Source organism: Callithrix jacchus, chromosome 2, assembly GCF_049354715.1.
Source record: "Callithrix jacchus isolate 240 chromosome 2, calJac240_pri, whole genome shotgun sequence".
Taxonomy (NCBI): Eukaryota; Metazoa; Chordata; class Mammalia; order Primates; family Cebidae; genus Callithrix; species Callithrix jacchus.
In genome coordinates this window covers 147,310,835-147,455,013 of record NC_133503.1, presented here as the reverse complement: position 1 = coordinate 147,455,013, position 144,179 = coordinate 147,310,835, and the positions used below count along the sequence as shown (strand labels likewise).

At 39.2% G+C, this 144,179-nt stretch overlaps 2 protein-coding genes and 2 pseudogenes across 11 annotated transcripts; 3 read left to right on the top strand and 1 right to left on the bottom strand.

Moving 5' to 3' along the window:
- Positions 1-44,940: 44,940 nt before the first annotated feature.
- KIF2A (kinesin family member 2A) lies at positions 44,941-129,763 on the top strand. 8 transcript variants are annotated; one of them, XM_008992010.5, is made up of 21 exons: positions 44,941-45,320; positions 82,754-82,848; positions 84,076-84,195; positions 86,517-86,571; positions 89,004-89,069; positions 89,691-89,791; positions 91,586-91,681; positions 94,376-94,430; positions 94,818-94,980; positions 97,903-97,993; positions 98,127-98,190; positions 99,367-99,458; positions 100,687-100,829; positions 101,170-101,374; positions 102,394-102,504; positions 103,318-103,385; positions 110,005-110,118; positions 111,572-111,722; positions 116,661-116,762; positions 120,192-120,327; positions 123,801-129,763. In XM_008992010.5, the coding sequence occupies exons 1-21, from the start codon at positions 45,257-45,259 to the stop codon at positions 123,884-123,886; spliced, it is 2,178 nt and encodes a 725-aa protein (XP_008990258.1). In that variant the 5' UTR covers positions 44,941-45,256; the 3' UTR covers positions 123,887-129,763. The 8 variants fall into 8 exon arrangements, with proteins under 8 accessions (XP_008990258.1, XP_002744967.1, XP_003732384.1 ...); XM_002744921.6 differs by having other exon boundaries at positions 89,004-89,126; XM_035291523.3 differs by lacking the exon at positions 44,941-45,320 and adding an exon at positions 45,703-45,916.
- Positions 68,287-70,657, top strand: LOC144581452 (CREB-regulated transcription coactivator 2 pseudogene; annotated as a pseudogene).
- On the bottom strand, positions 125,360-143,500 carry DIMT1 (DIM1 rRNA methyltransferase and ribosome maturation factor). 3 transcript variants are annotated; one of them, XM_035291527.3, is made up of 12 exons: positions 143,166-143,500; positions 142,875-142,948; positions 141,322-141,408; positions 137,646-137,707; positions 137,472-137,565; positions 137,337-137,386; positions 133,222-133,345; positions 132,631-132,723; positions 131,607-131,671; positions 130,880-130,943; positions 129,614-129,720; positions 125,360-127,369 (listed from the first exon to the last, which is right to left on the bottom strand). In XM_035291527.3, exons 1-12 carry the CDS (start codon positions 143,368-143,370, stop codon positions 127,327-127,329), a joined length of 1,068 nt encoding a protein of 355 aa, XP_035147418.1. In that variant the 5' UTR covers positions 143,371-143,500; the 3' UTR covers positions 125,360-127,326. The 3 variants fall into 3 exon arrangements, with proteins under 3 accessions (XP_035147418.1, XP_035147419.1, XP_002806669.1); XM_035291528.3 differs by having other exon boundaries at positions 143,200-143,500; XM_002806623.7 differs by having other exon boundaries at positions 143,292-143,500.
- Positions 139,157-139,597, top strand: LOC100403270 (ATP synthase, H+ transporting, mitochondrial Fo complex, subunit G pseudogene; annotated as a pseudogene).
- Positions 143,501-144,179: the final 679 nt, after the last annotated feature.

The window sequence follows — 144,179 nt, the reverse complement described above, 5'->3', positions numbered from 1 at the left end:
AGAAATTAATTTCATGCCTGTCACTGGAAGTTAACATGCCTTAAGACCTCCCCAGAGGTAGCAGGATATGGGAAATGCAATGCCCTCAGACAGGAACATGTCTTATAAAGACACCCTTCTGGAAGGTGTGTGGTTTATCTAGAATGCTCACTCTGAATAGCAAAATCATCCTCACAGTTGTCAGTTCAGATTACATGTGATCCTGCTCTCTATGATCATATCTACAAGAATTAACTTGAAATTTTATTAAAAGTAACTATATGACTTTTTGAGAATATAGCCCACACTAAGAAATAAGACCCACATATAGATTATAATATAGTCAATTTAAACAAAAATGTAACTATTGGGATTCCAATTTTAACTTCCAATTTTTTCTCCTCGGGATTTAACAAATCCTTTTGGCAGATATTGGCTGGAATATGCTGTCTATCCTGGTTCCGTTATCTTTTCCTTTATTTATTGGATAGTTTCTGCTGATTCATTTCATCTCTACAGAAATGATTACTTTCTTGAATTGTCGTGGCCAATGTCAATTGTAGAGAATATTCAATTACTAGTTTTGGTTGCTTTTTATTTTTGAATCTTAAAATTTTGAGCAAATTCAGACAAAGTCCTCACCAATTGATTTCCAAGGAAACTTTGCTTTTCACCTGGAAATTTGTGCAAAATGTCTGCTACCAGTGAGCTGTTTACCTTGGAGTTGTATCTGTATTTACTCAACCCTACAGCTCTTAGTGCTTGAGGGCTGTGCTCCTGCCTTGCTGTCCTGTTTGCCCTGGATGATTACATGAGTTCTAAAGCTTGCTAGAGGCAAGAAGAATAGAAGTACAACTTTCAGACTGAGCCCAAGCTGAATAAGATTCTTCCATTGGTATATATGGATTTCATGACACTTTCTGAAGGGTACCATTAAATTTACGCCATTTAACCACTTGAAACCAACAACATATCAGGCTAGTGGTTTCCAAATCTGGCCTAAGGATCTCCTAGAAAGACTTCAACTAAACACAGATAGATACCCTCTTACCCCCACCCAAACTGGAAACCAACAACCTTTTGGATAATATCAGTTCTTACGTTTATCATTTAAAGTGTTAATGTTGATGTGTGGGGCTGGCGCATCTGGGTGCCTCAATCTGGGTGCCACGCTCTCTGGTTCCGGCTGCCCACTGGCATAAGAACCTAGGGCCCGTGCTCTCCCAGACCTCAGGCTCCAGCCCCCGGCACTCCTCACATCCATAACAAAATGTTCGGCTGCTTAACCCTTATCCTATCCCGACACCTTTTCTCCGGTTTCTTCCTCTGGCAACAGCCCCATGAGATAGGCAGGAAGAGGGTCTGAAGAGCCCCATTTCCGTTTGAGGTAACTAAAGCACCAAGTGAGCAAGGTGATGCAAGCCTGTGTGTCTGTGTTTGTGGGTGTCGGTGTTTGTGTGTTTTAATGATTGGAGGCTTCCTGTGGGTTTCTTCTATGTTGAGCAACTGAAAAAGAAAGTTACTGTCCCCCACAAATCCCACCTATACCTGTGCCTCCAAGACCCTCGTTCTCATCCAGCTGAACGAACAGGGCCGGGCCCCTCGTTTGCTCCCGGTTGTCTGTAACATTCTATGGCAGGGCCCTCTTTATCGCCCAGGGAAACAGGTGAAGCCACCGCCCTCCTGGCAAGGCCAAATCCTTGATGACAAAGACTTAATCTCTTCCCCAGTTACAAAGCCCTCCCTGTCCCACACTCCCCACCACTTCTCACCAGTAGAATGAAACCTTATGGCTGAAGGTGGCCTCCCTCCTCACTTAGAGCATGCTTTCTTTCTTTCTTTCTTTTTTTTTTTTTTGAGACGGAGTTTCGCTCTTGTTACCCAGGCTGGAGTGCAATGGCGCGATCTCGGCTCACCACAACCTCTGCCTTCTGGGTTCAGGCAATTCTCCTGCCTCAGCCTCCTGAGTAGCTGGGATTACAGGCACGCACCACCATGCCCAGCTAATTTTTTATATAGAGACGGGATTTCACCAAACTGATCAGGATGGTCTCGGTCTCTTGACCTCGTGATCCACCCGCCTCGGCCTCCCAAAGTGCTGGGATTACGGGCGTGAGCCACCGCGCCCGGCCTTAGAGCATGCTTTCTTTTGAGAAGATGAATGAACAGGAGGATGGGTATTAAGCCAAAGGAATTCATCCTCAATAGCAGTCTCCTAGGCCAGATTTGTCCTGTGGTGGTATTGTGTTTGGCTCACTGTTGGCTCCTTCTTTAAAAAATGGGATAATTCATGCAAAATCTGGCTCCCCGCCATCAGTTGCGAAACTAGAAAATCAGTCACATGACATCCACACTCCTGCATGGCTTGCCTGGTGCTTATCAGAGGATAGACGTGTCCTTCCCACTGCTATTTTCTCATGCCTACCCATCTCACCCCTTGTTTTTCACTTGCCCAGCTCCTGTAGCCATGGAGTTTGCTGCTTTGGTGGGTGTTTTTACACACACACACACACACACACACACACACATATATATAAAACTCATCTTCCCAAGGGACAGTAGAGTCCTCAGTAGCTCTGTTCCTCAGTGGCTGTGTGACTTTGAAGTATCCACCTGGCCTCTCAGTGAGCACCATTTTTCCTCATTCTTAAAATCGTGGCTCACACCGAGCACTATGCGAGGCCGAGGCAGGCGGATTACTTGAGGTCAGGAGTGCGAGAGCAGTCTGACCAACTTAGTGAAACCCATCTCCACTAAAAATAGCTAGGCATGTTGGTGGGCACCTTTAGTCCCAGCTACTTGGGAGGCTGAGGCAGGAGAATCACTTGAACCCGGGAGGTAGAGGTTGCAGTAAGCCGAGATCAAACCCTGCACTCCAGCCTGGGCGACAGAGTAAGACTCTGTCTCAAATAAATAAATAAATAAATAAATATGAAATGTTAATGTTACTGTAATTAAACAGCTTTAATTTTTCATGTTTCACTTTAATTACCATTTTTATAAAAATAAATTTTATGAATGTATTTATAAATTACAAGCATATAAATAGATTTTATAAATTATGAGAATTATAAATAGGTTTTATAAAATAAATGCACATGGTCGGGCATGGTGGCTCATGCCTAAAATCCCAGCATTTTGGGAGGCCAAAGCAAGCAGATTAACTGAGGTCAGGAGTTTGAGATAAGCCTGGCCAATGTGGTGAAACCTTGTCCCTACTAAATATACAAATATTAGCTGGGTGTGGTAGCAGGCGCCTGTAATCTCAGCTACTCAGGAGGCTGAGGCAGGAGAATTGCTTGAACCTGGGAGGTAGAGGTTGCAGTGAGCCGAGATCACGCCATTGCACTCCAACCTGGGCAACCAGAGCAAGACTACATCTCAAAAAAATTAAAAAATAAATAAATAAAAATGCACATGATATATTCATTTTTCTTGACCATTTTTATGTACTATGGAAGGAAGTATAAGCTGAAGTACACTTTTGGGAGAATGAATTGACAAAAGTGTCAAATTAAAAATGTTTAGGCCATTGAGGCCCCAGTAACTTCCATTCTCAGAATCCACCCTAAAAAAATCCCTGTTGAAGTGTGTGTGGGTGTTGTAGTATTTAGGGCAGTCTAACTAAAATTTTTTAAATCTAAAAAATTGTAGTGGTTCAATACAATAAATGTATGTTTTATGCTCGTATCACCAATGCAAGTCAGCAGGGGTGCTTTGCTCACAAAATCATTTGAAGATTTGCCTTGTGACTCTACCTTTCTCTAGGTCCTTGGAGTCACCTCTATTAAGTTCAAAGATGGCTAAAGAGAGAACAGATGAAGGGTGGTACCAGAGATTTATTTCCATGGACCAGGTCCAGAAGTGACAAACATCACTCTGACTCATATTCCTTTACAGAACTTCATCACAAGGCTTTGTCTACCTGTAAGGAAGCCTGGGAAATGTAGACCAGCTATGTGTCCTGGAGAAAAGCAAAGTGTGGTGAATACTGACATACGGAACTGAAGGAAGATCCATCATAGCATTGCTTATGAAAGCAAAACACTGGAGAAAACCTATGAGTTCATAAACAAGGAATAGTTGGGCGAGTTACGGTACACCAATATTATAGAATATGAAGGCCGTGATTAAAAATAAAGTGGTAGCTCTGCATGCACTAATGTGGAAGAATGTCTGTGTTATGTAGATGGGCCAAAAAAAAAGAAAGATTGTATAAAGTGAGTCTGGTATGATACAACTTTTACTATAACTTGTTATTACTTATAACTGGAATGTAAACAATCTAGCCTCAAGATAGGACCTTTTTTTTTTAATTAGCCTTATGCACACAATGGAATTCTATGCAGGTATTACAAAAATAAACAGCTCTATATATGCTGTGCTAATATAGAAATATCTCCAAGGTAGGTAATTAAAAGTGCCAGATGCTGAACAGTGGATAAAAAATGCTAACTTTTATATATTTACATATATTGGCATGCACAAAGAAGATAAGAAACACACATAATATTTTGGGAGTGGAGAATTGAGTACAGAAACAGGAAAACAGGAGTAGAACAGGCACATATTTTATAATAGTTAACCTTTTGTACCTTTTACAATTTTACTGTATGAATTAACTAGGCAAAATATGTTTTTAAAACACCAGTCCTTGGTAAGAAGTGGCCAGGCAATTAGAGGAAGAGGCGGTGAATCAAGACATTTATTTTAGTCCTATTGGCTTTCAGATACCCGTTAGCCAGCCAAGGGGAGCAGTTGGCCATCATAGTGTGGATCTCACGAGAGAAGTCTAGGCTAGAAATAGAAATATAGGAGTTTTCAGGGTTTAGATAGTATTTAATAATAATGGGCGAGATCACCTAGGGAAAGTGTAAATAAAGAAAAGGGGCTTAGGGCCAAGCTTAGTCCTCATGCAAGATAATGCAGGCCCATGACCAAAAGCTTGGAAAATATTACTAAAATCACTAAATAAATAAAAATAATCTGTAATCCCACTCTCTAGAAATTACATCTGTTAACATTTTGGTATATTCCTTTCTAGTCCTTTTCTCTGCATCTAAGAATGTCATTAAGTACCTCCTTATATAAAAATCTGTGTGTATTAAAGAAAAAGAAAAAAAAACCCAGCATTTTAACAATTTAGCCACCCAGAGTACTTGAAAATGAAACACAATTTTTATGGTAGGTTTATGAATCATTAAAGAGCATTCCATTTATAATCTGTAGCATATCTTTAAAATCCCTTTTGTCTATCTATCTCTCTCTCTCATACACACACACACACACAGAGAGAGAGAGAGAGAGAGAGAGAGAGAGAGAGAGAGAGAGAGAGAGAGAGCAGCAGCAGCAACAGCAGTGACAGAACTCAATACTCTTCTGCTTTCTCTGAATGCCTCAATCTCTCTTTTCCTTTGTAGACAGGGCTTTGCTGTCTTTTTCCTTCCCTCCGCCTGCCTCCTAAATATATTCTTTCAGGAAATGTTATGTTGGATATCCTTCAGTTGCCCTTCTAGTCCCATTCTCTGTCTTGCTCTGTGGCCTGCATGGGTGACCTAGATAGACTGTCTTGCCAGGCCCCTTTGCCTTCTGGCTTCCAATTGAGTGGGGTCCATGGGGAGCCTTGGCAGAGGAAGGTGGAGCAAAGGAGAATGGAGTCAAGTTGGTTTTACGTCCTGAATCCTGCTACGCTGAGTTGTCAGAACAGCTCTGAGTTCTGGTAGCAGGCCCTACCCCTTGCCCCATGAGGTCTAAAAGAGGTAACAGTGCCCAGTTGTTACTGGCCTTGGGGCACTTCAGCATCTCTGTTGGCTACTTTAAATCCTGTCCACCACTTTGTCCCTTAATTATGCTCCTCTCAGTGACCCCACTCAAATATGCCATCTGTTCCCTGCCAGGACTTTACTGACACAAATATCTCAGACACCTTTAAATTATACATCTCCTTTAATTTATTTTCTTCATCACTGCAACCAAAAGCCTGAATTCCAAGTGGGCAAAGACATTTTCTGTGAATATTACATCATTATTTTTTATCATATAGGAGACATTAATACAGATAGCATGGATAAATGTTCATGCGCACTAAGAAAATCTCTAAGGAGTGGTAATCCTAGAGAGTTGGTGATAGGGTAAAAAGGGGAGATGAGTTTTCACGCTTTCCTTTATGCATGTGTTACTTGATTTTGATTTCAACAAGCAGTAATGAAATACAGATTCCAGGACCTTGCCCCTAAAAACCCTGAATTTGCACTTGCTCTGCAGAGCCTCTGTGTGCATTTGTGTAGGCTGTATCCTTAACGTGGGTCCCAGTTGATGGGAGCCGACCTCCAGCCTACAATGTACTTGCCAACCCTTGAGACCTGTCATAGAGCTTGAAAACCTTAAGACCAGTGGCGGTCCTGTTCTGGCTTGCCTGATTCTATGCTAATTTTATGCCACTTGGAACTTGGAATTTTCTGCCACTTGGAATGGCTATTGCCTTTGCTACTTCTATTAGGGCAGAAAGCTGAATTTCAGGCTTGAATTAGAGCTATGCTGATGATACTTTGACTTGCCTGTGCTTTTTTCTACCCCACACTTTGTTGCTCAAATATCCAATTTCTCAGCTCTGTTCTAGGGTTCTTTATTAGCACAGATTTCTGGCCCCAAATTTTTCTGATCTGGCCCATTTCATTGTTCCCAAATCCTAGGCTTAGAAACTGTAATAATTCTCTTAGGCCTTCTCTCCAATGTTTAAATAGCTTCTCTGCTACTAAACAAGTTAGTAGGAGTCATCTAATCTGAATTTAACTTGATTTTCAATCTCTATTCATAGGTTTCAATTCAGATTTTTTTTTTTTTTGTCTTGACCAGCTTCCATCTGGAAAGACATTAGATTTTCCTTTATCACCTCAGCCATTTCTAAAACAGTTTACCCGAACTCAGCAACGTCTTTTTTTTCTTTCGGATGGAGTTTAACTCTTGTTGCCAGGCTGGAGTGCAGTGGTATAATCTCTGCTCACTGCAACTTCTGCCTCCCAGATTCAAGTGATTCACCTGCCTCAGCCTCCCAAGCAGCTAGAATTACAGGCATGTGCCACTATGCCTGGCTAATTTTTGTATTTTTAGTAGAGATTGGATTTCACCATATAGGCCAGGCTGGTCTCAAACTCCTGACCTCAGATGATCCACCTGCCTTAGCCTCCCAAAATGCTGGGATTACAGGTGTGAGCCACCATGCCCAGCCGCAACCTGACTTTTTAACAACTATTCTATTTTGAACCATATGTTAAAATTTTAAAGTGGTTTTAAAAAACAAATACATATATGACTATTATATATGTATATATCTTTTAAAAATAAGACAACATACATTAAGATCTCTTTACTTACAATGAACTTTTTTAAAGTGATAAATACTATATATGCAGCTGTCTCCAAATTCCTAAAGTTTTCAAAAGTGAGCTAAGGTTCTGCTGTGTTTTACAGTAGTCTCTCTGGCACGGTTCCATCTCACTCTGCTTAAAACAAAGAAGATGGGCCAGGAACCAATCACATCTTCTTCCAGTCTGTGATTCATCTGCTGAAGTTGCCCCATCACTTCTGGAAGCTCAGATGTCAAACAACAAACTGAGGCTCCATTTACCTTTGGTTTGGCAGACTGATATTCTATTCTCTTTCCCTCCCCCTCAGAAGCAAGATTTAGTTACTCATTACTTTTAAGGGAGTTTCCTGAGAGACACAAGGAAAGATTTCCTGGTGATGTGGGCTGACAGCTATGGAAGCACTAACAAGAGAAGTTGTAAAATCTCTTCCCTGGGAGTCTTTATGAAAAGAAAAACCATATGGGTCTTGTTGAGAAGAAGAATTAGAAGTAGGTAGGAGACTTGAAAGGGGTAAAGTGTCATATAATTCAATGATTTTGTAGTAACAGATGGGCTACTAATTTAAAATAAGAAGCAACAAGCAATTAATAGAGTTGGTGATTCCCAAGTTCCATGGGTCTTTTAACCATGGATTTATGCTAACTACACTCCCACATTCTTCAGCTTAATAAGATTTCAGCCTGAGTTGCGGTGCTGTATTTATCATTACACAAATAGCAAGTTGAACTTGCTATTTAACATCTGATAATAAACTACCTCTCTCCTCCCATGTAGTTCTACTCTTTGGCAGCACACAGAAATGTTCTGATGTGGGTAGAATGTAGCATGTGGTTCTTGGTTGCTCAAGCTCCCCTCTGCACACTCCCTCTATTTTTCTTGTATAGGAATAGGATGAGCCATGAATATATCTCATCCAAGTATCTTATTGAATCAAAACAAAGTATGCAGTTTCCATACTTGACTTCTCCATACAACTGATTGTGGTAATCACATGTTTTTACTAAACTGTTGCCATCCAGTGAAAATAGGAACAATCCTCATCTTTACCTGTGAGATCAAACATTTTTTCATTTATCTGTTTTATAGGTTCACTTATGTTAACCCCATCACCACTATGTGCAAATTCCCACGCAGAGCCATATATCTGCGCTTTTCTTTTAGGAAGTTTATTATTTAAAGTGCTGGGTTAATGTGTGTCATTAACAGATGAGTTTTTGAAATGTTTTTTAACAAAATGTTGAGTTTCAAAAGCCAGGTAACCACTGAGAAGAATCAAGTACTGCAAACCGTCGTCACCTGTGGCCCCTCCATCTCTGGTTCTCTTCACTTGAATTCCTTTCAATGCCCCAGCAGAGATGTGTGGCTATATTTATTTATTACACACTGAGGTTTGTAATTTTAAAAATCATAGTAGTATAATATTCATTTATTGATCATCTAGTATATGCCAAACACTGTTCTAAGTACTTGTTTTATTTAGTCTCATAATAACCCTATAAGATAATATTTCTAGTATCTCCATATTAAAATGAGAAAATAGAGCAAAGAAATTGAGTAACTTGCTCAAGGGAGAAAATAGTGGAAGCAGAATTTACACTGAGGCACTGAGATTCTAACAACCAAGGTTCAAGCTTTTATTATCAAATGGGGCTTTTGTGTACAAAAAAGCATATTTATAATTACTAATATTTTGATTCGTATGTAGTTTTTTTTTAACTAATTTTAAAAATCTGTTTTTCTTAATAATTTTTATGTTAAATAAGAACAATTACTTGTACTATTTGATTAATGCTCAGATATCTCTTGCATTTGACAACTCAAACTCTTGTAAATATTTAGCTATGTAAACATTATATTAATCTTAGACTCCTAAATTACAATGACAAACACTTCAACCACCTTACAAGTCAGTATAAAAAAACAAACAAAATCTTTCTTTGAAGCAATTGTATAAATTTGATAAACCAGATCTTCAAATTTAGAAGCTCAAATCCTCTTAAGCCTAAAATGCAAATGGAATATACAAAAGTGGTTTCATTATAAGCCTAGTTCTTAAATATAACCTAAGAATATTAAACTATTCTCTTCCAAGAATAAGCCAGTAAATGTTGTGATGAGCCTGTTTATGGTCAGGTTGTATCTCCACATCTCCTCGGCTTCCTAAACCTATGCCCTTCCAACTGAAATAACCACTGAAATATAGTCCACTTCTTGTGATCCTGTGACTTTCCCAAAATACCCCATCCCTTAAAATATTGGGGGCTTTCCAGGCCTCAGGTTTTAATTCCCTTTTGATTAACGGGAAACTTTTTCATTAAGGCCGGGGTAATAATGAAATTTTGAACCTATTAGTCAGACTTTAATCTCCTCTTTTATTTTTATCTTTCTCATCAACCATCATTTTATGGTTACAGTTCCTCTTTTCCTCACAGTCCTAAGAATCTTCCTATGCTTTCTATAGCGTCTCTACCTCTGAGAATGAATTTCTACCCATACTTTATTCCATAGCAAAATACATTATTGGAATGCTTCTTTTTCATTACAAACTGTGTCACTGTTGGGTCAGGCTGTCTGTCCTTGCACGAAGGGAAGAACTAAATTGTCCTGTTCAGAGTTCGACATAGAACCAGCATAAAGTGTCTTCCCCAGTATGGTCAGAGCAATAACATGCTAACAGACATTCACAAAGATCATGAATGTGACCCAAAAGTCCCTGGCCCCAGCCTGTAACTAATATAAAAGGTCAAGCCAACTTACAAAGGAACAAGCCACTTCAGCTTCATTGCTAGAAACTAACTCTCTTCAAAGTTATCTGCCAGCTAGCTAGCTCTGTGTTTTCCAAATTTTGTCTTTTAAATGTTATGTTCAGGGGTACATCTTGGTATCTTGTTTCTTAGTTTTCCTGCTGCAGCCTCAGTGATAACGGCCTCAAGATTGACACGCCTCTGAGCACCAGTAAGTCTCTACCACCACTCTGGCCTCAGAAGAGGAGACCCATTTCCTCCTCACCTCTACCTAATTCCCCAAGTTTAGGCACAATGAGAGGGAGGAACAACCCAGCAAATTGTGATACCTTCCATTAGAAGTAGTAACTAGAGATCACAGAAGTCTAATTTCAGAAATGTAACCTGTTTCCCTAACAAGGGTCAGCTCACTGCTCCTCTGAAGAATAATCCAAATATTTCCACAACTTAGACTCCCAGACAAAATGTCAAGTTCAAAAAATAAAACAGATTTCCCTTTCTCCCCAGCCTTAGGCCCACCTCCCAAACCCTCATTTTCTGCCATGGAACTGACTCTTCACTAGATGATGCACTCTCTTCAAGGCATCACTGCTCTTACACCAAAGCATCCAAAAGACATCAGAGCCATCATTGTCCACCATCAGCACACTTGTCACGATTTACACACTCCGCTCTTAACATTACCACGTCAGTGCTACCTACACTAAGCTGTGCTACATCAAGACTCCCCCAGGGAACTCCCCCAACAGAAAGTTAAAATGTCAGCCCTAAGTATATTTCCTACAGTTCTGGAGGACTCCACTGCAAGTATCCTGAAGGAAAATTCTTCAACAAGAACCCACACACATACATACGCAATACTTCTACAAGAACAAGAAAAAATAAATAAGCTCCAGGCTTCTAAATTCAAATTGAAGGAAATAAAATTTCCAAAGAAGTACCTTCTAACGTGTAGTCTCTGCAGGACTTATTAAAATTCTGATTTTTGGACACCATGAATCTCTGGTGACAGGCCCAGGCAATTAATATTTTAAACCATCCCTTCCAGTAACTCTTCTACACACTAGGGTTTGAGAACTACTGCTCTGAGGGCAGCCCCGTCTATAACATCTGCAGTTTCTGGGCAAGAAGACCGTGGCTCACCCCTCTTCTTCCATCCAGCTCCATCCCATACCTCAAGGGGCCTCACCTGTGGTCATCTCCCAAGTTGCTCATATAGGCTCTGTCCATATATCCCTAGGTCTAGGGATGTTATCAAGAAACCAGACTCAGTAAAGAGGCCTCCAGAGATCCTTGAAGCAGGCTCAGGGATGTTTGGGCAGGAAATTAAAGAGTCCTTGACACCCAAAACATGGTCAAGAAATTGGAAAACAGGCTCCAATAGGAAGAGCCTATGAAGAAAGATTGGCTGGAAGAAGGTCAGAATGCAGGCCTAAGTCCAATTTCTAAGGGAATTGTCAGTGATAGAGACATGGGTTTCTAAACAGAGCTGCTCTATTGGATACATCTATTCCTGAGTTACTCTCCTTCATTTCTTTTTTTCCCCTAAGAACAATAGGAAATAATTTAATTTGTTTTGTAGTGGAGGTTTCTCCAAAATAAAGGCGCTAACTGTCCCAGGGTCAAGTTTAAGTCTCAACCCTTAAAACAAAAACAAAAACAACTTACAACTAAAAAATGACACGTTTTTACAGCTACCACGCTAAGCAGGTTTTCCCCAAAACACTGAGGTTTTGACAAGAGCACCCCATTACCCCACAGGACCCCATAACTTGAACTTAAAACCTTCTAAAGTCATAAGAGATTTAAGAGATTGAAATGAATGACGGATAGTATCTGTCTTTGATGACATGAAAAGTTGATACTGTTGATACCCCAGAACAGACATTGGGCTCTACACTGAAGGACAATGGAAAGTCTTGAAATAGTGAATTCTTTTCAACTCACCATGAATACTTCCAAACTTTTCCCCATAAAAGGATAAATATTTCCAGAGTGAATGCCCTAGCCCCCACCTCCTGGATACTACCACTGCCGAGGACTCTGGCATTTCCTCTTAGTGAATGGCACTGTGGTGGCCACACACAGGGTTGTCGACCTAGACCCTCTTCTCTGGGTCTAGCCTTGGATGGTTTCCCAGAAGCCAACTTTGTGTCATATAACTGGGCATCCCTGGCAACAGTTGCTTGGACTGGGAGCACCTGACTCCAACTGGGTCAGTTTGATTCTCTGCGCTGGGAATTTGAAATTAGGAGAAAAATAGAGAATGTCCCTCTACGTAGCTGAACCTAAACTATGCAAATTTGGGAGTTGTGGGCCAGCCTTGAATTAATTGTTCCATGGGGGTTGGGAGCCAAGAAAGCCTCTCCGCTCAGAAACAAGTGAAACAGGTGTTCAAAGAAGAGAGAATATACTTCCTGTGTTCCTACAGCAGTTGCATTCCTGGCTTTGGGTTCTGTGGGTCACTCCTAGGGTTTTACAGTAAATTCTTCCCAGAGGGAAGAGGGGCTTAAGTTAACTGATCAGGGCTTTTGTTACGTGTAGTTTAATTGTTCTACATAGGAGAGCACTGCTAGTGACATATTTATTTGTCATGACTCCACTCTCTCCCTTAGACCCCCATCCACAGAGCCAGGTCTAATCCATTTTAACTCTTAATATCTCCACATTTATCATCTCCTCCTTATTTCTACTGTCACACCTTAGTTCAGGTATACAGCTTGAAGTCATATAGGCCTGAGTTCAAGTCCCAACCTTACCACTTACTAATTGTATGACCTTGGACAAGTTACTGAACCTTCCTAAAATGGGGATCATCATAGTACTTGCCCTACAAGATTGTTGTAAGGGCTGAATAAAATAGTACATATAACAAAATATAGGGCATATAGTGTTCAGTAAATGTCTATTATCATTATTATGGCATTACTGTTTTCATTTATATTATTATTAAATAAGAAAGTTTAAGTTACTTAGAGACTCCAGTTTAATTGCTAATAGACCCAATGGTATTACTTTTAGGAATCTATGTTATTTTAGTAACTGTGATAACGTGCATAAATAACTTTTTGCCTTATTATAATATATCTAGTTATTCTAGCTTAATTCAGGTCTTTTTTTTTTTTCAACATCAACAGAAAATTCAGGTCTTTCAAAGGTAGGAAAATGTTAATATCTACAGTGTATCTGAAGTATCAGATACTCTAACAAGCATTTTACATAAACTCTCTTATTTAATTTACGAAAGATGATACTGTCTCTATTTTGAAGATGGAGAAACAGAGGCTCACATACATTAGTTAAATTACCAAGAGACATGAGAAAAGAGTCAGGCCTGGAGTTCAAATCCAAGTCTTTAATTTTTTGTTTGTTGTTTGCTGTTTGTTTTTGAGACAGGGCCTGGCTCTGTCGCCCAGGCTGGAGTGCAGTGGCATGATCTTCGCTCACTGTAGCCTCCATCTCCTGGGCTTAAGCAATTCCCCCACCTCAGCCTTCCAAGTAGCTGGGACTATAAGAGCACACCACCACACTCTGCTAATTTTTGTATTTTTTGTAGAGATGGGATTTATGCTGTGTTCCCCAGGCTGGTCTCAGACTCCCTTTCTACCATGCTGCTTAGTCTCCTGATTCATGGGTATGTTTTTCTATTGGAAAGACAGCCAGAAAGATCCATGACAACTGTGGTATAGCTTATAAACATGTAATTTTAATCTAGTGTGATAGCTGCCCAGAATCCATTTTTGCAGAGTTAATCAACTGAGCATGTCAATTCCCCTGAAACTCTGCTATCCCTATCCTGAATCCCTTAACGCCACCTTGCACATTAACCTGAAATGATAGTAACACTTTAGTTAGCACTCTGGGTAGCTTTGTAACAGTTCAGCAAAGAGCCTGTCAATATATCAAATGCAGATAGATAGATAGATAGATAGATAGATGATGGATAGATAGATAGATAGATAGATAGATAGATAGATAGATAGATGATAAACCAGACATTTAGCTTCACAAGGGTTTTTATAATGGCTAATTAATGTGAATTTGAAATACATAAAGTTTTTCCTCTTGGAAAGGTAATGTGGAGTACTGTAACCTTTTCCAGCAGTTTTTTTCTTTTGAAAGGAACTCTGAATGTGGGCATCTTTACAAGTCCCTTTAGGACTTGAGTGTTCATATTACCTTCAGATAAACTCAAGAAAGAGAAAGTAAACACAAAGGAATTTTGATGCACACACAAAAAACTTAAGAGAATAAGACAAGCATTTATTTGCTTTTATTATTTCAACGAAGTTTTTAAGATGGTGGTCTCACTCTGTTGCCCAGGTTGGAGTGCAGTGTTACGATATCGGCTCACTGCAACCTCTGCCTCCAAAGTTCAAGTGATTCTCCTGCCTCAGCCTCCCAACTAGCTGGGACTATAGGCATGTGCCACCATGCCCAGCTAATTTTTGTATTTTTAGTAGTGACAGGGTTTCACCAGGTTGGCCAGGCTGGTCTTGAACTCCTAACCTCAGGTGATCCATCCTCCTCTGCCTCCCAAAGTGCTGGATTACAGGCATGAGCCACCGCATCCAGCCTTATTTCAGTGATTTTATGTTCTGAGATTTATAAAAATGAGTTAAGCTGTAAGAAAATATTCTTACTTTAAATACAAATTCAGGTGATAATAAAAATAAAATATTGAAAAACCCATGCTGGATATTTAAAGATAATCATCATGTTTAATAGGAAAGGTTAATTTGCTTCAATCCAAGGAAGAGAAATATATTTCTTCTCAATTCTTTAGAAACTTGACTAGTAGGTAAGTCACTTGGCTTAATGTAAAGAGAGTATAATTTCTTATACACATTGTTTTATGTTGAGTCCTGAGAAATGCCTGTACAACACAGACTATCATTTATTTCTTCTCTAAACAACAATGATAAAAATGTTTGAGAGTGCAGTTTTGTTGAAGCATTGAAATAAAGACTCAAGGATATTTTAAAATAGAAAAATATTTTCACTGAGCATGTCGATTATATTGCTACTACTGTTATTTTCTAATCACATTTTCTTCATTCATATGCTTTTTCAATGTACATTTTCTGCTAAAATAGAGGGTCAAGAGAGAATCACGCATCTGTTTCCTGCTGATAGCGTGAACTCAAAATACAGCCAATGAAAGCAAACATGTGTGATGGCTTAGTCAGAACAGGCACTCACTAGTCATACCTCCTAGCTCATGTTTTACTCCCAGAAAGAATTTAACCTGCTTCTTCAGTGTCTTAACCAACATCCTCTAACAACCAAAATAATCTTCTAGGAAAACAATGTATATAGCAACATGCCTTTCCCCACTAAATCAAATCAGGAGATAATACGTACAAGCAAAGGATATTAGAATTCACCAGAATAGGCATCAATCAACGAATATGGGATATACCAATCAAATTTCAAATTCAAAGCATTTTAAAGTAATATTTTAATACAAGGCTATGCTGTTGTTGAGTACTGTTTTGATAAAACTGGTGTGTTTCACTAGGTAAATGTCAATGGTAAATGTGACATGTTAATATTTAAATGTGTCAATAATCCCACTAAGCAAAAAGTTTCTTTCTCAGTTTTAAGGATGTTAATATGAGGATTGAGTACAAAAGGAATGGCTCAGATTCTCCCTTGCAGATTACCTTTTCAGGAGAAAATACCTTGGGAAATCTAACCTATGAATGGTATTAGATTTCCTAATGTAGATTCCTAGTGGAGTGAAAAAGTGTCTTCATAAAATACATATGGCCGATCACCCTGTTTGAGAGAAAATACAGATTGTACCATCACAGCTCCCAGCAATATCACAACGTCCATGCAATTCATTTATTCATTCAGCAAATATTTATTGAATACTTTATTATTAAAATATTGTTAAGAAAAAATGTTGTAGAAATTCTCTTTGCCAATTCTTTTTTTTTTTTTGAGACAGAGCCTCACTATTGTCACCCAGGCTGGAGTGCTGTGGCATGATCAAGTCACTGCAATCTCTGCCTCCCGGGTTCAAGCGATTCTCCTACCTCAGCCTCCCAAGTAGCTGGGATTACTGGTGCCCACAACTAATTTTTGTATTTTTAGTAGAGATGGGGTTTCACCATTTTAGACAGGCTGGTCCCGAACTCCTGACCTCAGGTGATCTGCCCGCCTCAGCCTCCCAAAGTGCTAGGATTACAGGCATGAGCCACCATGCCCAGCTGCCAATTCTTGATAAATCACAGCGGAATCTGACTTATTTCTTGCACTTCTAGCCAACATATTAATAGTGTTGCAAACATCTATTATACTTGAGCATCTATCTTATCTTGAACCTGAAATCATATGTTAGGATTTCATCATCCTGTGAGTAATTAAGATCACCAGAAGTCAAATAATGAACATGCTTTGCTCCTGGGCCTTCTTTCGATGTATTTTGCATGGCAAGTGCTCTCAAGGTCTTACAGAATGTCTGCCTCATATCCTTGAATCTGCAAAGAATCTTGCTAGAAATGTGGATGTAATATTTTTGGCTTGATATATTTCTCAACCTCCAGTCTATAGGATGGTGTGTTTCTATGTTATTCCCATTTCAAAGAGCTCCATTTTTCAGATTGAACTTTATATTTGAAAATGCTGCCAGGCGCGGTGTAATCCCAGCAATTTGGGAGGCCGAGGAGGGCGGATCACCTGAGGTCAGGAGTTCAAGACCATCCTGGTCAACATGGTGAAACCTCGTCTCTATTAAAAATACAAAAATTAGCTGGGCATGGTGGCATATGCCTGTAATCCCAGCTACTCAGGAGGCTGAGGCAGGAGAATTGCCTGAACCCAGGAGGCAGAGGTTGCAGTGAGCTGAGATCATGCCATTGCACTCCAGCCTGGGTAACAAGAGCGAAACTCTATCTCAAAAAAAAAAAAAAAAAAAAAAGAAAGAAAGAAAGCAAAGAAAATGCTATTGCAATAAGAGAAGTCAAAGAGTTGCCGGGCACGGTGGCTCACGTCTGTAATCCCAGAACTTTGGGAGGCCAAGGTGGGTGGATCACCTGAAGTCAGGAGTTCGAGACCAGTCTGACCAATATGGTGAAACCCCCTCTCTTAAAAAAAAAAAAAAGACAGAGAGAGAAGTCAAAGAGTTAATTGGCTGTTACAAGAGGATACTGTGGTAGGTTGAAAAGTAACCACCCAAAGATATGTCCATGTCCTAATCTCCAGAAACTGAATTTTACCTTGCGATGAGGAGATGATCCTGGATTATCCAAGTAGGCCCTAAATGCCACCACAACAGTCTTTGTAAGAGAAACACAGAGGAAGATTTGGGACAGACTCACAGGTGGAGACAAAGATTGAAGTGATGGTGCCACAGCCAAAAAATTCAAGGAATACCAATAGCCTCCAAAATCTGAAAGATATAAGGATTCTCTGAGAGGAGAGAATGATACTGATTGATTGATTTTAAGGAATTGGCTCACTTTATTGTGGGAGGGGGCAAATCTGAAATCTGCAGGATAGGCCAGCAGGTTGGAGACCCAGGGAAAAGTCAAGGTTTCAGTCTCGAGTCCAAAGCAGTCTAGAGGCAAAATTTCTTCTACCTGGCTAGGTGCCGTGGCTCATGCCTATAATCCCAGCACTTTGAGGAGCCAAGGTGGGTAGATCACCTGAGGTCAGGAGTTTGAGACCAGCCTGAGAAATATGATGAAGCCCCATCTCTACTAAAAATATAAGAATTAGCTGGGCATGGTGGTGCATGCCTATAATCCCAGCTACTTAGGCTGTAGCACAAGAATTGCTTGAACCTGGGAGGCGGAGGTTGCAATGAGCTGAGATCATGCCATTGCACTCCAGTCTGGGCAACAAGGGTGAAATTCCATCTCAAAGTATAAAAAAGAAGAAAAAAAAAAAAGAATTTCTTCTACCTGAGTGGAATTCGGTCTTTTCTCTTAAGGCTTTCAACTGATTAGATGGTGCCCACCCATATTATGGTGGGTAATCTGCTTTACTCAAAATCTACAGATTTAGATGTTAATCATATCTAAATAATACACACCTTCACAGTAACATCTAAACTGATTTTTGATCAAGTAACTACATGCCATAGCCTAGCCAGATTGACACATAAAATTAACCATCACATTGTCTATTCATGATAGGAATCCAATCAACAGAAAGCTAGTGTAAAGAGTAGACTCCAGCTCTTCAGAGAAGGAAGCAAGGAAACGGAATGAAGGACACAGAGGAACCACACCTGGCAATTGTCAAAGATTATGGAGAGAAATGGGGACTGCTCAGGATTGAGCCCCGGAAATATCTAAACCCTTAGAGAAAGGTGTTTTTCGTAAGCTCCAACCTCAAATGTAGTTGCAACCTACTGATCTCTCTACATTTGACATTAAGATGTAGGTGGCTGTGCAGTGGGATCAGGGACAGCTGGAACCATAATTTCAACCAGCTGAGTGACAGATAGCTGATGTATATCCAGCAGCACAACTTCTGAGCTGTGACGTCAATAAGCACAGGGAGACAGGATCAATAGAAATTCCAAAACCAAGATGACTGGAACGAATTCCAAATAAACAAGTGATATCTAAGGAACTGAAACCACACAGAGTGAAAGGCAAAATCAGAATTATATCTCTAAGATTTTGTTGACTTGGGGGTGAGGTAGGGAGTGAATAAACATGCCACGACTTGTCTAAAGTATTGCTAGTTCCTCTGGACAGGGTGAGAATCGAGACCTTTTGAAAGTTTCTTGCAGGAAATAAAAAGCATAGAGCAAAAGTCTAAAGGGTCAACTTTCATGAGAGACTTTGTGGACAAGTAGAGTTGCTTTAGTACCGAGGTAAGAAAGGACATGGGCCCAGGTCTCAGGAACAGATGTTGATGATATCAAAAGATGGCAACCTTAGCACAGACATTGTACCAATAGAATTTCAGATATTTTCATATCACATTGTAGTGTTGCAGATATCTTAAAATATTGTATTGCATTCATCAGTACTTTAAAATTATAGTTTTTGAAAATGATATTTTATTTATGATTTAAGAAGTCCATTTTTATAACTATTTCTTCAAGATATTCGATTTCCTTTGTAATCTTATATATTATTTTATGCATTAAAAATATTATTCTGAGCGTTAGGAACAGTGGCTCATGCCTGTAATCCCAGCACTTCGGGAGACTGAGGCAGGAGGTTTGTTCAAGCCCAGGAGTTTGAGACCAGTCTGGGCAATGTAGCAAGACCCCATTTCTATAAAACAAATAAAAACATTATTCTGAGAAGACTCCATAGGCTTCATTAGACTGTCAAAAGGGTCCAGACAAAATGTTAAGAATTCCGATAAAATAATCTATTATTCTGTCCTATTTATATTTATTCATTTACAAATGCTTATTAGAACTTAACTTTGTTCTGTGCATAAACCTCTAACTCAGTAAGTGTTTTGGAGGAATTTCGGGGAAGAGATTTAAAAAGGAAACATAGGCTGGGCGCAGTGGCTCATGCCTGTAATCCCAGCACTTTGGGAGGCCGAGGCGGGTGAATCACGAGGTCAAGAGATCGAGACCATCCTGGTCAACATGGTGAAACCCCATCTCTACTAAAAACACAAAAAATTAGCTGGGCATGGTGGCGCATGCCGGTAATCCCAGCTACTCAGGAGGCTGAGGCAGGAGAATTGCCTGAACCCAGGGGGCGGAGGTTGCAGTGAGCCGAGATCGCGCCATTGCACTCCAGCCTGGGTAACAAGAGCGGAACTCCGTCTAATAAAAAAAAAAAAAAAAAGGAAACATAAACAAAGTAAAAAGTTAATATAAACCACAACAGAAATGCTATGACAATAATGACAATTTAGGGACAAATCCATTTGAGGGATTTCTTAGCACTGTGTAATTTCTTACTGTTAAGCTTCTGATTACTATATAATCAGGCTGACAAATGACTAATGCTGGGCAGGCCCAAACAAATGAATTTGAGTTTTGTTTGGGACTCTGCCTCCCGTTCTTTGTGTAGAGTCTTATGGAATTTTAATGGTTCTACCTCCCTTTGGGCAGTCTCCCCTCTGGATAACTGACAAAAGCTTTGTATTTCTCATCTAGACTACAGACATGGGATAGAGTAATTACCTAGAAGCTTAGGGCACATTTACTTCATCTATCATTCATTTTAAAAAAATTATATTAACAACTGGAGAGAACACACAGATTTTACAAAATGCCTGACATTTTGCTAATAAAATACTTGGGGAAAAAAGAGAAGATAGTAAAAAATTTAAATTTGCCAAAATTCATAGAACTCACTTTTATGAGTTGACCATTAATTATTTAAAGGAAATAGAATCATAATTATAATGGTCAGTAAACATTGGCATTGGCGAGGTTGGTTAAAACGATCATTACATAAAAATTTGAATCTCAAAGTAGAAACCAAATGAATGAATGACAAGACTGCCATTGAAGGTTAGATGTCGATGGAAAGAGCTACTGGCATAAATCATCAGTCCCTGCAATGTGAAAAAGCCTGGAGCCAGGAAACATGGAAGCCCAGGGAGAAAAATGAGCAAGCTGTCCCAACAGGCAGTGGAGGATTCTGGAATATGTTTCTTCCTCTTTCAGCCCATTCAGACACAAACGGGCAGAAAACACTGATGTTGGTGAGGTTACGTTTCCCTATTTCTGACACTGACTTCAGCCATCCTACCTAAAACTAGAGTGGTATATAAGAAACAATAAAATGCAGTGTTTGGATTTGGGAGCAGTCAAAAGGAAGTCTAAAAATAATCTTTATTCTTCTCTACCCCCCCCCCCGCCCCCTGCCTCCACACACACACACACACACACACACACACACACACATACACATACATACATACAATATCCCTGCTGATTAGAAGACATTCACTTGATAGTTACATTTACAGAGATAATTTCATTCTGATTATAATGTCTCATTCTTTTAAAAACTAGGTCAGGAACATGTTCTTCCATACTTTTATACTCAATAGTTGATTTTTGTTTTGTTTTATTTTGTTTTCCATTCTAACGTAAAAACAACATTTGTAATGGCAGTCTTTCTACCTTTTAGAGAAATTTTTTTTTTCACCAAAATATATGCAACAAAAAAGTGTAGGTAATGTCAAAAAAGCATTTGGACTTAAACATGGCTTTGAACTTCCAGATGATGAAGTCAGTTACTAGCAAATCTACTACTGTTGTCACCAACAGTAGATCTTAGAAGGAGGTAGGTGTTAAAAGAAAAAAATCTGAATCCTCCTTTATAGCTAAATAATGAGGCTGAAGCTATAACCCATCTCTTCTGAAACCTTCCCCAGCAAGACAGCAAAGGAAATTTAAATCCTAATTAAACCCTTTTTGTTAGATATAGCAATGAAGACAATGCTTTCACCTTCATGTTATTCTGCTGTGTTAAAATGATTAGAACACAACAAATGCTACCCTGTCTCAGACCAAATCTCTAACCAATAATTTCTTACAATGACACTGAGAATACCTGGTGATTTTCTGTGTCAAATTTCAAGACTTTTGTTGGACTCTGAAAACTTTTCATGTTTTATTATGAATATGTCACCTCTTAACTTATCTAGAGCATCATTAAAAACATACCTATTGCTTTGTCTACCCAGCAACTATTTTCCAGAAATTGCCTCACCCCATTGCCCAATATGGAGAGTTGCAGCAGGATTTGCAATATTCCCATAATGTGACCCTGCCCCAACTCATGCTTAATTTGTCTGAAAGTGGGCATCTAAACTTAATTAAATCTATTGGTCCCTTCCCCGGGAAAGTAAAACTGGAATGAGAAACAGATCATCTCTCTCTAGGTGACTAGTCTATAAATGCTAACTTCAGAACTGTTTCTGCTATGTGTGGACTGCAAACAAAAACGCTGATCTGCATTGAAAAAGTAAAGGAGATGTCAGGAGAGGGGCAGAGAAAAGGGTCAAAAGGAGAAGAATTTTTGGGTTTTGTTTTGTGCTCTAGTTCAGGTGGTTCTATTCCTGAAGTTCTCTTGGACTGTACTAATTACTTCAGTAATTAGTGTCTGAATTAATTCCTGAAGTGTCTCTTGGATTGTACTAATTACTTCAGTAATTCACCAATAAATCCACCCTTTTTATTTTTAAGCTAGTTTGAGTTGGGCTTTGATTCCTCATACCAGAATAATAAAAGCCCTAATATTCATTTATTCAATAAATTTTTATTTATTTAATATTTAACATATAAACTATTTCTATCTTAACCCATTGTATCGCTTAAAACACAAGTTTCATAAGCTTTTAACTCATTTCATCTAAAGAACATAACTTTCAAGTGTCAAAAAATGACTTCTAATCTGAGATGTGATTTTAATTTTGTGTTCCCTACATGTTTAATTATTTAAGAACCTTACTCATATCCTCCAAAGCCTTAGTCTATCTAGTTCAGTTCAGTTCATATATTTTTGATCATCTACTTTGTACCAGACAATGATGTGGTGATATAAACTCGAAGATGAGAGAAGATATCTCACAATCTAGTGGAAGAAAAATATTTATAAATGAATAATTAAGATATATGTGCTAAGAAGTAACACAGAGGTGCAGTCAAGGTATTAACAAGGGAATTTTTAACATCCTGGCTAGCAACAAACACCTGTTTTTTCCCCAACACTCATCCAATTTTTCTAGAAATTTCTCCTCTATCTTCCCTATCTTTACCATCTTATCCCTTTTCTTCACCCGAGAGAGATGAATGTCATGTGATCTATTCTGCCTCTGCTCTGGCTACAAAGACTAGGAAATTAATGCAAGCTGTGCAAATTAGAGTGCTTTGATATCTAGCCCCCAAAATTAACCCAAAGATTCTCATGTCCTGTTATTCTTTTTTTTTTTTTTTTCTGTTATTCTTTATGTAGTCCCTTCTTACACTGAATGGGTCTGCCCTATGTAACTACCAGTATATTAAGAAAAAACAGAGTATGATTTTAATGTCTAAGTCATACAAGATGCTATAGTTTCCACCTTGCTCCTTTGGGTCATTCACTCTAGGGAAAGCCAGATGCCACGTCATGAGAGTCTTCAAGCAAGCATATGGAAGTATCCACATGGCATGGAACTCAGGCCTCTTGGCAACAACCCTCATAAACTTACCAGCATTGTGAGTGTGTACAGTTGGAAATGGATCCTCCAGCCTAGTTAGTCCTTTAGATGACTGCAGCTCCAGCTGACATCTGAACTACAACTTCATTTGAGATCCCCCCACCTTCAAGACAGAACCATCCAGCTAAGCTGTTCCTAAGTTTATTTTGCACAAAAACTGTGTGACATAACAAATGTTTATTGTTGTTTAAAGCTGCTAAGTTTGGGCATAATTTATTGCACAGGAATAGGTAATTAATACCATAGCGCTTTGGCACTAATTTTTTCAAGAATGGGCAGCTAACCCAAGTTAGGGCAATGAATAATTTCCCCCAAATTTTTGATGGACTATCACAGAGAATATAAAGATAGTTTCTCTGATAGTTAAATATAAGATGTAAAACTTAAATGCTTCCAGTGACCATTTCCGCCAGGTGGAGAAAACCAGTTTAAAGTGAAAGAGAATAAAGTCGACACAGAGAAACAGAATGGCAGAGAGAAAGCCATCAGGGTGTTGGGGTCCTTAGTTTTAACTATTCCTGAGACTGCTGGATCTTGCTTTTTCTTTGGGTATTTGACCCTTATTCAGAGTCCTCCATCCAGATGCCATGCCTCAAGACCTTTGTATGTCCTAATCATCTCTCACGTTTTTCTCTTGGCCCAATCCTTCACTTTAGTTGCTGTGCAAATGTCATCTTACTGGCCAGGGGCAGTGGTTCACACCTGTAATCCCAGCACTTTCAGAGACTAAGGCAAGAAGATCACTTGATCCCTAGACGTCTAGGCTGTAATGAGCTGTGACCACGCCACTGCACTCCAGCCTGGGTGACAGAGACTCTGTCTCAAAAAAAAAAAGTCATGTCACCAATGAGATCTGACCACCTCGCCTAAAAAAGATTTTCTAATGTGTGGTAGTTTTGTAATGTGTCAACTTGGCTAGGTGAAACAATTCCTAGAATTCATTTTCTGGTATGCTTCTAGTTAGAGTGGTCACAAGGAAGGTTATTGAGAAATTTGGAAGGTGGTAGGGAAACAGTGGCCATTTTCTAGCTCATACCTACATTGTTGCTGATCTGCTGACTCACTTCATGGTGTGAAGCTGTAGCTGGGCCTGCAGTTGCTCTAACTTCCCCTGGATTTTCCCTCAGTTCCTCCCACTCCCGCTAGGTTGCTGTGCTGAGGAGCCCTCACTTCTACAGGATATCCTCATCACAAAGGCCAGAGGCAATAAGAATGAACACGGGGCTGGGCACAGTGGCTCATGCCTGTAATCTCAGCACTTTGGGAGGCTGAGGCAGGCAGATCACCTGAGGTCAGGAGTCCGAGACCAGCCTGACCAACATGGAGAAACCCTGTCTCTACTAAAAATACAAAATTATCTGGGTGTGGTGGTGCATGCCTGTAATCCCAGCTACCTGGGAGGCTGAGGAAGGAGAATTGCTTGAACCTGGGAGGCAGAGGTTGTGGTGAGCCATGATTATGCCATTGCACTCCAGTCTGGGCAACAAGAGCAAAACTCCATCTCAAAAAAAAAAAAAAGAATGAACATGGGTTTCCATCTATCCTTGTCCATTTGTCCTTTATATATATGAAATTCTAACAAGATTTTGAAAGATAAATAGGTTTTCACCAGGTGGAAGAGAGTTGGGGGAGAAAAATGCATCAAGCTAAGAAATAAGCAAATTCAAAGACAAAGAAGTGCGAAATGATTCATGAGAAAACATGCTTTTCCTAGAACACAAATTGCAGGGGTAGTGGTAAGATGAAAAAGTAAAGAGGTAATATAAACCAAATACTGAAACATGTTGTATACCCTAAAAAGGACTTTCAGCTTAATCTTACAAGTAAATATTTACAAAAATTTTTATGCATAAAAATTCTTTTCTAGAAATAAAAATTAAAAATGCAGGCTCCAGGGTCCCACCTCTAGAGATTTTGATTCATTAAATCTGTGATATGGCCTAGAAAATTAAATTTTTAATGTATCATCCAAATTATTCTAGTCAAAGACAATCTAAGATCACACTTTGATAAACATAGAACAATGGGGAGCCCCTGGAGAGTTTTAAGCAGGAGTGTCACCTGATGAGATCTGAATTTCCAAAAGATAACTTCAGATGCAGTTTAACAAAATGGATCTGAGGAACGTAAATCTGGATACAGAGAGATTTATTAGGAGACTGTTGTAATAATCCAAATGAGAGGTAATGGCAGCCTCATCTAAGGCAGTAAAAATAGTAAGAAGATTATGGAGAGAAGTAATTTTTTTTTTAGAAGTAATATTTAGGAAGGGTGAGGAGAGGAGGAAAATCCAAGATGAATCCTCAAATTTTTATTTGAGTAACTAAGTAAATGATAAAATAGAAAATGTAGACAGAAACACAGATTCTGAGGTTGGAATGTATTTTTTAAGTGATCAGTTCTGTATGGTAGATTTTAATATGCCTGTATGAAATTTAGTGGAGATGCATAGTAAATACACATACGTTACATATGGACTGTTATTCAGGAACATTTTCCCACTACCTTTGATATTTTCATGCTGTGAGACCTCTATCACAACAAGACTTCAGTTCTCCTCTTTCCTCCTCATTTACTACTTTCCACAGAGGAGAGAGGCACCTGATAGGTGAATCTGGAGGAAATGATTGAGGTATGTGTGGCTTAACCCATTTCTTTTCCTTCCTTTGAGATCTGCCTAACCATAGATTCAAGTCTGTATAGGCAGTTATGTGCAGAAAATAAAATATTGAAAGAACATGGACAGCAGGGGACAAAACAGAAGTTATAAGGCTGTGCAGGCAGCTGCCATCTAACAGAAGTGATGTCTTTCCAGTGGGGGTGTCAGGAATGGAGACTGGACAAGGTCCTTAGCACCAGAAAGTAGGTGTGAGAGCAAGGTGACTCTGAGAAGTTCCCAGAGGTAATCTCACTCACCATCTCTAAGGCAGAGGCCATCCCTTGGCCGAATTCAACCACGGAGACAGGACCAGACAGAATCAGAGAGAGACCAGACCCATAAGGCAATACCTGCCTTCCCTTCTAGTGACCTTTAACCTAGTGAACCAGAAAAGGGAGGGGAGGAAGAGTGAAAGAGCTGACTTTGAATGTGCTTGGACCACGAGTCAAGCCTCAGATGGAGAAGTAGAGATGTGATTGGAGTCTTCATTGAACTCTCTGGCTTTTTTGCTAACTACAAGGGTAAGCAAGCTGTGGTATCTGCTTGATGTATCATGGAGGACCTATCGAGCAAAGGAGAATTGATACAGAGCAGCTGAGGACAAAGATGGGGATAAATAAACTCCTAAGGGTTTAAACCCCATCAGGTTCATTCTCTTTAATAAGTTGGTGATGGTCAGCTAGGCATTTTTCTGGGGTTGAAGGTCATTATATTTTCACAGTTACATGACCCAGTAAAGGTAAAGAATACCTTGTGAGAAGAAATGAGGACTTTGGACTGAACCCAGGAACATATCAACATGAAAGGGTCAAGAGTGGGATGAAGAGCCAGGAAACAAGACTAACAAACCAGAGGAGTCAAGCCAAGGGAGGGGTTCAAGAAGGAAGCAGTTCTACATTGAGTTATGCTGTATAAATGCCACCTGATGATCACAAGCTCCATCAGCCTGTGAATACAAATCTAACCACATTAATCCCCAACTTCACAAGCTCAATCACCCTTCTGTACAATTGCTGTCCCTCTTCTCCCCTAAAGTCTCCTTTTCTGGGAGCCCTTCAAGATAATATTCTTTGGTGCCTTTTAATGTCCCCATTGTCCCAAAGCACAAAATTTTGAATGACCTAAAAGGGCTGTATTTCATTTATTCTTCCATGTGGTGAATCCACATTCTCTTTCTTATACAAATGGGGGAGTATAATAGCAGAGACTGCTAGTTGTACTTCAATGTCCTTTTTGTTTGCTGGTCCCAAGCCAACAAGAATAAAGACTATATAACCTAGCTTTCCTTGAAGTTAGGTATGGCAACGTGATTAGACTCTTGCAATAGACCATGAGCAAAAGTAGTGCATACAACTACCAGGATAGTTCCTTTTCCTTCTTCCAGCTGGCTGGAATATCAATGCTGAAGTTACAGTAGCCATTTTAGACCACACGTAAACTTGAAAATGAGGAGGCTGAACATATTGACACTGATATGTACCTCCCAGCTCTCTCTTCAGTGAAGGCTATCAGGAGTGAGGTCAGTAGACATTCCACAGCTTTCTTTCCCTTTAGCTGCAGAGAGCCACCTTGCTCAATGTCACACACCTTCCAGGGTGGCTGATATCTAATGACAAATCAATGCTTGGCCTAACTCAAGACAATTCTGAGAGGCCTTTTTAGTTCCAGCATCCCATGGGGTTGGCCCTGGTGATCATAGGCCTGCATCATAGCTTGGCTCTCTTCTGCCTGCCTCAGCTGTTCCTCAAACCACCCAGACAGCCTTTGTGTGGCTGAAGCTTCAGGTTGCGATGCTCATTGTCCAGACAGTCAGGCAGACTGTCTTCCTCATAACACTCTTGATGTCTTCATCCTCTTCAGTTGTTTCTTTTTTTTCCCCATAAACGTACCATCCTCTAATATGCTCTGTAATGTAGTTAGTTGTTTATTGTGCTTTGATTTACTTTCTTTCCTAATAACATATAAGGCCCATGAGGAGAGGAATCTTTTTTGTGTGCCCTGATATACCTCACACATCTATTGTAATGACTGGCAAAGAGCAGGTATTCAATAATTGTGTGTGTGTGTGTGTGTGTGTGTGTGTGTGTGTGTGTGTGACACAGAGTCTTGCCCTGTTGCCCAGGCTGGAGTGCAGTAGCATGATCTTGGCTCACTGCAACTTCTATCTCCCGGATTGAAGCGATTCTCCTGCCTCAGCCTCCCGAGTAGCTGGGATTACAGGCTGCACCACCATGCCTGGCTAATTTTTTGTATTTTTAGTAGCGACGGGGTTTCACCATGTTGGCCGTGCTGTTGTCAAACTGCTGACCTTAGGTGATCCACCCACCTCGGCCTCCCAAAGTGCTGGAATTACAGGCTTATACCACCACACCCAGCCTCAATAAGTATTTGTTGAATCAATGAATAAGTGAACAATTCTCTGAGGATAATTTTGTAAATATTCACTTATTAGGGCCCTCAATTTGAGGGAGAAATTTTTGGCAGCAGATTCACTGAGTGTTACACTTTCTATATCCTCCAATAATGAAAGATTGACCATGTACTTTTATGGAGTGCTCTGAATCTCTCCCATTATAATCTAAACTTATTAACATTTTCATACATATACTTCTAGATACTAGAGGTACCTTATTTCACATGTGAGGCCTGTGATTTCTGTTCCAGTGAGATGTCCACTGAAAACAGTGATTTTCCCCACAATATTAACAGGAACGTTAGAAAAAGCAACCCTGAAAATCTCAAGTGTGGTGATCCATGACAGCTTGCTGGCTTACATTATAGGGTACATAGCTGGGTGCGGTGGCTCACGTCTGAAATCCTAGCACTTTGGGAGGCCAAGGTGGGTGGATCACCTGAGGTCAGGAGTTCAAGACATTATAGGGTACAGTTACTTCTAACAGGAACTGTCTGTTCTCAAGCACAATTCATTGCAACTGAGTTGCTGGAAACTTTTTTGCTTTATATTACCTGCTTCTCAAAGAGGTCAATATTTGTGAGTTTTCAGGAAGATTCCTTTGAAGTCAGCATTCCAATAAAAACATGAAATAGATCAACTAAGCACCCATGGAGTTGGACTGATGATTTATTTTTGTAGCTCCAAATTCTCCAGGGGCTTTCCTCTCCCAGGAAGGTTTTGTTGCTCTGCATTCTTAGGGGGCTTTCCTCTCCTGGGGCAAGTTCTTTTTTTTTCCATTTGTCTTAAGAGTTAGTAAAGGTTACATAAATGTCATTATGTCCTTCTAATTCAAGTGAATTAGAAAGGTAGTCATGATATGATTGAGTGTAATTCAAACCAAACTTTTTATGTAAAACAAAGAAAATAATTCCAAAATATTTATACATAAAATAGAACAGTTGACTGCCTAGAATAAAATCTTTATCACTATTTATTAACTAATTATTAGTTATGAATATGGGATGGTAAGAGTACATGTGTTAACTGTATTATTCCTTTGACTTTTTTGATATATTAATAACTTAAAGGAAAAAAGGTACATAAACCATCATGGAAGTTCCTTTCTTATGCCTAGAGCACAATCACTCATTCATGCTCCAGAAAGCGTGCAAGGCTCAGAATGTAATTTTAAGGCCAGGCTCAAACCTGTAATCCCAGCACTTTGGAAGACCAAGGAGGGAGAATCACTTGAGGCCAGGAGTTCAAGACCAGCCTGGCCAGCATCACAAAACCCTGTCTCTACTAAAAATACAAACATTAGCCAGATGTGGTGGCGCAAGCCTGTAATTCCAGCTACTCGGGAGACTGAGGCACAAGAATTGGTTTAACCCAGAAGGTGGAGGTTGCAGTGAGCTGAGATCACACCACTGCACTCCAGTCTGGGTGACAGAGCAAGACTCTGTCTCAACAAAAAGTAATTTTTAAACATTAGATTTAAACTCCAACTGGAATTTATCTTTGGGCAGCTTTTCTGTCCTTTCAAAATTTTGTTCTGCAGCAAATAACAAAGATTAGCAAGATAATCTTTTAAAATGTATTAACAAGAATCAAGTTTTTAAAACCTTAGGGAACCCATTTTTATCATGTAGCTTATTATTGACATCCAACTGGTTTGCAATAAAATGTGTTTATTATCATCAAATGGATAATCAGAATGTCACTGAAAGGTAACACTTGGAAACTGTATTTTATTTCATGCAATTATCTTTAGCCAGATCTCTCCGACAGTTAAAACCTCAGGAAAGATCCTCTTGCTTCTTCCATCTACCATATCCTGGTGTCTGGATAGAAACTATTTTCTCAAACTCCATAGCATACAATACAGACTTTGCTTATTCCGTGGCCTCAGTAGACAGTCTTCTTTCATGAACAATAAATAAACCATGCAGCTTCTTTTGGCCTATTCACCAAAAGCATATCACCCCTTACAAATCAGCTTCTGGAATATTTTTGAAGTAGATGTGTGTTGCACTGCCCAGATCTACTTTTAAGACCAAGGCACTCATTTTCCTAGTTGTTGGAGTGTTGGCTACTGAGAGCTCACAGCTGAGTTTCCCTTCAGGAATTGCCCATCTCATCCAAGATCCACTCCCCTCTCCTAGGGCTAGTCATATCCAAAAGTGGCCCATATGCAGGTGTACAACTGCACACTCATACTAACTTAAAACAGCCTGGAATGAATATCCTAGTTCTAAAGCTACGCATGGAATAGATGAAGGCCTTGGCTATCACTGAGTCACAGTTCAACTTCTCCTTCTGCCCAGTCCTGCTGCTTTTACTCTTCCACAGGTGTTGATCTCAAAGCTTTTTCCAGTAATTTTCCTACATGCTGATCTCCATTTCAGAATCTGCTTCCTAGAAAACCTGACCTATGAGAATTATTTTGGTCATGATCAAACCACCACCTTGAGTTATCATTTAAAAACCTAAAATTTTGATGGTGACTTGTGTACCAGCCATGGCAGACTAGCTTCTGTAACAAATACTCCCAAGATGTTAGTGGCTTAACCCAATACAAATTTGCTTTCTTGTAATCCCAGCACTTTGCGAGGCTGAGGCAGGCAGATCACTTGAGACCAGGAGTTTGAGACCAACCTGGCCAACATGGTGAGACCCCAACTCCAGTAAAAATATAAAAATTAGCCAAGCATGGTGGTACATGCCTATAATCCCCACTACTTGGAGGGCTGAGGCATGAGAATTGCTTGAACCCTGGAGGCAGTGGTTGCAGTGAGTCAAGATCATGCCACTGCACTCCAGCCTGGGCAACAGAGTATGACTCTGTCTCAAAAAAAAAAAAAATGCTCTTACTCATCCCATAGTATACTGCAATTCAGTGGGGAGGCTTGGCTCCACACAGTCATTCAGGAATCCAGACTCTTCCCAGCTTGGGCTCCACCCTTTTCTAGGAGTCTTGTCCTTCAGTTGACAAATGAAGAAAGAGCATGAAAAGTGCATGGGAGGTTAGATAGCTTAAAAGACCACACATAATTCTTCATTGGCCAGAACTCAGTCATCTGGCCACCCAAAATCAAGCTGATAAGCATTAGCAGTCTCTGCTACACATTTATAAAGTATTTGTGATTTTCAAATTTTCCATTATCCATGACCTGTGTGACACTCTAGTCCCATTCTTCAATTTGTAAGAACCAAATAATCATCTTTATTAATGATTCAAAGAGTCATGGGTGCTCCACTTTAATAAAAGTCTCTGTAGGGTTTGGGGTTTTTTGTTTTGTTTCTATGCAGTTTTATGTCTTTTTAAAATAAGGGCTTTAGGCTGGGCACAGTGCTCTTGCCTGTAATCCCAGCACTTTAGGAGGCCAAGGCCAGTGGATCACCTGAGGTCAGGAGTCTGAGATCAGCTTGACCAACATGGTGAAATCCTGTACCTACTAAAAATACAAAAAAAAAAAAAATTAGTCAGCCGTGGTGGTGCATCCCTGGAATTCCAGCTACTTGGGAGGCTGAGGCAAGAGAATTGCTTGAACCTGGGAGGCGGAAGTTGCAGTGAGCTCAGATTGTGCCATTGCACTCCAGCTTGGGCAACAAGAGCAAAACTCCGTCTTAAATAAATAAATAAATAAATAACTGACTTTAAAGAAAAGCAGAATGCCAGGTGCAGTGGCACATGCCTGTAATCCCAGCCACTCAGGAGGCTGAAATGGGAAGCTTCAACCCAGGAGTTCAAGACCAATCTGGGCAATATAGTGAGACCCCATCTTAAAAACAAGACAAAAAAATTAATTAGTTAAAAAAGAACACAGAACCATAGTAACAGTATCATACATAAGAAAACTAATTCCTTAATATATCTACTACTCAGTATGTATAGAAATTTCCCTGATTGTTCTTCAAAATTATTTTCATTTAATAGTTCTTTTAATTTCCAGACAGTTATTAGTAGTTATATCATACACAGTTCCAGCAACTGGCCATGCCACCGCTCCATCTTCCCAAAACCTCCACAGGATCGATTACTTCTTTTTGAGTTGATCCAACTGAATTTGTCATAACTACAGCCATACAACTTTAAAACCATAAACTAAACCTTCATGGGTTCGCTGAAACCAGCTGGTGGTTGTTCTGTGTTTTCTTTTCTTTTCTTCATGCAGTCTTCATGCATTGTCTAAGCTACTACTCTTAACCACAGCACTGGCTACCACTTCAAAGGCAACTCCCACAAATGCCTCAATGCTTGGGGCTACTCCTGCAACAATCTCTTCAGGGATAATATGATGTAAAGGTAAATGCTTCTACACCCTCAGAAAAATGACTCCTTCAAGCTTTCCGAAATCCTTATGTTCAATCATAAGGATATATATTTGCTCAATGGCTTAATGTTTCAAATAGCATCTCATCTTCAGATTGTTGTTGGGATATTAGAGAAAACTGAATGTGTTTATTTCAAAGTGAAAATTTAAATACTATATTTTTTACGTCTTTAAATGTAGCAGAAATACTTCTCATCAAAGACGTTAGAAAATAAACTGAAATCATTCACCTAAGCTGCTTTATATCTTTAGCACCATCTCTCCTAGTACTCGCTTAAACAGTAAAATGAAGCTTGATAGGAGAATTCAGAAAATAGTCCTAGAAGCTGACTTGTAACATGTCTGCTAACAAGAGGACAATCTTAAATTCTTCTAAGGATTCTACCGCCCTGCAGAAATTTGCATCTCAGTGATTTTTGGCTTCTGCCGTAAACTTTGCCAAAGCCAGACAAATTAAAATCCTAACCCAGGATCCATTTATTGTGCACAGCATATCACATGGACAATATCCTGCAGAGCTCAGGACAGTACTGACACCCATAAATGAGTTGGCACTTGTATTAGTTGAGATTTTTAGTAGCAGGTAGCAGCAAATTCTAGCTTAAACTGGCTGAAACGTTGAAGGGAATGTGTAGATTACACTGCAGAAAAATTAAAAGATAGATCTGATTCCAGATAAGCTTTCATTCAGCCCAGGAGCTCAAGAATTAGGACACGTATGCAGTTTCTTTTGGCTCTACTCCTCCAATGTTGATTCCCTTCCACCAGGCCCTCTTCTTGTGACCACACGATGGCTGCCAACAACTTTGGAGCTACTTTCTTCCAGAAAAGTGGGAGTTAGCTTCCCTGAGAATTGAGACTCGTTGCACCCTGTTGGTCTGGAGTGGGCAATATTTTCATCTATGAACCTTTCATTGGCGGGAAGGATGGGGGAAATGACCTACACTGATCGACTAATCAGACTACACATGGAGGAAGAATCAGTCCTATCCAAACCATATGATTAAGAAATTCATAGTACTGCTAGGGAGAGGGAAGTGGCTATGGAGAAGGCAATGACAAATGTTCACTATAATACTAAATCCAAAGTGAGCTGATTTGGGCTTTCTGTCAGGAGAAAATACAAAGCAAAATGCAGCTTCAAATAATTTGGTTTTTACTTTGTATTCTATGAATTTAAACACTGAAAGAGGTTTTAGGTAAAGATAGTTTATTTAACTTTTGTTACTGGTAGGTAATTTCTTCTTAAAAGTATTCAATATGATGGTAAAATTTTCATGTTAATACCACTTGGTATTAGTAAACCAGAATAATAGTTTCCAACAAAATCTTGTCACCTGAAGTTGTATCTTTAATATATTTCACTAAATTATCAGTTATCTATACACTCTTTGACTCCCATCTTGCTTGATTCTTGCTTCTCAAACTACACTTTATAGTGATGCAAATATAGACTACTTCCTACTTTGCATAATTGTATACCAGAAAAATACCAACATCTGAAAATAACAATGTTCTCAATTTTTAAGAATCTGAGGACTGCATATGTCCTTTATCCTCTGTTTCATATGTAATCAATTTCCATTCCTGACATCCCATGTCTGTTGGTTTTACTCTTGTTCCCTGCCATCCCACTAATTCAAACTTGAATAATTTCATTCCTGGATTTCTCATGAGTCTCCTCACTGACCATCCTGATGCAAAACTCTCCTTTCTCCAATTTATTTGGAAAAATACTTCTATACTAACATTCCTTAAATAATTATAGCAACTAGTTATCAAGGGCCTACTTTGTGCCAAGTACCTTATAGCTCTTACCTCATTTTATTTAATTATTACAAAAACTCTATGACATGAGGTATTATCTCCATTTTATAAATGAGGAAATTAGACTCAGAAAAGTCAGGAATTTGCCAAAGGCTACACACATAATAAGCAGAAAAACTGGTACTGGAAACCAGGTCAATCACACGTCAAAGCCTGTGCTTCTTCCATCACATCACACTGCTGTTTTATGACTTCATGTCACGTTTGTTCTCAAAGACATTCCCTACTGCCGCCCCTACCAAGGGTAAATGTCTCAGCATGGCTTTCAAGGCCTGCCATAATTATATCCCACCTAAAGATTTTTCTAATTACTTTCAATGTGTACATCTCTTATCCGATATGTCTCTTCCATCTCCCTCCTGTAAACTGGCCCACATTAATTATCCTACATTGACAAGAAAGAAAAAAATCTCAATAATAATAATACATACTAACTTAAAGGTTAAGCAATGTAAAAGTAACTAAAGTAGAAAATGGAAGCCCACCATATTTGGAGTGAACATTAGGGATGGAATAGAGGGCATAAATGTCTGGTTGCATACATTTCTTTAGTTAAAAAAGACATGGAAACTTTCACACTTTAGCTAGCATAAAAATGTCCACATTAAAATGGCCACATAAAAATATTCTGTTTCTGGAATGGGAAACATTTTTTGCAATCTACCCATCTGAAAAAGGGCTAATATCCAGAATCTACAAAGAAGTAAAACAGATTTACAAGAAACAAACAAACAAACCCATTCAAAAGTGGGCAAAGGACATGAAAAGACACTTTTCAAAATAAGACATATATGAGGCCAACAAACATATGAAAAAATGCTCATCATCACTGGTCATTAGAGAAATGCAATCAAAACCACATTGAGATACCATCTCATGTCAGTTAGAATGATAATCATTAAAAAATCTGGAGACAACAGATGCTGGAAAGGATGTAGAGAAATAGGAACACTTTTACACTGTTGGTGGGAGTGTAAATTAGTTCAACCATTGTGGAAGACAGTGTGGTGATTCCTCAAGGACCTAGAAACAGAAATTCCATTTGACTCAGCAATCCCATTATTGGGTATATACCCAAAGGATTATAAATTGTTCTATTATAAAGACACATTTACACGTATATTCATTGCGGCACTGTTTACAATAGCAAAGACCTGGAACCAACCCAAGTGCCCATTGATGATAGACTGGACAAGGAAAATGTGGCACATATACACCATGGAATACTATGCAGCCATAAAAAAGAATGAATTTGTGTCCTTTGTAGGGACATAGATGAATCTGGAAACCATCATTCTCAGCAAACTGACACAAGAACAGAAAATCAAACACCCCACGTTCTCACTCATAGGTGGGTGTTGAACAATGAGAACACATGGACACAGGGAGGGAAGTATCACACACTGGGGTCTGTTGGGGGGACCAGGGGAGGGACAGCAGTGGGTAGGTAGGTTGGGGAGGGATAACATGGGGAGAAATGCCAAATATAGGTGATGGGGGGATGGAGGCAACAAACCACGTTGCCATGTATGTACCTATGCAACAATCCTGCATGATCTGCACATGTACCCCAGAACCTAAAGTACAATAAAAACAAATAAATAAAAATTAAAAAATTCTGTTTCTGGTTTTTCTTGCCTTGTTTGCTTCCTTTTCTACTGTCTGCCTGTTAAAATCCCAGTCATCTTTCAGGCCCTACCTGAAGGGGTCACACCTCTTGACCCCTACTCCCTGCCTTTTTCTTTATTCCCCAAAACCTCAGCACCCACCAGAGGATATTCCCCCTGCCTTTTTTTTTAGATGGAATCTCACTCTGTCACCCAGGCTGGAGTGCAGGAGTGCAGTAATGTGATCTTGGCTCACCGCAACCTCCACCTCCCAGATTCAATCAATTCTCCTGCCTCAGCCTCCAGAGTAGTTGGGATAACAGGCACACGCCACCATGCCCGGCTAATTTTTTATATTTTTAGTAGAGACGGGGTTTCACCATGTTGGCCAGACTGGTCTTGACCTCGTGATCTGCCCGCCTCAGCCTCCCAAAGTATTATAATTACAGGCATGAGCCACTGCTCCCGCCCTCCCTTTTTAAACTGAACTTCTTCACTGCTCATAATAAAACACAAAAACAAGAGAAGCAAAAAAATTAGCAGCAGGAAATCTTTCCTGACTGCTCTAGTTCTCACTGACTTTCTTACACTGTCTACTTAGAGCTTGCACCACACAACTAGCATTTAATTACATATTGTTTGTATTGTTTGTTCCATATGTGTTAGAGCAAGTAATAAGGCTGCGGGTGGAATTAGATTATGGGGAACGGGCCAGGACGTGTACCTACAGGGTTGATGAGTCCTCTATAAGGCAGGCATGGAAACAGCTAGCCCTGCGGAGAGACAGAAAGTTGAGTTGTGAATTTATAGCAAGGGTCTAGAGCAAGCCCTGAGCTAGGGCTTTACACAAGCTTGAAGTCAGAACATGCAGTACGTCCAACACAAGAATTTGGCTAAAAATCTAGAAATCTACAGAAATGAGCAGGGTATGGCAGAGTGTGGATAAGTAATAAAAAAAAATGATGATATAGTATCCTTAGTTCAAACACTGTGCAAAATATAATTATATATAATTATATAAAAATATAATTATGTATAACATCAAAATAACATCAGAATGACATTTTCAAAAATCCCCCAATTTCACCAAAATCATACACATTTATCATTTGGCTCAGCAATTCCACTTCCAGGAAATTATCCTAAAGAAATATTCAGATAACTGTACATAATGTTTATATTTAACATTGTTGATAAAAGCAAAAGGTAAAATGGAAACAACCCAAATATCCATCTATGTGTTTGTTTGCTTACATAGTCCCCTATTATCCACACATATAGTAGAATAATAGCCAGATATTAAAAGAGAGACACATCTATGAACACTGGCATGAAAAGAGGTCCCAAATATATTTTAGGCTGGGTTCAGGGGCTCCCACCTGTAATCCCAGCACTTTAGGAGGCTGAAGCTGGAGCATCACTTAAGACTAGGAGTTTGAAACCAGCTTGGGCAATATGGCAAAACCACATCTCTACAAAAAATACAAAAATTAGCCAGGTGTGGTGGCATATACCTATAATCCTAGCTACTCGGGAGGCTGAGAAGAGGGAGGATCACTTGAGTCCCAGAGGTGGAGGCTGCAGTGAGACATGACTGCACCACTGCACTCCAGCCCAGGTGTCAGAGTGAGATCCTGTCTCAAAAAAAATAAATGAATATATATATATTTTTTTCTTTAAAAAGAAAGCTTCAGAACAGTATATACAGCATCATTTCCTTAAAATATCAATCACACAGGTAAAACCATAAATATAATAAAATTTATTTCATTTTATTTTTAAAGATAGGGTCCCACTCTGTCAGGCTGGAGTGCAGTGGTGCAATCATAACTGACTATAGCCTTGAATTCCTGGATTCGAGCCATTCTCCTGCCTCAGATTCTGGAATAGCTGGAACTAGGGGCACCCACCACCTCGCCCCACAAATTTTTAATTTTTTTGGGAGAAACAAGGTTTCACTGTGTTGTCCAGGCTTAAAATTTTTTGTAAAACATATTTTTCAAAGCATCATCACCTGACCATTTGTATCAAAATCACCTGGAGTGAATGTTAAAAAAAATACATATTCCACTGGGAGCAGTGGCTCATGCCTGTAATCACAGCACTTTGGGAGGCTGAGGTAGGTAGATCACGAGGTCAAGAGACAGATAGAGACTATCCTGGCTACCATGAAGTAACCTTGTCTCTACTGAAATTATAAAAATTAGCTGGGCATGGTGGCATGCGCCTGTAGTCCCAGCTACTTGTGAGGCTGAGGCAGGAGAACTGTTTGAACCTGCGAGGCAGAAGTTGCCATGAGCCGAGATTGCACCACTGCACTCCACCCAGTCAACAGAGCAAGACTCCATCTCAAAAAAAAAAAAAAAATACACTTCAAACTAGATCTACTGAATCACAATCTCTGATGGGGACCCAAGACTCTGCATATCATCCCATATGGTTCTTGTGCTCAATCAAGTTTAAGAATTATTGGATTAATATGACACTTAACAGTGACTACTCCAAGAAAATGGGACTTGAAGGGCAATGAGGACTTTACCTTTCATTCTACTTTATACTCTTTGTTTTAAAACTGTTTTATTTTTTGAGACAGGTTTTCACTCTATCACCCAGGCTGGAGTGTAATGGTGGGAGTACAGCTCACTGCAGCCTTGAATTCCTGGGTTCAAAAAACTTCCACCTCAGCCTCCAAAAGCACTAGGATTAGAGGCATGAGCCACTGCACCAGCCTAAAATTTTTATAAATATTTACTACATATACACTAATCTATATCTACTAGAGATTTCTGTGTTTTAAAAGCCTGAAATATTAAATATTGATTGTCTGGGTCATGTAAATAAGAAAATCTATCACCAATTGCACTCATTCAGAAAGAGAAAAGATGGGCCAGGTGCAGTGGCTCATGCCTCTAATTCCAGCACTTTGAGAGGCCACGGTGGGCAGATCACTTGAGGTCAGGAGTTCAAGACCAGTTTGGCCAACATGGTAAAACCCCATCCTCTACTAAAAATACAAAACTTAGCCCAGCATGGTGGCACATGCCTGTAATCCTAGCTATTCAGTTGGCTGAGTCATGAGAATCTCTTGATTCTCATGAATCACTTGAACCTAGGAGGTAGAGGTTGGCAGAGATTGAAGTGAGCCGAGATCATGCCACAGCACTCCAGCCTGGGCGACAGTGAGACTCTGTCTCAAAAAAGAAAGAAAAGGGGGCAGAGGGAGATTATCTAAGACTATAAATGTGGTAACATATAATAAATTGTCAAACTTTTCCTTCATTCATTCAACAAATACTTGCTGAGCATCTGTGTTCCAGGTACTTCTTCGTGTGCCAAAGACAGAAGAATTTTAGGCATGATTTCTGCCCTCGACGAGGTTACTTTAAAGTCGGGGAAGAGACACATAGATTGAGAATAAGCTAGTAAGGTAACAGCAGGTTGTGGTGATATGATCAGGATGATGACAGGGAGAAAACTAGGGGTAAGGTGAGGGACAAGGAAAGGCTTTTTTCAGAAGTGATTTTCGACTGAGATATGGAAGATGAATCAGTCACATGAAAAGTTGAGCAAGAGCAGCCATCCTGATCAGAGATCTTGACTGATTTAAGGGACAGAAAGGAGTTCTGTGAAAATGGAGCAGAGTGAGAGGAGAGCAGTGCCTGATGAGGCTGCCAAGGAGGTCAGAGCTAGATTGCGTAGAGTTTTGTAAAGATTTAGATTTTATTCTGGGTAGCCAATGACAGGTTTTAAGAAAAAAAAATGATATTATCTCTTTTGCACTACCTAAATGATCACTTAAATAGCCTTTCACCAGGTATTTTCACTTAGCAGAATGTGTCTACAGAAAAAAAATTTTACAAACATGTTTATCATGGGGATTTTACTTTGGTAAAAACTTGAAGACAACGCAATATGAATTTTTATGACTATTAAAAATTATGTGTGTAGATTTTAAAACACACTGAAATAGTCATAAGAAGTGAAGTCAGTAAATGGAGAGATATTAATCAAAGGGTACAAACTTTCAGTTACAAAATGAACAAGTTCTAGGCCAGGTGCAATTACAGGCTCACACCTGTAATCCCAGCACTTTGGGAGGCCGAGGTGGGTGAATCACCTGAGGTCAGGAGTTCGAGACCAACCTGGCCAACATGGTGAAAACCCATCTCTACTAAATATACAAAAATTATTCAGGAATCACAGCAGGCTTCTGCAGTCCTAGCTACTCAGGAGGCTGAGGCAGGAGAACTGCTTGAACCCGGGAGGCAGAGGTTGAGTGAGCTGAGATCACACCACTGCACTCCAGCCTGGGCAACATAGCGAGACTCCATCTCAAAAAAACAAAAAAAGAACAAGTTCTGGAGATCTAATGTGCAGCTTGGGTGGTAATGGATATATTAATTAATTTGATTATAAAATTATTACAAAACGTATATGTATATCAAATTATTACATTGTATACCTTATGTATAATACAATAGAATATGTGTCAATTTATTATTGATTTATTGAAACAGTCTGGATCTGTTGCCAGGGTGGAGTACAGTGGCATGATTTTGGCTTACTGCAACCTTTGCCTCCTGGGTTCAAGCAATTCTTGTGTCTCAACCTCCCGAGTAGCTGGGACTACAGGCGCCCACCACCGAGCCCAGCTAATTTTTATATTTTTAATAGAGACAGCGTTTCACCATGTTGGCCAATCTGGTCTCAAACTTCTGACCTCAGGTAATCCGCCTTGAGGCCTCCCAGAGTGCTCGCATTACAGGCATGAGCCACTCCGCCCAGACAATTAATTATTTTAAGAGAGAAAAAAGAGAACTCCACAAGCTAAATATCCTGGCTTTTTCAACAGAAGAAAAAAAAAGTAAGGAAAAAAATCGATAAAGGGGGAAATCTATGGATTTTAGGAGATCTTTTAAAAACAGACCAGGCTGGGCGTGGTGGCGGGTGCCTGTAATCTCAGCACTTTGGAAGTCCTAGGTAGGTGGATCATCTGAAGTCAGGAGTTCGAGACCAGCCTAGCTAACATGGTGAAACCCAGTCTCTACTAAAAATATAAAAAATTAGCCGGGCGTGGTGGTGGGTACCTGTAATCCCAGTTACTTGGGAGGCTGAGGCAGAAGAATCACTTGAACCCAGGAGGCAGATGTTGCAGTGAGCCGAAATCGTGCCATTGCACTCCAGCCTGGGCAACAAGAGCAAAACTCTGTCTCAAAAAAAAAAAAGAAAAGAAAAGGTGGACTAGAAAAATAAGCAATGTTATTCAGTACCCAGTCCCTAAGTTGCAAATGTGCAGAAAACATTGAATTATGGCAATACAGGGATAATTAATAGTTCTTAAGTAGGTATACATAATTTTCTGAGTTTTTTTTTAAATCGACCACACTAAGCCCTACCCAAGAGATTTTAAACCCATTGGCCCAAGATAGACTTTGTACCTCTGTATTTGTTTTAAAAACTTTCTTAGAAGATTCTGATAATCATGGCTGTGTGAGAATTAGCCATATAGGACAGTCATTATAAATGGGATAGGGTGGAGAAAGTTCCATAAAGAAGGGAGACTTCAGGTGATCCACCCGTCTTGGCCTCCCAAAGTGCTGAGATTACAGGCATGTACCACCACACCCTACCTAAAATTCTAATTTCTAATTAATAATTTGAGGACTATAGTACTGTTTTGGGAGGTTTGTTTTTGTTTTTTTGAGATAGGGTCTTGTTATGTTGCCCAGACAGCAGTGCAGTGCTGTGCTGTAATCATAGCTCACTGCAGCCTTGATCTCCTGGGCTCAAGTGACCCTTCTGCTTCAGCCTTCGTAGTAGTCAGGACTACAGGCATAGGTCACCATACCTGGCTAATTTTTCTTTTTAGCAGAGATGAGGTCTCTATATGTTGCCCAATCTGGTCTAAAACTCCTGAATTCAAGGGATCTTTCTGTCTAGGCCTCCCAAAGTGCCAGGATTACAGGCAATGAGCCACCGAACTTGGTGTGGGTTATTTTTTATAGGATGGTTTACTCTTTTTTCTTTTTTTTTTTTTTTTTTTTTTTAAGATGGAGTCTCTGTTGCCCAGGCTGAAGTGCAGTGGTGCCATCTTGACTCACTGTAACCTCCGCCTCTTGGGCATAAGCAATTCTTCTGCCTCAGCCTCTGGAGTAGCTGGGACTACAGGAATGTACCACCATGCTCAGCTAATATTTTTTTTTGTATTTTTAGTACACCATATTGGCCAGGCTGGTCTCTAACTCCTGACCTTGTGGTCTTCCCGCCTTGGCCTCCCAAAGTGCTGGGCTTACGGGTGTGAGCCACCACACACAGCCTAGGATGGTTTACTTTTATTAAAAAAAAAAAGTGATAAATATCAAGGCACTATCACATTTTATTTCATTTGTCCTCACAAAAACTTTCTGTGATTGAGAGAATGTAAGTTATTATTCTGGATTGATCAAGGAGATAACTGAGAGATACTGAGCACTTTAAGAAGTTAACTTATTGAACAAATAACTGAGTGCCTACTATGTAATCCTAATGAAAACAGTAGTTCTTAGGGTATATATCTTAGTAATTAATCAGTAGTTACTAGTTCAGGATCTCAGCAGTAGTAGTAGTAGTTCTAGTTAGGGTTATACATCTTGCTAATGTCCGAGCCAGAGTCAGAATCTTCGATCTAGGATGTTGATGGAAACAGCCACATTGCATGTATTTATGGCTGCTCTTCAGGAAGCCACTAACATACAAGGCCCATAATGCAAGTCTTGGTAAATACATATGCTAATGTGTACCAAAAAAAATGTAGGCCTTTTGGGTATGTCTTATAAAGGTTTTGTGTTTATTAGGTGTTATACATTTTTATGGTGCAAAATAATATGCATATTTTTAAAATACCTTTTATATGGATTAAAGGGTAAGACTAACTATATAAACCAAAGAGTGTAAGGTATGTGTCAGCAACCACGCTAAAAAATATTTAATGAAGCATAGCTGGGTGTGGTGGCATGTGCCTGTAGTCCCAGCTACTCGGGAGGCTTAGGCAGGAGAATTGCTTGAACCTGGGAGGCGGAAGTTGCAGTGAGCCAAGAACGCGCCAGGGCACTCCAGCCTGGTGCCTAACAACAGAGCGAGACTCTGTCTCAAAAAAAAAAAGAAAAAAAAATTTGATGAAGCAATGTTAACTTTGAGCTGTATACCTTGATTTCTTTGCATTCTAGTATAAGTAAAACATAAATAGATGTTTAATACCTCAGTTGTAGAGACATCAGAAAATGAATTCTAGACAGGAGATCAAAAAGTTCAGAAAAACTCCCAAAATTATAGAAAAAATAAAAACTAAACCCTGATTTTGGTAAAATTTTATTTGAAACAGGGGTTCTCAAGCATGGTGTCATTTCTGGACTGTAAAAGAAGTTATTTTCTACATTGTCTATCCAGTGGGTTTTTTTTTTCATAGAAATTATACCCACTTTAGAATGGATTCAATAGAGTTGTTCTTTTGACAAGTATACCTTCAATACGTTCAAGCTACAGATGAAGCTTCAATCGTTTTTAGGATCTACTTGATTACTTATATTAGGTAATCTAGACACACACATATAGGCACATAAGCATTGATGTATATATCCAGTTTCCAATTTTTAAATTTTAAATTGTGTATTTGTAGTTATTGTTACAGGGAGATTAACAACGACTAGGGAAGGCCGGCGCTGTGGCTCAGGCCTGTAATCCCAGCACTCTGGCAGGCTAAGGCAGGTGGATCACCTGAGGCCAGCAGTTTAAGACCAGCCTGGCCAACATGGTGAAACCCTCGTCTCTACCAAAAATACAAAAATTAGCTGGGCATGTTGGCGTGGGCCTGTAATCCCAGCTACTCGGGAGACTGAGGCATGAGAATCCCTTGAGCCCAGGAGGCGGAGATCGCAATGAGCCGAGATCGTGCCCTGTACTCCATCCAGCCTGAGTGACAGACTCCCTCTCCAAAAAAAAAAAAAAACAAAAACCAATGACTAGGGAAAGTGTTTCCTACATATCAAGCCCCACTACTATAAGCAAGAGTTAGACATCTGGAGGCTTTTACACGGTGCTACAGTTTCCAGGGCCCTGTCCACATGGCCTTCCTGCTTTTCTGGGATGGAGAGTCTCACTCTGCACATTGCTGATGTGGTCAGACTAGTCTAATGACTGCAAAGAGACACATTCCCTAGTCAACTTCCTGTGCTTGCCTTCTGCCCTTGAGTCACAGTTGTTGACCTTTACAGGTCAAGGCCAGTAAGTCTTGAACCCTCAGCAGAAACAGGTCACCAGCATCTGATGCCTCCTAACCTGAACAGTTAAGGACGCCCCACCACAGCTTCTTTTTGAATGTGATGAACTATAAGGCAAGACTATAAAGGGGCGGATCTTCACTTCGATTTAGGGTAGGTGACGCCTCAAGAGTGTTTCTTCCCTTCGGCGTAACTGGATGGGAAACCTGAACCAAGTGTGCTTGGGAGGGCTACTTGGGTCACCTACCTGTAAGTGGAAATAGGGGGTGCCAATGAAAACACCGAGGCCGTTCTCTCTACCAAGGAGGACCCTTGAATTCGCATCCCTCAGCCCGCTAGAAAGCCCTGAAACCATTCCGGGAGCGCCCATTCACGGGAGCCACAAGGCAAAAAGGCTCAGCGCGACGCTTCCCGCGTCTTCTAGGCCGCGCGCCGAAATTAAACTCGATGCCAGCTAGTTGGGGGCCGGGCCGGACCGAGCGCTCACCGCTCCCGCGGTCCCAGTAGCCAAGGCCTCCGCCCTCCCCGTTGGGGAGCTGGGCGGGGCCGCCTGGAGGTAGCCGGCTAAGGCCAGCAGAAGAGGAAGAGACGCCAGAGGCGCGCTCTGCGCAGGCGCGCGGCACCCCGCCTCCCCAGCGACTGCTCCCGGGCGGGCGGTGCGGGCCCTCCCACTCTACCCCGCGCCGCCTCACGGCCCCGGCCCTCGCTTCACCCTGACGCCCCGGCGTGCGCGTCCTCCTGCCGGCCTGCAGGCTCGGGGCCTCCGCCTGCTTCCCCACAGCTGCTCCTCGCGGCCCCGCTCCCGTTCACGCTGTCGCCCGGGCCGGCACGGCCGCGGGCAACCGCTCCCCCTCCCACACCTACCCCGCCCCCTCCCCGCCTTTTCCGCCCTCCCGTTCCCCTCCCTCGGCCCGCTGCCGCTGCTCCAGATGAGGTGATGGCAACGGCCAACTTCGGCAAGATCCAGATCGGGATTTACGTGGAGATCAAGCGCAGCGATGGTGAGCCGCCCTGCTGGCCCGCTCGGCCCAGTGTTCGGTGTGCACGGAGGGAACGCTGGCGCCCGCCGCCTCATTGATTGCTTCGCCGGGCTGTGGGGGCGGGAAGGCGGCGGCCGCGGCGCTTTTGTGTGTGGCGTGTGTGCCAGTGAGGCCAGCGTGGGGTCCACCGGGCGCCACTGCAGTGCTGGGGGCCGGGCCGTGGGGGAGGGAAGCCGGATGGGGAAAGGGCCCGGGTGTCCAGGGTCGCGCCTCTGGGGGTCCCAGGGTGGGGGGGTCTTTCGCTCCTCGCCCCGCAATCTCCAGCCCCCACCCCCGGACACAAGCCCGGGAGGGAGCGGGCTTCGTTAGAGATCGCACTGCCTCGCGCTTCCCACCGGTCTTCGGATATTACCGGGCCTGGCCTCTGAAGAGGATGGGGGTGGGGGAGCGCGAAGACCAGCGTTTTCACATTTAGAGAACTGACTGCTGGTCGGAGGCCGAGATGCGGGGAAAGAGCCAATCCTGTCGCCTTAAACTGCCGTCTGGTTGTCAGGCCTCCCCGGCTTTCGTCCTCGACCATGCTGCTTTCTTTTTTGCCACTTCCTTCGGAGAAAGATGTGAGAATATCGCGTTGAGCCATGAATAAGGGTGGGGGAGCCATGGGAAGAAATATTCTATGGGCTTCTCCAAGGTGATGAGACTATTAAGGGAAGGATGGGCAGAGTCAATGCGAGGCACTGCTGAGAGGGTGGGGGTGGGCGACCGGATGTTGATATTTTCACACCCTCGGGAGAGGTAACTGAGAAAAGTGTAAGGCGAGGTGAAGACACATGCTTTTTTTTTTTTTTTAAGAGCCTTAGGCTTATGTATCTTTCTGTAGGTTTCTTTCGGTGACAATGTTTTATGTCACTAGCTTGGGGTGTGGAATGAGATAAACCAGCCAGACTGGAAATAATTCATATTGTAAAGGAATAAATATACGGAGGGATATAAGTAAAATCATTCTTTCGGTACCAATATTGAAAGAACTAGAGATGTGTAATGATCTCGAGTTGAGCAGTGTTCCTGACTCCATCTCTCTTACACTGATTCCTTTTTTTTTTTTTTTGGAGACGGAGTTTCACTCCTTGCCCAGGCTGGAATGCAATGGTGCAGTCTCGGCTCACGGCAACCTCTGCCTCCCGAGTTTAAGCGAGTCTCCTGCCTCAGCCTCCCAAGTAGCCGGGATTATAGGCGCCCACCACCACACCCGGCCAAATTTTTGTATTTTTAGTAGAGATGGAGTTTCACCATGTTGACCAGGCTGGTCTCGAGCTCCTGACCTCAGGTGATCCACCCGCCTCAGTCTCTGAAAGTGCTGAGGTTACAGGCATGAGTCACCCGCGCCTGACCTGGATTCTTTTTATGTATGGCTTGTTTATTAGCCTTTAGCCTAGCGTAGTCAGTAGTAACTTGGCTCTCATGTCCACATTCCCCCCCACTTGGATTCTTCCAGGTTTGACCAAGTTACCTGAAGCTAGGTTGACTTTCATGTTGTCTGTATGATATATTGGAAGACCCTATATAGTCCATCATCTTTTTCCTCAATGATATTTGAGGTAATTTGTGGTAACAACTGGAACCATCATTATCCTGTATATGAAAAGATAAATTATACTGCTTTGAGCTTTAGAAGTTACCGATAACACTGATGGGCAAGAGATATCTTCTTTACTTGAGTTGAAGTTTCCTTTATATTTTCTCTTCAAACTACTTTCTTGAAAAAGTACTATTAATGGCCAGGCGCGGTAGCTCAAGCCTGTAATCCAAGCACTTTGGGAGGCCGAGGCGGGTGGATCACGAGGTCAAGAGGTCGAGACCATCCTGGTCAACATGGTGAAACCCCGTCTCCACTAAAAATACAAAAAAATTAGTTGGGCATGGTGGCGCGTGTAGTCGCAGCTACTCAGGAGGCTGAGGCAGGAGAATTGCCTGAACCCAGGAGGCGGAGGTTGCAGTGAGCTGAGATCGTGCCATTGCACTCCAGCCTGGGTAACAAGAGCGAAACTCCATCTCAAAAAAAAAAAAAAAAAAAGAGTGCTATTAATGTCATTTTATTAAGGTAAACATGGGTTCACAGTATACCAGCAAAAGTAGGATTTACATATTATTTTGAAGATTCTGGGTGCACAGCAACCCCTCTTCGGGATATACACCCGAAGGAGAGGAAATCACCACGTTGTGGAGATTATCTGCACTCTCACATTCATTGCGGCGTTATTCACAATAGCCAAGATAGGAAAACATCCTAAATGTCCATCGATGGATGACAAATGGCTAAAGAAATTGTTGTGTATGTGTGTATATGTTTGTGTGTGTATAGACAACATACAATAGAACATTATTTGGCCTTAAAAAAGGAGATCCTGCTATTTACCAAAACGTAGATAGACCTGAAGGACATTATGTTAAATGAGATAAGCCAGACATACTGCATAATCTCACACGTATGTAGAATTTTTTTTTTTTTTTTTGAGACGGAGTCTTGTTCTCTTGCCCAGCTGGAATGCAGTGGCACAATCTCGGCTCACTGCAACCTTTGCTCACTGCAACCTTCGCTGCCCAGGTTCAAGCAAGCAAATTCCCCTGCCTCAGCCTCCCCAGTATCTGGGACTACAGGTGCATGCCACCATGCCTGGCTAATTTTTTGTGTTTTAATAGGGACAGGATTTCACCATGTTGGCCAGGATGGTCTCGACCTGTTGACCTCGTGATCCGCCCGCCTCGACCTCGGAAGAGTGTTTTTTTTTATGCAGCTAAAATACACAGAATGAAACAATGGTTACCGCTGTTGGTGGGGGGAAGAAGAGGAAATGGGGGGATGTAGGTCAAGGATACAAAATAGCAGATATGTGGGATGAACAAGTTTAGAGAAACAGGGGACCAAAGTTAGTAAAATTGTATTAGAGATTTTTGTTAAATAAGTAGATTTTAGCAGCTCTTGTTAAAAAATAATTATGTGAAATGATAGCTATGTTAATCTGCTTCACCATTTTGCTATCTATATTCCATAGCATGCTGTAAACCTCAAATATGCACAGTGAAATTTAGTTTAAAAAAAATTAGAGTGAAATAAAATGTGTAAGTTCTTTACAGTCTTATAAGTCTTTATGAGTATAGGTGTTAACTTTGAAATCTTATCAGAAAAAGTATATGACATTTGATAGATTATACATTTCAATTTTTATGGAGCATATTTTATTTAATTTATTGAATTTGAAGCAGTTTGGATTCTTTTCAGCCTTCACCTTCAGCATGTACCAGAAATTCCCAGACATAAAGGAGCTTTGTGTTCTTACATAAATTATACTAATCTAAAACCACATTTAAAAAGCAGTTTACCTATAAGAAATTATGGAAGTCATTACAGTGTGTTACTGTCCTAAACCTATGGTCATGTACCTTTTTATGTGCCTCAGATGCATGTTGGAGTTGGTGGAAGGCAGATTAGTAGAGAACTTGGAAAGAAGGGAAGGATCATTTGCATTGGACAGTAGTGTTCCACAGTAGAAATTGATGTCTGGGAGAATGCCCCTCAAGCTTTCCCCTTTTCACTTTAAAGAAGCTTTGCTTCCTCTCACTTTCATAGCAGATCTATATTAGATAAAACATTAGTGGTTATTATAACAAAAATAAACTTACAGTTGGATGATCACTAGTATCCGAGACAGTGGAAATGACATGAGTGAAGAAAGGCTGCTTCAGACCATTATTAACTGGTGACTTGATGTTTTTCTTTTTGCTTGCTGATGGTGATCCTTGTCCCTATTTCAGACCATGCTTTTCCCATCAGTGATGCTCTTATACTAATAAACATATTCCAAGGGCAGACAGGTACACTAAAATGGGCTTATTCTTATCTTTCAAGACCAAGATTAAAACTATCCGAATGAGTCTTCACTGATTACTAAAACCAGATGGCCAGTCAGCATCTGAATTTCTAAATCATTCTGTATTATTCATGAGACAGCACATTCCCTTAAATATTAATGTTTGGGTCTGTAACTCTTTTTTCACTCCTCTTTCCTCATACCTATGGGTACATACTCTTAATATCATGTTTTTAAACTGCACTGGGTAATGGGTGGTGTGGAGGATGCAATGGAGTGATATCGGGCCACCCAGACCCGCTTAAAGCAGAGCCAGTGTGTTACAGGATTAAAATACTTACTGATAACTCTTTTTTTTTTTGACATGGAGTCTCGCTCTGTCACTCACCCAGACTGGAGTGCAGTAGTGTGATCTCCGCTCACTGCTGCAACCTCTGCCTCCTGGGTTCAAGCAATTCTTGTGCCTCAGCCTCCCAAGTAGCTGGGACTACAGGTATGTGCTACCATACCTGGCTAATTTTTGTATTTTTAGAAGTGACAGGTTTTGCCACGTTGGTCACGCTAGTCTCAAACTCCTGACCTCAAGTGATCCCCCACCCTCACCTCCCAGAGTACTGGGATTACAGATGTGAGCTACTATGCCCAGCCTTTAATGACTCTTAAATTCCCTGAATGCATCTGTGTATCGTTACCCCTACCCCCACCCCTGGGATGCCTAGCAAAGTTCCTTGCTCATCATTTTTGAAAATATCATACATTATTGGATTTTTTGTTTTCAAACATTTTAATTAATCATTCACATGACATCTTAGCTGGAAGTGAAACGTTCCATCTATGCTCCTCTGTACTGCTACCTCCCTATTCTGGCCTTCTACTTTTCACTGGCCTCTTAGGATCTACAGAGTTGATTGAAATTGAGTGATCTGCTAAGGTTAATCTGACTTTTCTGGTATTCTGAGGTTATAAATGACAGGTTTTAGGCTTGGACTCCTAAGATTGTTCCCTGCCACAGGAGATAGCCTGGTATGAAATTGGACTGGTATATTTTCTTGCATGTGTATTCCTGTTTTTCTGATTCAATTCTTTTCCCTTTTTAGAAGCCACTGACTCTTTAAAAAGCCTGCAATCTTTCTGTCATGTAGCTAGTTTTTTCTTTCTTTTTTTTTTTTTTTTTTTTTTAAGCTGCCCTATTAGCCGTTCTATAGTAGCTGTGACTACCCTTTGAGGACGGGGGGAGAAATGAAAAATGTTGACGCAGCTAATACGGGATTGTTCTTTAAGGGGTCTCTTAGTCACAGTACTGTGACTGTATTATATGTGATCTGAAGAGAATCTTAGAATATTTCCACCAGAAAGGTTCTTGGAAATAAACTAGTTCTCTTTATAAAAGTGGAATCCCAGGTCACCATAAATGACTTGTCTAGATTCATGTAACTTGTCAGTGGCAGCCAGGAACCTGTCATGCTCAGCATAGAAATCAGACTATCAAGTACTATGACAGTTAAGGAGGAATATTCTGCTATTTTGGAACCATATACAACTTTCTACAGCCCAGTCAAGATGTAGGAAATTACTTCTTACTTGGGAGAAAGGCACCAGTGAGCAGTGTTACAAAGCTTAATTGGAGTGATTCTTGGTAAGAAGCGATATGGTACTTGTAGAGTACACAAAACCTAAAATTGCAGGAGGAAAATCTTGTTTCTTAGTTAAGTGTAGGTGTAAAGAGTACCTTTTAACATCAGAAATCAAAAGGAAATTGAGTATTTCAGAGGCCCATTGGGACTTTTGGAGTTCAGGGCAGGCAAAGAAAATCTTTAGAAAAGATTTTAAGCAGCCTAATTTTTAGGTGCTTTGCCACATTTTTCTTCTGCTAGTTCATCTTTACACGTCATTAGATAGGCTTCTGGAGAATAGAGTGTGTAAATTTAAGTAATAAAGATGAATCATTTAGCAATACAGTTGCTCTTAGGTACAATTATGTGATGGATTATGGGGGTGGGATGGAATAGGGGAATTTGTGGCCTAATAGTTAGTTCCCTTTTGCATGGGGACTGGGACAGTAATGCTTCTACATATGTGTTAGGCCTTAATAGTTTTCCAATTGCTTCAAGACAGGTTAGCTAATTGGATCTTCACAGAAACTCTATGAGGTAAGCAGGGTAGGAAGAAGGCAGATTATTGGTTTATAGGTGAAGACTCTGAGGTTGGATTATTTGCCAAGATCACATGGTTAATAAGGGGCATATCCTGGGCCAGAGCCTAAATCCCTTCACTCCCAGCTTTCTAAGTACTGATAGATGTTTGCTGATGATGGTGTGAAGTTGTATGATTTAGTGTTTTTTTGAGACATACAAATCCCTGTAGTAAAATTCTTTCCACTACTATGAAAGAAGCTCAAAAAGCTTAAAATAGTCACTTACTGCTTCCAAAAGTACCACAGAAAACCAGGAATCTGTATTCATTGCCTAGCCACTTGATTCTATGGCAAAGATTTTGAAACTCTGGGGAAAAGCTCTGTGTCATCTTGTTTTATGTGTCATGACTGTTAAAATGCTAGAGAAAATAGCAAAAGGCCAGTTAAATCTGTGTCTGCTCAAATGAGACACGGGGCAAGAGTGTGGAAAATCCAGAACAAGATTCCTTGAGAGATCATCTAGACCCTGTTCTTTCTAGTCACAGGTATAGTTGTGATTAATATGACATTAATCTTTTGCACAATTTCATTCTTGGATTCAGCCATCTGCTTTAACACCTCTGTTTTGTAACCTATAATAATTTTATGATGTTTGTTTTGAGGTTATGATTCTTAGCTTAAGAATAGATTTAATTTTTAAACCTTGGATAAAACTAATTTTCATTCTTCTGGTTCAATTGTGGAACAAATTCAGGTTAAGTTGCCTTCCAGCTCTTTTATCTAAAGTAGTATTAGTAGTATTACAGTGCTAAGTGAAAAATAGACATTAGAATTTCACCATACTAAACAATCTCCCAAGAGTAATATGAGGAGGGAAAGTGTTCCTTTTAAAAATCATGCTTCTAGGCTGAGCATGGTAGTTCATGCCTGTAATCTCAGCACTTTGGGAGGCCAAAGCAGGACAATTGCTTGAGCCCATGAGTTTGAGGTTACAGTGAGCTGTGATCTCATTACCTGCTACAGTACTCAAAGTTCAGATGGTCATTCATTGGAGCATGTGATATTTTGGAGTATAGACCTTAAGTGATTATGGCATATCAAAATAATGTGATCTTATATTTCTTTATTTTTTTATTGCATATTTCATTAAATACACTTCTGTTAACAGCCTGCTATATATATCAGGCATTCTGATAAGTGTTAGAAGTACAAAAAAAGAATAAAGCAAAAATAGTTCTGCCCTCACAAACGAGTAAATAAATGATTCCTCTCTAGTGTGATTAGTACTGATAGAAGTATGCCATTTTGTGTGTACATCATTACTACTTTCTTTCTTAAGATTAGGCTTTTTTAGTTAGGTTCTTGAAGTTATGGACCTTCTAGATGGAAAATACATGTCATATATGCCATCTATCCTCCTCTATGGCCAATATCCATGATCTCTCATAACATGATGTCCTGATTAATTTAGCCTCAGAGTTCTTGAAACAGCATTATCAGTCCTGATAGCTCTTGTCAAACAATTGAAATTGGCGTTGTTATTATTAGCCTATTTTCTATCCTCTGGTACCTATTTGGGTTATAAGCTTATAACTTTTAAATTATAAGTTTTGGTATCAAAAGGAATATTTTTTGGGTGGTTTTGCTCTGTCACCCAGGCTGGAGTGCAGTGACATGATCTTAGCTCACTGCAGCCTCTAACTCCTGGACTCAAGCAATTCTCCCACCTTAACTTCCCGGGTAGCTAGGACTACAGGTAAGCACAACCATGCCTGGCTAATTTTTGTGTTGTTAGTAGAGATGGGTCTTGCTATGTTGACTATGCTGGTCTTGAACTCTTGGCCTCAAGCAGTTCTCCCTCCTTGGCTTCCCAAATTAATGGGATTACAGGTGTGAGCCACCATACCTGGCCGGGTTTATTCAGTTTTAAGTTGTTGGCAGACCAGTGCCTGACAGCAGGTTTTTCTCTAGATACCCTGGGTTGGGGTACTGTAAACAGAGACTGGCTGGGTGTGGTGTCTCATGCCTGTAATCCCAGCACTTTGGGAGGCTTAGGTGGGAGGATTGCTTGAAGCCAGGAGTTGGAGACCAGCCTGGGCAACATGACAAGATTCTATTTCTACAAAAAATAAAATTAGCCAGGCCTAGTGGCATGTGACTGTAGCCCCAGCTACTCAGGAAGATGAGGTGGGAGGATTGGTTGAGCCCAGGAGTTGAAGGCTGCGGTGAGCTATGATCACACCACTGCACTCCAGCCTGGGTGAACTCAGCTACTGGTGGTTATGTGTAATTTGGTTATAACCTACTTACACATTATGGCCAAGGAACTGTAAGTATCAGGTTCCTCCCAAAAGTACATTTTATTTACTTTTGAAGACTTTTTCTCCAGGTTTTGGCATTAATTTTGACCAAATTTTACCTAAAGGAAAGACAGGATCAGTAGAGAACAAGCTTGTAAAATTTGCTGAGTGTCTTCACTGTGCTAAGAATGAACTTTTTTTTTTTTTTTTTGAAACGGAGTTCTTACTCTATTGCCTAGGCTGGAGTGCAGTGGTAATATCTTGGCTCACTGCAACCTCCGCCTCCCAGGTTCAAGTGATTATTCTGCCTCAGCCTCCCAAGTAGCTAGGATTACAGGTTCATGCCACCATGCCCAGCTAATTTTTACATTTTTAGTAGAGACAGGGTTTCATCATGTTGGCCAGGCTGATCTCAAACTCCTGAACTCAAGTAATCCACCCACCTCAGCCTTCCAAAGTGCTGGTATTATAGGTGTGAGCCATTGCACCCGGCATTATGCCTCCATTTTGATCACAGCCCAACACAAGGTCTTGTGTGGAATTTTCTACTGTGGTGTCATGTGGGTACTCAAAAAGTTTCAGATTTTGGAGCATTTTGGATTAAAGAATGCTCAGCATGTGGTGGTTCATAACTCTGGCTGCTCATTAGATCACCTGTGAGGCTTTGGAAAAAACAGACCAAAAACAAACAAAAACCCAACCACCAATATCTAGTTCCTTTGCCTAGAGAGTCTGTCTGAGTATGTAGTCTAGGTATCTGTATTTTACATTAAGAGACCTCGCATACTGGTGAAACTTAACTTGTCACACATTAGTGATTCCAGAGTATAGCCAGGATTGTGTAAAAGCATCTCCTAACAGAGTATCTGACAAGACTTCATGGAGAGTGATGTTTAAATGGTGAGAGGAAGATGACCAGTAGATTGCCCTGAGGGGAAGGAGGCATTCTAGCCATGTAGGACAGCGTGGAAGAAGTCTCTGAGCTGGAAACAAAGCTGTCAGGTGAAGGGCGTTTAAAGCAGACGGAGGGAGGGTGATGAGGAAGATATGGAAGGAGGGGTAATCTGGGGCACCCTATTAAAGACCTGGAAGCAGAGGTAAGGTAAGGCTCTTGGAATTAATTTCTAGGACACTTGGACACTACTATAGGACTTAATCTCCTAAGAGCAGTAATAGGAGTTAGTAAGTGATTAGTGATAGATTAGAAGGAGAGTAGTATTGAAAATGAGAGATAGCATGGATAAGATTGCATCAGTCTAGAAGTGTGAGCAATAATTAAGGAACAGATGATATGCAGAACACACTGCAAGAAGAGTTGATGTTATATTGCAATATATCACTTGTGTTGAATAAAGGGCAGATGAGTTAAAAGGAAAGGACTTAACATTTAGAAAGTCTTAGTGTAGGTTTTAAAATCTCTTCAGTTTTATTTAATCAACCTGACCCTATTCAAGATACAGTGTAGAGGACTGAGAGCCTATGAAGGTAATATCAAAGAGAGCATCCAACTCAGGCTGCATATAGTTTTTGCCACTAATATCCTAAAAGTAAGTGAGTTTCAGGTATAAATCACTTCCATTAAATGTTTACCTGCAGTGGGAATTTACTTAAGCTATAACTAAATACTTTGCCTTCTTAATACTGAGCTGTAGTGTGTTACCCAAGACTTTCTCTGAATTCTTGTAACGGAATGAGAAGGAAAAGCAGCACACAAAGAATATGGCTTCAGCTTTTTAAGGGATAGGAGGGCTTTATTTCTTGAAATGCAGCTGCACTTTTTCACTTTTTCTTTGCTATTTTAGCCTATTTTTTTCTGTCCTGGCAGTTGCCTTCTCTTTTTCATCCTTAGGATTCTAAGCACCATTTCAGTATTCAGAATCTCTTAACTGTGGTTTGCAAAAAAAGAGGTAAGCAAGGGATAAATAGGCACAGCACAGAGGCAGTGAAATTATACGTTATGATACTATAAAGGTGGATACATGTTGTGATACATATGCCAAAATTTATAGAAGGTGCAATACCAAGAGTCAACTCTAATGTAAACTAGGGACTTTGGATGATAATGGTGTGTCAAATTAGGTTCATCGATTGTAAAAAGTGTACCTGGTGTGGGGCATTGGTAGTGGGGGAGGCTATGTATATGTGGGGTCAAGGATTATATGGGAAATCTCTCTACCTTCCACTCACTTTTTCTGTGAACCTAAAAAAGATTGGGGAGAGAGTATGCAAACTTTAGGAGTTAAAAGTCAAAACCACTCTTGAAATAATGGACCAATTAATGACAAAAAAATTATATTTGATGAATGAGGATCAATCATAGGTGTACAATTAAAATAAAATTTTGCTGTTCATTTTTGTCATGCATAGTGAATTGGCCAATGTAAGAAGAAAAAAAAGTTTAATGAGCTATAGTATTGTAAAAAGGATTCACATATGTATGGCAACTTTAGCCCTTCCCTTTTTTTTTACATGGATATATTTGAGTTTATAGTTCAAATGCTGTGACAGATGGTCAAGCAATGTTTCTAGCAGTCTCAGCCTTGAGATCAGCTGTTGAATTTAACTACAGGTTTACCTGTCTAGTTGGGAGGATTACTAGGTGGCCAGGAATTTGAGATAATCCTGGTCAACATAGCAGCACCCCATCTCTTTAAAAAAGAAAAGTGTGTTGGGGGTGGAAACAGCATTAAATTTTTTTTTCCCCCTTGGTAGTATGTTTAATTGTGTAATTTACTATGGTCTTCTAAACAGAAATGGATATAGTGATTTACCTGTAAGATTTTTATGAAATGAGAACAAATTAGGGGCCCTAATTAGTAGGTAAATCTTAGAATTTAACCACATAAACTTTTCATGAAATACTACTGTTGGTCAAAACTGCTTATATTGTTATAATGAGGAAGTTGAATTGTCCAAGGTCATACATAAAATAAGTAGCAAATCTGAGATTAGGACATAGATTGTCTGCCTCCAAAATCCTCTAGACACTAATTCATTGTAGAGTTTTTTGTATACTATTAATGTTCCTGGCATTGGAAGTCAAATAATTAATTACATAATGCTTTTCCTTTCTAGGGTATAGTTTTTATTAATCAGGTGTTTTTATTAATCCAACTAGTATTTGCTATATGGCCATCATATGTCCCTTCATCTGATTTCTTTGAAGAATTAGATGAAGGACTTTTCTCTAGAAGAAGTTAGTCAGTTAAAACAAAATAATAAGTAGTTATTGCACTCAATACAAATGCTCTTTGGCTCTGTAATTTCTTTTGAGAAAGATATTCTAGTTTTCTCCAGTCTCTTGCTGTTGCCTAATCCTAGCCTCCCACAGTGCTGGGATTATAGGCGTGAGCCACTGTGCCCAGCCATGAATTTATTTTATAAGCCTATTGCTTGAAATTGTGTTGGGATTATATATGGATTGTGTGTTTATTTTTAAAATTATTGCTGATACCGAGAGTTGACTATAACTTGGCCCTAAGTATATAGCAAGTGCTTTCTTTATATGCTCTTTGGTTGCAGTTTTATTGAGAGTGATAACATTGCTTTTAATGTTACATGCTTTCTTGGGTTTTTATTAAGAACAATTCCTTAATTAAAAATAAGTAGAACTTTTTTTCCTTCTGTTCCTCAGGTTTTTCCTTTTTAATCTTTACGGGTGCTTCTTTCTCCATTCCCTTTAAGTATTGATGTTCCTCAGGGCTTGATCCTACTCCTGCAGTATTTCTCACATAGTATTCTCTTTCTGGTAAACTAAATGCTTCTTTTTAGCTCATGTTGGCTACAGATATCTACTGTTTGTATGTGTCATGGATTACTGAATATCTCCTCTTGGATGTCTTATAAACACTCAAATTCAGCATGATCATAGCTCACTGCAGCCTTACCTCCCAGGCCCAAGTGATTCTCCTACCTCAGATTCCTCAGTAGCTAGGACCACAGGTACATGCCACCTTGCCTGGCTACTTTTTTTTTTAGGGGGGTTTGGGGTTGGGGAGAAACAAGATCTCACTATGTTATCCAGGCTGGTGAAACTCCTGGGCTCAAGTGATCCTCCGGCCCCAGCCTCTCAAAGTGCTCAGATGACAGGCATAACCCACCGTGCTCAGTCAATATTTATCTTTTTATTGTTGAGGTATAAAAATTATGGGGCCAGACACGGTGGCTCACACTTGTAGTCCCAGCACTTTGGGAGGCGAAGGCGGGTGGATCAAGAGGTCAGGAGTTCAAGATCAGCCTAGCCAACATGGTGAAACTTGGTCTCTACAAGTACAAAAAATTAGCTGGGCGTGGTGGCGGGCGCCTATAAGCCCATCTACTTGGGAGACAGAGGCAGGAGAATTGCTTAAACCTGTGGGAGGTAGAGGTTGCAGTGAGCCGCACTGCACTCCAGCCTGGGCAACAGAGCGAGACTCTTGTCTCAAAAAAAAAAAAAAAGTTCTGGATACTACAGCCTTATCTGATACATGCTTTACAGATTTTTTTTTCTCATTCTGGAGGTTATATTTTCCCTTTATTGATAGTATCCTTTGAAGCACAAAAAGTTTTAATTTTGATAGTTATCTATTTTTTTCTTTTTTTGCTTTTGCTTTTGTTACATCTAAGAAAACATTGTCTAATTCAAGATGAGACCTACCTTTATGTCCTACCACTCATGTAGGGACCTAAAATGTTTATGTTCGACCTTTTAACAGAAAACAAGTAAGTATTTGTCAGCAAATACACTGCAATTCTTTGGTGAAGAATGAACTAGACCTTGAAATACCTTGCAACTCTAGTCTCGAAGTCATCACTTTGTTACCAGAGTTGAAGGGTGGAAGAAAGTTGCCTGTTATCTGTATAATTACACAGATATGTGCATATGTGGTGTAATGTATCAGTATTTATAGAGACCGTAGTAAGCACAGCACAAAACCAGGCATAAAGAGATACGTGGGAAATAGAGTTTGAATTTGAATATGGTAAAGATTGTTTTATGATTTTAGGGTTTTTTCCATATGCATATCTTTAATGTTACTTTAAAATAGATAAGTGGAATGTGATTCAATTTAGTAAAAAAAAAAAACAGCTTTATTAAAACATCTGAGAAAAATAGAAAATAAATGTATTAGAAAAGGTTTTTAACAAGGAGAATGTTAAAAACATATAAAATTGGCCAGATGCAACAGCTCACACCTGTAATCTCAGCATTTTGGAAGCCTGAGGTGGGCGGATCACGAGGTCAGGAGTTCGAGACCAGCCTGAGAAACATGGTGAAACCCTGTCTCTACTAAAAATAAAAAAATTAGCTGAGTGTGGTGGCAGGAGCCTGTTTAAGCCCAGCTACTCGGGAGGCTTAGGCAGGAGAATTGCTTGAGCCTGGGAGGTGGAGGTTGCAGTGAGTGGAGATTGTGCCACTGCACTCTAGCCTGGGTGACAGAGCAAGACTCTGTCTCAAAAAAAAAAAAAACAAAAAACAAAACAAAATTTTAACTTTATACATACTGACGTAAATACTGATGAGTTGATATGCTAGCTAGAGTTCATTTCAAAATAATCCAGTTGTGGTGATAGAAGTGGCAGTAGGATTGACCATCTGTTGAAAATTAGTGAAGCTGAATGTAGGGGGTTATCATCTATTGTGCAAGTTTGCAGTTTTTCCTAATGCTTTAAATTTTTTTGCTGGGTACAGTGGCTAGTGCCTATAATCCCATCACTTTGGGAGGTCAAGGTGGGTGGATCGCCTGAGCCCAGGAGTTTGAGACCAGCCTGGGCAACACGGCAAAACCTCATCTCTACAAAAAAATACCTTGCAAAAATTAGCCAAGCATGGTGGTATGTACCTGTGGTTCTAGCTACCCTAGTGGCTAAAGTGGGAGGATCACTTGAGCCCCAGAGGTTGAAGCTGCAGTGAGCTGTGTTTATGCAGTGTGCTCCAGCCTGGGTGATAGAGGGAGACCGTGTCTCAAATAAATAAATAAATATTTGTAAATGAAAATTCTTCTTCAAAATGCCTCTGCACACAATCCCATTTGCAATAGCCACAGAAAGAATAAAATACCTAGGAATATAGCTAACCAAGGAGGTGAAAGAGCTCTACAATGAGAATTACAAAACTGCTGAAATAAATCAGAGATGATACAAACAAATGGAAATCATTGCCAGGCACGGTAGTGCGTGCCTATAGTCCCAGCTACTCAGGAGGCTGAGGAGGGAGGATGGCTTAAGACCAAGAGTTCTGGGCTGTAGTACGCTATGCCAGTAGGGTGTCTACACTAAGTTGGGCATCAATATGGTGACCTCCCGGGAGCAGGGGACCACCTAAGGAGGGGTGAACTGGCCCAGGTCAGAAACGGCCCAGGTAAAAACTCCCGTGCTGATCAGTAGTGGGATTGCACCTGTGAATAGCCACTGCACTCCAGCCTGAGCAACATAGGGAGACCCCGTCTTAAAAAAATAATAGGAAGATATTCCATGACCATGGATAGGAAGAATCAGTGTTGTTAAAATGGCCATACTGCCCAAAGCAATTTACAGATTGAGTGCTATTCCTATCAAACTACCAATGACATTCTTCACAGAATCAGAAAAGTCTCTTCTAAAATGCATATGAACCAAAAAAGAGCCTAATAGCCAAAACAATCCTAAGCAAAAATAACAAGGTATCATACTACCCCATTTCAAATGGTACTGCAAAGCTGCATTACAAAACAACACGGTACTGATGTAAAAACAGACACATAGACCAATGAAAAAGAATCAAGAACCCAGAAATAAAGCAACACACCTACAACCATCTGATCTTCAGCAAAGTCAATAATAACAAGCAATGGGCAAAGGACTCCTTATTCAGTAAATGGTGCTGGGGAACTGGGTACCCAGATTGAAACTGGACCCCTTCCTTTCAGCATACAGAAAAACTAACCCAAATTGGATTAAAGACTTAAATCTAAGACCCCAAACTATAAAAGCCCTGGAAGAAAACCTAGGAAGTAGCATTCTGAGCATCAGATACCTTATCAAAGAATGTATGCCCAAGTCTCCAGAACAAAACAAAAAATGGCAAATAGGAGCTAATTAAAGAGCTTCTGCACAGCAAAAGAAGCTATCAGCAGAGTAAACAGACAACCTGTAGAATGGGAGAAAATATTCACAAACTATGCATATGACAAAGATCTCATTTTCAGAATCTATAAGAAAAAATTCAAGCAAAAAGCAAAAGTTTTATTAAAAAGAGGGCACACTTAATTTCTTAAGTTGCCTGCTTGTTCCTCTTCCAAGTTGTACTTTCCTTTCTTTGCCCTTGTAAAGCTTTTCTTTCTTTTTTTCTTTTTTTTTTTTTTTTTGAGACCGACTCTTGCTCTGTCACCCAGCCTCGAGTGCAGTGGCGTGATCTCAGCTCACTGCAACCTCACCTCCTGGGTTGAAGTGATTCTTCTGCTTTGGCCTCCTGAGTAGCTGGGATCACAGGTGCCTGCCACTATGCCTGGCTAATTTTTGTATTTATAGTAGAGATGGGGTTTTTGCTGTGTGGCCAGGCTGGTCTCAAACTCCTGATCTCAGGTGAACCACCTACCTTGGCCTCCCAAAGTGCTGAAATTGCAGGCGTGAGCCACCATGCCCAGCCATAAAGCTTTTAAACTTTAATTCCTGCTCAGAAAGAAAACAAAAATGGGTAAAGTACATGAACAGATACTTCTCAAAAGAAGACATACATGTGGCAACAAATATATGAAAGAATGTTCAACATCACTAATCATTTGAGAAATGTAAGTCAAAACTACAACAAGGCTGGGTGCGGTGGCTCACACGCAAATTCTGTATTTTGGTTAGTGGAAACACCACTAACCAATATCCCCCTATTCTGTATTTTGGTTAGTGGAAACACCATATATCTGGTTTCTCAAATAGAAATCTTACTGATATTGCCATCTTCCCTCATTCCTTGAAGATGTTTGCTCCTGGCTCACCCACACTCTCAGCAAATGACCTTGCATGTCATTTTACCACCAAGAAATGCAAGCAACCAGAAAAGACCTACAAGTCTACCATGTCTACCCAGCACTTTGGAAGGCTGAGGCAGGCAGATTATTTGAGCTCAGGAGTTTGAGACCAGCCTGGGCAACATGGTGAAACCCCCTCTACAAAAATGTGCCAAAAATTAGCAGGGCATGGTGGCACTGTGCTTCTAGCTACTCAGTAGGCTGAGGTAGGAGGATTGCTTGAGCCAGGGAGGCAGAGATTGCAGTGAGCCGAGATCTAAACACTGCCTCAAAGAAAAAAAAAACGAAAACCACTTGACCACTCACTTTTAGGCATTGCTTCTATTTTACTTGATCTGTTAGCAGCATTTGACAAAGTTAATTCACTCCCTTTTGTTTGAAATAACTTAATACCTTCACTTAGCTTATATGACTACTCCTCTGATTTTTCTTCTTTTTCTCTGTTAACTTCTTGATCTCCTCTGCTGGTACCTCATTTCCCTTACTTCTCTACAGAACTTTAAAGATCAGGACTTCTACTCTCATTGTCTTGGTGGTCACATCCACTTTGATCATCTTAAAAATACTGTCTATATTGGTGTTTTACAAACTTTTTTTTTTTATTAATGCTCTGTGCCTTTTGACTTCTTTATTGCCTAATCACCCCATCCCAATACAAATTTCTGTACATCTATTTATAGGTTGTGGCCCATTATAATATCTAAGATCTCCCCTTCCAAAGAGCCAATTTTTACCACCTTGGGGATATCACCCCCTGAGAATGCATGATTTGTTTTGACAATCCCAAGCTTTTTTGTTCAACTTTGACCATCTCCAGTGTATTAGACAGCCTACTTCGTATCTCAAACTTCATACTTAAAAAACCAAACTCAATCTGACTTTAGCCTTTCTTGCCACACAGAGCTTCAATGATCTCATTCTTCTTTATGTACCTTTTGCTCTAGCAGCACTGAATTTTAAATATACATTTTACCCTACTGGTAAAAGGGCTTAGAGGAGTGATCATTTATTCTCCCAACCCAAATTGGCCAGGTTTTGAAAGTAGAAATTTCCATGACTCTGGGCCACTACCATCATAGGCTTCCCATAAGTAGAGTGGAGTAGGAGTTGGGATGACAGAGTCCTGGGGGGAATAGTAACATTGCACTGACAGTTGAAAAACATTCCACAAGATGATCCCTGTGTCCCTTTAGGATATATGCATAAGAGAAGGTGGTATCTACATGTAGCTGTGAAAAGTTCACAGAATAGCACAGCTGTATTGGTATGGAATTCCCTTTTGGGTAAATAAAAATTTAAGCCAGGGAGCAATTAGATAGCATTGCTTGGTATATTCAGGAGAACATCTGGGAAAGACAGTTCTTCAGAATATTGAACTATTAGCAACATGTTGCTGCAACAGCATCACTGTAAAAGTCTTTGGTATTCTAAACAGGAAATCTTTTATACTTTAACACATGAGTAAAGATACATTTGGTATATTCTGTCACCCATGGGAATGTAGATATGAAGAATAGCCTATTAAGGCTCATAGGTTCTGAGATTGTTAGTTTGCTTGTTAATAAACTTCATGAAATGTTATTTCTAGTACTGTGGGGTTTTCTTGTTACATTTTTACTGTTTCAGCTAGAATCATAATCATGTTACATTGTGAATTTAGAATTTTGGTTTTTATGTTCTCTTTACAAGTGGTTTGGGGGGTGGTTTAACCCTCCCTTCCCCCAACCCCAAATATGCTGAATAACATCAGGAAACTACAGTGATTTAATGTTTTTTAATGCTGTCATAGATCCTTTATGTCATTTTTCTTATTACTGTTAGGCAAATTCAGAATGAAACTTTTCTAAAAAGTTGTACAATAGGCCTTTCTAAATAATAATGCTACCTTAATTGTTAGTGTGCAGCTCAACAAATCTGAAACTTCGGCATCCCCCAGAGGAACTGAGTGCTACTAAGTTTTCACATCCTTTTTCAAAACAATAGATGAGGTAAGAATTTGAAAATTCATAGTTTGTGGCCAGGTGCGTTGGCTCACACCTGTAATCCCAGCACTTTGGGAGGCTGAGGTGGGCGGATCACGAGGTCAAGAGATCAAGACCATCCTGGCCAACATGGTGAAACCTTGTCTCTACAAAAAAAAAAAAAAAAAAATTAGCTGGGCATGGTGGTAAGCACCTGTAGTCCTAGCCAGGACTACTTACGAGGCTGAGGCAGGAACATTACTTGTACCCGGGAGGCAGAGGTTGCAGTGAGCCGAGATTGTGCCACTGCACTCCATCCTTGTGCCTGGCAACAGAGCAAGACTCTGTCAAAAAAAAAAAAAAAAAAAGAAAGAAAATTCATAGTTTGTTTCAATATGAATAAAATTTGTCCCATTTTAAAGTTGTGTTTTTTTTAATGAAAATCTTAGGTATATCATTTCCTTTTTTCTCTCCTCATGTCAAACTTTTAATGTCTAAGAAAGGAAATACTAGAACTTTTAACTTGGTTAAAAAACAGTAACATCTTAAGTGTGATAAGCCAAAGAGAAAGGTCTCTATGTTTGGCAAAATCACATTCCCCGGAGATTTACTAAACAGCAACAGCACTGTTAACCAGTGTCAGCTGAGACATTATTTATGTCCTTCTTGTTCCACTAAAACTATTGAAGAAGTTGTAATGCTACATAGTCCTCATGAAGGATTCTTTTCCTCACTGCTTAGATTAGCTAACACAACCTGAATATCAGAGTTTGAGACTTTGACTTCTGCTGGATCTGTTGCTGCTCTGCTGTATGATCTCCAACAAATCAAATTTCTTTCTGTCCTCATTTACTGGTCAGTGGCACCTAGGAATAAATTGACATTTACTGTTAGATTATAAATAAACTGCTTTGAGGTAGTTGGCAAAACCAAGATACAATGTATGAATACTAGTGTTGTAGTTAACGTTACTGTGTAGTTAACTTCCATTTTCAAAATAATGCATTTTTGTAGCATCCTTGTCCTTTTAGTCTGTTTTAAAGCAGCATTTGACAGTCTTTGTTTTTCTAATTTTTCTCCATTTTGCTGTTATAAGATCATAATATTATAAATTTATTAAAGAGGGGAATTGTTGTCATATTCTTGAAACATCCTTTTAGAATTCTTTTAATAAACTGAAGAAAGGAATTGTATCTGTTTTAAAAGACCAACCTTAAAACAAACCTCTTTAGAGAATGAAAGCTAATTAATATGTTTTACTATGACTTAACTTGGAAAGATGGCAGTAAAGTTTTTGAATTTGCATGCTACACTGGCAATTGGTTCTAATAACTAAATATACAATTGATTGGAACCACTATTTATGTATTTAATTATTATTTAATAAAAATGGGTCCAGGGACAGTGACTCATGCCTATAGACCCAGCACTCTGGGAGGTCGAGGTGAACAGATCATGTGAGCCCAGGAGTTTGAGAGCAGCCTGGGCAACACGGCAAAAACCCATCTCTACAGAAAATACAAAAATTATCCTGGTGTGGTGGCAGGTATGTCTGGTCCCAGCTACTTGGAAAGCTGAAGTGAGAGAATCACTTAAACCCACAAGGCAGAGGTTTCAGTGATCTGAGATGACACCATTGCACTTCAGCCTGGGCGAGAGTGAGACCCCTGTCTCAAAAAAGAAAAATGAGAAACTTATTATTTAAGACAGGTTTTAATCAATCACCTCATGTGAAGTGGCGAAGGTTTTATCATCAGTGTGTTCTAAGATAATTTATCTGGTGTGAAATGACTTGGAAGAAAGTACTTCTTTTCAGGTATCTGTTTACCAACCACTTTGAGTAAGCTTTTGTATTTTACTCATCTTCTGGAAACAACATTGTTCTGCCAGACATTTGGTCTGAATGTGTGATTTTATAATTCAGAGTAATATTTATTTCTTTGTTCTCCTGAGAATGGATATTTTATGCATGTTTCCCTCCTAGTCTCTGCTTGAAAGGTACAGGAGATAACTAGATTTTATTAGTATATTTTTACAAGTCTATTTAAAATGCTTTCAAATTATTCGGTGGTATTCTGATTGAAAATGGAAGGGGTTGCTAGAGGTTTTATCAAGAATAGATACACTGGTGGCTCACGCCTATAATCCCAGCACTTTGGGAGGCCAAGGTGAGCATATCACATGAGGTCAGGAGTTTAAGACCAGCCTGGCTGGCGTGGCGAAACCCCATCACTGCTAAAAATACAAAAATTAGCCTGGTGTGGTGATTCATGCCTGTAATCCCAGCTACTTGGGAGGCTGAAGCACGAGAATCATTTGAACCCGGGAGGCGGAGGTTGCAGTAAGCCAGGATCATACCACTGCATTCCAGCCTGGGTGACAGAGTGAGACTGGGTCTCCAAAAAAAAAAAAAAAGAATAGATACACTATATATTTTAATTTATTGGCATGTAAGCTAGATTTTCCTATTTTCATTACATGGCTGTATGCATATGAATCACCAGTGACTACTAACTTTTTCAATATATATGTAAAATGTTTTAAATTATATTTTTGTAGTAATATTTTATAAAGCATTGATTTTGTTATATTTTTAAATTTCTCATACTTTAAACAAAACAGATTTAAACAACTTCAAAGAGTTTGGAAATAGCCATTATAAACAGTCTTTTAACTGAAGTTTTATTTTTACTAATCATTTAAGTTGTGTTGTTCTTATACATATTTAGGTTTTGAAATTTTTATAAAGGTCTAGGCGGGGTGCAGTGGCTCACGCCTGTAATCCCAGCACTTTGGGAGGCCAAGGTTGGTGGATTACCTGAAGTCAGGAGTTTTAGATCAGCCTAGCCAACATGGTGAAACCCCATCTCTATTAAAAATACAAAAATTAGCCAGGCGTGGTGGCATATGCCTGTAATCCCAGCCACTTGGGAGGCTGAAGCAGGAGAATCACTTGAACTCAGAAGGCGGAGGTTGTGGTGAGCTGAGATCATGGCCATTGCACTCCATCCTGGGTAACAGAGTGAGACTACATCTCAAGAAAAAAAAAAAAAAAAATATATATATATATATATATATATATATATATAAAGGTCTTAATATCTTAAAAGTATGAAGAGAAATTTTCATAGAAACATCTTAAGGGAAACGGATAAAAATAATGTTCACTTTGGGAGAAGACTTGCCATGTGTATGATTGTATACCACAATCCTATGATTAGGCTAGTTAGAGGAAAAAAAAAACCCATAGAGTTTGTAATCCTAGGTATGTCAGAAACAGCTGCAACCTTTTTAAAAAACTACTTGGGTCTGAAAAGAATTGATTGTTGCTTTTTCATATTTTTCCTAATGTTCTACTATATCCTCTTAATAAAATACATATTATTGTTAGATTTTAAATATTCTGACTTTTAATGCTTGTAATGAAATTTTATTAGTATTCTTGGCTGACTTATTTTGGCTCTTGTCTCCTACATTTGCAACCAAATTATACTTTATATGCTAGACAAGGTTTATGCCAGCCTAATTGGTTGCTGGCATTTCTTAGCCTCACAGCTGCTGTGAACTCAGCTGCGAACTGGAAAACATATAATAGGACCCTGTTTTCAGAGACCAAAAGGCAATTGTCAACATGTAAAACTTGTTTTTGACAGCTCAATGAATATATGAGCTTTTATGACAAATTAAATCGCACTAATACCAGATCTTAAGTAATTATCTTAAAGATTAGAAAGTCTTGAAATATGAATTTATTCACTGAAGCAAAGATGGCTTAGATTTGCATGTATGTTCTGTTCAGTCATTTGTGGCTTTTTTTTCTTTTTAAAAATCATGTGTCTTGATATTTACCAACAGATATTAAAAAGTTGAGATCTTAACTGTTTGCCCTGAAATTTCACCCTAACAAAAAATTGAGCCTTAAGTGAGGTAAAGATATTTCTTAAAATGAACTAAACATAAAATGACTTTGATTAAAGATTATATTTCAAAACATTTATTATGTTTATATTCTTTGATGTAGCAGATTTTATTTTCATAAATTTTTAACATCTAAGTTTGGGGTGAACATTACTTTTGTATTACATTGAACCATATGAAATTGTCATTTTTTTTAGGTCAAATGGTTGAATGTAGACTAATGGGAAAAAAATGACAGTATATCAACGTGAACTCCCTAACCAAGTTCAGAAATGTAACCACTGTGATTTACCTTTGTATAAGTAGAACATCATCATGTATGATCAATAAACAATGAGATTAACAAATCAGATTTATATATAGTAAATGTTTTTTCCATTATAATTGCTTTTTTGCCCATTTCTATTATAAATGTTTTCTTCAACATTTTAAAAATGTTTAGGGACTCTTAGCACTAAGCCAAAGAAGGACTAAACAAATATATGAGAGGCTGTAGAAATATATTAAGGACAAGCAAACTGTTAGTAAATGGCTTATACTGAATATAATAAAAGCATCATCCTTTGCCTACATTTTGTATTACTTTGATACTTGGCTTGATTATTTATGTCTATTGTGATTCTAACAGTCTATTGATTATATTTGGAATGTAACTCCAAACTTTTCTTGCATATTCTTTTATTTAAAATGCTAAATATAAATCTTTCCTTACATAAATATTGGCCAGAAATATCTTGCATTGTGAGAAAAGTACGTTTTTAGGAAGTTTTGGTATTAAAATCCAAGAGGCCTTCTATTGGGAAAATAATGATTGGGGAGCTATTCTGCAGGGTTTGCCTGTACTTTCCAATACTGTGAGGCTGAGGTGGCAGTGGCTACTGCTGGAGTAGGATGCTGGGAGGTGTTGAGAGAGGAACAGTGGCTTGTACTGGGGAAGGAGGAAGATGTCAGGAAGGAACAGAGGAGGAAGATGGCGACATCAGGGGCAGGGGCAAATGAGCCTTGTTTGGCCACAGCATTGGCTTCCAATCTTTGCAAGTTTAGTGAGATCATGCTGCAGAAGCAGCATCAGGCTGAGGACACAGCAGCCCTCGAGGAGATGTTAATGGACATCGGCTTCACCCAGTTACACAGGATTGCAATTGCCATACACGTGGGGCTCCCATTATGGTTGTTCTTTGCCTAATATTAACCAGATTCGTTTCAGCCTGGCCTAGTTCCAGAGCCCCCTCCACTCACCTTTTAATTTATCTCAAGACACTCGCACCACAGACTGGTAGAACGGGTACAGCCAGATCCTCACAGAATGGTTGTCCCTACCCTGCCAATACCCTACCACATTGACAGCTCTCCCTATAGTCCTGCCTACTTATCCCCTCCCCAAGTGTCCAGCTGGTGAAGGACTATGTCCTGGGACAATTTCCCTGCAGAGAAGAGGTACTTATTGTACCTAGCATCTGCATTTAACAAGACAAGCTCTGATTTTGCCTTTCACACAAGTGTGATTAACCCCAGTCCCCAGGATACTTATCCAGGCCCCATACCTCCCAGCAACCTGCCCAATCAACATTTCTGGGTGGTAAAATGGACTCTAAAGTACCTGCTGTTGAGAAGTTCTCCTAGGTGACAAGCATTTGCTGAAGCCATGGGATACTTAGAAGCTTTCTTCATCTTCCTCCTAACCCCGGTCCTTATGAAGTCCCTGGAATTAACATCTTTCCATCTCCTGGCCAGCCTGCCAATGTGCCTGTCCTCCCACCTGTCATGAATACTGGACGTGGGATGAGGTTCCTACCTGATCTCACCAATTTGCACTTTCTACCAACACTGCCCACCCCCCTGCACCCTGAGGAGACAGCCCACCCTAGCCTTAATAGGGGCAACAGTACCTCCAATTTGACCCACATCGTGACTCACCTGGGCATTAGCGAGGGCCTGGGCATGGACTTGGGCCCAGGTTATGATGCCCCAGGACTTCATTCACCTCTCAACCACCCATCCCTGCAGTCTTCCCTAAGCAATCCCTGAGCAGTCCTCAGCCCCATCTTCAGGGCTCCCATAGCCACCCCTCACTACCTGCCTTCTCCTTGGCCCACCATGCACTGCCCACAACCTTCCTGGGCCACCCCTCACTCAGTGCTGCCCTGACTCTCCTCCTTTCATCCCCCACTTCATTTTCAATCTGCCCCTACCTCGCCCAACTTCTACTCTTGGGGCCTCCCGGCACTGTTTCCAAGTACCCCTCAGCCCCCTAAGTTTGCCCGCAGGTCCTGCCAATGCCAGAAGGTCCCAATAGCAGCTGCCCAAACAGTTTTTGCCAATGTCACCTACTTTGTCTTCCATCACTCAGGGTGTCCCCCTGGAGACCAGTAATCTGCACACCTAGTCACATACTCCAAAGTCTCTACAGCAGTGAGAGCTGCCCTCTCAGGCCTGCTCAGTGCAGCCCTCAGGTGGGCGGCCTCTGGGCCGGCAATTGCATTATGGGACATTACCCACCTCGGCCCACTGGGCTAGGGAAAGTCTTCACTGGACAATAAGTGACTTCACCCTAGGGAACTGGAGCAGTTCAGCATAGAGAGCCCATAAACCAGTCTAGTGATGGATCCCCCTGGCTTTTCTGAAGGGCTTGGATTTTTAGAAGGTGAGGGGCCAGTAGCTGGTCCTCAGGATCCTCATACCCTCAACCACCAGAACTTGACCCATCACTGCTCCTACTATAACTCAAAGCCTAACGTCATCCTTATTGAAACTCTCCAGGTTTCTCTAAGGAGATTGCAGCCACCCTGGCTGGAGTGCCTGGCTTTGAGGTATCAGTAGCAGGTTGGAGTTGGGGCTAGGGCTGTAAGATGAGCTGTGCATGGAGCTACTGATTCTGGAAGGGCTAAACATGCTGAGTGACCCAGTGCCCTGCTACCCTGTTGTGCTCTGGAATATTCATCACCATCTCTCTTCTTGGCCCTGTCCCCCATTACTGTCCATGTCCTCCCTTACCCCAGCTAATAGAGACTCCAGTCTGCCCCCAGATTCTCTTTGTAGCATGAACAAAGGATCCCAAGAATGAGAAAAAGCAAGGGGTTTTTCCAGGTGGCCCCTGAATTCCATACATGGGTGGGCCTGGAGAAGCTCAAGGGAGGGCCAAAAGCACTTGTAACTTTGAACCAACTCCCTGGAGGTCAGAGCCTATTGGAAAGCTGGGGATATAGAGGGTAACCTGGGAGGGTAACCTAGGACTCCTGGCTTGTCCAGATTCCTAGGAGTGGACATTGCCAGCCCCTCCTCACCACCCTTTTCCCTCTCAATGGAGGAGAGAGCCACAGTGGATATTATTTTTAATTAAATGTATGTTACTAAAAAAATCATTCCAAAAAACTCTTTGCAAGTTTTTTTTTAACTTTACCCCCAACAGATGACATTTTCTACACTAATTTATCTTTACAACTAGATTAAAATGAAATGGAAAACTTTTAAATATGTCTCTGTGTTTTAAGTGTTAAAAAGCTGGCCAGGCACGGTGACTCATGCCTATAATCCCAGCACTTTGGGAGGCCGAGGTGGGTGGATCACAAGGTCAGGAGTTCGAGACCAGCCTGGCCAACATGGTGAAACTCCATCTCTACTAAAGATATAAAAAATTAGCTGGGCATGGTGGTGCATGCCTGTAATCCCAGCTACTTGGGAGCCTGAGTCAGGAGAATCGCTTGAACCAGGAGGCAGAGGTTGCAGTGAGCCATTGCACTCTAGCCTGGGCAACAGGGGGAAACTCTGTCTCAAAAAAAAAAAAAAAGCCATAGAATTTTGAAATTATGTTACTTTTTAAAATGGTGGTATTGATTTTATATAACAATGTAAACTTAGAATTTTCAAATCTGACCTCATTTTCTGTGAATCTGACCTATGACTTAAAGAAAGTTCATGTAATGGCACCCTCCTATCCCAAACAGTAAAAGGAAACCAAAAAGGCCTACACAGCTGAGCTCAAAAACAAGATCATGGATTGTAAAGGAACAGGAATTCTAAGAGATGGGTAGGGCTGAAGTAGACATAGATGGCAAAAGTTTGATTCCTGTAGGATGATGCAAGAGAAAGAGACTTTAAAAAAGGAGAATTGGAGTCAGGTTCACTGTTTGAAGACAAGGACTTGTGTGACTTCTCTTAAATGCTGTTTTTAAAATTGCTGCTGATTTGCACCTGGAGCTAGATTTATAAGAAATTTTTTCATCAAGGCAGGCAGTCCAGTACAGTTATGGTAGAAATACAGGGGTATTCAGCCACTGTGCACTGGGAAAGTGGTACCAATTATTGTGGCTCTGTCTTTTCTGCTTGGTCAGGTGTCTCACCTTTAGAAATCATTAACAGGATACGCAGAAAGCTTCCATATCTGGAATTTGAGAAACATTTCTAAATAACTCATGAGACAAAGAATCATGAAAATAGAAAAACAGGTGGAACTGAACAATAACAAAAATACTACATGTAAAAACTTGTAAGATGCTGCTAAAGCAGTTCTGGGAAATAAATGTGTAGCTTTAGCCGCTCATGAAGAAAAAAGAATAAAGATGATGAATGACTTAAACATTCATCCGAAGAATTTAAAGGGAAAAAACAGTAAAATATGCCCAAAGTAAGTTGAAAGAAAGAAGTAATAGTAGCAGAAATTACGTACATAATGACACCTAATAAAAAGGCTCAACAGGCTGGGCGCGGTGGCTCAAGCCTGTAATCCCAGCACTTTGGGGTGCCGAGGTGGGTGGATCACTAGGTCAACAGATCGAGACCATCTTGGTCAACATGGTGAAACCCCGTCTCTACTAAAATTACAAAAAATTAGCTGGGCACTGTGGTGCGTGCCTGTAATCCCAGCTGCTTGGGAGGCTGAGGCAGGAGAATTGCCTGAACCCAGGAGGCGGAGATTGCGGTGAGCCGAGATCTCGCCATTGCACTCCCGCCTGGGTAACAAGAGCGAAACTCCGTCTCAAAAAAAAAAAAAAGGCTCAACAAAGCCAGGTTTATTCTTGGAAAAGACAAATAAAATGGACAAATCCCAGTTGAAATTATTTAAGAGAAAAAAGTTTACTAAAAAATTAGGAATGAAAATGTGGACATCATATCAGATGCCAGAGCCATTAAACAGATACTATGAACTTGGTGCCAAAAATGTGGAAACCTTATCTAAAACATCTAGAAAAATATAATTATGAAAAGAAGAATAAAAAATAATTATCTAATTATTAAGGAAATTGGATCTTTCTATAATAACGCAAACCAAGATGGTTTAACAAGTTTTTGCCTACCAAATACTCAAGAGTCAAATAATTTAATTTCACACCAACTATTCTAGAGTACAGAAAGGGAGAGCTTTGCCACAGAAAATCATTTTATAAGATTAATATAACCAGCTGGGCGTGGTGGTTCATGCCTATAATCCCAGCACATTGGGAGGCTGAGGTGGGCGGATCACCTAAGGTCGGGAGTTCCAGACCAGTCTGACCAATATGGCAAAACCCCATCTCTATTAAAAATAAAAAATTAGCCAGGTGTGGTGGCATGTGCCTGTAATCCCAGCTATTCGGGAGGCTGAGGCAGGAGAGAATTGCTTGAACCTGGGAGGCGGAGGTTGCAGTGAGCCGAGATCTCGCCATTGCACTCCAGCCTCAGCGATAGAAGGAGACTGTCTCAAAAAAAAAAAGATTATTATAACCATGATACCAAAATCTAATAAGGTTGTTGAGATGCTGGGCACAGTGGTTTACACCTGTAATTCCAGCACTTTGAGAGGCTGATACAGGGTAATAGTTTGAGACCAGAAGTTCAAGACCAGCCTGGTCAACATAGCAAGACCCCATCTCTACAAAAAATTAGCCAGGCATGGTAGTGCATGCCAATAATCCTTGCTACTCAGCAGGCTTAAGCAGGAGGATCACATGAGGCTGCAGTGAGCCATGATCACACCACCATACTTAAGCCTGGGCACAGAGTGAGATTCCCAAACTCTTAAAAAAGTGGTTTTGAGAAAGGAAAACCGCTGGCCAGTTTCATATCATTGATTAATGATGTGAAAATCTAGAATATCATAGCTGGAAGGTATAAAGAAAAAAAATAATCCTGAACAAAACAGACAATGCCGTTCTAGTCAGAATCCCAACAGGTAGTTTTGTGATTGTTGGTTTATATGACTTTTTGGAACTTCACAAGCTGATTGTAAAGTTTATACTTTAGAATTCCTTAAGAATACTCTTAAGGAACAATGAAGCAGGAGGGCTTATTCTGCTATATGGCAAGACTTAATAATAATAAGCAAAGCTATAATACTAAATACTTTTAGTTCAGGGATAAAGAAATAAACTCATGCATGTAGGCTTGAATTGTGACACAGGTAGTATTGCAGATAAGTAGAGGGAAAGGGGATTTTCAGGATATGGTCCTAAAAAGGAAATTGTGTTATCATACAAAAATATCAAAATGCCAATGGATTAAGGTCCCAAATGTGAAAGGTTTTGTAAAAGTTTATGTATTTGAGATGGAATCTCACTGTCACCCAGACTTGATTGCAGTGGCGAGATCTTGGCTCACTGCAACCTCTGCCTCTCAGGCTCAAGCAATTCTCCTGTCTCAGCCTCCCAAGTAGCTGGGATTATGGACACTCATCACCACACCCGGCTAATTTTTTGAATTTTTGTAGAGTTGGGATTTCACCATGTTGGCCAGCCTGGTCTCAAACTCCTGATCTCAAGTGATCCACCCACCTCGGCCTCCCAAAGTGCTGGGATTACAGGCCTGAGGCACCATACCCAGCTTGTAAAACTTAGAAAGTGTAAGAGACTGTTTTAGGGATCTCAGTCTTAGGAAAAATTTTATAACACACCAAAAAAAAAAATCCATAGTGGAAAAACACATATTTGACTACATTAAAATTAAGAATTTAGGCCAGGTGTGGTGGCTCACACCTGTAATCCCAACACTTTGGGAGGTTGAGATGGCGGATTGCCTGAGGTCGGGCATTGGAGACCAGCCTGGCCAATGTGGTGATGAAATCATGTCTCTACTAAAAATGCAAAAATTAGCTGGGTGTGGTAGCAGGCGCCTGTAATCCCAGCTACTCCGGAGGCTGAGGTAGAAGAACTGCTTGAACTCTGGAGACAGAGTTTTCAGTGAGCTGAGATGGCGCCACTGTATTCCGGCCTGGGGGACAGAATGAGACTCTGTCTCAAAAACAAACAAAAAATTAAGAACCTGAATTCATCAAAAGGCACTATAAAGAACATGAAAAGATAAGCCACAACTTTGTAGAAAAGACTTGCCATACATACAACAAAAGATTAATACCAAGGGTATAAAGAGAATTCCTATAGAGAATTAGCCAAAAGAAAAAGACCCCAACACTCAAGTCAGTACTCAAAAGGCCTGAATGGCTAACAAGCACAAAAATAAGCATAAACCTCATTAAATCAGAGAAATTAGAACCATAATATGACATGTTAAATCTGGCTAATATTAAGTGTTTTCATGAATCTGGAGTAATTGTTAGAGGATTACAGATCATTACAGGTACTGTGTGTTAGGCCCATCTTTCATTGCTATAAAGAAATACTTGATTCTTTGTAATTTATGAAGAAAGGGGTTTAATTGGCTTGCAGGTCTGCAGCTTTGCAGGAAGCATGATACCGGCATCTGCTCAGCTTCTGGAGAGGCCTCATGAAGGCTAAGGGGGCGGGGGCAAAAGAGAGGGAGGTGCCACACACTTCTAAACAATCAGAGAACAGAGCTCACTCTGAGGACAGCATTCATCATCAAGTGGATGGTGCCAAACCATTCCTGAGAAATCCACCCCCATGATCCAATCACCTCCATCAGGCCCCACCTCCAATATAGGGATTATGATTCCGCATGAGATTTAGGCAGGTACGAATATACAAACTATCACATAGCTACTATAGATAGGAAACATGGCACTAAAGAGAAAAGTTTTATATATGTGGACTCAGTTATTCTGTATTTTTTCTCATATACCTAGAGAAATTATTGCACATTTATTTCAGTAAACATATGTAAGAATGCCCATAGCATCATTGTTCCTAATAGCAGAAACATAACGACTCAAATGTCCGATAGTAGAATAGATAAAATGTGATATATTCATGCAATAAAATGCTATACTGTAATGAAAATGAGTTATATACATTTTATGTGTACAACTTAAGTGAATCTCAAAAAATAGTATTGAGCAAACAAAAAGGAACCCTCAATTCTTAAAGTAGTGTTAATCCATGTATATGCAATTTAAAGAGAAGGAAACTGTTTAGATTTCTGTGTGTATGTGTTACATTTAAAGGTGGTAAAACTCTAAAGAAAAGCCAAAGTATGATTATCTCAAATGTCATGGTGGAGGTTACTTTTTTTTTTTGAGATGGAGTTTTGCTCTTGTCACCCAGGCTGGAGTGCAATTGTGCAATCTCAGCTCACTGCAGCCTCTGCCTCCTGGGTTCAAGCAATTCTTCAGCATCAGCCTCCCGAGTAGCTGGGATTCAGGCGCACACCACCATGCCCGGCTAAGTTCTTGTACTCTTAGTAGAGATGGGGTTTCATCATGTTGGCCAGCCTGGTCTCAAACTCCTGACCTCAGGTGATTCACCTGGCTGAACCTCCTAAGGTGTTTGTTGAGATTATTACAGGTGTGAGCCACTGCGCCTGGCAGTTGTTTCCTTTGGGAGGGGAACATACAGGGTTTCAAAAGGGTTTTTTAACCTAGCTGGTGATAGTTACACAGGTGTTTGCTCTATTTTTTTTTTAATATGGAAGTATATGTAATATAATTCGCAGTAAAGTAAATGATGAATCAGAGAGTCAAAGGGCAGTGAGTTAGTGAAGATGGAGTACAGTTTTCTTAGGTGGATCAGAGAAATGAGATGGTATTTGGAGGTGCACATGGGAAGACTGCAGTTTCTAGGGAAAGATATTTCTAGTCCTGATTAGTCTTACTGACATCTATGCATGATCTCTATTAATAACAAACACTCAGGCATCTCATTGTTTTCCCCCTAGTACCATCATTCTCCCAGTCATCCAGGCTTGACACCTTCTTCTTATGCCTATGTTGTCACTGTATCATAATTTTTTCCTTTGAAAAATTTTTTCATGTATCTTATTGTTTCTCTCATTACTTAACACCTTTGTTAACAGGTGGTTACTATTTGACTTTTGAAATAAATCAAGAGATGTATTTGTTTAAAAGGAAAAAAATCAAAATTTTAAAAGAAAATCAAATTTGTATTACAATTTAAAGAGGTATTTGAGTAGCTCAATGAAATGTCGTATATAAGACAATTAAAAAAATTATTAAAGGCATTTTGGGAAAGGTTGGTTTTTAAAAAGAAAACAACATTTTTATAGACATCTTTTGGTGCAAATAAAAGCCCCATGCTGCACTGGTATTGCAGGTAGTATAGATGGTTCTAGTTATCTGATTAATTGGCAAAAAGCAAATGATTAAGACTTTGTTTAATAATTTCTTATTGCTGGAATTTCATATTCTCTACTTGTTGTTGGATGAGTAAACTGGATTATGGTAGAGATAAGGCAACGAATTTCTCAGTGCTGCCCTGCTCAACCTCTAGAATTTAGTCTTTAAAGTTTAGTCTTAGATCAGACACTTTTGACTCTGCAGACTTGTGATTTAAGGCTTTCTGGATGTGTGCACTGGTGTTTGAGATCGTAGAGGTTCCAACGTTGAGGAGACTGCTAATGCTGGCTGTTCTGTCCTTGATTTTTTTTTTTTTTTTTTTGAGACGGCATCTTGCTCTTGCCCAAGCTGGAGTGCAGTGGCGTAATCACGGCTCACTGCATCCTTATCTCCTGGACTCAAGGAATCCTTGTACCTCTCAGCCTCCCAAGTAGCTGGGGCTATAGGCAGACAGCACCATGCCCTGTTGATTTTTAATTTTTTTTTTTGTAGAGTTGAGGTCTTGCTCTGTTGCCAACTTGGTCTCAAACTCCTGGGCTCAAGCCATCCTCCTACTTCTGCCCCCCCAAAGTACTGGGATTACAGGTATGAGGCACTGTGCCCAGCCCCCTTGATTTCCTTTATCCTCTCATTGCCAGTCTCTCCAAACTGTCTTTGGAGATTAAGGTCCCTATGAATTTGTGACCTGTAGTCCTGGTATTTTGCTCCACTGTCCCACCTTTTCTTTTGCACACCTAGTTATGGTACATTAAATCACTCCTTGCCCAGAAGGGTGGGAATACCATGGTAGATGCCCAACAAAAAGAATGATTGTATTGGTCTTGCCTTTTGGAATATGCACGTATTTTTTCCCCATTATCATATTGTGGTAACTCTACTGATAATTGTATGGAGATCCACCTTGGTAACTCTTTTTTTTTTTTCCCAACTAGATTTGATAGCTAGGTGTCTTTTTTCTTTAACCTCAACCACAGCCTCTTCATTTCCTACTGAGGGTTATTCTTCACAGTAGTCTAATATTCAAATGCATCTTCCTTAGGCTCAAATATCTCCTTCCTTTCTGTTGATGAAACCATATCAATGTTTTATTAAACCCTTTTACTTTCTCCAAAACCTTTGTTGCTATAATCTTCTTGTCCCTACTAGTGGGTACCAATGTTTGTGGGGCTGCCAGGGGTGATTGGGAAAAGGATGGCTGCCAGGTCTCAGCCTCACTGTTCATGTTGTAGAGAGGGTGATTGATGAAGGGCTTGATGCAGCAGTGGTAGGCTCCTCCCAGATTGTGATGGTGACTGGGCTGCTTATGACTCTCTGGGGTCCACTCTTCATTTCTACTACCAGTTAAACTCATCCTCTTTTTCATATGCTATGACGACCATGCAGATACACTGCTTAGATGTCTCTCTAAGAAATAATTTCAGTTTCAGGGAGTGTAGTTAGCTGACAATCTCCAGTTGTTAGTACCTTCAGGATCTTTAGATTTGGGATTGAGAACTTGAATTTCCTGAGAAATCCACATCCAATGATAGAGCATGGCCTGGGTAAGGACTCCTGTAATGGACAGTCTTGCTCTAAAGCACCCTACTGGGTTGACCAAGACTTTGCTAGATCTTTGTCAAGGTCTGAAGCTTTCTCTGCTCAGTCCTGCTTCACAGCCACTTCCTTCCTAGGTTTTAAATCTGTATCATGGTCTGAAAGTTTTCCTTTTTTAATTTTAATTTTTAATTTAATTTTGTTTTGAAGCAGAGTCTCACTTGGTTGCCCAGGCCAGAGTGCAGTGGAGCAATCTGTTCACTGCAACCTCCGCCTCCTGAGTTTAAGTGATTCTCCCGCTTCAGCCTCCGAAGTAGCTGGGATTACAGGCGCATACCACCACACTCAGATAATTTTTGTATTTTTAGTAGAGATGGGGTTTCACCATATTGGCCAGGCTGGTCTCAAACTCCTGACCTCAAGTGATCTGCCCACCTTGGCCTCCCGAAATGCTGGGATTACAGGCATGAGCTACTGCGCCTGACCTGGTCTGAAAGTTTTCTGTGCCCAGTCCTCTTTCCTCCCTCTTTTATCTTGAACAATAAACCTCTTGTACTCCTAACTCTCGTCTGCTTCTCAAAGGACCCCACATGACACATACTGCTTCCACTGGTTATTTACCACCTAATTGATTTCTAAAATTGAAGTAAGGATTATCTGATTTCCCTTTTGTAACTCCTTTTGACTCCTCCCAGTATTTTTTAGATCATCATTTTCCTCCATCCCTAGCACCTGCATATCCTCTGATGTCCATCTATATTAGTAAAAAGCACCACTGTTTACTCAGTTGCTTTTACATCTTTCACATTTAAGTTTATGACCCATCTTTTATGGGTGCAGGGAGAATGGAGGTGGTATTTTGTAAGACAGGAATCAGACAATTAAAAAGGAGTTATTCTAGTGAGGGACGAAGGAGGTCACAGGTAATGCAGGTCAGATCATGTAGGGCTTTGTTATAAGTCATTAATAGACCGTTGAAGGGACTTTAGCTTCTACTCTGTGTGAGATGGAATGGGGAGTCATTGGAAGGTTTTGAGCAAAGGAGTAATATCTGACTTAGTTTTTACCGGGAACATTTTGGCTGCTCTGGAGAATAGACAGAGAGCAGATACGTTGGAAGCAGGAAGACTAGTTGGGAGAGTATCACAGTAAACTAAGTACAAGGCATTGGTAGCTTGCACCAAGGTGATAGCAGTATAGTTGTTAAGAATTGGCTTATTATCTGGGGGCAAGTCTCAAGCAGGGTCATTTTATTTTGTAAAAGCTCCCTAGGAGTTCCTGGTAAACATGAGGGTTGAGAATTTGTGCTACATTTTATAAATTTTTATAGGAATGCCTGGACTTAAAGATATGTAGACATCTTCATCAGCTTAATTGAAGTGGGTAGAGAAGCATAATGATTAATGGCAAGTACTTTTAAATCTGACCAAGGTTTAGATCCATGCTACTTACTCACTTTGTAACCTTGAGTTTTATTTTTCTCATCTTTAAATACAGATACCTATGTTGTAGGTATATTTGTTATTAAGTGAACTAATATGAATTAAATGAGCTAGTATCTGACATATGCATGCTTAAAAAGTAGTAGCTTAGAAAAATCTGACACATGAAATGATAAAAATTTTAGGATTGATAATGTTCAGTGTTGATGAGGATGTGGAGGAATAGGTCCCACTGTTGGTGAGAATGTGTATGAAGAGCGGTTTAGGAATATTTATCAAAATGTTAACATTAATGACCCACGAATTCTCCTAGAAATTTTATTTGTGGAAACATTCACACCTACATTCAGATATTCAGTGTGGTATCTTTTAATGGCAAACAGTTGGAAATAATATTCCTAATAAAGGAATAAATTGTGATATATTGATTTATGGAATGCTATATGGTTATGAAAAATAATAGGTAGGTCTATATATACTGTCATGGAAAGACCACTAGTATATATTTTAGTTTAGTTTTTTTTTTTTTTAAAGTAGCACCAATGTATCATTTGATGGTACTTAACATCCTCACTATTTGAAATCTACAAGATTATGTTCATTTATCACTTACATGGAATTTTATATGAGCTCATATAAAAAAGGTAGGCCACAAGACCAGGCATGGTGACTCATGCCTATAGTCCCAGTACTTTTGGAGACAGAGATGGGCAGATCGCTTAAGGCCAGGAGTTTGAAACCAGCCTGGCCAACATGGACAAACCCTGTCCTCTACTAAAAATACAAAATTTAGCCAGGGCCGGGCATGGTGGCTCACACCTGTAATCCCAGCACTTTGGGAGGCTGAGGAGGGCAGATCACTTGAGGTCAAGAGTTCAAGACCAGCCTGATCAACATGGCAAAACCCTGTCTGTACCAAAAATACAAAAATTAGCTGGGCGTGGTGGCACATGCCTGTAATTCCAGCTGCTTGGGAAGCCGAAGCAGGAGAATTGCTTGAATGGGAGGCAGCAGTTGCGATAAGCTGAAATGGCTCCACGGCACTCCATTCTCAGTGACAGAGCAAGACTCTGTCTCAAAAACAAACAAACAAACAAAAAAAACAGCCAGGCATGGTGGTGCACGCCTGTAATACCAGCTGTTACTCGGGAAGCTGAGGCAAGAGCATTGCTTGAGACTCTGTCTTAAAAACAAAAAGAGAAAAAAGAAAAGGTAGGCCGGGCACAGTGACTCAAGCCTATAATCTCAGCACTTTGGCAGGCCAAGGCAAGTGGATTACCTGAGCCCAGGAGTTTGAGACTAGCTTGGGCAACATAGCGAGACCCTGTCTCTATTATAAAATAAAATAAAATACTCTCAGTGAGAGTAATTTCCATAAACAATAATTACCAAATTATTACAGTGCCCATATTTTCTTTAACAGTATCATAAGCCTCATTATAATAACACTGTTTTAGGTACTATATATCTGTTTTTAGACATTTAAAGAGCTATACATTATCGTAAGGTAAATCATAGATGCCCTCAAGGATTTCATTTAGGAAATACATACCAAAATTCCATATGTTCAGCATTCTATTAGGAAATATTGAAGATGCAAATATATTGTATAGTTTCTGTCTGTACTTAACTAATAACCAAATGAATAGGTAAGATGAAACAGATGAAATAAATTTTTTAAAAGTATTTTATATATGTATATATTCTGTTGGTGTGCTTCTAGGAATTTGTCCTAGGCAAATAATCCAACAAGTACATAATGACAAATATAATATAGTATTCGTTGCAGTGTTTATAATAATAATAAATTGCACATAACCTAAGTGACCATCAATAGGTATTAAATAACTTATGATAAACATAATGAAATATGTAGTAATTAAAAATAATTATTTAGATCTACAGTTATTAACAGATAAAACCTACAGTCTACTAAGAGGGGAAAATAAATTTAATATATTATGTATAATATCGTCTCTCTACAGATGGTAAGACTGGAATAGTCAGGAAAAGCAAGGAATAGAATAGATTTGGATAGATAGCATATATAAGAGGACATTTTAAATTAGCATTTCCTAACCTTTTTGAACTCAGATTTCTTAATTTTAAAATTTTATCAATTTGCATTATATATGGTAAAAAGTGGTTTTTAAGACGTATTTTATATCAGTATAATAACTTAAAATTGCTTTCCAAGCCAGGTGTAGTAGCCCATGCCTGTAATCTCATCACATTGGGAGGCCAAAGTGGGTGGATCACTTGAGGCCAGGATGTTGATACCAGCCTGTGTAATGTGGCGAAACCCTGTTTCTACTAAAAATACAAAAATTAGCTGGGTGTGGTGGCGCATGCCTGTAATCTCAGCTATTCAGGAGACTGAGGCACAAGAATCACTTGAACCCAGGAGGCGGAGCTTGCAGTGAGCCACGATTGCATCACTGTACTGTCGTCTGGGTGACAGAGCAAGACTGTCTCAGAAAAAAAAAAAGAAAAAATTTGCTTTATAATTGTTCTTCTTTGTTTTACAGAATCATTTTTGGCTCATAGTAAGGAAACTTTCTAATAATTAGAACTATTTAAGAGTTTAAGATTTCAGGCATTCTGTGTTACTCTGTGACCATTTATCATATACGCTGAAAATAAACTGTAGTTCTCATGTGATTTACTGATTTCCTGGATTTGACAAGTAGCAAATTGATTTATGGCCCCATGGACAAAGTTCATTGCCTGTGCCTGAGGGTGTGTGAAAATCTCTCATAAGGAAAGGTAGTGTCATTTTTTTTTTTTTTAATTTGCAAGTTTAGGAATGCCATAATTTGTGACATTTTTAACGTGTATGCCCTATTCCCACTTAGGCCGAATACATCAAGCAATGGTAACATCTTTAAATGAAGATAATGAAAGTGTAACTGTTGAATGGATAGAAAATGGAGATACAAAAGGCAAAGAGGTAAGATCACTGGGTTAAATTGTATTCCTAGTCCTGCACTCAAGATTCTGAATGCAAAACAAAACAGTAAAGTACATAATGTTATTTAGTGCATATATTTTGATTATTCCTTGAAAACTTTCAAATGATTAAAAATTTTCACTTATAGGTAGATTCCACCTATGTCTCTTACGTGATTGCACATATCAATCTTGTTAATTATTTGATAAACATATTCTTGGCCAGGCATGGTGGCTTACACCTATAATCCCAGCACTTTGGGAGGCCAAGGCAGATAGATTACAAGGTCAGGAGTTCAAGACCAGCCTGGCCAATTTGGTGAAACCCCGTCTCTACTAAAAATACAAAAATTAGCTGGATGTGGTGATGTGCCTCTGTAGTCCCAGCTTCTCAGGAAGCTGAGGCAGGAGAATTGCTTTAATTTGGGAGGTGGAGGTTGCAATGAGTTGAGATCGTGCCACTGCACTCCAGCCTGGGCGACAGAGCAAGACTGCATCTCAAAAAAAAAAAATAAAAAATAAAAGTATTTTACCATAGCTCCATCTCAAAAAAAATAAAAAATAAAATTATTTTACCATGGCTCCGTCTCAAAAAATAAAATAAAATTATTTTACCCTAGCTCACACAATTTGAAAATATGCTATAATATTTAATTATGTGGTTCTATTGGTCACTGTGTAGTTAGCAGTTCATAGAGTCAAGACTGTAAAATGATATTTTAGGAGAGATTCTTTAAATTTGTGGATTATAATTCTAAATCTAGTTTGTAAGGCTAAGGCACTGTTGTTACTGTTTTGGTTTTTGTTTTTTGTTTTTTTTAGACAGGATCTTACTTTGTCACCCAGGCTGGAGTGCAGTGGCATGATCACGGCTTACTGCAGCCTTGACCTCCTGGGCTCAAATGATCCTCCCACCTATCTCCAGAGTAGCTCGGACTACTACAGAGTAGCTGCACTACCACACCTGTCTATTTTTTGTATTTTTTATAAAGATAGGGTTTCGCAATGTTGCCCAGGCTGTTCTCGGACTCCTGGGCTCAAGTGATCTGCCCACCTTGACCTCCCAAAGTGTTAAGATTACAGACATGAGCCACTACACCCAGCAGAGGTTCTGTAATCATTAGGCTAAAATAATTTAAGTTATTTACGATGTCAATTTATTTGAAAAATAAACGGTTAATTGTCAAAATATAGTCTCAAAAGACATATATGTGTCTGTTGTGAACAGATTGACCTGGAGAGCATCTTTTCACTTAACCCTGACCTTGTTCCTGATGAAGAAATTGAACCCAGCCCAGAAACACCTCCACCTCCAGCATCCTCAGCCAAAGTAAACAAAATTGTAAAGGTTAGTGATGAATATTCAGAGTGATCAATATCCCCCGCAAAACAGTGGGGGACAGTGGTGGGTATAGATATGCGTATGTTCTAGTTTGAAATTTGTGGACCGTGAAGAGTGTATTTTAAGTATTGATTAATTTTCTTTTTCTGCCATCCATATTCACATATGTGCATACATGTTTTCAAGGATTGAGGTTGTCTAATTCACAATTATGACAATTATTGGATAAGGTCTTAGAAATTTCTCACCTAATTAGGATTTTCATGAGACTAAGTTTCTCAGGAGATACAGATCAAAACCATTTGCTTGTTGGTATTTGTTGAATTAATATATATGCCTTTGACAAAAGCATAATAGCTGTTTCTTATGAATAATAACTGCCAACTCAGATAGTCTTTTGAAATTATAATTCTGCTATTTGTTTATTTATTTATTTTTTTGAGACGGAGTTTCACTCTTGTTACCCAGGCTGGAGTGCAATGGCGCGATCTCGGCTCACCGCAACCTCCGCCTCCTGGGTTCAGGCAATTCTCCTGCCTCAGCCTCCTGAGTAGCTAGTATTACAGGCACGTGCCACCGTGCTCAGCTAACTTTTTTGTATTCTTAGTAGAGACAGGGTTTCACCATGTTGACCAGGATGGTCTCGATATCTTGACCTCGTGATCCACCCGCCTCGGCCTCCCAAAGTGCTGGGATTACAGGGGTGAGATACCGCGCCCGGCCTGCTATTTGTTTATTAAAGAAAGATTGGAAATGATAGTGTAGTTTGCTGGTATATTATCTGTGGTGATATACCTTAAAACTGTGCTAAATCCTTCTAGCAGTTTCATCTTTATAAAAATTAAAAGCACATTATTCTTACTAGTTTTAAAGATAATACTCCTTTCTTTTTCTCAAGACCTTTCAGTATTAGAATTTTGTTTCAAAATATAACTCTTTTTCAAACAGGTTTATCGTAAAAGTTGTTGAATCTGCACTTCTTGGTGTTCAGTTCAACAATCATTTATTGTTTGTTTCGTTTTTTCTTATATTGTGTCAGATACTTTATATGACATGGCTTTCAGCCTTTAGGAACTTGAAATCTTTCAGGGAGGACATAGATAAGCATCTAAATATAGTATCATGGAAGCAACAAAATTTTGTTTTGTAAACTATGCAGATGAACATAAGGCATATTTTTAACTCATATAAAGTTTAATCATATTGAGAGTCACCACATAAAGATAATTAGCTGCCACTTGTAAATGGGTTGTTTTTCATATTCAGCTTCAAAATGAAAATCTTCATTGGAAGATCTTCATAGTTTATTCTTCCTGGCATATCATTAGTAACCTTTACCGTACATTAGAATTACCTGAAATAGAATAAATTAGTGTATTTTAAAAATAAATAGCATTTATTTTTTAAAATGTTAAAAAATATAAATCAGTATTTTTTTTTAAAATGGGGTTTCACCATGTTGGTCAAGCTGGTCTTGAACACCTGACCTCAGGTGATCTGCCCGCGTTGGCCTCCAAAATGCTTGGATTACAGGCGGTAGCCACCACACCTGGCCTAAATCAGTATTTTTTAAAATACTCATTTATGGGCCCCACTCCCAAGAATTCAGTTTTATTTTACCTAAAGGGAGGCCCTGGCATCAGTGTCCTCTTAATAGTACTAGTACTCATCTGATTTGAATGTGCAGCCAAGGTTAAGAACAACTACTTTGATATCTTTTTTTGATGTGAATAAAAGGAAGTATTCATGAATAAATTAGGGGACCAAAGGTTTGCTGCCTTAATCTGTATAGTATCCAAGTCTTTGAAACTTTTATGAAACCTTTTTAGGATAACTGACAATGCACATTTTATATTACTCTGATATTTCAGTTTAACCAAGGGGGTTCTAAGCTGTCTAGAACTACTATTTTATGACTTACCCCCTATTATTCAGAAATGACATTTATTACATAGTTTTACCAGCATAGTATGATGGTTAAAACACATATTATTTTGAAACTGCTTAACCTGTCTTTGTTTCAGTTTCCTCACCAATGATATGGGAATAGCAGTAGTAATGACCTCATAGGCTGTTGTAAAGAAGGTCCTTAGAGCGGTGCCTGGCTCATATTAATTCCTGAATATTTTTGGAGGGTAGGGGAAAATATATAAAGGAACTTGGATATTGATAGCATGAATAGTAGTTCATTAAGATTACCGTTTTTCTTCATTTTGTTTTATATTCTTGTATGTTTGCCTACTTTTGTTTAATTGAAAGAAGCTCAGATCATGATATATATGAGGAGTAAAGACAGAAAATATAATGAACATTTTTTCCTATCATAGAATCGACGGACTGTGGCTTCTATTAAGAATGAGCCTCCTCCAAGAGATAATAGAGGTAAAATAAAAATTTATCTCTTAATTTTGGCTGTTGATTTCTTAGTATGTTCCTGACAAGGTAAATCAAAAGTAAACATTACCCTCAATGTTGGTATTTATGTATTTATTTAAATTTCCTCTGGCTAATTTTAAGAGTTTTTTTTTTTTTAAGATAGGGTCTTGCTCTGTCACCCAGACTGGAATACAGTGGCATGAACACAGCTCACTACAGCCTTGACCTCCCAGGGTCAAATGATCCTCCTGTCTCAGCCTCACGTGTGGCCGGGACCACAAGCATGTGCCTCCATGCTCACCTAATTTTTTTAATTTTTTGTAGAGACAGTCTCTCCATGTTGCCCAGGCTGGTCTTGAACTGCTGTGCTCTAGTGATGTTCCTGCCTTGGCCTTCCAGAGTGTTTACAGGGATTATTGGTGTGAGCCATCGTGCCCAGCGTGGTGTCTTCCTGAATTCCTAATATAATATGTTAATACTGAAAAATGATTTTGTCTGGTGTGGTGGCTCATGCCACTTTGGGAGGCTGAGGCGGGTGGATCACCTGAGGTCATAGTTCAAGACCATTCTTGTCAGCATGGTGATGCCCCGTCTCTACTAAAAATACAGAAAATTATCCAGATGTGGTGGCAGTGCCTGTAATCTCAGCTACTCAGGAGACTGAGGTAGGAGAAGTGCTTGAACCCGGAAAGCAGGGGTTGCAATAAGCCGAGATTGCACCACTGCACTCCAGCCTGGGTAGCAGAGTAAGACTCTGTCTCCAAGAAAAGAAAAAAGAAAGAAAAATGATTTTTGTGTGTGTGTGTGTGTGTGACAGAGTTTCGCTCTTGTTACCCAGGCTGGAGTGCAATGGTGCCATCTTGGCTCACCGCAACCTCTGCCTCCTGGATTCAGGCAATTTTCCTGCCTCAGCCTCCTGAGTAGCTGGGATTACAGGCACACGCCACCATGCCCAGCTAATTTTTTGTATTTTTACTAGAGATGGGTTTCACCATGTTGACCAGGATGGTCTCAATCTCTTGACCTCGTGATCCACCCGCCTCGGCCTCCCAAAGTGCTGGGATTACAAGCGTGAGCCACCGCGCCTGGCAGAAAAAATGATTTTTAAAATTTATGGGATGATGGCTTGGCACAGTGGCTCACCCCTGTAATCCCAGCACTTTGGGAGGCTGAAGCAGGCTGATCACCTGAGGTCAGAAGTTCAAGACCATCCTGGCCAACATGGTGGACCCCGTCTCTACTAAAAATATAAAATTAGCCAAGTGCAGTGGCACACACCTATAGTCTCAGCTACCCAGGATGCTGAGGCAAAAGGATCACCTGAACCTGGAAGGCAGAGGTTACAGTGAGATGAGATTGTATTACTGCACTCCGGCCTGGGCAATAGAGTGAGACTCTGTCTCAAAAAAATAAATAAATAAAATAACAAAATAAAATAAAATGTATAGGATAAATATGAAACTATAAAATGCAATTTTTAATTCATCGTATTTACTAAATAATTTTGTAAATTCAAGAAGAGTATCATGAGAAAGAAAGGAACGGGGGAAAATTACTTGGCCGATTTCACTAGCTAAAGAAAAGTTTAACAGACCTAAAAATTGTGTAATTAACTGAAGTCTCCCATATATTTTCAGCCAGGACGTGAAAAGGATAATGGATTTATTTTCTACTGTTTAGTGGTTCAGAATTTTCTGGTAGTATTGTTTCTCTGGGTGTGTGTGGATGGACAGAAGTATTAAAGGAGAGGTTGGAAGTAGAGGAACAGTCCTTCAGTTTAAACACTATCTTTAGAGTCTTGTGCAAATTTATATTTCTTTTAAATTTTGATAATTATATTTAATTTTATATTCCTTTTTCCTCTTTTATAATATTTACAGTGGGAAATCCTCTGCTGAAGATTTGCATATTTGAGGAGCAAAGAGTGGGATTTGGAATATAAATAGGGTTGAAGAATTCTAAGTTGTTACTCTCTCTATATGTCTGATTAGTGTAAATTTTTACAAATGAGAATGCATGTAAAACATATTTTACACACATATTTAAGGATTTCTTTGCAGTTTAAAGTTTAAGACATGGAAGGGTTCACATATTTATTTTTTTTCTTCAAATTTATATCTTAAAGGATTATTAAAAATCAAGCTTGGCTTGGGTTTTTAATGTAAATTATTTAGATTGAGTTTTGTAGCTAATATTACATTGGTGAAAGCTAAGTCTGCACTTACTACTTTAAAAGCCTCTTTTAGCTTATGTCAGTTTGTTGAACAGAATTGATTTATTATAAACTATATTGTATTTTACATATATAAATAGAACACTTGGCAACTTACTAATTAACTTTTAAGTATCAGGTTTTGGGGATATCTCTTCCTTTTACTAAAGTTAACTTTTACTAATTTTCTATCCTGAATTTAATTTTTTTTTTTTTTTACTTATAGTGGTTGGTTCTGCACGTGCACGGCCCAGTCAGTTTCCTGAACAGTCTTCCTCTGCACAACAGAATGGTAGTGTTTCAGATATATCTCCAGTTCAAGCTGCAAAAAAGGAATTTGGACCCCCTTGTATGTAAATTATGTATCAAGGATTCAGTCATTTTAGGCATACATGTATTCTCTCTTGGTCATCCTTTTAAGTCCTCAAATACTAAACAGTCTAAATACAAGCTTGATTGCAGATTTTATTTTACTACTCTGGAAAATTTAACTTATTTTTTATTCGTTTAGTCTGTTGAGTTTTTTAATGTATATTTTGGAGCAAAATTTTTCTGTGAAATTATAGCAATGTTTCAGTTTGAGTTTGAAATTCTGAGCAGATGATAATTTGTCAGATTTATAGAAGAAAGTCTTGTGCCTCCTTGATTCTTTCAATTCAAAGATCTGTATTTCTAAACCAAGAGATGACATGTATCAATATGTTTGAGTCATTTTTCTGGATTCCCATCTGTACGTTGTCCTATCTTAGTTTTGGTAAAGCAGCTCATTAAATAAGGCTCACATAGTTGTTATAGACATGCTTTGTCACTGTGTACCTGTTGTGTATGTGTGGTGAAGTTATACATAAAAAATTTTAACATATATACTCTAAAAAAGAAAACTATACTTCTACAGCTCATCTTTTCTTTTCAGCACGTAGAAAATCTAATTGTGTGAAAGAAGTAGAAAAACTGCAAGAAAAACGAGAAAAAAGGAGACTGCAACAGCAAGAACTTAGAGAAAAGAGAGCCCAGGTTCGTGCCATAAACATATATTTTGTTTATGTACCAGCTAAAGATTAGATCATATCAGTGAAAATGATTCATCAGTGAAAAAAATAATGAAGGCATATTTTGGAGAATTTTAAGAATTCTTTAAATTGATATTAAGGAATAATATGAGCTCTTGTGAAAATAAGTTACCATAACAAATTTTTACTACATTGTCCTTTTCATGTTTTATGGGTATGTGTTAACCCTAAAATTTGTTCCATTAAGAAAAAGCCATTGTGTTACAGAATTCTAATGTGTATAATATAACCTTCAAGAATTTTTATTTTAAAAATACCTAAAATTACATTGGAAAAAATATCCAGTTAAAGTGCTTGATTAAACTGTACATTTTATTACTGTTTTTCTGATTAATAAGTTCACATGTCATAGTGAAAGGGGGGAGATTCCTTGTGTTTTGATTTATGCCGCATATGAAGAGTGGACCTGTATTGTATCCCTCTTGTGGTCCACTTCATATGGTAGCAAGACTGTTTAATAGCAGTGGGAAAATTGCATAGAGAACTGGTCTTTTACCATTCTACAGGTTTTTACATATTAGACATTTTGTTACTATACATGTAACTTCACCATTGTGCTGGTATGGCATCTGTTACATTCTTAAAACTACTTTTCTATAATAAAACATCAGGATTATTCAATAGTATGTTCAAATGCCCTTAATCATGTTAAACTACCAGTTCAGATATTGTGTTGTGGAATTGTGGACCTAGTATTATAACCAAACTGAATGAATCAGCTTTTATCCGAAAGTGACCTTAGAATGACTAATTGGGTTTTGAAATAAAGAATAAAACATATTATCTACTAATACTTAGCATAGATGCCACCTGGTGTTTCCTGTGGGTACTTCATAATACTTACACATCTCTCTGTGATCTCTTAATTCTCACTTCACAGTCTGCTTCTCAGTTGACATAGGTGGTATTATTTCCTAGAAGAAGGTTAATTGAAAGTAAGTTTCAGTAACAGTTTGTAATTTAGTTGCATTCAAAACAAATCTGAATATGATGTATGAAAAAAATCTGACTTCTTAGAATGATTAATAATGTATTGTTGAAGGCTAGGAGAGGTTGTTGACTATTGCTATTTGTATATTAATCCGAATTTTCTGTTTTGAAGCCAAATAAATTGTAGTCACCATTCAAAAAATTGAATTTTAAAGATTTTTAAAGAATGATCTTGGCTTCTGATTCCTTTAAGTTCTATGTTTTGTCCATTTGGGGCAGCAATGTCATGACTTAGTATTTTTTAGAGGGTCAGCAGAAATAGAAAATGAAGATAAATGAACCCATATTTATACTTTGCTGAAACACTGGATTAAATTAGAAGGTGAATCTGATTAAATGAATTTTCCTAGAATTTTGACTTTTCTAGAGTTATTTGCCAGTGGTTAACATCAGCATTATTTCTCTATTGCTTCTTTGTATAGGATAATTAAGGTATATGTATAACAGATGGATTTTTGAAATAGATAAACGGTAAATTCAATGAAGATTCTTTACTTTGGAGTTAACAGAATGCATGCAAACTAAGAGAATTGTTTGTTTGTTTTAGAATTGTTTTTTAATATGAAAGTTATTCAGAGCTTATTATGAAATCACAACTATGAAACTGTATTTTCAGTTTGAGTTTGAGCTTGGTTATGACAAATAGCACAATCTATTTTAATTTTAATTTTCAAACCACGTATAACAAATGCAACAAATACATTATTGTAACTATAATAAATGGTGAATTCTCTCTGTCTTCTAATAGGATGTTGATGCTACAAACCCAAATTATGAAATTATGTGTATGATCAGAGACTTTAGAGGAAGTTTGGATTATAGACCATTAACAACAGCAGATCCTGTAAGCTTCTTTGTAAACCATTATTCTGGAACTTTCTATGCCTCAAATAAAAACATGGGTTCGACACTTGCTAAATTCATATTGTATTTAGCTATGTAGTTTTTCCTGTCCTTACGCTTGCTTATTCCGCATAATTTAAGGAGAAAATCAAGAAATAATTCACATTAATGCTCATTTCCCATAATTTGATATATGAGATATGCTGCCTATAGAGATGTCCTTCTCAAAGCAAAGCCTCCCTGTCTTGGAAGGGCAGAGCAACACTTAAAGGAATGATAGCAGAAGACCCACTTTCCTTTCTGACCGTCAGTTATACCTTGATCTCAATTCCAAGCTTATCTTTGTCTTAGGCTGTAGGTCCCACCAACATTTCTAATTTACTATTAGTAATTTGTTAGTTTTCAGTGTATTCTGGCTTTTAACAGTAAGCATTGGTTGTTGAGGGCTGCAATGGACTAGAAATCTAGAACTGGAAAAAGTCCTCTGCTCTTATTATTCCTTTCCTATTGAGGAATGAGAATTCACTGGACAGGGGATGCTTTTTTTTTTTGAGATGGAGTGTCACTCCATTGCCCAGTCTGAAGTGCAACAGCTTAATCTTGGCTCATCGCAACCTCCACCTCTCGGGTTCAAGCGATTCTCCTATCTCAGCCTCTGGAGTAAGTGGGACTATAGGCACCTGCCACCACGCCCAGCTAATTTTTGTATTTTTAGTAGAGACAAGGTTTTACCTTGTTGGTCAGGCTGGTCTGGAACTCCTGACCTCAGGTGATCCACCCACCTCAGCCTCCCAAAGTGCTGGGATTACATGTGTGAGCCACTGCACCTGGCCAGGAGTCATTTTATAACTAAATGAAACTTACAAAAAATAATCCATCTGCCATAGCATATACAGAATGTGTTAGTTACCAAAACAAAACATTTGTGTTAGATAGATGTATTATACAGAATTTAATAGAATTATTCATAATACTTGTATCCCACATATTTTAGGCCTCGCTATTTCTTCATATGTTGCACTTACTATATTGGAGCTCACACTTTAGGACAGGAATTGGCACACATTTTCTGCAAGGGTCCTTAGCTTTGGAGCTATATGGTCTTTGTCACAACTACTGAACTGTGCTATTAGATTGTAAAAGCAACCATAGACAATACATAAATGATGGGTATAACATTTGTTTCAATCGATGTGTCTCAGTAAAACTTTGCAGAAGCAGGTAGTAGCTAAATTAGGCCCACAGGCCATGCTTTGCCAATCCTTGCTTTAGTTTAATTATTATTAAAGGGAGGCATGTATTGGGAACAAAAATTTTGCATAAGAATTGGTGTATTTATAAAATAGTTCAAATTACTTAGCTTAGTAATCTTCTGATAATCCTGTTTCTTGCTGGTAGTTTTCTTTGCAAGCAACTTCCCCTATGATTAGCCTGAAAATATGTCACTTATTAGGATAATACAGCCTTTTTTTTTTTTTTTCTTTTTTGAGACAGAATCTTCTCTGTTGCCCAGGCTGGAGCGTGGTGGCAGGATCTCTGCCTCCTGGGTCAGGCAATTCTTGTGCCTGAGGCACCTGAGTAGCTGGAATTACAGACGTGAACCACCATGCCCAGCTAGTTTTTGTATTTTAGTGGAGACAGAATTTTACCATGTTGGCTGAGCTGGTCTCGAACTCATGACCTCAAGTGTTCCACACACCTTAGCCTCCCAAAGTGCTAGGATTACCCACCATGCCTGGCATCACAGCATTTTTTTGTTTTGTTTTGTTTTGTTTTGTTTGTCCTAACACGGAATCTCACTCTGTTTACCAGGCTGGTGGGCAGCGGCACAATCTCAGCCCACTGTAATCTCCGCCTCCCGGGTTCAAGCGATTCTCCCACCTCAGCTTCCCGAGTAGCTGGGACTATAGGCATGCCTCACCACTCCTGGTTAATTTTTGTATTTTTAGTAGAGATGGAGTTTCTCCATGTTGGCCAGGCTGCTCTTGAACTCCTGACGTCAGGTGATCTGCCCACCTCAGCCTTCCAAAGTGCTGGAATTACAGGAGTGAGCCACCACGCCTGGCCTCCTCATGGCTTCTTAATGTGAACGTAATGCTCCTCACAACGGTAGTACCCTTTACACAAAATTATTTCCTAAGGCAGTGGTTTTCCAAATAACAAAATATTTATTTGGAAATAATATTTCACTACACTCAGAATTTTAGAAGTAATTATATCTGACAACCATTAAAATTTGTGCAAAGCTAATTTGTTTTTGTTTGTGTGTTTTGTTTTTGAAACTGAATCTTGCTCTGTCACCAGGCTGGAGTGCAGTGGCGCAATCTCAGCTCCCTGCAACTTCTGCCTCCTGGGTTCTAGTGATTCTTCTGCCTCAACCTCCCGTGTAGCTGGGACCATAGGCGCGCACCACCATATCCGGCTAATTTTTGTATTTTTAGTAGAGACAGGGTTTTACCGTGTTGGCCAGATGGTCTTGATCTCTTGACCTCATGATCCACGCACCTCAGCCTCCCAAAGTGTTTGGGATTACAGGTGTGAGCCACTGTGCCCAGCAGCTAATTTGTTTTTTAAGCTTACCTATCATTTACACTATGTATAAATTTCTAAAACCCTGGGGAAATATTACATAATGACTTTTCTGTGTTTTACATGACACTGGTAATCACTGAAATAAAATACTTTTTAATTCTAGATTGATGAACATAGGATATGTGTGTGTGTAAGAAAACGACCACTCAATAAAAAAGGTATGACACTTAATGAGCTCTAATAAAAGATTGCTTTTATCTGATTTATAATGTATTTTTATAATAGCAAATCAAATTGGTTTGGAAAAATGTAAATTATTTCATTTGTATGTAACCATTATGCAGATTTCTATGGCTAAACTTGTTGGTTTGTTACTTCTCTGAATCATTGCCGTTCCAAGTCTTGCTTCACAGAAATCTTGATGTTGTTTTTACTTGGCTATTGAAATACTTTGTCATAGTGAGTTGCATATTTATGGGATATTATCTTTATATATACAGAACTTACTACTTGTATCTTAATTCTTACTACTTAGAATAATTTTTGTACATGAACTCAAATGCTGTGAAAATTATTGGGCATTAATTTTTGTTTATTTTTTTTAGAAACTCAAATGAAAGATCTTGATGTAATCACAATTCCTAGTAAAGATGTTGTGATGGTACATGAACCAAAACAAAAAGTAGATTTAACAAGGTACCTAGAAAACCAAACGTTTCGTTTTGATTATGCCTTTGATGACTCAGCTCCTAATGAAATGGTTTACAGGTAGGTAAATTCATTTTAAATCGGAATTTTGTGCTTATGCCATGTGGTCATCCACACCCTGAACTTTACATTGATTGGGGGAAGTTTTTTCAGCAGTGCAATAATGCTTTTTTATTCTGAGTTTAAACAAAGAGAATGTAATAAAATGCTGTAATGAATATTAACATTTGATGTCTTTAATGCTTCCCCAAATCATAGTTTTCATTGCTACTTGCTATTTAGTTTATTACATATATATGTAATATATGTATATTTGTGTTATATATTTATATATAAATGTATGATATTTGTATAATTTGTGTGAGATATATATATACACACACACATATATATATATATATATATATATATATATATACATGTGTGATAAAAATATCTCACACAAATCATGTATATGGCTAAGAAATTTCTGGAAAATGTTATAACCTCTAGGAGTAGGATGTAATCAGAAGAGGACTTTTAATTTTTACCTTTTAATCTCTGTACTAGTGAAGAAACTTGAAATGCTGTTTGAGGCACAGTCTTGCTCTGTTGCCCAGGCTGAAGTGCAGTGGCACAGTCACAGCTCACTGCAGCGTGTACCTCCTGGGCTCAAGTGATCCTCCCATCTCAGCCTTCTGAGTAGCTGGGACCACAGGCATGCACCACCACACCCAGCTAATTTTTGTACTTTTTGTAGAGTTGAGGTTTCGCCATATTGTCCAAGCTGACCTCAGATGCTTGAGCTCAAGCAATCTGCCCGCCTTAGCCTCCAAAAGTGCTGGGATTACAGGCATGAGCCACTATTATGCCTGGCCAAAACATGTTATCAGTAAATTATTAATTTGCCTAAATCTGTATTTAGTATGTATTGTCACTTCTGGCAAAAAAGTTATATAAATCTACTTGCATTTAAATTTGTCATATTTAAGCTTGGAGATAGTTTTAGTACATTAGATTCTTCTGTGTTTTTTGTATTCAACTTACAAAGAATTCAATTTACATATATTATACATTGGTATTTTAAAAATCCCAAATTTTTATGCCTGATTTAGATTTTCATACATAAGTTTGCAAACATTCATTTGTAGTCATTATAACATCAGTTTTAGCAGAATTGTTATTTTGGTTTATCTAGGAATAGAACTGTCTTTGTAATTGCTTGAATGCTATGTCTGGTTGCCCTTTTTCATAAAAATGCCTAGAAGGGAGAAAATTAGAGTTAATAAGACTAAGAATTGAAGGTGTTACAAATGAAATACTTTTGAAATCAACTCCTCTGTCTTCACCAAGTAAACTGACTAGTCAGTTGTAATTTAAAAAAAGGATGAAATTAAAGAACATATGAATGCTAGGTAGAGAGATTTGTGAAGAATGTGTTTAAAGGGGAGTCTTAATTGTTTATTGTAGAATTTTTTTTAGCTTTCTGAAGAGTCCTCTCTTTCTCTTCATTTGCTCTTTCTACTCCTGCCTCATAAAATATAAGTTTGACTTTTATAATAGTTTTTAAGAAATAATCACAGATACAGGCTTGTTTCTGTGTGTATGATTTAGGAAACATTGTGTTTTCACCCTGTATTTATGCTGCTTAACTTTATCAATATGTATCCTTCTCCTCTGTCTCTTATATTTAACTATTTTGGATTGAGGAGTTACATGTTTTTTGTAGGGGAAGGTTGGGAGGTGGGGTTTGATCTAACTACTTAGCAGGCTAATCTCTAGTTCTGTTTGAACAGAACTTTTTTCTACTCTTTTTATTCTATACTTCAGTTTTGCCTTTTAGAAAACAAAACAAAGACAGCAGTTATATAACATGTTCTACTTGTAGATCTGTTTTCCATCATACCTTTTTTTTTTTCCAAGAGTTAAGTTCTTGTTGCCCAGGCTGGAGTTCAATAGCTTAATCTCCAATCACTGAAACCTCTGCCTCCCAGGTTCAAGCGACTCTCCTGCCTCAGCCTCCTGAGTAGCTGGGATTACAGGCATGTGCCACCACGCTCAGCTAATTTTGTATATTTAGTAGAGATGGGGTTTTACCATGTTGGTTAGGCGGGAACTCCTGACCTCGAGTGATCCACCCACCTCAGCCTCCCAAAGTGCTGGGATTACAAGTGTGAGCCACCGCACCCAGCCTTCATCAGACTTTTTAGTGCTCTGCTTAGTGAAAAAGTACTTCTTACCCTTTCCCACCTTTTTTTTTTTTTTGAGACGGAGTTTCGCTCTTGTTACCCAGGCTGGAGTGCAAAGGCGCCATCTCGGCTCACCGCAACCTCCGCCTCCTGGGTTCAGGCAATTCTCCTGCCTCAGCCTCCTGAGTAGCTGGGATTACAGGCACGCGCCACCATGCCCAGCTAATTTTTTGTATTTTTTAGTAGAGACGGGGTTTCACCATGTTGACCAGGATGGTCTCGATCTGTTGACCTCGTGATCCACCCGCCTCGGCCTCCTAAAGTGCTGGAATTACAGGCTTGACCCACCGCGCCCAGCCCCTTTCCCACCTTTTTATTTTAACTCTAGCAGTGGGTTATACCAATATGTTTGAAATATAATTTGAACCATAATATTTAGGTGTATCCTTTTCCTAAATTGAGACTGTCAACTTATTAATAGAATTCAGTGTCCTATACGTACAACTTAATATTCTTTTTCCTGAAATACAAATTACTTGTCTACATTCAAGGTAGTCATCATTTTTCTATTATTTAGATGGTCTAAAGATATTATTTTTGCATTTTTTTTCCTCTATTAGCTTTTTAAAACCACTCTTGTTTATTCTGTTTCTGTTGAAATTATAATACTTTTTGTTTGTTTTTATTGTATATGCCTTATTGTCACCATTGTTTATTACAGAAATGTTGCTTAAAATATTTTGTATTACTCAGCATTACTTTTATTCATCTAAATATTGGTGACATATTCTGACTGATGCATTTTATTTTTAAGGTTTACTGCTCGACCACTAGTGGAAACTATATTTGAAAGGGGAATGGCTACATGCTTTGCTTATGGGCAGACTGGAAGTGGAAAAACTCATGTAAGTAATTTATTAAAATTATATACTGATATGAAGCTACAGTTTCTTTTCCCTATTGCTTAATTCTGAGACCTAAATTCTTAAGAGTTATTCCTGAGTAATGTCTGTAATTTATTTTCTTTTTAAAATACAGACTATGGGTGGTGACTTTTCAGGAAAGAACCAAGATTGTTCAAAAGGAATTTATGCATTAGCAGGTAACTGTCTTTTTCCATATAATTTGGAATAATATTCTTAGGTAATATTCAGGTAGCTTTGAAATAAGGCTTTAAAATATTGCCCAGAAACTATAATGCGATATTGACTATCAATTAAAGGTTATTAGATTACTTGAAAAGAACTGTAAGATTATATTCACAGGATTAAAAAAAAGAAGAAGAAAGAACTGTAGGCTGGGCACAGTGGCACACCTGTAATTCCTGCACTTTGGGAGGCCAACATGGGTGGATCACTTGAGGTCAGGAGTTCAATAACAGGCTGGCCAACATGGAGAAAATACAAAAAAAAAAAAAAAATTAGCTGGGTGTGGTGGTGGGTGCTTGTAATCCCAGCTATTCGGGAGGCTGAGGCAGAATAATCATTTGAACCCAGAAAGCAGAGGTTACAGTGAGCCAAGATCACGCCACTGCACTCCAGCCTGGGCAAGAGTGAGACTCTGTCTCAAAAAAAAAAAAAAACTGTTCAGGTGTGATGGCTTGCACCTGTAATCCCAGCATTTTGGGAGGCCAAGGTGGGTGGATCACAAGGTCCAGAGTTCAAGACCAGCCTGGCCAATATGGTGAAACCCCATCTCTACTAAAAGTACAAAAATTAGCTGGATGTAGAGTCATACACCCTGTATAGTCCTAGCTACTTGGGAAGCTGAGGCAAGAGAATTGTTGCTTGAACATGGGAGGCAGAGATTGCAGTGAGCTGAGATTGCGCCACTGCACTCCAGCCTGGGCAACAGAGCAAGACTGTCTCACACACACAAAAAAAAAGAACTGTAAGATTGATTTTTAGGGGCAGAAATCTTGATTATATTTATCAATGTATTCTAGCACGTTGTTGGAGATTAGTATGAATTGTTGAATTTCTGAATTTTAAAAAGCTACTAGGTATGGTATGAGAATAACCTCATTATGACCACCTGTAATTTTATGCTATTTATAAATCTAAATATATATATATGTAGCACCCTTTTATGGAATGTGAGAGTAGCTTCTATTAATAGTATTTTTTTGTAAAATTAATATTCACTGTAGTTCTTATTTTTATTATTGATACTATCATTCTAGGTAAAGATTAACTGATTCTTCTAGAAATAGAAAATTTGCATTCCTTTTTAAAATATTTGTTGCATCTCAATTTTCTGTATATGAAATTCTTGACAGCTCGAGATGTCTTTTTAATGCTAAAGAAGCCAAACTATAAGAAGCTAGAACTTCAAGTATATGCAACCTTCTTTGAAATTTATAGTGGAAAGGTAAGTGGGAACTTTTTTAATTTTTCAAACTGTGGCGCTATATATATTAATAAAATTTTCAATTTTAACCATCTTTAAGTTCAGTGGCATTAAATACACACATTGTTGTGCAGCCTTTACCACCATAATTTATGTGTATTTAGAATTTTTTTTTTTTTTTAAATGGAGTCTCGCTTTGTCACCTAGGCCGGAGTGCAGTGGCACGATCTACCTCCTGGGTTCAAGTGATTCTCCTGCTCCCGCCTCCCAAGTAGCTAACACTACAGGCACCTGTCACCATGCCTGGCTTAATTTCTTTTTTTTTTTTTTATTTTATATTTTTAGTAGAGATGGGGTTTCACCATGTTGGCTAGGCTGATCTTGAACTCTTGACCTTGTGATCCACACGCCTCCACCTCCCAAAGTGCTGGGATTACAGGCATGAGCCACTGCACCCAGCCAGAACTTTTATATTAGAATTTTTGTTATGAGATTGTTAAAAAATGTCCTTTGAAACTTTTCAACTTCAAGGTTGAGAATTCTTACTCTAATTATTATTTTAATCTCTGAAATAATTTTTAAACTCTGGGTGACTCTTTTTTTTTTTTTTTTTTTTGAGACGGAGTTTCACTCTTGTTACCCAGGCTGGAGTGCAATGGCACAATCTCAGCTCACCGCAACCTCCGCCTCCTGGGTTCAGGCAATTCTCCTGCCTCAGCCTCCTGAGTAACTGGGATTACAGGCACGCGCCACCATGCCCAGCTAATTTTTTGTATTTTTAGTAGAGACGGGGTTTCACCATGTTGACTTGGATGGTCTCAATCTCTTGACCTCGTGATCCACCCGCCTCGGCCTCCCAAAGTGCTGGGATTACAGGCGTGAGCCACCGCGCCCGGCCCTGGGTGACTCCTTTTTATAGAACTAATATTTTAATTGCCACAGGATCTTGTGCTGTCATCCATGCTGGAGCTCCATGCTGGAGCTCAGTCTCCTGAACTCAAGTGAGCTTCCTTCCTCAGCCTTCCCTAGTACCTGCTACTATAGGCATGCACCACCATGCCCAGCTAATTTTTTTTTTTAACATAGATAAGGTTTCACTATGTTGTCTAGGCCAGTTTTGAACTCCTGAGCTCAAGCCATCCTCCAGCCTCAGCCTCCCAAAATGCTGGGATTAGAGGTGTGAGCCATTGTGCCTTGCCTCTTTTTTACTTTAAAGCTAGTTTTCTAATTTGAATATTATTTTCCATAGGTGTTTGACTTACTAAATAGGAAAACAAAATTAAGAGTTCTAGAAGATGGAAAACAGCAGGTTCAAGTTGTGGGATTACAGGAACGGGAGGTCAAATGTGTTGAAGATGTGCTGAAACTCATTGACATAGGCAACAGTTGCAGGTAAATCTCATTTTGATTAAGGAAGGAAACTTGAGTTTTAGAAACTTTGGTTGTAGAGTAACAAACAAGGATGTTATCTGTCACTACATCTTGGAAGTAAAAATCATTGTTCATAAAAACTTTTGTAAATGTGAGTGACAATTATATTGATACTATATTACAAATATATTAAAAATATGCCAGATTAAGTGTTACCACTCAGTGTGTCTCATCTGTATTTAAAAGAAGAAAACTAGTTAAATAGGCATTTGTTGATGCTGTTGTTTTAATGAAAATAATGTGGCTTGAACATGTAAATTGAAGTTTTTAATGTATCAAGTTGTCCTTAATCATGTTGTAGAACATCCGGTCAAACATCTGCAAATGCACATTCATCTCGGAGCCATGCAGTGTTTCAGATTATTCTTAGAAGGAAAGGAAAACTACATGGCAAATTTTCTCTCATTGATTTGGCTGGAAATGAAAGAGGAGCTGATACTTCCAGTGCGGACAGGCAAACTAGGCTTGAAGGTGCTGAAATTAATAAAAGCCTTTTAGCACTCAAGGTAAATAAAATGTATTTAATCATGAAAGGTCTTTTGCTTTTGATTTTAATTTTCTTTACAAAATTGCCAAATAACAGTACTTGTTTTACCTAATAAAAAGAGAGGTTTTCAAAATTCAGATGCTTATAACTTACAGTGTGATTTTATCATACCCAGAATTTTTCCTTGCACACGTTCTTTATTCTTTTTAGACAGGATAAAAGGATATGTGAGTTGGTAGGTCAGTTCTGAAGCTACATAGGTAGACTCCAAAGGGTCTTAATTAGTCATATTTTCTAGGAGGAGGGCAACGAACCACTGAATTAAGCTAAGAAATAGTTTCTCAGAAAAACGTGGAATGGCTTTCAGAAAGTTAGACCAGGTCATTATATCTTTTCCTTGAGTAGAAAAGCAAAGGTTAGAAAGACTATAATAAAGCATCTGTGTTTTTTTCTTTGGAGTGCCATGTTAAGAAATTAACTTTTTACAGTTATCCTACATAGTTTCTAGAAATATCTCTTGGAAGAATAAAGTAGGTTTTTTGTTGTCATTTTTTTTTTCTTGAATTAGAATTTATGGGAACATTTACACTACACTTTAAAACTGTCCGCCCGGCTCGGTGGCTCATGCCTATAATCACAGCACTTTGGAAGGCCGAGGAGGGCAGATAGCCTGAGGTCAGGAGTTCAAAACCAGCCTGGTCAACATGTATTCTCTACTAAAAATACAAGCCAGGCATGGTAGTGGGCACCTGTAATCCCAGCTACTTGGGAGGCTGAGGCAGGAGAATCGCTTGAACCCGGGAGGTAGAGGTTGCAGTGAGCTGAAATTGCACCACTACACTTTAGCCTGGGTGGCAGAGCAAGACTGCATCTCAAAAACAAAAAAAACAAAACAAAACAAAAACAGTTAGTAGAATGTTCACAGCTGATCACACCTTAAATGTTAAAATCATAGTGAGAGACCTTTTAAAATACATTAGTTAAGATTCCCCTTTATAAGAAAGACTAATCTGTGAGACTTGGTTTCTTAATTTTCAGGAGTGCATCAGAGCCTTAGGTAGAAATAAACCTCATACTCCTTTCCGTGCAAGTAAACTCACTCAGGTGTTAAGAGATTCTTTCATAGGTGAAAACTCTCGTACCTGCATGGTAAGTTTATGTTTATTTTTTATTTATTTTAATCCTGAAGGAATAAATACATACTATTTATGGAAAATGTATATGTTAATGAGTCATTTGAATCCTTCTATTATGAGTGATACAGTGATATTTAAGATGTGGTCCCTGCCAGTCTGATAGAGAGGATGCGTGTTATGAATGAATGTAGAGACTAGCTTCTGTTAAGTTCTTCTGAAGATTACCTAAACTCTTATCTCCCCTGGACAGTAGCTGGAATTAAAAGTTTTGTTTTGTCCTTTTAGACTTAGCTATGTTGCCTATAGTGTGCCTTGTGTATGTCTGGGTCAGGAATCAGCTAGGGATTTGGGCAGTTGATATGTAAAAGTTTGTCCCAGAAGGGAGAGTATAGCACTTGCCCTTCTGGGAGAAACTTCACTTTTCAGCTGCTGTGATCTTCCCTCCCACAGTATATCCTTCAATTTTTTAACCAGAGAGACTGCAAGTTTTCAATCAAGTTTTAGTTGCCCTGTGTGACAGCAGCAGAGCTTGCCCTCTGTCAAAAAGCTGTTAAAAAAAAAAAGTTGAGTGGAGTGGGGGTCAGTCAGTACTAGTCCCTTCTAGGTGTTAACCTCCTCCATTTCTGCTCAGAGTTTCTATTTTAACTAGACTTTATTATCTGATTATAGATATAAGCAAATTATCTTTGAGTTGAGATATGATTAATATGTCTTTATTTTTAAATAACTATGGTAAGATTAGACCTAAATGAGCTGAATGTCAGTATTACTGTCTTGGTCATTTATAACTTTTTTTTTACCTTTATGGTTTTTTTCCCCCCTGTAGATTGCCACGATCTCTCCAGGAATGGCATCCTGTGAAAATACTCTTAATACATTAAGATATGCAAACAGGTATGAGAGATGGTTCTCCATTTTGAAATTTGAGGGGAGTAAAGCAGTATGTAGTATAATTTAATATCCGATAGGGAAAATCTTACTACATTGTTCTTTCAATTTTCAAAAAAAAAAATGTTTTGCATATTATTCCTTAAGATGATATGTAGAATCATTTTGTCAAATTCTAAAAATAAGTAGAAATGTGTAATTTGGGAAGAGATTGATAACTTTAGTTAAATTGGTCTTTTTATCCTAGAGCAAGGTTTCCATTTCACTGTTTTATTTCCTAATACTTTACTACATTTAAATCATGCAGATTCTTCCTACTACATTAAGACTCTGAAGTAAGTGAATATCAAGGGACCAGTTTGTATTTCTTGAATTGTTTTGTTATATGTTACAGATTATTCCTGATAATATTAAATGCTATATATGGGGAATCTAGGATTTGAGTAAGAAGTGATAGCACATTTCTTTCTGGCATTCCTTTTTTTAAATTTATTTCATTTTATTATATGAGACAGAGTCTCATTCTGTTACCCAGTCTGGAGCGAAGGGGCACGATCTTGGCTCACTGCAACCTCTGCTTCCCAGGTTCAAGCAATTGTTTTGCCTCAGCCTCCTGGGTGGCTGCGACCAGAGGCATGCACCACCACTCATGGCTAATTTTTGTATTTTTAGTAGAGGCAGGATTTCATCATGTTGGCCAGGCTGGTCTTGAATTCCTGATTTCAGGTGATCCACCAGCCTCCCAAAGTGCTGGGATTACAGGTGTGAGCCACCTCGCCTTGCCCTTTCTGGTATTCTATATGGGTTGCATTTTGTTACTCATATTAATAGTCTTATAAACATAAATGGATAACTGAGTTATTACAGATAGAAGGACAGAATGCATTATAGACTACTAAAGCAGTTTATTCTGTGTAGCCATGAAATACCTTTGGAACTTTGAATCATAATGGGCATATTTATATTTGATCCATAGATTTTTTTTAACACTGCTCTTTAGTAACTTTATTTACCACTGCTCTTATTTTGAATGACTGTTTAGTGTTAAATTTCTCTTCTCAAATGTTACATTTGTGATTTTAACCTAGAGACAAAAGTCCTCTTTGTAGTCCATGTCTAGTATAGCAGTTCTCTTAATTTTGCTAAGTATCTGTCTGTCCTTTTTCTTTGTTTTAATTACAGTGGAAATGTTATTTTCTTGATCCTTTACTAAAATGTAAAATACATATGCATATAGAAAAGTACCTAAAATATAACTGAATAATTAAATGGATAATGGATACTTATAAAGTGAAAACTCCTGCCATTGGTTTGGGAAAGAGAGCATTATTGGCCCCCAAAAGGTTCCCCATGTGCTCCTTCCTGATCACAATCCTGAATAACATGCCTTATTCATTTATCTCTATCCTGATGTAACCCATGTCCTAACTTCTGTGGAATACTTTTCTCGTTTTCTTCTTTAAAAAATAATTTTACGCTGGGTGCAGTGGCACGTGCCTGTAGTCCCAGCTACTTGGGAGGCTGAGGTGGGAGGATTGCTTGAGCCCAGGAGTTCTGGGCTGTAGTGTGCCATGCTGATCACACTGCATTAAGTTGGGGATCAGTATGGTGACCTCCCAGGAGCAGGGGACCACCAGGTTGTCTAAGGAGGGGTGAACTGGCCCAGGTCAGAAATGGAGCAGGTCAAAACTCCCGTGCTGATTAGTAGTGGGATTGCACCTGTGAATAGCCACTGCACTCCAGCCTGGGCAACATAGCAAGACCTCATCTCTAAAAAATAATAATAATAATAATAATTTTACTATCTATGAATGTATCTCTGAGTACATAGATAGCTGTATTTGAACATTACACAAATGCTATAACCCCCCCATTTTTTTTTTTTTTTTTTTGCATCTTGTTTCTTTTGTTTTAACTAAAGAGATTTTTTTAATGGTAGTAAACACTGTTGGAGAGTATAAACCTATTAAGCTTTTGTAAAAAGGTATTAAAATATAATCACTTCTTTAAAAATGTAATAGGGTCAGGCATGGTGGCTTACACCTTTAATCTCAGTGCTTTTGGTGGCCCAGGCAGGCAGATTGCTTGGGCCCAGAAATTTGAGACCAGCATCATCAACATGGTGAAACCCCATCTCTACAGGAAATTTAAAAATTAGCCTGGCGTGGTCGCACATATCTGTAGTCCTAGCCACTCAGGGGGCTAAGGCAAGAGGATTACTTGAACCAGGGATGTTGAGGCTACAGTGAGTTATGATTGTACCACTGCACTCCAGCCTGGGCAACAGAGAAGACCTTGTCTTAAAAAAAAAAAAAGTAATAGAACATTTCTAAATATGAAATATTGTATTTTCTAAATTTAATCTCTTTTAAAGTTTGAATTATGAGCTCCTAGCTGCAAATTCTTATTGTGTTAGTTGTTATTGATATTGGTAATTCACATTTTTTATATATGGGATTTTTATCATTAAAATGCTTCTTATTTCAAAATTATGCATGAGAAAGGTGAGGAACAGCAGAGTGTAGTAGATGCTTGCCATGTTGTAGAATTAAAACCCCTCTGTTTCTTAAGATTTGAGACTGTAAAAGATTCCTCCCTAATACTGTGAAAATGCTATATCTAGCTGTTCCTCTAGTTCACTTAGGTCCAAGTAAAATGTTTTAACCTACTATTATATCTTGTAACTCACTTGCAACATGACTAACCATTTGGGACACTGTATTAATCTGTTCTCACACTGCTACGAAGGAATACCCGAGACTGGGTAATTACGAAGGTTTAATTAACTCACAGTTCATCATGGCCGCAGAGACCTCAGAAAACTTAGAGTCATAGTGGAAGGTGAAGGGGAAGCAAGGCACCTTCCCAAGGTGGCAGGAAGGAGAAGAGCCAAGCAAAGTGAGGAAGAGCCTTCTATAAAACAACCAGATCTTGTGAGAACTCACTATCACGAGAACAGCATGGAGGAAATTGCCTCCGATCATTCAGTTGCCTCTACCTGGTCTCTCCCTTGACACATGGAGATTATGGAAATTATAATTCAAGATGAGATTTGGGTGGAGACACAAAGCCTCACCATATCAGATATGTAATCTTTTCCATTTTATTCCAAATCTCTTGGAATAAAGATTTTCAACCTCCCTTGATACCAATGTTTTATGACTTTAAGAGTCAATAACTTCATTTTATTTTTTTTAACAGCAAAGAGAATTTCTTTCTTTTATACTAAATCTGCCTCAGTTTATTTAGGTCAGTACTTTGAGGTGGTGGGTAGGTGGCATTACATTAAAATTTCTATTGTTTTTTTTTTTTTAAAGTAAATGAATGGTTTTGCTGTAAAAATTTCCATATTTTTAGGAAACCATTTTTCTTAAGTATTTAAACTTTTTTTGTATTTAAGTCATAGCTTAGTAATTGAAGTGTTATTTCTTGGGATGAAATAAATGTAATACCTTCCTCACTGCTTGATGGTAGCAAAGTCTCAGGAAAGTTACTAACCTCTGTCTGTCCATATTTCCTCATCTTTAGAATGGAGAGTTAATGACCATGTCCATCTTAAAGGATTGTTTTTGAGGAGGGACCTATGTCAGATGTTCAGCACAGTGCCTGAAATATATTAAGTGTATGAATTGTTATTGTTATGGCTACTTTAGTGAGCAGTTCTGTCTTAAAAATTCAGTTAGACAAATGTCAAAGCAGTGTTTTTTTTTAATATCCTTATATTAGTCAAAATAATATACTTTGAAAGTTTTTTATGGGGATTGTGGGATAGTTTGTTAACAGTACACATTACTGGTAGTAATTAAGTTGACAAGTCCAGTTGCAATCAGATGACAATTAGAAATTTTTTTTTTGAGATGGAGTTTTGCTCTTGTTACCCAGGCTGGAGTGCAATGGTGCCATCTCGGCTCACAGCAACCTCCACCTCCTGGGTTCAGGCAATTCTCCTCCCTCAGCCTCCTGAGTAGCTGGGACTACAGGCATGCGTCACCATGCCCAGCTAATTTTTTGTATTTTTAGTAGAGATGGGGTTTCACCATGTTGACCAGAATGGTCTCAATCTCTTGACCTCGTGATCCACCCGCTTCAGCCTCCAAAAGGGCTGGGATTACAGGCGTGAGCCTCTGCACCCGGCCCAACAATTAGAAATATTTATTTATTTACTTACTTACTTATGACAGAGTCTTGCCGTGTCACTGAGGCTGGAGTGCAGTGGCATGATCTCGGCTCACTGCAGCCTCTGACTCCATGGTTCAGGCGATTCTCCTGACTCAGCCTCCCAAGTAGCTGGGATTACAGGCACCTGTCACTATGCCCAGCTAATTTTTTTGTATTTTTAGTAGACACGGAGTTTCACCATGTTGGCCAGGCTAGTCTCGAACTCTTGACCTTAAGTGATCTGCCTGCCTTGGCCACCCAAGGTGCTGGGATTACAGGCGTGAGCCCTGCACACAGCCAGACAATTAAAGATATTTTAGAGGAGCATACAGGGGAAAACTTTCAGAGTAGAAGAAATGGTTGTCCCAAGGAAAAAAAAATTACAGGATATATGAGAAACAGACAGTGATCTCTGTCCTGTAGCAGAGATATTTACTCTTCGGGTAATGAAAGACGTTACAATGATTGGGTCTTGGGTAGAAGAGTGATTAAAGTGATTAGGAGCTTTTAGTAACATATTTGAAGAATATGATTCTTGTACATACTATAGTTTGGCTTGGGCAAGAGAGCTTTGGACAGAGGAAAAAATGTGTAGATGAAGTTAATAGGGTGTCTAAATTAAAATACTTAGACAAGAAATGGGGTGGAAGTGATAATAGTTGTATTAGAAATTTGGATTTTTCAGGCCAGACACAGTAGTTCATGCCTGTAATCCCAATACTTTGGGAGGCCAAGGCAGGAGGATCATTTGAGTCCAGGAGTTTGAGACCAGCCTGAGCAACATAATAAGACCCCATCTCTACAAAAAATAAAAAAATAGCTGGGGATGGTGGTGCCATGACACTGGTTGTTCCAGCTGAGATTAAGGTAAAGGCTGAGGTGGGAGGATCACTTGACCCCAGGAGGTCAAGGCTGTAGTGAACCGTGATTGAGCCACTACAGTATAGCCTGGGTTATACAGTGAGACCTTAGCTCAAAAAGAAAGGCTAGGTGCAGTGTCTTATGCCTGTAATCCTAGCACTTTAGGAGGCTGAGGCGGGCGGATCACAAGGTCAAGAGATCAAGACCATCCTGGCCAACATGGTGAAACCCCGTCTCTACTAAAAATACAAAAATTAGCCGGGCATGGTGGTGCACGCCTTTAATCCCAGCTACTCGGGAGGCTGAGGCAGGAGAAAAGCTTGAACCCAGGAGGCAGAGGTTGCAGTGAGCCAAGATTGTGCCATTGAATTCTAGCCTGGTGACAGAGTGAGACTGCATCTCAACAAAACCCAGAAAAAAAAAAAACAAAAAAAAAAGATATTTGGATTTTTCAGCATGTATGGTAAATAAACTTTGAAGGATGAAGGGCAGATGAATCCAATATTGAACGTTTGACAGTAGCTATTACCAATAGCTTAGAGAAAAACTGATAGTAGAGGAAATATATGTTTGATTTATATGAAGATACTGATATTTGTTTTTGACCTATAAAGAAGGGAATTTTATTTAGTTCAACCTAAGAGAAGTCACAAGAAAATAAAAGAATATGGTTGTTATATTAAAGTGTTCAATTAACACAGAATTTGTACTCAGGGCTAGGTTTTAACCTCAGTTATGCCACATTCTCAGTGAATGACCTTAGATAGGATACCTTATTTTTGAGAATAAAAAATGTTTCTCATCTATAAAATCAAAGATTGTTGAAGGATGAAATAATATAATGCCTAAAAATTACTAATCCTAATACCTGACATATAGGAAGTACTTAATAAATATTTTATATTGGTATGTAATAGGGTTAGCCGAAAGGGGACATGAATTACATAGATGGGGTGAGAAAAGTCATAATTTGGTTAAATATAACTATTAGAGATGTTAGCAAAAGCAATTTTAAATTTCATTGCTAGAGGCTGTTCTCAACCAGAGTTCTTCATCTGAATCACCAACCACTGAAAATAGAGTGAATATTTTCTCATTTACACCAAGAATGTTTCATAGCCAGTGCCATTCTGGATTCATAGGAAAGAAGTTATTTCATTATAAACAATGGATGGCTTAAGGCATTAGGACTTAATTCCCTTATATCCTGTTTGAAAAAGACTGCAAAAATGTCAAAGACTTGTGAATGCTAATAAACAAATAGTCATGATACTGACCACATGAGGAAATTAGATTGAGCGGTCATGTAGTTAAAAGGGGCATTTCAGCTTTACGTGATTTATTAAATGTCTAGGAAGGATTATGAGAAAAGAGGAAAATAGACCAGAAAGGAAAGATTAAGGACTATAGAGCAGGGGATCAATAGAACAAAGATTCAAACATGTCTTAAAATGTGTTATTTGTAAAATAATATTCTAAATACATTGTCACAACAATATCGATATTCTTTCTAAACAAAAGTGAATACTAAATGAAAATGTGCAATGTGCATTGCTGTCTTTACAAGAGCATTTTCTTTTAATTTGTTGCTGTTTTGGTGCTGCAGAGTAAAGGAGTTTGGAATTAGTCCATCAGACATTCCCTTCTCACAGGGTAGTGGCAGTCGCCCTGATCTCTCTCCTTCTTATGAATATGACGACTTTTCTCCTTCAATTACCAGGTCTACTTTGTTCTATAAATAAGATGTTTATTTTAATAGTTTCTTTTGAATTGTGCTTTATATAAACATTTCATTTGCTATTTTTGTCCTGAGCCATTTTAGTTTTCATTTTCATTTCATTTGGCAGGTGATGGTTGTACTGCATGATCCGCATTCTTATGTCCTTTATTAATCTATTTGCTTTAAAATGTTGATTTAGAATTCAGGCTTCCTATTTCTCCCTCATATTTTTAAGGATGATGTCACTTTTGCATACTTACCACTAAAAGATAAATTGTTAAAAGATAAAGTATCTTGCTTAAAATGAAGACTTTGCCTTTATTCTGTATGATCTTACAAGTTTCCTTGTCTGCAAGGAGCTTCTTGACATAGGAAGTTTACCCTCTCTTGGCCAGGCATGATAGCTCATGCCTGTAATCCCAGCACTTTGGGAGGCAGAGGCTGGTGGATCACCCGAGGTTGAGAATTTAAGACCAGGCCGGCCAATGTGGTGAAAACCTGTCTCTACTTAAAAAAAAAAAGTTTTTTTTTTTTAAAGAAAAGGAAGTTTACCCTCTCCCAAATGTGTAAGTTTGAGTATAATGAGTAAACACTTTGAAAATGATAAAACTTAACATCTTATAATCTTTATACATTACAAATAAAATTATTTTACATGTAGCTATTTTAATTGAGTATGATAACTATCAGAAATGCAGGTTTTTGTTTTGTTTCAGCAGGGATCCATTTATTGGTCTAATTGCTATTGTTTACATTTTTCTGTTTATATAATTTAATTGCAATAACATCAACTTTGATGAGCCAGTAGTAAAAAAATTGAAAGTTAAAAAAACTTTTAGGCCGGGCATGGTGGCTCAAGCCTGTAATCCCAGCACTTTGGGAGGCCGAGGCAGGTGGATCACAAGGTCAACAGATCGAGACCATCCTGGTCAACATGGTGAAACCCCATCTCTACTAAAAATACAAAAAATTTGCTGGGCATGGTGGCGCGTGCCTGTAATCCCAGCTACTCAGGAGGCTGAAGCAGGAGAATTGCCTGAACCCAGGAGGCGGAGGTTGCGGTGAGCCGAGATGGCGCCTTTGCACTCCAGCCTGGGTAACAAGAGCGAAACACCGTCTCAAAAAAAAAAAACACAACTTTTAATTGCAACAAGTTTTTTCTTTGAATACTGAATCTCCCCATACTTTGTTAATTCTCGTTTAGTTTGCACAATAATTATATTTGATATAATTAATCAATATAATATGAATTATATAAAGTTGTCTAAGCAGATTTCTTAAAATTAAACAACCATTTATGTGTTTCTACAGATTTCAGATAAATTTTATCTATAAAGGTGACATCATCAATCTTAGTATGTTAAACTGAATTGCATATATATTGAATAGGTTGGTATTTTCTTGTTCCTCTGCATGAGTGTTTTTAACTTTGATACCTCTTATGTATTTATAGGGTGAAAGAACTGACTGTAGATCCAACTGCTGCTGGTGATGTTCGTCCAATAATGCACCATCCACCAAACCAGATTGATGACTTAGAGACACAGTGGGGTGTGGGGAGTTCCCCTCAGAGAGATGATCTAAAACTTCTTTGTGAACAAAATGTGAGTGACTTACTATAATTGTAAATGATATAATCTTAGTTCATTTCATCAGTAGCAGAACTTAACTGAAAACTATCATTTAAATGAGGAGTCAGGCTGTGGATGTGGTGGCTCAAGCCTATAATCCCATCAATTTGGGAGGCTGAGGTGGGAGGACTGCTTGAGGCCAGGAGTTCAAGACCAGCCTAGACAATTTAATGAGACCCTTTCTCTACAAAAAATTTAAAAATCAGCCATGTGTAGTGGTATGCACCTGTTGTTCTAGCTACTAGGCAGGCTAAGGCAGGAGGATTGCCTGAACAGAGGAATTCTGGGCTACAGTGGGCTGTCATAGCATCACTGCACTCTAGGCTAGCTGACAGAGCAAGACCTCGTCTCTTAAAATAAATGAATAAATAAGTCAGGGGTCAGCAAACTACAGCCTATGGGCCAGCCATCTGTTTTTACAAATAAATTTTATTGGAACGTATCCATGCTTACTCTCTTAAGGATTGTCCAGCTGCTTTCTTACTGTAACAGCAGTACAGAGACTGTGGCTTACAAACCCAAAACATGTATTACCTAGCCCTTTAAGGAAGTTTCCAGCCCCCAATCTAAACTATTTATTCTTTTTCCCCTCAGATTTTTGTCTGATATTACAATTTGGGAAATTTTTAAAGTAATATAGGGAAAAACAACATTTAAAATTAGACATATAATAAATACCTTATTAAAAAGCTTAAAAACAGGCCAGGCATGGTGGCTTATGCCTGTAATCCCAGCACTTTGGGAGGCCAAGGTGGGCAGATCACTTGAGGTCAGGAGTTCAAGACCAGTCTGGCCAACGTGGTGAAACCCTGTCTCTGCTAACAATACAAAAATTAGCCTACTGTGGTGGCATGTGCCTGTAGTCCCAGCTACTCAGGAGGCTGAGGCACAAGAATCGTTTGAACCTGGGAGGCAGAAGTTGCAATGAGCCAAGATATTGCCCCTGCACTCCAGTCTGGGCAACAGAGTGAGACTCCATCCCCCTTGCCCCTTCCCCCCAAAAAAGGCTTAAAAACAAAAGAATTGTAGACATATGCGTCTTTTTTTTTTTTTTTTTTTTTCCCCTTGAGATTGAGTCTCACTCTGTTGCCCAGGCTGGAGTGGAGTGGTGTGATCTCAGCTCACTGCAACCTCCATTTCCACCTCTCAGGTTCAAGCAATTCTCCTGCTTAAGCCTTCCAAGTAGCTGGGATTACAGGCGCATGCCATCATGCCTGGCCAATTTTTGTATTTTTAGTACAGACGGGGTTTCACCATGTTGGACAAGATCGTCTCAATCTCTTGACCTCATGATCCGCCTGCCTTGGCCTCCCAAATTGTTAGGATTACAGGCATGAGCTACCATGCCCGGCCATGCATCTATATTGAAAGTATGCATGTACTGTATTAAAATCAAACAGCAAGGCCGGGCGCGGTCGCTCAAGCCTGTAATCCCAGCACTTTGGGAGGCCGAGGCGGGTGGATCACAAGGTCAACAGATCGAGACCATCCTGGTCAACAAGGTAAAACCCTGTCTCTACTAAAAATACAAAAATTAGCTGGGCATGGTGGCACGTGCCTGTAATCCCAGCTACTCAGGAGGCTGAGGCAGAAGAATTGCCTGAACCCAGGAGGCTGAGGCAGAAGAATTGCCTGAACCCAGGAGGCGGAGGTTGCAGTGAGCCAAGATTGCACTATTGCACTCCAGCCTGGGTAACAAGAGCGAAACTCCATCTCAAAATAAATAAATAAACAAACAAATAAAATCAAACAGCAAAATGCTAAGATTTATTAAATCTGGTTGCTTTTTCTATATGAAATTTTTAATATTACTTTATAATTTAAATTTTTGATTCCCCAATTGCTAAAAAAAAATAAAATACCTGCCCATTGTATAAGGACAGAAAGAATAAAGAAATAAAAAGGTATATATATAATACATTGTCACATAATTGCTTTTAATGTATTGAGAGTGTTCTGTGTGTGAGCTGTAAAGGTGTGTTTTTAAAATGCATATTCTGGGCTGAGCACAGTGGCTCACGCCTGTAATCCCGGCACTTTGGGAGGCCGAGGCGGGTGGATCATGAGGTAAAGAGATCAAGACCATCCTGGCCAACATAGTGAAACCCGCCTCTACAAAAAAAAAATACAAAAATTAGCTGGGCATGGTGGCGTGTGCCTGTAGTCCCAGCTACTCGGGAGGCTGAGGCAGGAGAATAACTTGAATCTGCGAGGCGGAGGTTCCAGTGAGTCAAGATGGCGCCACTGCACTCCAGCCTGGCGCCTGGCGACAGAGCAAGACTCTGTCTAGAAAAAAAAAATGCATATTCTATGCAGTTTTGTTTCATTCTGTTCCCACCAACTCTTATCATGGCATTTTCTCATGTTATAAGTTAGCATTGATTAGTTGCTAACTATATGACATACATTGCTAAGCATTTTATTTATTATCTGATCTTCATCATAACTCAGTGTAGTAGGTACTATAATTATCCCTACTTTATAACTGATATATTAATTATTAAGGTTTAAATAATTTGACCAAGATTTTGTAAGTAGTAAGTACGGAAGCCAGGATTGAAACTTAGCTCTTATTCCAGCACCAAACTTTGTATCAATTAAACTGATTGCTACCTACAATATGGTATTCTTTGAAAACAACATACCTTTAGTTAGTTCTAATACTTTGTAGCAGATATTTAGTCCAAAATATTCTAGAGTAACAATTACACATACTACTTTTTGTTACCGTGTTCCAAATCACTATTACTAAAGCAGAACGTAAAGCAGTGGTTCTTAACTAGGAATAGTTTGGCCCCCCAAGGCAAAATGTATGGACATTTTTGGTTGTCACCAGTGAGGTGATGCTGCTAGCATACAGTGGGTAGAGCCAGGAATGCTGCTGAACATCGTACAGTGCACAGGACTGTCCTCACGTTACCCCCACACAATGTCAGTAGTTCCAAGACTGGGAAAACCTAGTTCAAGTAATAGTTCTAAACTTTGAACCGTAGAAACTAAAAATGAGATCCTGGTCTCAGTCTATCACTTGTGTCCAGAATTTTTAAGAAAGACTATAGTTGCTTTTAGATTCTTTAAAGCAAACCCTGCATTGCATCTAGATATGTTACATATCCCAAAGATGTGGAAAACCAGAGCAAGATAAGCACTCCCTATAGCAAATCTTTCCATTTTATTCTTGCATCTGTTGGGCCTTTGTAGAGCCTTAATTTGGAGAGGTTAGTTAGGCAACCAGAACTAATCCAGGGGAGTATGGCATCTTGAGTTTTTACAGCCTCCATGTTTGAGAGAGTGTGCATTTCTGTCACCTTTGCCACCTCTGGGGCATTATCTTGTGATGACTCAGCATTAGCCTTTAGTTACTTATTGGTGCATATGTACATATTCTTATTGCTATATTGTCTTAACAAAGTAGATGAAAATGGAACAGCATCTAAGACATGCTCTAGAGATCAGAGTTTTTTTGGTTTTATTTTGAGATGGTGTCTCACTGTCTGACAGGCTGGATGGAGTGTGTGGTGGCACAATCTTGACTCACTGCAACCCTCCTCGAGGATTCAAATGATTCTCCTGCCTCAGCCTCCTAAGTACCTGGGATTACAGGCACACACTACCATGCCCAGCTAATTTTTTGTATTTTTTAGTAGAGATGGGGTTTCACCATGATGGCCAAGCTGGTTTCAAAGTCCTGACCTCAAGTGATCACCTGCCTCCGCCTCTCAATGTGTTAGGGTTACAGGTGTGGGCCACCACACCCAGCCAAAGTTTTTATTGTTTTTTTTTTTTTTTTTTAAATCGTCATCTGAACATGGCCTGGGATCAGAGAAGTTTTGACTTGCTGTAGGATGAAAATATGAATATGGCCGGGCGTGGTGGCTCACGCTTGTAATCCCAGCACTTTGGGAGGCCAAGGCGGGTGGATCACGAAGTCAAGAGATCGAGACCATGGTGAAACCCCGTCTCTACTAAAAATACAAAAAATTAGCTGGGCATGGTGGTATGCGCCTGTAATCCCAGGTACTCAGGAGGCTGAGGCAGGAGAATTGCCTGAACCCAGAAAGTGGAGATTGTGGTGAGCCAAGATCGCGCCATTGCACTCCAGCCTGGGTAACAACAGCGAAACTCCGTCTCAAAAAAAAAAAAGGATGAAAATATGAATGTATTATATGCCTTTGTTCCTCAGTTATAACATAGAGAATTGGTTCCAGGACTGCCTGAATATACCCAAATTGCACATACTCAAGTTCCACCGTTGGCCCCGTGGAACCTGCAAACATGAAAAGTTGGGCCTCTGAATATGAAGATTTCACATATCTCAAATACTGTATTTTCAATCTGCATCAGTTGGAAGCCAGATAAAAGTGGACCAGCACTGTTCAAACCTGTATTGTTCTAGAGTCAACCATATCTGTTTTTTGTTGATGAAGTAAAATTGTGAATTGTCCATTGAAATTTCTGTAAAAACTGGTAAATATACCTCATCTAAAGATATTATCTTCATATCTCTTTTAAAAAAGGAAACTTAAGATATACATGTAAATTAAATTGTTAGTGAAAAGTAGGCAATACTAAGAAAATATTTCAGTACATTTACAGCCTGCAATAAAAGTATTTTTGAAAAGTTGGGCTGTTCCAAAAGAGAGCACTCTTTTAGGGTAGTTCAGCAGTAAACCTTGGTTTAAGTGAAAATTATTCCCTACTCATCTGATTGAGTTGTCTTGTTGAGAATTGCATATTTTTACCCAAAGAAAGAAATTGTGGGTTTTGCCTTTCATATATATTTTAGTAGCCTTCAACATTCAAGTCTCTTCAATTTCTAAATGACATTTTTGTTAATGATATTGAAAAACTACTTTTATAACATTTAAAATACACACTGTATCATAATTTCTTAACTGTTTTTATTTTAAGGAAGAAGAAGTTTCTCCACAACTGTTTACTTTCCATGAAGCTGTCTCACAAATGGTAGAAATGGAAGAACAAGTTGTAGAAGATCACAGGGCAGTGTTCCAGGTAAAGTAAGACAGAACTTTTCATCAAAATATTTCTTGAGATAAATGAAGAATTTTTGTAATTCCTTAAATATCACACTATTCTTTAAAAAAATACGTATTTATATATATGTATATGTGTATTTATAAGGCATACGGCATGACAAACTTTGAATACAATGAATGATGGCTACAAATAACATTTCTTTGCACCATGGTGAAAGATTACTTTATTTACCTCCCATCCTCCTTATTGGTTTTTGTCATTTGTCCATTTTTAGAGAAGAGTGTACTTCTGCCCATGAGTACTTCTTTCTAAATGTTAGGCCAATTTATTTGAGAACAGTTAAGAAAAATTCTTATGAAGGGTTTTGGAGCAGTTGAGGAAATATCAGTTATTGCAGAAAAGATAGACTACTTCATGAGATGGAGAGTTACTGCTCTGAGCTGTCAGTGGCAAGTTGAGTGAAGGGTGTTATGTCACCACCAGTAGGCAGTAACTCCTTAGGCATTCATCCTATTATGCATTCAACCTGTTAAAAGTACTTAGTATATGATACTCTGCTCCCCTTCTTTTTAAACAAGAAAATGTCCTATCATGGTGATATTTGAGGAAGTGAAGATATCATTTGTACATCTTTATGAAGACTATACAGTTGACTTGCTTTGCACTCTGCTGCCCCCACCCTCCTGAAGTACTATGAACACTTCTTGAGAAAAAAGCAATAACTGTCTCCCTTACTGACCTGTATTTTTAATTTGACATTGAAGAAATCTTTGTCACTAACCAAAGGAACTTCAGCTCCAGATCATTCAAGAACCTGGATAAAGGGCTCAAAAATGACAGAGAACACTTTATGTCAGATTAGGATATACATTCATTAAAACTATTAGAGTTTGGCCAAGCTCAGTGGCTCATGCCTGTAATCCCAGCACTTTGGGAGGCTGAGGCTGGTGGATCATTTGAGCCCAGAAATTTAATACCAGCCTGGGCAACATGCTGAAACCCTGTCTCTACAAAAAAATACAAAAATTATCTGGCCATGATAGAGCACACCTGTAGTCCCAGCTACTTAGGAGGCTGAGGTAGGAGGATTCCTTGAATCCAGAAGGCAGAAGTTGCAGTGAGCTGAGATCGCACAACTGCACTCCAACCTGGGCAGCAGAGTGAGACCCTGTCTCAAAAACCAAAAACTCTAGAGTTTTAGTCAAATTCTTATTATGAGAATTTCTCTAGAAGCCCAGGTGTTTAAGTAGAGAAAGGGCACTAATAATTTAAGAAAATTACACACATGTAATCCCCGGACTTTAGGAGGCCAGGGTGGGTGGGTTGCTTGAGCCCAGGAGTTCAAGACCAGCCTAGGCAATATGGCAAAACCCCATCTCTATTAAAAAAAAAAAAAAAGAAAAAATGATTGTCATCTGTGCTCTTTTGGAACAAGTTGTTATATAAAGACCATCATTTCCCACTCTGCCATTTTTTAAAGTCTCACAGCTGTTTATTGGTAAAATTGGGTGTTCTAACTTTCAACCCAGTACTCTTTTTACAATTCCCTATATCATTCCTCTGTATTATGATCTGCCATTTCACAAAATAAGGTTTTGTTAAACCAAAATTAAGTGTATAGCTGAAGGAAAAGGAAAGAAAAATTGGGAGTATATGGCTACGCACGGTGGCTCACGCCTGTAATCCTAGCACTTTGGGACGCCAAGGCGGGCGGATTACCAGAGGTCAGAAGTTTGAGACCGGCCTGACCAACATGGAGAAACCCCATCTCTACTAAAAATATATAATTAGCCGGGCGTGGTGGCGCTAATTCCAGCTACTCGGGAGGCTGAGGCAGGAGAATTGCTTGAACCCGGGAGGTGGAGGTTGCAGTGATCCGAGATCACACCATTGCACTCCAGCCTGGGCAAGGAGAGTGAAACTCCATCTCAAAAAAAAAAAGAAAGAAAGAAAAATTGGAGTATATTTGTATTTTCTTGTTTTTTTTTTTTCTTTTTGTTATATTTGTATTTTCTAATTAATATGTTTCCTAATCAAGATACATACCTAGGTTAACCAGTTCTGTATGGTGCTACTCTAGTTATAATTAGTCATTAAAGTCAATTGATGTTTGAAAAATTGAGATTGTATGCATCCTAAAAGCAAATCCACATATAAGAGCTTTTATGTCCAAAAAGCTCTTTAATTCAGAATGATCTAGTCTTGTTTTGGTTTTTGTTTTGAGACAGAGTCTCGCTCTGTCGCCCAGGCTAGAGTGCAGTGGCATGATCTCAGCTAACTGCAACCTCCATCTCCTGGGTTGAAGCTATTTTCCTGCCTCAGCCTCCCGGTAAGTGGGATTACAGGTGTGTGTTACCACGCCTCGCTAATTATTTGTATTTTTAGAAGAGATGGGGTTTTACCATGTTAATCAGGCTGGTCTGGAACTTCTGACCTCAAGTGATCCACCTGCCTCAGCCTCCTAAAGTGCTGGGATTACAGGTGTGAGCCACCATGCCCAGCCGGAATTTATTATTACATCTTGGCCCAACCACTGTAAGTTCCTAATTGGATATATTAATTTGTCAGGTTCTAGGCTTCCTCCATAGCCCCTATCAAATGGCTTAGTAGCTTTATTGGGCATATTCTTCCCATTTTAGGAACAGCTATTGAGGTTTTGAGACTTACTCTGCTCTTTGATATTGATGCATTTGATGCATTCCCTCCACAAAATTCCCATCCAAAGTAGAGTAAAAGTAGAGAAATGAAATGATCTTGCTCAGCCCATCTTTCATGATGTGTTTGTGTTAAATTTTAAGGACATACCATTGACCCTTGAAAAACTTAGGGTGTTAAGGACACTGACCCCCAGCACAGTTGGAAATATATGTAACTTTTGAGCCCCCCCAAACTTAACTATTAATAGCCTATTGACCAAAAGCCTTACCAATAACATGTCTATGAATATATATTTTGTATTACATGTATGTTATATAATGTATTCTTAACACAAAGTAAGCTAGAGAAAAGAAAGTGGTATGAAGAAAATCATAAGGAAGGGAACTATATTTACTATTCATTAAGTGGAAGTGCCTCATCATAAAGGTCTTCATCCTCATCATCTTCACATTGATTAGGCTGAGGAGGAAGAGGTGGGCTGGACCCACTTTCTCAGGGGTGGCCGAAGTAGAGGAACTAGAAGGGGTGGCAGGAGAGGCAGGCATATTCAGTGTAACTTTCATTGAAAAAAATCTAAATATAAGTAGACCCACACAGTTTAAATCCATGTTGTTTTAGAGTCAACTGTATTTCTTAATTGTACTGTTTGCGAATAAAGATGTTTTATGTCTGTTGACATTTTAGAGAATACTCTCTTAAGCATGTTTGATTATATTTAACAGAATTATAATTTGGTTTCTGTTTTACAAAGAGGCTTGTTGGATTATTGAATTTTTGTCCTTGCAGGAATCTATTCGATGGTTAGAAGATGAAAAGGCTCTCTTAGAGATGACTGAAGAAGTAGACTATGATGTCGATTCATATGCCACACAACTTGAAGCTATTCTTGAGCAAAAAATAGACATTTTAACTGAGCTGCGGGGTAATTCTTTTTCCATTTTAATATTTGAAATCTGATTGGTATTGGTATGTATATGAGTGAGAGGGTTTCATATTGCAAGAGGACATATGAAGTGAAAATTATGGGCACTGTTTAGCACCTACTTTCCAGAGGTATAAAGACAGCTAACCATTCTGGTTTTTCTAAAAGTCATGGCATATCATTTCAAGTCTTCTCTAGTCATCTTTCTTTTCATATTTTAAGTCAGACATTTTAATTAAAGAGAGAAAATGTGTTTTTAACAAATTTATAAATTTTATATACCTATTCAGATCTTTAGTTTGATAGGCTGATGCTTATGAGAATTACCTTCTTTCTGTCTTTTTTTGGGTCTCACTCTTGCCCAGGCTAGAGCACAGGGGTGTGATCATGGCTCACTACAGCCTCAACCTCCTGTACTCAAGCAGTCCTCCCACCTCAGTCTCCTGAGTAGCTGGGACTACAGGCACAAGCCACCACACCCAGCTAATTTTCAATTTTTTGTAGGGATGGGGTGTTGCTATCCCTACAAAAAATTGAAAATTAGCTGGGATGATCCCATGCTGGTCTCAAACTCCTGAGCTCAAGCAGTTCCCCTGCCTTGGCCTCCCATAGTGCTGGGATTACAGGCATGAGCCACCACACTTGGCCTCTGGGCCACGTTTTTTAAATGAAGTGTCAAGATGACTACTCTCTAATACCTTACTCCTGAAGGGAAGCATGTGCCTTACCTACTAAACCGTGTCCTTTTGTTTTTTTAGTTAGCTTATCTGTGTAGCTTCAGCTATGCATTACTTTATGTGTTAATTTTTTAGGCATTTATACACTATTGGCTCTGTTTATGTGTAAGTGAGTATCTGTATGTGTGTGTGTGTGTGTACATGCAATCCAACATAAGCCAGAATTAAATTCCTAGTTTGGGGCAGTTAAATAAGCTGCTTAATTTTTTTTAAGGAGGCCCTTTGTGAAGTTGGTTAGTTGTTTTGAAGGGTTTTCTTTCAAATTTATTTATTTATTTAAATTGACATCCCAGCCTGGACAATATAGAGATCCTGTCTCTAAAAAAATAATTTAAAAAATTAGCCAGGCATAGTGGCACCTGCCTGTAGTCCCATCTACTCAGGAGGCTGAAGGAGGATCACTTGATCCTAAGAGTTTGAGGCTGCAGTGAGCTAGGATCATGTCACTGCACTCTAGTTTGAGCAACACAGTGAGATCCTGTCTCAAAAAATTAAAAATTGACAGATAAAAATATATTTATTAAGTACAACATGATGTTTTGAAGTATATACAAGTTGAGTATCCCTTATCTGAAAACTTGAAACAAGAGTGTTTTGGATTTCAGATTTTTGAATATTTGCATTATACCAAAAGTTTGGGATTTCAGGTTTCAGGGTTTTTTTGTTTTGTTTTGTTTTTGAGACGGTGTCTCACTTTGTCACCCAGGCTGGAGTGCAGTGGCAATCTTAGCTCACTGCAACCTCCACCTCCCACCATAACTTTTAAGAATTACCATCTAGACATATTGTATTATTCATGCAATTCTCCTGCCTCAGATTCCCGAGTAGCTGGGATTACAGATGTGTACCACTGTACCTGGCTAATTTTTGTATTTTCAGTAGAGACAGCGTTTCACCATATTGGCCTGGCTGGTCTTGAACTCCTGACCTCAGGTGATCCGCCCATCTTGGCCTCTCAAAGTGCTGCGATTATAGGTGTGAGCCACTGCACCCTGCCACATTTCTGGATTTGAGATTTTCAACACATACATGTTGCTGACTGGTTATGAAGTTAGTTATTTAAAATCATATTCCGTAAAGTCTGCAGTGACTATTGAACTAAAATTTTCATTTGTTTCTCATATTGTTCATATTCAAGCCTTTATTTAAATTGTTTTTTTCATTTTTCTAATCTACAGTAATTTACTAATAGCTTCTGTATCCATTCAGAAGACAGGTCATAATACACTCTAGTATTTTTTCTTTGTAGCATTCAACTTAATTGACTTCCTTTCCTTTTCTCAAATTTCATGTATATCAAGCATATCCATAACTTATAAAAAATTACTATCCAGCTATATTGGCATTATTCAGTCCTTAGAATTTTTTTTAACCACCCAGAGATAAATTTGAGATGCATAAGAACAATTTGGGCCGGGTGCCTGTAATCCCAGAGCTTTGGGAGGCCAAGGCATGTAGATCACCTGAGGTCAGGAGTTCAAGACCATCCTGGTTAACATGGTGAAATCCCATCTCTACTAAAAATACAAAAATTAGCCAGGTATGGTGGCATGCACCTGTAGGCCCAGCTTCTCGGGAGACTGAGGCAGGAGGATCACTTGAACCCGGGGGAAGAGGTTGCAGTGAGCCAAGATCATACCATTGCACTCTAGCCTGGGCGAATGAGCAAGACTGTCTCAAAAAAAAAAAAAAAAGTAACAGTTTAAGAGCACCAAATCCAGAAGTCCTTAAATTTATTTCTAAATTTCAAAAGTTAACTTTTTAAACATCACTGTACTTCCAAAAAAGGGGAGGAAAATTGAGATTGCAACTTTCTTTTCTTCTGAAATCTATGGAGTAGGGTTTTATAACCTTGGCACTATTAACAACATTTGGGCTAGGCAGTTTTTTGTTGAGGAGTGTCATCCTGTATCTTATACAATATTTACCAGCATTGTTGGTTTCTGTCCACTACATGATAGTAGCACCACAACAGTTGAAATAACCAAAAATGCCTCTAGACATTACCAAATGCCCACTGGGGGCCAAAAATCACATTTAGTTGAGAGCCACTGTGATGGCTTATCTTCATAGCTACATATAATTTGTCTGACAATTTACTAACCTATTTCTAGTTGTTATATGACTCTAGATCAGTACATGACCGAAAAGAATGTAAAAGCAAGAAATATATCATTTTGTCATCCCCACTTCATAATCCCCCTTCCTCACAATGAAGAAAAAATGTAAATTTCTAAAAATTCAAATACATTTTAAATCTTTATAGCCTAAGTTTCGGGAGGCTGGGTGTGGTGGCTGACGCCTATAATCCCAGCGCTTTGGGAGGCTAAGACAAGTGGATCACTAGGTCAGAGTTCGAGACCAGCCTGGCCAACATGAAACTCTGTCTCTACTAAAAATATAAAACTTAGTTGAGTGTGGTGTCATGCTGTCTGTAACCCAAGCTACTCGGGAGGCTGAGGCAGGAGTATCACTTGAACCTGGAAGGCAAAGGTTGCCGTGAGCTGAGATTGCTGCACTCCAGCCTAGGCAACAGAGAGAGACTCTGTCTCAAAAAAAAAAAAAAAAATAGGTATTTCTGGAAATCTGTAACAAAACTTTTGCAATAGTTGAGCATTGTATTTAGTTCTGAGTTTCTAGACAACAGAGAACAAAAGGAAAAATACTGAGTTACTGTTGTAAACTCTTACTGCATGTAACACAATACTTATTCCCTCTTTCTTTCATTTTTCCAAGATAAAGTGAAATCTTTCCGTGCAGCTCTACAAGAAGAGGAACAAGCCAGCAAGCAAATCAACCCGAAGAGACCCCGTGCCCTTTAAACCAGCATTTGCTGCTAAAGGATCCCCAGAACCCTCACTACTGTAACATAAAACGGTTCAGCTGTAAGGGCCATTTGAAAGTTTGAAATTTTAAAGTGTCTGTGGAAAATGTTTTGTCCTTCACCTGAAATTACATTTCAATTTTGTGAAACACTCTTTTGTCTACAAAATGCTTCTAGTCCAGGAGGCACAACCAAGAATTGGGATTAATGAAGCATTTTGTTTCATTTATGCAAATAGTGATTTACTTTTGGAGATCCTTGTCAATTTTATTTTCTATATGATGAAGTAAGACTGTGGACTCAATCCAGAGCCAGATAGTAGGGGGAAGCCACAGCATTTCCTTTTAACTCAGTTCAGTTTTTGTAGTGAGACTGAGCAGTTTTTAATCCTTTGCGTGCATGCATACCTCATCAGTGACTGTACATACCTTGCCGACTCCTAGAGACAGCTGTGCCCACCTTTTCCTGCTTTGTGCCTTGACTAAGGCTACTGACCCTAAATTTCTGAAGCACAGCCAAGAAAAATTACATTCCTTATTTGTCATTGTAAATTACCTTTGTGTGTACATTTTTACTGTATTTGAGACATTATTTGTGTGTGACTAGTTAATTTTGCAGGATGTGCCATATCATTGAACGGAACTAAAGTCTGTGACAGTGGATATAGCTGCTGGACCATTCCATCTTATATGTAAAGAAATCTGGAATTATGATTTAAAACCATATAACATGTGATTATAATTTTTCTTAGCATTTTCTTTGTAAAGAACTAAAATATAAACTAGTTGGTGTATAATAAAAAGTAATGAAATTCTGAGAAGAGTTTTATCTTAGGAAAATACATATATATGCAGTGTGTGTGCCAGTGTGGTATTAACAAGACTAATAGTGCAATTTGATCCTTATCAATATGATTACTTAATTTGAAGTGTTCATTAGCACCCTAAAACATACCTTTTCTATGTACTGTTAAAGGAAATTGGCTTCTGATGCATGAACATTTACATGTACATTGAAAGTAGTCCATAATAGAAGTTAGTTTAAGCCAAGTGTAGACAGTACATTACACCCTTGAAAAAGAATTAAGCTGCAAAAGAGTTGACTTTGCCTTAAAAGGCAGATCTAACCCAAGCTCCATCCAGTACCAAATGTGAAGCTTCATCATTATTTGGTGAGAATCACCAAATTCTCACAGTACATTGGTGTAGGGCATGCTACTTTTTAATAAGGGCAGCACTTATTTTTACAGATTGCTACTCTAAGAAAGAAAACTGGCCACTTTTCATGTAAATATTTTGTTAAAAGATTTTGTATATCTCTCTAGGAGTTTTTCCTCAGTTCCCAGGATAGGGTCTGGGAGTAGATTAACAACTAAAAATCTCCCAAGGATATCTTGTTTTGATTTATTTACTCTAGGGAACTACCAGCTCATTCATAGGAGCCAAAGGGAAGCTATGAATAGAGAGTCATATGAGCCAGATTCTTTATTGTTCATAAAACCCAGAGAGTAGTTGTGAAAGATCCTAATACAATTGTGAAAAGCTCTGTAAACATGAAATCTAAACCAAATGTAGATTTTCACAATATGCTTATTAATAAATGAAGTCTATGGAATGAGTTTTAGAGATAATTTACTTCAATACAATCACCTTTGTTTTGGAAGGGACTCAGGTTTTCTAGCAGCTGTAAGATATATTCTATTTGTGTTTATTTCAAAGGGAAGAGGAAGAATGGAGAACTGTTACAATTGACCTTGCAGAGGCTGTTTAAAAAGTAGTTTTTGAGATTAACCAAACTTCAAAGGGCAATAAAGATGTGTGAATTTGCTCATTTGAAAGCACAACAGATTAGCTTCAAATTTATTATTTGCATTGGATGGGTACTATGTTTGGAAAGTCTCCTTATAGACAAATATGCTGCCTTACTCTATGATGGCTTCATTCTGATCCGGTATTTAAAAAATTAGTACCAGAAAAGATCTTGAAGGTAGTATAATACAGTCCTTCAGCTTTACACAGATAGTTAAAACTGAAGGCCAGAAAAGGAACTAAGACTCAGCAGTTTATAGGGGTAGAGGGAACTAACCTAAGAAAGCCGAGTTAAATGTTAAATTGTTTTCTATAAGGATAGAGATGATACAAGTAAACTTTGCAAAATAGTTTTGTGAGATTAAACAAAAAATTTGCCCTTATGTATATTTCATACTTGTTTAAAAAAAGCAGCTTGATGCTTTTGTTCTGGATTGAACGTTAAGAACAAGCATTGTTTTAATTATATAGTAACATTTACTATATGACTCTGAAGCCAGATTTCAAAATCTGGCTTTGTTAAATTAATTGGAAACACTCCTTCTATTAATATTAAGTTAGTTATTTTAAAAAAAAAAAGCCAAATAAAGATATTTTTATTAGTTTTTTATAGAAATAAAATAGCTACTATAATTCTTTATTATAGTATATTAACAGCAGTTAGTATTATATTGATTTAAACATAAGTAGCTAATAAAACTTGTTTATGACATCTATTGAAATTCTCAATCTGACAGTTTTAAAATAGTTTAAAACTAAGCACCAGGTATATGAAAAAGGTACTGGAAATTTTAGTTATCCAGAAATCATAGGAATACTGGGAACCTGTAGTTATGGGAAATGGCTGTTTTTCTGAAGTTGAAAGCAAACATAAAACCAGTTTCAATTTACAAAACCCTTTGAGATTTTGCTAAGTTATCTCCCTAAGAACTAAAAAGATAAAGGTAATTTTATGTTAATTTCATTCCACTTTAGCTTCTCAATATGCCTGGTACTGCCTGGTGGCAGTAGCAGGCTCAGGCTTACCCAGAACCCTAAGTCTGTTATGCTGCAGGATAGCGAAAGAGGTAGGCAATCATAACAGACATTGTATAGGATAAATAGGGAAGAGAATGAGAGAAGCAAAATAAAAATGAGAAACAGTTGTTTTACTGTACATGTGAATAACAAGAAATGGTATGGGGAATGTGAATAACATGAAATGGTATGGGGAATGTGTGACTAGTGAAGCATATTTTAACTTTTTTACTACTGGAGGAACAGACCTAAAAAAGGCCTCACAGTATATTACACAGTAAATAGAAGAGTAACATCTTTATACAATAAACTGTTAGAAATGATAAGTTTAAGTATAAAGTTGTGCGTATCTGCGGCTCCTGAACATGAAGATTATTATTAATAGATTGGACCTGCTCTATGTTATATATTAAAAACAAACCAAAACAAAAAAGAACTTGCATACTTAGAACTTTCCAACTAAAAAATTCAGAATAATAAATGGTGACAGCAGTAGTAGTATTAAACCAAAAATAGTCAAGTAAGGAATGTCTCAGTAAAGCAAAAGCATTATCTTCTCAAATATAAAAAAATGTAGATTTCTTGACCTTGAAAAATTCTGTTTTCCAAATGCCTAGGAAAAATGAATACCTTCTGCGTTGAATCCATGTAGCAATCTGAAAAAAGAAATCAAAATGGAACGGTACTGAAAACCTAATTTGTAGCACCTAATGGTATATAGTTTTATACAATTCTGAAAAACATGAACACAGCATGCTTACAGAGCCCACCCACTCCTAATGCTAGTTACTAAAAAAATGTTACTGGCTGGGTGCAATGGCTCACACCTGTAATCCCAGCACTCTGGGAGGCTGAGATGGGTGGATCACCTGAAGTCAGGAATTTGAGACCAGCTTGGCCAACATGGTGAAACCCCATCTCTACTAAAAATATAAAAGTTAGCTAGGTGTGGTGGCACATGCCTGTAATTTACAGCTACTCGGGAGGCTGAAGCATGAGAATCGCTTGAACCTGGGAGGCAGAGGTTGCAGTGAGCTGAGATTGTGCCATTGCACTCCAGCGTAGGCAACAGAGCAAGACTGTCTCAAAAAAAGAAATATTACTGTCTGACTAAATTTATAAGATAGATATATATTGGTTAAAATAATGCCATGCTGGTGCTTCTTTCATTATAGCCTATATGTTATAATGAATTTGACTAAAATTGTCTTGGACTGACTGGCCGGGCGCAGTGGCTCACGCCTATAATCCCAGCACTTTGGGAGGCCGAGGCGGGTGGATCACAAGGTCAAGAGATCGAGACCATCCTGGTCAACAAGGTGAAACCCTGTCTCTACTGAAAATACAAAAATTAGCTGGGCATGGTGGCACGTGCCTGTAGTCCCAGCTATTCAGGAGGCTGAGGCAGGAGAATTGCTTGAACCCAGGAGGCGGAGGTTGCGGTGAGCCAAGATCGTGCCATTGCACTCCAGTCTGGGTAACAACAGCGAAACTCTGTCTCAAAAAAAAAAAAAATTGTCTTGGACTTTTGTTATCCCAGGCTAAGAACTCATTGGCACTTGTTTCATTTCAACATGGTAACTGAACAAGAAGCTGTTGGGAATTGGCAGAAGTCAGATGAATGACCAATCTTACATGCCCATTCTTCCTCTCTTGAGCTGTTATTTATATTCAAATTAAATACACATTGTTTCTCTCTGTAGATACCTATGTACTTATTAGATTCTAGTTAGTAAACTGTACATGCTCAGTAACTGAGGAAATTTAGTGAAAATGAAGGAAAAAATAAAACATTTCACTTTAGACCTGAGGTTATTTTTAGGCAGGCCCATAGAAACAGGTCCAGATAAATTGTCTAAAAAAGCAAAGTAGGTACTTAAGAATAGTATTCAATGCCTAGAATTAACATCAAAAAGACTCAGTAGTACTGCTAGCCACCCAATAAAATATAAACTCCATTTGTATTGGTTATATAGAACTGTGCTTCCAGCTTAGAAAAAGTCAAACTAATGACATTTATAACTATCTACCCTCATTGTTTATTCAGCCTCTAGAACATGGAAGCTTTAAAAGTGAATTGGCTAAATAGGCAAGAACTTCTGAAAGTTAACGTTTTAATGACTAAAAACAGTTAAGTAGAGGTTAGTAATTACCTGAGTAATTAATTGAAGCCTTTATTTTTGTAAGACTTACTTGCTTAATTCAAGCAAAACAAATTTTTGTCTAAATTACCTAGATAATTATGACACCTTTTTTTTTTTCTTTTTCTTTTTTTTTTTTTTTTGAGGGAAAAAGAAAAAGAAGGGGAAAAAAAGAAAAAGAGGGAAAAAGGAATATTACTTCATTCCTAAAATGGGTTTCAATAATGGAATTATGATATCTTTTTATCTTAGAAGTGTAGAACTTGCCTCAGGCTACCAAAGTAACTATGTATTATTACTAAACAGATAACCAAGTAGGATTGTGACTGACATTATTGTATGCTTAACACTGATTTAACAACAGCTATTCCCAGTAAGGAAATTTATAAAATCAGATCCAGTTACATGTATTATGATTTTTCTACCTTTGGACTATTTTGGAGGGATAAGTTGTTAAGACTAAGACTATGAATGAGAGTTGAGGAGGGAATGGGAAGGGAGGAACATGCACACCATATTAACACAAAGGCAATCTTCTGGCTCTGACTGTTCTTTACTACTGTTCTTAAAGAAATGTTCATTCTGCTGCAGCTAACTAGCCTCCATCTTTTACACCAAATACTATTCCATGCCATGGAAGTGCTATGCAATAACTCTCCCCGGTAGCACCTTATACCGCTTAAAAGCCTTTAAAATCTCTAATCTGAAGGTGTCACAGTAAAGAAATGTAAACACTTAGGAAAACAAAAATGTAATTACCTGATGAAGTCATCTATGTCCATGGAACGGGCCCGTTTGTCACTAAAGCCTGTGCTGGTTAGGATTTGCTGTATTTTATCTGCTATGCTGAAATCTTCTGGTATTATCTATCAATATAAGATTCAGAATAAATGAACAACATATCTTTAATGAGGTCACTTTGACTCTTTTTTTTAGTTCAGTAAGTCATAAAATAGTCACCTTTAATGTATTTGTTAATGAAAGTTTGCAAAGCCTGATTGTTTACATAAGACTTGGATCTCAAATTAGTTAAGTGGCCGATCTTTATTTACAAAAACTTGGAATACCTTGAATTAGTAATCATGTATATATTAGCCTTTGTCTTCTTTAAGATTCTGAAATAGTTATTAGTTTCAGACTTCACAAATAATTAAAACTGTAAACTAAATTTTAAAGCAACTGTTACTCCGTTCAAAATAATGCATTTTCTTGCTACAGATTTCACCTTACCACCTCGTTTTTCTCAAAGAGGTGACCTCTCCAAGCCTTGGGAGTTTTAAGGATTTTACCCTTAATTCACATATTTTATTCAAAGATTTTTCTTAATCCAGCTTACTGTTTTTCTATTACACTTAGGCAGATTATCTAATGACCTTTTGCCAATAAAAGAAAAAATGGAGCTAGTATTGTGATACATTAAACCATAGGTTCTTAGTCATTAAAAATACAAAGAAAATTGGCCTTTATCTGTCTTTTCTGTTTAAACTGGAAGCTAAAAAGCTAGCAAACATCACATTACAGACATTGTTACACAAATGATAATCATGAGGTTCACAATCAGAAATCTGTATTGAGTGTGTGAACTTTATTCTAATTATTTCAATTTCTGGGTATTTAAAAAACTACAAAGAAAATAATAACTTTATATTTGTAACTGCTATGTGAGCAAAAAACGAGATGGTCACAATTCCGAGGACAGTAAATCGTATACAGTTATCTTAAGTTTTTCAAGCTACACATATCTACAGCTTTGAGGACACTATAACTGCTGCATCCTGTTATGGCTAAAAGCAACTGTGAGTAGTTAGAGGACAGGATAGAGTAACCAAAGCTGCTTTATCTGTTCCACAGGATACACAGCAGCACTGACCTGTCAGAGTTCAAGTCAAAATTGTGCTAGTTATGCATCATATCTCTTTTAAGGATCCTATGGAATGTACAAAATAATCTCATGCTAGATCAACAAGAATAAAAATGGACATTCAAAAACAAATCAGTGAAACTGCAGGAACATTTTCTACTTACAATATTATGGACTGAACAGTGAATTCTATAGTTTTTTTCCAAGAGTTGTTGCACGGCACTTGATCTATAGCATAAAAAAGTGATGCCACTGTTACTATTTCAAAGTCAGAGAGCTATTATACATAATTTCATACTTTTTAAACCTTTTTTTACTAATATATGAACTAGTTTAATATTTCAGTTTAGATTACATTAAATCTATGTTCCATGTGATGAAATTAAGGAATTTTTAAAGTTGTTGAATATTTAAACTTATGAAGCAAACACTAATTATACTTAAGGTGCAAAATTCTTAGAGAAGTTCTAGACCCTCCACAAAACACTCCCTAAAAAAAAAAAAAAAAAAACTCCAAGCCCTCTTAAAACTGTCTCTCACCTCTCTTTTACCCTTGAACCCCAAATTGATGTGTTGCATTTTCCCAGGTTAATAAGATGACACATATCCTTCATTAAGTGTGGAAGGGGTCCATCATCACCTCATTTTTCCAACAAAAAGCTAGAGCTGATGTATGGTCAGAGTTTGGGAGTATTTTCCTGTTTTACCAGAAAACCTTATCTGACTATAAACTCCAGCAAACTTCATTAAGTTCTCCTGCCTCCCAAGGTCCAAAGACAGTTAAAAAGGTAAAGTTTGTCTCAGACCCATAATCTTTACACTTGGACCAAATTCTAGCACAGTATCTGGAGCACTGGTCCTTTATACATTAGAAATTAGTGAAATACTTACTTAAATGCAGCAGAGAGTGTCTTGTTTTTCCTAACAAAGGTTATCCTTACTAGCCCATCCCATTCCTGAAATAGAAGATAGATATTTTCTTCAAATTACAAACTTCTTGTTCTTGTCTATGCCTGCTAGGTATTATTTTTTCTTTTAATATATAAAATTGAAGAGAACTTTCTAAAGTGAACAAAATGTTCTGTATCTTCATCTGGCTGGCACACACATGTAAAAGTAAGACATACACTTGATTTTTGCAGTTTGGTGCATTTAACTGAATATGTCTTTTCCTCAGAATTGTTTTTGACAAGTGTCAAAGCATGACAATATTTATTTTTAATTGAAAAAATAAAGCCAGGCACAGTAATGCATGCCTTTAGTACCAGCTACTCAGGAGGCTGAGGTGGGAGGATCAATGGAGACCAAAAGTTCAAGTTCAACCTAGGCAACGTAGTGAAACCCCATCTTAAAAAAAGAAGGCAGGAGAAAAACAAAATTGTCCCACATCTGAACAAAGAACATGGCTCTATTTATTTAAATCTAAGAATCATTTTCAAAAATAAGATTCAAAACAGACATGACTTCAGATAAGGCTTGTGTAACACACCTAAACCTCCTTGAAGGAGTTACTGATGAACCACTCCATTTACCACCAAATGACCACACACACAATCATGTTTTTCTTTAATATGACTAGTAAGGTTTTACATGAAGTGGTCTTTCTTGTTTTTAAATCTCAGAAACGATTATGATTAAAACATGTTACCCATAATATTACTTTAAAACAACCATTTTTATTTTACCTTGTTTTCTAAGTTTTAGTCAATTCTTTTTCTTGAGACTGGGTCTCACTTCATAACTACTTTGTATCAAATTATTCCATCTCCTTCAGCACAGGATGTGTGCTAATTAACATTTCCCTATGTTTGGATATTTAGGTTGACTTAATATTTTTCTGCTGCTATAGACACACATCTTCCAGCCTGGACTTCTTTTTTTTCCTTTAGTGAATGAGCTAGTATTTTAACCTCACCTGAAAATTGATGGGTGGTGGTGGATTCTTAGGTTCTATCCTTACAACACTGGATTCCACCTTGGGCGGTGGTCTGAAGTTATTCTTTCCAACCTGTTAATAAAAACGTATTTCAGTAGTACTCTCAAAGGCAACTTTTATTGAGTAACCAAAGATGCTATCCTCACAGCAGGCACAACTAGATGCTCAAGGATGAGTTAAGCTAGATTATTTCAATAATAATCACTGGCCAGGTGCTGTAGCTCACACCTCTAATCCCAGCATTTGGGGAGGCCAAGGCAGATGGATCATTGAGCCCAGGAGTTCAAGACCAACCTGGACAACATAGTGAAACCCTATATCTATTAAAAAATACCAAAAACTGGGCTAATGCCCTTTTCACCCTTACCCCACCTGCACCCAGGTGAATAAAAAAACAAAAATTAGCCGGGCGTGGTGATGCACACCTCTAGTCCCAGCTACTCAGGAACTGAGGTGAGAGGACTGCTTGAGTCTGGGAGGCAGAGAGTGCAGTAAGCCACTACACGCAGCCTAGGTGACAAAGCAAGACTGTGTCTCAGAAAAAAAGGGAAAGAAACAAAATTCACTTACTTTCATTAGATGGTCCACACGAGCCAACAGCTGTGTATTAATTGAGAGTCTGCAGTATAACTTATCTCCAGGTTTTGCAACCAGTCTGAGGGCAAATTCTCTTTGAAACATAAGTATAGCACATCTGAAAAGAAAGCAAAAAAGAATAAAGAAAATGGTCATTGTCAACTATAAACGAATTTTCACTGCAATGAATTTTCTTGGTAGAAAAATAGCAAAGCACTGGCAGCTGATTATACGGTTAGGAGAACACTTTCAGCCTTTGTTTTATTGCCACAGAATGAGACCGTAGGCTTTGTTTTTATACTGGCTGTACTCCTCACCCCAAGATAGCTTGCAAATGTAAGCCCTCATTAAATAAGAAGGTATTTCAAACCAGCACTAGTCTATCACCTCTTCTATGAAAACAAAAAGTGAAACAAAATTGTTTCAGTAGAAATACATCAGGTAGCAAACACCTTTAAGGAAGAGGTAACGCTGAAGAGGCAGATTGTGATGTTCAATGTCTCCTTGATTTGCCAGGTTAAAAGATGTAGATGTAGACTTTTTTTTTTTTGAGACGGAGTTTCGGTCTTGTGGCCCAGGCTGGAGTGTAATGGCGTGATCTCGGTCACTGCTACCTGTGCCTCCTAGGTTCAAGCGATTCTCATGCCTCAGCCTCCCGAGTAGCTGGGATTACAGGCGGGTGCCACCATGCCTGGCTAATTTTTTGTATTTTTAGTAGAGACGGGGTTTTACCACGTTAGCCAGGCTGGTCTCAAACTCCTCACCTCAAGTGATCTGTCCACCTCAGCCTCCCAAAGTGCTGGGATTACAGGCATGAGCTATCACACCTAGCCAAAAGATGTAGACTTTTTTAATCAGCAGGCAATGGGGAGACTTTGAAAGGGTTAACGAACAGAAGAACATCTTCAAAGCTGTACTTGACATTCAAACTTTTGACAATGAGTCATACTAAAAAATACATTTGGCACTGTAATCCAAGCCACAAATGCGTGCGTGTGTGTGTGTGTGTGTGTGTGTGTGTGTATTTATTTTGAGACAGAGTCTCGCTCTGTTGTCTAGGCTGAAGTGCAGTGGCAAGATCTCGGCTCACTGCAACCTCTGCCTCCCAGTTCAAGCGATCCTCCTGCCTCAGTCCCACTAGCGGCTGGGATTACAGGTATGTGCCACCATGCCCGGCTAATTTTTGTATTTTTAGTAGAGACAGGGTTTTGCCATGCTGGCCAGGCTGTTCTCGAAATCCTGACCTCAGGTGATCTACCCACCTCAGCCTCCCAAAGTGCTGGAATTACAGCCGTGAGCCACGGCGCCTGGCCCTACCCTCTGATATATTCTATTCCATGTTATTTAATAAAAGAAAAAAAAAAGGTTAGGCATGGTGGCTCATGCTTGTAATTCAAGCACTTTGGAGGCCAAGGCGGGCAGATCACCTGAGGTTGGGAGTTCAAGACCAGCCTGACCAACATGGCGAAACCCCGTCTTTATTTTAAAAAAATATTTTTAGTAAAAAAAAAAGAGGATGCTCATGACTCATTAATTTTATAACCACTAAACAGTTTTTGACTTGCAGTTTGAAAGACACTAGTATACAATGTAGAAAGTGACTTCAAAGTTCATGGAAATATTGAGTTAAAAAATAAAAATAAGCCGAGGCATGGTAGCACATACGTATAATCACAGCACTTTAGGAGACCAAGGCTGGCAGATCACTTGAGCTCAGGAGTTCAAGACTAGCCGGGGCAACATGGTGAGATCCTGTCTCTAAAAAATATACAAAAATTAGCAAGGCATGCTGGTACACCCCTGTAATCCCAGCTACTCAGAAGGCTGAGTTAGGAGAATCACATGAGCCCAGCCCAGGGAGGCTGAGACTGCAGTCAGCTGAGATCTCACCACTGCACTCCAGCCTGTCTCAAAAAAAAAAAACAAAACATAAACTTTATTATTCAACATAAGCTCCATCAAGTTCAAGACACTTTTGTAAGTGATGATTCCAGCCTTTTAGTCTATATCAACAAAACGAGGCTCTGGGGAATTTAGCCAAGTCAATGCAGTCTTTATTTTACATTATTAACTGAAGAAAAAAGGGTGCCCTTTCAAGATTTTTTAAGATTAGGAAATGAAAATAAATCAGTAGGGCCAGGCATGGTGGTTCATGCCTATAATAATTCCAGCATTTGAGGAGGCTGAGGCAGACAGATAGCTGAGCTCAGGAGTGCGAGACCAGCCTGGGCAATGTGGCAAGACCCGTCTCTAAAAAAATACAAAAATTAGCTGGGTGTGGTGGCACATGCCTGTAATCTCAGCTACTTGGGAGGCTGAGGTAGGAGGAATGCTTGAGCCCAGGAAGTAGCGGCTGTAGTCAGTGCAGATCACACCACCGCTCTCCAGCCTGGGCGCCAGAGCAAGACTGTCTCAAAAAAGAAAAAGAAAATAAGCCAGAAGAAGCCTAATCAGGGCTGTAAGGTGGACAGCTGACCATCTCCCATTGAAATTCAAAAAACTGCCTTCATTTGATGAGAGCAAGGAGTGGAAGTATTATGGTGGGGGAATCTCTGGGGAAGCTTTCCAGGGAGTTATTCTGCTACATCTTTCGCTAACTTTCTCAAATCACTCTTATAATAAGCAGATGTTATCATTCTATGGTCCTAAAGAAAGTCAGCAAGCAAAACGCCTGGAGCATTCCAAAAAAAATTTGCCGTGACCTTCGCTCTTGACTGGTCTACGTTTGCTTTGACTGGACCCCTTCTGCCTCTGGGTAAGCATTACTTTGTGCTTTGTCTTTAGGATCATGCTGGTAAAGACTTATTTCTTTGAATAATGTTTCAGGATCTTGTTTTTTTTGCTTTTGTTTTTATTTTGACAGTCTCACTCTGTTGCCCAGGCTGGAGTGTGGAGTGCAGTGGCGCAATCTCAGTCCACTGCAACCTCTACCTCCTGGGTTTGAGTGATTCCCCTGCCTCAGCCTCCCGAGTAGCTGGGATTACAGGTGCCTACCACAATGCCCAGCTAATTTCTATATTTTTAGTAGAGACAAGGTTTCACCATGCTAGACAGACTGGTCTCCTGACCTCAAGTGATGTGCCTGCTTTGGCTTCCCAAAGTGCTACTATTAGAGGCGTGAGTCATTGCACCCGACCATGTTTCAGAATTTTGATCCCAGTTATATAAAATTTTCACTAGAAGCTCTTTTTATCTGCAGATGATTTGAGTATGGTTTTTTGTGTTTTTTTCCCCTGTAAAACCTTTCAGAAGAGAGGGCATGATGGTTTTGGCATCCATCAAGTAGAAAGTTTGTTTAACTTTAATTTTGCAGTCAGAATTGTGTAAGCTGAACCAACTGAGATGTCTATAGTGTTGGCTATTGTTTGTGCTGTTAAATGTTCTTCATCACTTAGGGAACAAAAGAGATGAATGTTTTCCACAAATTGATGTGGATGGTCTGCCACTGTAGGCTTTGTCTTCAACACTGTCTCATCCCTTCTTAAAATGAGTTATCCATTTGTAAACTGCTGATTTCTTTGGGACAATGTCCCCATCAACTTTTTGTAGAGCATCAGTGATCTCACCATTCTTCCAACCAAGCTTCACCATAAATTGAATGTTTGTTCTTCACTTTTAGCAGAATTCATGTTGCTCTGATAGGGGCTCTTTTCAAACTGATGTTTTATCCTTCTCAGTGCCTTATACTAACTAGATCCTGTTCAGTTAGTAGAGTTTATTTTGGTGTAAAAAAAAAAAAAATGGAAATCCATGCATAGTTTTTTCATAATACACATTTTCCATGAACTTTTTGAAGACCTCTCACACTAGACACCCGTTAGGAAACCACTGCAATTGTCTAGACATAAGGTAATAACAATTCTAACCTAGGCTTAATGGCAGGAAGATTCAAAAATAGGGAAAGGCTATCTGGTATCAGAAGCAGGACTTCCAGCACACTGCCCCAAATAACCTCTCAATTAAAAAGAGAGAAAGACCTCCATATAAATCAACATTTTCTACAAAACTTCTTCAGTAGTTTTTCAACTGTTTCATTTTTGGCTATGTTCACCATCTGAATTGTAAGTCTTTCTAAAAGTTGGCAGTAACTCTAGTCTTTTGTCACAAACCTGAAAAAAGGTCGATGTAGTAACAGCTTGAAGACAAAAGGCGAAGAGATCTGTAAGAGAATTAACTAATTATTTCTGGGAAAGACACATCAGAGAAACACTTAGTATGATGTTCCTGAAAATGTGTGGACATACCTGATAAGGCAAATTTGCCACACAAGCATCAAAGAATGGCAAATCTGTTTTCAACACATCACCCACCAGTACTTGAAGTTTGCTGGCCACAGGCCTAACGAAAAAAGAAGAGATGTAAAAAGAATATTGTTTCATAAGATCGAAATGCACTTTAATTCTATAAGGTATACTCACGTGCCCTGAACTCTTTTGTGAAGTTCAGCTACTAGCCTTGGGTCAAGTTCACAAGCAACAACCTAATTGAAAAAAAAATTATTTAGGTTAATTGGAATATAAATCTCTTATTGTTATCCCAATAGGAACTCTTACATGATTTATGCGACAAACTTATTTTCCTTTTTTTTTTTTTGAGACGGAGTATTGCTCTTGTTGCCCAGGCTGGAGTGCTATGGTGGGATCTCAGCTCACTGTAAACTCTGCCTCCCAGGTTCAAGTGATTCTCATGCCTCAGCCTCCTGAGTGGCTAGGATTACAAGGCATATACCACCACGCCCAGCTAGTTTTGTCTTTTTAGTAGAGACGGGGTTTCTCTATGTTGGTCAGGCTGGTCTCGAACTCTTGACATCAAGTGATGCACCCGCCTTGGGATGCACGCGCCAACAGGCCCATCTGCTTTTCGCATTTCAACCATCAATATTCCTTCAATTGGAGGCAAGGAGCGGTGGCTCATGCCTATAATCCCAGTACTTTAAGAGGCCGAGGCAAGTGGATTACGAGGTCAAGAGATCGGGACCATCCTGGTCAACAAGGTGAAACCCCGTCTCTACTAAAAATACAAAAATTAGCTGGGCATGGTGGTGTGTGCCTGTAATCCCATCTACTCAGGAGGCTGAGGCAGGAGAATCACTTGAACCCAGGAGGCGGAGGTTGCAGTGAGCCGAGATCATGCCATTGCACTCCAGTCTGGGTAAAACAGCGAAACTCCGTCTCAAAAAAAAAAAAAAAAAAAAAAAAATTCCTTCAATTGTACTCTTCTACTTCAAATAACAAATACTGGCCTGGTGCAGTGGCTCACACCTATAATGCCAGCGCTTTGGGAGGCCAAGGCAGGCAAATCATCAGGTCAGGAGTTTGAGACCAGCTTGGCCAACATGATAAAATAAAAAAAGAAGTCAGTGAAACCTCAGCCGAAATTGCAAAAATACAAAAAATTAGCTGGGCATAGTGGTGGGTGCCTGTAATCCCAGCTACTTGGGAGGCTGAGGCAGGAGAATCACTCGAAACTGGGAGGTGGAGGGTGCAGTGAGCCGAGATTGCATCACTGCACTCCAGCACGGGCAACAATGACACCCCATCTCAAAAAACCAAACAAAAACCACCACCCAGAAAAGTAGACAACCAGATTATGTGAGAGTTCTACCCATATAATCAATAGAATCATGTTTCATCTGTCTCTATGCTTTGTAATTGAACAGATGATGGTAAAAATAAGCCATAGGGCCGTGCAATCAGTGTTGTTAGAGAGGAATGTACAGTGCAATCGCTCTTGCTATTAGTATGTTACATCTACTGAGATACAGAAGATATGATATAGATAACTTTTCAAGTAAATGAAAGTGGATGTCAAATAAGGCTGAAATTGAAATTTTATTGCAATTTTGGCTGAGGTTTCACTGACTTTTTTTATTTTAAAAAAAATTTTTTTAAGAGATGGGGTCACATTCAGCCGGCCGTTTGGGGCGACAGACTTACCATCCCAGAACCATGGCCCAATTTATCCGTAACCTTGTGGAGAAGACTCCAGCGCTGGTGAACACTTCTGTGACTTATTTGAAGCCTCAGTTGGCCACATTTTGGTACTATGCCAAGGTTGAGCTGATTCCTCCCACCCCTGCTGAGATCCCTAGAGCTATTCAGAGCCTGAAAGAAATAGTCAATAGTGCTCAGACTGGTAGCTTCAAGCAACTCACAGTTAAGGAAGCTGTGCTGAATGGTTTGGTGGCCACTGAGGTGTTGATGTGGTTTTATGTTGGAGAGATCATAGGCAAGCGTGGCATCATTGGCTATGATGTTTGAAGACCAATCTTTAACATCTGGTTATATTTGATTTATTATTTGAGTGTTGTTGGACCATGTGTGATCAGACTGCTATCTGAATAAAATAAGATGTGTTAAAAAAAAAAAAAAAAAAGAGATGGGGTCTCACTGTTACCCAGGCTGGAGTGCAGCAGCACTATCATAGGTCACTGCTACCTAGAAGTCTTGGGCTCAAGCAATCCTTCCACCTCACCTTCCTGAGCAACAGGGACCACAGGTGTGTACCACCACACCAAATTAATTTTCTTTCTTTATTTTTTATAGTGACAGGTCTCACTATGTTGCCCAGGCTGGTCTCAAAACTGGACTCAAACAATCCTCCCACCTCAGCCTCCCAAAGTGCTGGGATTACAGGCATGAGCCATCATGCCCAGCCTCTTTTTTAATTTTTGTAGAAATGGGGTCTCACTTTGTTGACCAGGCTGGTCTCAAACTCATGGTTTCAAGCAATCCTCCTGCCCCAGCTTCCCAAACTTCTGGGATTACAGATGTGAGCCACAGTGCCTGGCTCTACTTCTATGCAGACTGTGTTTACAGGGTACAATGTGCTGCTTATTCTGTTTGGCTCCCAGATATATCTTTATTTTTATTTTTATTTATTATTTTTTGAGACAGGGTCTTACTCTGTTACCCAGGCTACAGTCAAGTGGTGGGATCATGGCTCACTGGAGCCTCAACCTCCCAGGCTCAGGTAATCCTCCCACCTCAGCCTCCCTGGTAGCTGAGGCTACAGTCATGCACCACCATATCAGGACAATTTTTTGTAGAGATGGGGTTTCACCATGTTGCCCAGGCTGGTCTCGAACTCCTGGGCTCAAGCCATCCACCTGCCTCAGCCTCCCAAAATGCTTGGATTACAGGTGTGAGCCACTGAGAAAGGCCCTCCCAGGTCTATTATCAACTTTTCTCTGCCTTACCTTTCAACGTCTGGTTGGAAATGGCTAGTGAAAGGCACCAGGGTACAAGGGAGAGGGCTTGGGTATTTCCTTCCTAAATTCCCCGTGGAGGCTGGGCATGGTGGTTCATGCCTATAATCCCAGCAATTTGTTGTTGTTGTTTTTTGAGTCAGAGTCTTGCTCTGTTGCCCAGGCTAGAGTGCAATGGCTCTATCTCAGCTCACTGCAATCTCTGCCTCCTGGGTTCAAGTGATTCTCCTGCCTCAGCCTCCCTAGTAGCTGGGATTACAGACTCATGCTACCATATCCAGCTAATTTTTTTTGTATTTTTAGTAGAGTTGGCATTTTACCATTTTGGTCAGGCTGGTCCTGAATTCCTGACCTTGTGATCCGCCCTCCTTAGCCTCCCAAAGTGCTGGGATTACAGGCATGAGCCACTGCACTCAGCCCCAATTCCAGAACTTTGGGATACTGAGATGGGTGGATCACTTGAGGCCAGAAGTTTGAGACCACTCTGGCCAATATGGGGAAACTCCATCTCTACTAAAAATATAAAAATTAGCCAGGTGTGGTGGCAGGTGCCTGTAATCTCAGCTACTCAGGAGGCTGAGACAGGAGAATCTCTTGAACCCAGGAGGCAAAGGTTGCTGTGAGCTGGAATCGCATCACTGCACTTCAGCCTGGGCAGAATGAAACTCCCTCTCAAAAAAAAAAAAAAAAAATTCCCTGTTGAAATACCTAACCTGGTTACTGTTTTCCTGACGGAAATATCTCATGTTTTCTAAGACAAAATTTCTAACGAGGGATCAGGAGTTACTACTAAAATAACTGCAATTAGTTAAAACATTCAGATTGTAAACCAGCTGGGCTTGCTAATGTAGTCATTTGTGATACCAAACATTAAATCCCCTTTTTACCTTTTTTGCCTTTTCTAATAACTTTACAGTCATGTTGCCAGTTCCAGGTCCAACTTCTAGCACCACATCAGTTGGTCTTAAGGCAGCCTAAAAGCAAGCACAGCCATTTTAGCTATTCTGGCACATCAGAACACAGAAGTTAATTTACACCTGAGCATCTTTACTTATATGTGCTCTTTACTTATATGTGCTCTGTTAAGAGCGTTTACTCTGACTCCATTTTTAGATTTCTTTATGATCTATGTGGTTAACAAAATTACTTCAATAACAGTTGGTGTAAATGAAAATCTAAGACCTCTAACTTGGAGGAATACTGCTCAACTTTAGAAGTCAGAAAAGCAGGAACAGCATTTCTGGGATTGGCATTCTGCTTTCTATCTAGAAATATTCCAATAGCCTCTTGTTACCTTCTCTGTTCACATTAACAACTTCAAACAGGAAAGGACTGTACATGTTGGATGGGGATTTTTCAGTTCTCAACCCATGTGTGTTTTCAAGGACACAGAAGAGCAGAAACTGTACACAAAACTGAATGTTTGCACACAGCTATAATATTCTAGGGCCACAGCTTTCATTAGATGCTCAAAGGAAACTATGAACTAAAAAAATTAAAATGGTACACCAACCTTCATTTTTTTCTCTCATTTTTCAAATGATATGAAGCCTGACAAGATCTTTAACTATGTAATGCTCTTTCTGTGTAAAGCTCCAGGCTGCTCTCTTTGCTTGTAACCACAAGTGTACTCTGCACCATGTATATTTCATTTCCTAGCACCCAATCATCCATAACCATAAGACAACATCAATAACCCAGACAGGAGTAATACTTCGAGTAATTCATATGTGGCACTCGAATACACCAAACAATTTATACAGGATACTACATGTTTTTCTGGGAAACAAACTTTCTAATGTGTGGCTTAGACATAAATAGATGAAGTACATAAAAACTAAAAGTGATCAAAAAGGGGATTAGAAATAGAAAAATAGGCCAGGTGTGGTAGCTCACGCCTGTAATCCCAGCATTGTGGGAGGCCGAGGTGGGCAGATCACCTGAGGTCCAGAGTTTGAGACCAGCCTGACCAACATGGAGAAACCCCGTCTCTGCTAAAAATACAAAACATTAGCCGGGCATGGTGGCACATGGCTGTAATCCCCCCTATTCGGGAGGCTGAGGCAGGAGAATTGCTTGAACCCAGAGGCGGAGGTTGCAGTGAGCTGAGATTGCACCATTGCACTCCAGCCTGGGTAACAAGAGCAAAACTGAGTCAAAAAAAAAGGAAGAAAGAATTATCTTGAACAAATACAAAGATCCAGCTATAAAGTAATAATCCATAAAAAGACACAGAATTGGGAACCAGGAGAAACTGAAACCCACAGAACGAAGCTTAACATATAGAAGACAGCCGGTGAATTCTACACAATTATTTGATTCATTCAACAAATATTTACAGAGTATCTATTTTATGGCAGGCAGACTTTCTGCGCTTATGTATTCATAGGAATGAAATTAATAAACCAACAACTCTCTCCCTTTCCTCTTCCACACCCACCTTATCGATAATGCTGTTAATAATGAGAGGATTTTTCAAAATGTGTTGCCCAATTCCCGTGTTGAACATGAGTCCTGTAAGAAAACACGAAACAGCCTTAATTTTCCTACTGAGATGAGATATTAGACTGTCGCAGAGAAGAAAGCTGGATGGGAAGGGGGAAGATTTCTGGGCCAACCAGGGCCATGAAACGTCACGCCAGGACTGACAAACTGTTTATAAAGTTCATCCTCCAGCTGGAAAGGAGGCCAGCGGCGAGGTGCAGGGCCTGCGGCCGGCTCAGTGACCCACCCGGTCTTCCACGCTCACGGGAGCGGGTACTGACCGGCCTCCGCGGATCAGGTCTCGGTCCGCACCCCAGGCTCGGTCCTGCCGGAAGACCTGATCCGACCCCAGCTTCCTCGAGGGGATCCGCACCTCCAGCACTCTTGACCTCCCGGTGCTGCTCCTGCCGCCCGCGGCGGCGGACGACAGCCCCTGACTTGACCTTCGGCATCTCGACAGGAAGCGAGCCCACAGGCCCAGGACGTCAAGAAGGACCAAAGTGGGCTAGCGTGAGAAAGCCACCACGTGGGAACCGCAGTACAACACCGCCAGCAACATTCGAGCCGACGCGACGGAAAAGCAAGGGTCCGCCCCCTCTCGTACGGGTTCCTCCCCCAGAAAGAGGGCGGACCTTGGACCCCAGTGGCTGCCGGGAATTGGAGTCACCGAGCGAGGAAAGGCGAACGGCGGGAGCCTACAGATTCCGGAAGACACTGCCCTACGGAGCACCTCAGTCTGGATCTGAAGTCATTGTCCCAACCAGAGCTAGATGAAGTTTTGATGTGGTGCTCTCGGTGTTGCGAAGGCGGTTTAAGTTATATAATGAGGTTAAGACTATGGATGCTTTACAAGGCCAGGTTCTGGGATCGCCGAGGTCCAAAGAAGTATTCACGTGCCTCGCTCCTTTTTCCCACCGCAGCTTGTAGGGGTGGGATTTGGATTTGCTCGCTCTTTTGTGGGAATGCATTTTTCTCTACTTGCCCTGGGGAAAAGAACTGAGAAAAGAATTGACGTCTGGTTTCGCTAGGGTTGCTTCTATTAGGAATAGAAGAATATTTTGAACAAATGCAAAAGTCTAGCTACAGAGTAGATAATCCACAAAAAGACACATAATTGGGAACCAGGAGAAACAGACGCACAGAATGAAGCTTATCGTGCAGAAGACAGCCCGTGAATCCTAGACACTTATTTGATTCATTCAACCAATAATTCAATAAATTCCTTTTGTGCCTCGTCATTCACTCACTCCACATACATACA

Excerpts from the sequence above, each read along its gene's own strand:
- KIF2A (XM_035291522.3), top strand. The coding sequence starts at position 45,802 with ATGCGGGGAAAGAGCCAATCCTGTCGCCTTAAACTGCCGTCTGGTTGT. Across the intron at positions 91,682-94,375 it reads CATTAACAACAGCAGATCCT|ATTGATGAACATAGGATATG; the intron begins GTAAGCTTCTTT and ends TTTTAATTCTAG. Across the intron at positions 94,431-94,817 it reads ACGACCACTCAATAAAAAAG|AAACTCAAATGAAAGATCTT; the intron begins GTATGACACTTA and ends TATTTTTTTTAG.
- DIMT1 (XM_035291527.3), bottom strand. The coding sequence starts at position 143,370 with ATGCCGAAGGTCAAGTCAGGGGCTGTCGTCCGCCGCCGCGGGCGGCAG. Across the intron at positions 142,949-143,165 it reads CCGTGAGCGTGGAAGACCGG|GACTCATGTTCAACACGGGA; the intron begins GTGGGTCACTGA and ends GTTTTCTTACAG. Across the intron at positions 137,387-137,471 it reads TGGCAAATTTGCCTTATCAG|ATCTCTTCGCCTTTTGTCTT; the intron begins GTATGTCCACAC and ends ATTCTCTTACAG.